Source organism: Hylaeus anthracinus, unplaced genomic scaffold (assembly GCF_026225885.1).
Source record: "Hylaeus anthracinus isolate JK02 unplaced genomic scaffold, UHH_iyHylAnth1.0_haploid 12000, whole genome shotgun sequence".
Classification (NCBI taxonomy): domain Eukaryota; kingdom Metazoa; phylum Arthropoda; class Insecta; order Hymenoptera; family Colletidae; genus Hylaeus; species Hylaeus anthracinus.
Window position 1 is genome coordinate 3,986,974 of NW_026534347.1, and position 144,179 is coordinate 4,131,152.

A 144,179-nucleotide genomic window follows, 5' to 3' on the forward strand; every position below is an offset into this window, starting at 1 on the left:
CCCTCGTGTACAGTGACACGTGTGATCGAGCGTACGCAGTTAATTAATCATCGTAACGTTTAACTGTCACTCATAAAGCTGTTTAGTAACTATCTCACGTGTTAAGGATCGGTGTCATTAAGATAACATCGATCGCAGCGACTATAGCCTAGTTCGGGATCATTTAACGCTGTGAACCGATTAATCGGTCGGTGAGCTGGTGGTAAAAGGCAAATCGGAGTCCACGTGAACCTTGAGACTCCAGAATTCGTCGATGGAGGGAGGCAGAACGCGACATTCCTCGCGAGGGTTTGTTAAAAATGACCGCCGGTGGAACGGATACGTCCGACAGTTGATTAATTGCCACTAAATATAGACATTACAATAATAATAATACGGGGAGCTCGCGGTTCACAGGCGGACGCGTGGCCTGCGTTGCAGAATGCATGCTGCAACTTTTAGCTCGCGACACCGCGGGAAACGCGCGGTCGCGTAATGCCGTCGTCGATAAAAACGCGATTGGAAGTTAGCTCGAAGCGTTTCTTTGATGGATCGAATCTGGGAACGTTAATGTCTCGGTGACGATTAATTTTCGTTAAGCGTTCCTTCTGGTGGCGATGCTAATTGACCACGCGCTTCGCGTTCCAGACTTGGTCTTGGACAAGTTACGAGCTCGCTTTACGTAATTTAGTAATCAAGAAATTCAACTGCAGTTTGGAAGTGAGTTTTGTAGTGTATTCTATAATTGAGGGATTGCATTGTGCTGCAATAAGAAGGAAGGTAATTGGTGAACCAAGCTTTCCCTCACCCGAAATCTGTGAAAAGAATTCTGATAAACAATAAACGTTAATTCTTCAGTTAATAAATTATTGTTAGAAAAAAGTTCACTTTTCTTGTGTCTGCTCCATCAAATCATAACTAAATTCGATGTTCCCGATATATAAATTACTCAAGCAGAAGTATGACAAGTTTATTTTTGCAGACACTTTTGCACAACCATAACAAAACGTAAGAGTTATTACGCGCGCATTAACCAATAAAGATGACATGATTCATCTATTTAAATGATGAATCGAAAAATGCTCAATTTTTATTTCCAATCGTTCCTCGTCCACAACGATTGCTCACTGAGTATCCATTACTATGCAAATGGCAGGTAACTCGTCGTGAAACTGCATTACGCGTTCGTCTGGTTCTGCATTCTAATCTGTTTCTTCGAGGTCGTTCTTCACCTCAATAACAAATCAATTGATAACACCGTCAGTTAACTTTTACAAGGAACGACGGAAATTTAATCGAGAAAAAAGAGAGAAGAGTATTCGATAAGAGAATAGGGTGATAATTCGAATCGTAAACAAACTGACAATCTGAGAAAGTGAATGCCTTGAATCGGAAATTACAGCTGCTTACCGTAATAACGTTGTCGAAACAAGTTTCGTTACAATGGTTTAAAAACCGTATTTCGTTCTATTCGTTCTATTCCCCCTTTCGAATTGATGCAAACATGTTGTAGGACTCATACGTTATGTGAATAAAATTATTTTGAAATGCTTATGCAAATTATCGGTTATCTTATTAGGTTAAGTATTATTGCCAATTAAACACTGTCGTTATTTGTTTTTTATATCTTTTTTCTTCGCAACCATAACGTGTTTTCCCTTTCTTTCTTCGCATTCTGTAATACTTTATATGTCAACAAATCCTGTATATTATTCTACATTCGTTCTTATATTCCAATATATAATTTTAGTCCTTTCGTTTATATTCAGCGAATTGTGTATTGAAAGAGAATTTCAGAAAAACAGTTGAAATTTAAATAAACAGATGGATAACAATGTGGATGTGAGAATTATTTTAATTAAATGCACAATGTTTTATTAAAAATATTTTGTATAGTTAGAGTTTCATTTGTATAAACGACATTTCATATGTACCAACCTAATATTTAAAGTAGTTACTCTACGCGAAATTATTTTGAAGTAATACATTTAGGTTTTACACGAAGTAAAGTCACTTTCCCCAAGTTATTTCTGAAGCATAAAGAAGGAAGTATTTGATGTTGTACTTGATTTGGAAATCGTACATTTTTACATCGATTTTTAAATACTTCATATTCTGATCTACGCGAATGTGACATTACCAGATGGTTTTCAAATATTTCATGTCCAGCTCTGTATGAAAGTAACATTACCAGGTGGTTACGTTTGTGGTAGCCACAAGTCGGCGAATCAATCACCGAAGAGGTAATTTCAATTCCAAATCTGACAGTGGAGTAGACGTAAAGCGAGTGGATTAAATGTCACGATACGCATGCGTAACGTTTTAGAAATGTAACAAGATCCTTATAACCCCCTGTTGCATAATGAGTTTGTCCTATTCCAATAAATACGTTATAATTATTAATACATGGTGGCGTCTTGAAATTTGATTATTTGCGAGAAAAGGAGAATGATGTTTCTGATGGTTTCTGATGATCTTTCAATGAAATTCAGTACATAAAAGTACACGCTTGTATCAATAACATAATTTTCTTGTGCACTGAACACGTCGAAATTTGAGCCAGATAAGCGCCGTTTGCGAGAAGTGTTAATTTTTTGTCTGTTCATAGGTCCATATTAGACTCGCAACTCCGTTCTCCACTTCGGTCACTATTACTTCATGCGATAAGTGTAGCGACCAACTGTGTAACTGGACAGAAAGGTCGGTTGCCGTCCTCCTGGTGGATCTGATTCGAGAGGAAGACAATCGGCTCCTCCGGATCGGTTCTCTACTTCCTGCATCACGTTTAGTGTAGCCCGAGTCTTATACAAAAATGGTGCCTGTGTATTTAAGTCAACAACAATAATGAATTCCGAAAGTATACATTTTCCATTCTAATTCCATTCATTTATCTCGAATCTTACATTTTACCTAGAAAAGAATTTGTCCCACGTCTGGCATGATGAACATAGCAAACGTGGCGTACGAAGGTACAACGGAGACAAAGGGTGAGAAGAAAGTGAAAAAGAATAAAGATAGATAGCGAAGAAGGTGGAGAGAAGGAGAAGTCTCGTAATATGGTAATGCCACGCGTTCGGTGGGACATAGATGTTACATAATGGTACACGGGAGCACGAGAGACGTCACGATACACAAACTGGCTGGCTATCAGAAACCTCGAAGGCATTATGCAACAGACACACGAGTAACAAAGAATCGAGAACATCATTACGGAGGTGCACGGACGTGATCCGTAAACTCGATCGTCGTTTACAATCATCCGTGGCAATTTCCTTCAATTCCAGACGCGCTTTATTATTGCTTCGCGCGTTGAACGTACGTGAAAATAATAATTGCTGAGATCGTAAAACGACTTTATATCAGTGAAAGATACTACGAAAAGACGGTTAGCTGGAATAATTGCTAGGTAAAAGCAACGACCATAAAAGAAGAATAGTTGAAGATAACTATATGGAAAGAGAACGGTTTGTGCACCCACATCTTTCTTAACACGAGTAACTTTTTTGACAGTCGGCCTAAGAACATGAACGCGTAAAAATTAAAAAGGACCATCTCCAAGCCCATGATTGCCATAACACAACGGTTTGACTCATAAACTTGTTAGTCAAATGAGGTCATGCGTTGATCAGTGGACGGAAAGTGATTCACTGACACTTAACGTCGAGGATGATGTAACTCAAGATAGTTAGAAACGATGACACAAAGTAGATCCAAAATAGTCAGTAAAAACTCTACACGATGCATCGAACTTTTACGATGAAATAAATATTACAGCATAAAGTATTCGTGCGAAAGTAAAAACTCATGTTTCTAGTCGTTAAAAATGTATTAATAACTATAATGACTTCGCATATTAAAATTTTCATTAAATCACTCAATACAGGCACAAACAGCACAGAGTATTTAATTACTTGTATGTTGCTATATTATTTTTGTTACTTCCTTAGGTATCTATTGACATTTACATGTTAATTTACATGAAAAATATTTCCTTTTCGTTAAGTTGAGAAGATGGAAATAAACAATGAAAACATTCAATTACAAATTTTAATTTAGGAGCGCCAACCACAATTTTACTTGTCCTATAAGTTTCTTGCTATTTTTTAAAAAGAATGCTAAATTTATTACCTTTAATACTGTACTGTCTATTGTACATTAAAAATCGAGTATAAAGCTTTTATATTCGTCGCCGTTACATCTCAAGCCGTTAAAACGTTGCAAATTTTTAAACGCACTTTCGCATAGGTGTGCGTATGCTCCGTTACGTAAAGACATATCTAATCAGCTACTCTTCAATTAAAGTTCATCGGCAACCGTGGAGTTTCTTTTCCTCGAGAGAAAGAAACGTCGCGAGTATAATTGGCTACCATTGATAATCGTGGCGACTCCGAATGCGTTCGCTTGCATTTTCCCCCCGCGAACACGTAAATACGCAACCGAAAGCGACAAATGTCACGCGAGTTCGCGCAGATTAGTTTTATCACGCGCGATTATCTTCAGTTTCGTAAGCAAGAACCAATGCTCGAAACAGTGAAAGTTTGTTAAATTTTAACGAGCTCCGCGATTCGCGACAGCTGAGCATATGCTTTAGGCAACATAAATGCGCTTTTGAGGAATAAATATATGTCGTAGTAAAACACTTGAACAGCGAAAATTAGAGATACTATTATACATTGAAACAGATGATTGATGAATTGAAAAACATAGAAAGTTGTTAATATATGAGCTGTTGTTTATAGGTATGTAAAAAAACCAAAGGTGGTCGGTATTGAAGAAATGGGATCATCCGAACTAGGACCGATTAGGGATCATCCGAAACACAAAATTCAAAAATGTACTTATAATTCAAACGAATTATTAAAAGATATACAAGATTTTTAAAAATACGGACTTTATATGGCAAATTCTTGTATTCAGCTTAAAATTTAATGAAACTTTTGTTGTTATAAAAAAAAAACAATAGTAAATACGGCAATTATGTAGATTGCTTCATTATTTCGAGAGATTTCTTCAACACAGACTCAAAAAATGTAGTTTCGAGAAAAACCGTTTCAAAGTTTTGCGTACATTTCATAGTATATTATGAACGATATTTTGAAAGTCCTGCATCTGATTAATCAGCTATTCTAGGACGGTGAAATGAACCATATATTCCCATTGCAAAAGGGATGGCTACAGATATTATTAATAATTCACAATAAAATATGTAGTTACAAAATAATGAACAACGTTCTTTTTTTATATTTTTTTTTATTTGTCATACATTTATACCCTATATTAGCTAAAATTATTTTTCGCGAACAGTGATTCTAGAAAATGTGAAGAATAGGATTCCTTAAGTTAATTACAAAAATGGTTTTAACTACCATTGACTAATTATATAATTTAAAATAAATAATCCTGGCATCACAAACGATAGCGGCAATGTTATCTTAAATGCCGTTGTAAAGTTCAAGCAAACAGATTCAGAATTATTCAGTACTAAGTGGAACAAACGATTTAGATACAAAGTTGTCAATTTGTGCATTTCTATTCGTGATCGTAGAATGCGATGGTTAGAATGCTTTTGTAATTTATGGACGAATATTTTATGCATAATGTTACTCGGTTGAGTATACCTAGAGAGTATTGTAAAACTTTTTGAAATGTCAATGAATCGATGCATTGTGCTAAAAGGGCACATAAAAGGTTTCCTCATTGTATTTGGTTAACAGAATGTTAGGTTTAATCAGTACAAAATAGTGTCATAGATTTACAATAGTACTACGTACTGCGCACGTACTATTTTTTGCCAAAATTCAGCAGAAATTTAAGATTAAATAAATAAATGATCAAACATCTTACAAAATATACACCAATTGTACCTTACACAAATCATGTGCGATTGGTACAACTTTGAATGGTTCTGATGCTTGAGCGCTTCTGCTTTTGTTTCTGGCACAAGCTATTGGAATTCGAATCTTAGGCCGAAGGGGTTAACATGTCACGCCATTTTGAACACTGAGAGAAAAACGTTTGGCCGTGTGTAATTCCCGAGCAAGGGGTTAACGACTCACCCTCGTATCATCTACTCGAGGATCTCCTAGATCACGACAGTTGCGAAATCCCTCTCGCAATTTGCGTCGACGGCGACGAAACAGGGAATCCCTCCGCGAGTCTCACGGGAGCGCATCCTGGTGGATTTCGTAATGCCGATCGCAAGGTTCGTCTACGAGGTCGGCTCGGTTCGCGGCACCTACTCGCGGTTAACCGCTCGGTGAGCTCGGCATAATGCACGCCGATTTCGTCACCGTCGAGCCTCGAACGGTCGACAATAGAAACGCGCACGAAAGGTTACGCGCGCGAAGCTCGCCACCGCTGTCTCTGGAATCATCGGGATCGTTATGAAATGCGGGGCAAATCGCTGCAGCTGCGCGGCATTCGTCGCCGCGTAAAGTCACTCGTCGTGAACGATGAGGCCCATCTCTCGTCAGGCCTACCCACGATCGTTTTTTTCCTCGAAATATCAGACGGCGATCGTCGCCCATTGTCTCTCGCGCCTGATCTATCTTCCCCAATTGCGAAAGTACGCGCAACAAGAGAATCCACTCCGTGCGCGGATGAACCGTGATCCACACTGACACTTAACCCTTTCAGCTCGACAATACTTTCGCTAGGGTGCTTTCAGATCAGTTTGCGAATATTTGTCGAGCTTCTTGCGGCCAGCGTGAAATAGAATTATACGCAAAATGTACAAAAATACTATTTTATGGCGCTGGGTACTTGTATGTATTTCATCGAATGGAATGCTCCAACATAATTCAACAACAGCAAACCAACTATTTCTATAAATTTTGTATGAACTTTCTTGAAATTTTTGGATAATCAGGGTGTGGCAAATCTTGAATCGGAACGCCACAGAAACTGTGATTCTGCACGTCACGGAGGGCTGTAACTGAACGAATCATCGGAAACATCAGATTACTCGTGATTGACCTTCTCGTTAAATATGTATTTGTGTCACTAGCTATTGATCCGATGTCCAGTGCCTGGCATAAACGTACACAAAATTTTTAATCATACTTCTCCAAAACATCATATTTAAAAAAAGAATGGTAATGGTGCGAACAACATATCAACATTTTGTAGTTCATGACATGAATTATGTGTAGAAACATGAAAAACTGTATTTTGAGAATAATGATGTTAAAGTTAAACAAAAGACCACAGAATCTGTTTAAACCATAAAAGTAAAAATTGACTTTGTCAAACTTCCAGAGTACCTTAACCCTTTGTGCAACTTAATCGTACGAATTATTTCCGGTTTCGGGGCGAACGTATGATCGAGATCGCGGTAGCGATACGATTGTTTCTAGGTGCAATCATTTCCTCGCAGCGTCGCGGAAATGGAACGAACTTTGTTGCTGATGTAGAAATTGAGAACGGATGATGTGTTTTTCTCGCGATGATGGTAGTTTTGATGTGCTAAATAACTCGGGATGCAATTAAGTTATTTGTTTCACGTTTCGATGTAGACATCATAAGATTTCTATACAGAGTGAGTGATGAACCTATTAGAACGTCAAACAGACAAAGCTTTGCTACATAGAAATTCTACAATACATTGTGTGGTTAGTGAAAAGAATTGCAAGGATGATAACACACATTTTATCAAGTAGACGTGCCTAAGTAAACTTATGGAACGAAAAAGCACGTGCACAAAAATGATAGGAAAGTTTGTACTAGAATCTTTAAAAATTCCATGAAAAATACCGAAAACGTAGTAAACTTAATTAAGAAGTAGTAGTTTGGCTATGTAACAAAAGCGATCGAGTTACATAGCTCTGCATAATTTATCTTCACCTAATTCTATTCAGAGGCAAGCCTTCCTCTTATTTTCATGCCGCAGACAGAATGCTTTGGCTTCCTGCTCGTCGAAGACTGACTGTAAAACTTATTGTCTCGACCAATAGGGCGACGATGCGTTTGTAAATACACCAAACGACCGCAAACGAGAACGCACGCAAGGGCTGTCTAATTTTACCGCAACCCCCGGTCTGGATTACATAAATTGTACCCCTGTCGTAAACTCGCCTTTTTACGATTCTCCGTTCTGAAAAATGGTTTCTTTACGCCTCCTGCCGCTTCGGACGCGTTCCATCTTCTCCGTACTCTTTTATCTTATCCCTGGAAAAATTTGTTTGCTCTCAACAACATCGAGCTGAGTTGTTGGCTCGCTTTGATGCACGCTGAGAATCAATTCCGACAATGTTTGCTTCTCCTAACGAGAAACGCGCGGCGACGATCAAGCGCTTCCTTGGACGATAGCGGGTCAAGGCGGAAGTGTATAAGACGAAGAGCAACGTTGAACCAATAAAATTATTATATATATAAATATTATATTATAAAAATATCCAAAGAATATAAACAAAATTAATAATCTATTGTTTGACCCAGAAAAAAAGAATGCCCTCTTAATATTAAAATGTTTTGTCCTTTAAGATGTTACATTAGCTGTAAATAGATCATCAAATTCTCGCAAGTTTGTATGGAGATACTAGTTCGATATAATATAAATATAATCGATCACGAAGGATTAAAATATTCAAATATAATACATTACATACACACAGTCATGAAAAGTTGGTAAAATATTCGAAATATCGCGTACGGTTCGCTCTGGTAAAAATGTCGAGAGCAAAGGATTAACAGCCACGCTAATCGCGCGACGAGACATCATTACCGCGAAACTTTTCGCACGAAACGTTTCTATTGAACGTTCTGCAATGCGGCCGATTCAAATGTCGGCGGCGAAAGGTGGGTTTTTCGAGTGTCTGGCCGTGACCCGCTTCGAATTACATAAGAGAGCCGGGTCTGCCTCGGCACCAAAGTCGAGCCGGGTAGCATCGAGCGAGCGAACGAATCAGCAACGTGGGGTGAACACCCAGACAAGGTCAGAGCCGTGTGCGATCGAGTCACCAGGATGCACTTGCGGTGCAGCCTGCAAGATGCGCCTTCTTCCGATCCTTTTTTTTCCACGTTGTGTGCACATGCCCGTCCCCGAGGGCAAACGTCGGCAGGCCCTTTGTTCCAAATCTGCACGCGCTGACTGAAATAAAGAACAACAGTGTCTCTCAAGCTACTATTAGAAAACCTAATTCAATCAACCTTCTTAATATTAGCTACTGGAAAAAGTTCGTGCGGTTTATTCGTTAATTGTAACTATATATCGATTTTCGTGTGGTAATTGGCAACTGTAAGACACGAGTTTGGTTTCATTTTAACACTCTGCACTCGAGTCATTAATGACCGAGTTTTGAATCAAGAGATATAAACTTTTAAAACGATTCTATCAGTGCATGACAATAATTTGTGCAATAATATTGCTATGCAACAAAATGTTATTATAAATTTAACATGTGTATGTCACTTTAGTCATGTGTATGTCAACACCTAATTTCAAATGTTTCAATATTCAAGAGTTGAGTCAACTGAAAACGAGATCGTACGTATTCTACGTTATGTACCTTTCGTTCAAGCATTTTAATTCCTTCAGGATTGGTGTTAGTTGGAATTACCATTGAAACCTGTTCACTGCTTTTTCCATCAGAAACGTATGATAACATCACCACATTAATGGAACTAAAAAGAACGTTAATGTTACGGTTGCACTAAGCTCTAACTTTGTCGCTGTCGCGAAAGGAACCCGTTTAAAGACATTCTAGCACCAGTAAACGGGGAGAAACGTTAAAGGACCTTTAACGAAATTCACGTACAGTGGCATACACTAAAACAGTAGAAAAGAGTAAGCATGTACCCTCCTCTGTACTACAAATATCTTTTTTTTTAAGTATTGAATTGTGTACTTGTAAGACTTAAAAGGAAGGAAAGTATTGTAACCGGAAAGAGTTTCAACAATAATTTGTTTTTGCGAAAGTACACGTTTTGACTTCCAAACAAAATTTGTGGAATTGTACATATGCCTATGTACGTGCGTATGCATTCCTTTTCCCTATAAACTATCGAGTGGATTTCAATGAAACCTAACATTTGAATTTTGTACCCATATGCAAGTGTTTGAACGAAACAAAATCGGTTCATAAAGAATAATAGTCACCTCTTATAGATTTTCGTTATTTATTTAACATTCGCCACTTGGTACAGGTTTCAAAATATATTTTAAATATTTCTTAAATGGAGTTAATTTCTATACAAGGTGTTTCTAAGAATGTGGCACCTTTTCAGGGGATCATGTCTTTACACCGGTACCTTTACTATTTTGTAATCTAAGGCTTCGATATCGAGAAGTTTGCAGTCTTTAAATTCGTCTTTTAATCAGTTGCAATATAGCAATAGTAAATCCATTCCATTTTACAAATACCAAAATTGAAATTTCGAAAAATATTACCTTGAAATAATTTGTTTATCTTTCATAGTATGTCCACCTACAAACATTTTCCTCTCGAGACATATCGTCATATCATTGATAAAAACAACGAAGATATTTTAAGGACAAGTCCTAGGTGACTCAACCTAGGTATGTAAATCGTTATTTATAAAAATATTGAAAAGAATTAAAGACGTCATATACAAGGTTTGATAAACTTTTTCTTCATTATTCCGATAAAGGTTGCCAAAGTATCGGAAAGTATTCTAGCGTATTTGACTCTATCGATTGCTATAGTTACACCTTCTGTGCTAAATTTCTGAGCTCCGTGACCGTTCATGAATAATCGTAAAATGTGTTTACGGTGTCTGTACGAGAGAATACGGCCACGATATAAAAATACACGTCGCCGTTGTATTCTGGAATACATATTTATAGAGCAGTTCGAATAACCCGATTAATATCGACTTGAGTATTATAATCTGAAAATATCTGATCTTTACGTAACCGCTGCGACTCTGAAACGTATAGGTGGTGCAATTCGCTTAACGCCCGCCTAGCGACGATAAGTCCTCGTGTAATAATATAATGGAAAACTTACGACCTCTTAAGAAATTAATTCCACGCCGGTGAAAGACTTAGTTACGACACTTTGCGTTTGGGAGACCGCCGCGGTATGCAGCAACACGTAATGCGCAAGAAAATTGCGAACCGCTGCTGGCAGGAATATGATGAGGTAATCCCGTTGGAAGAAAAAGAAGCCGTGTTTAGAACGTTTACGCGAACATTATGGGAGCAATTCGTGTATCCCATTTAAGTGGAGGATGTGGACCTTCGAAGCTCGTTGTCAGTCATATGTCGGAGCCAACGAATCGAGCACGAACCAATATTCGGAGAGCCAGCGACGATTTTACTTGCGTCGTTTTGAAATGAAAAGAAATCTTTTTTTTATGAAAGTATAATAACTGACGATCACGAAAATCATCGTCTGGGAGCCAGTCGTTAGAACAACGACGCGTGGACCTATTTCGAAATAAAAAATGAAGTTATATCATTTTGAAATGGCTGAATTTTGGCACGGTGGTTAATTCGCCATACTAATCACCGTACTTTTATCATTTTTAACTCTTTGTACTACTCACTTCACCTTTAAATGCGCCAGCGGATTGCAGACCCATTACCGCTTTGAATTGCTTTTCTCACATCTCTCTATTTCTTTCTGTTTTACGTTCAATTGTTTGTGAAACACCTTTGATGTTACGTCTAAAACTAGCCTTTGGCTGTGCCTTTACTTTACGCAATATTGTTCTATACAATGTATTATATGTACACTTTCTTTATTTGCGTAATAAGGAGGTTATCAATCAATCAATATCCACGGTTGCTTGCCACATATTCTGATCTCTATGATTACGGGATTTTTATTATTTACTATGGGCTGCCTTCAAGGATTGCTAGGTGTCATATTCACATATAACAAATTTCGTAAGAGTCAAGTACCAGTAAATGGTGGGAATAACCATAATTAATGTTGTTTTACTTAAATTTTACAAACATTGATGTCTACTGATAATATTTTAACTTAATATAACACGACATATATTATACATATGTATATTGATATTTTGTGTGCTTATTCATAAATTTTAAACAATAATTTCAAAGTTTAAAAAAGAATCATTACCCCTTTCATTCTTAGGAAGGTATTCTAGTGTATAAGTTTTCAAAATTCCAAATATCAATCCAAACTTCAAATTCCAATACCATCTAAATTTCAAAATATTCCTTTGAATAAAGTAAAATTTTGTACACTATGTAAAGACGACATTACTTTTATGACTATCTCTAGTATTGTTAAATAACAGTACCGCGATGAGAATTGAGTCATTGGTAGAGTAATGATCTAGATAATGAATGAATCGAGATAAGTACTGACTTCGCGAGGAAAAAAACAACTTACGATTAAAATGTCTAGAGGTAATCTGTCAGACACGACAATTTTCTCTTTTTTTTTTTCATTCGGTACAGCGACGTTTACACAGAAGCTTGTAATTGAAACTCGTAAAGTCGACGCACGGATTTGTCCTGTGGTTCTTTAATCGCGTAAGCTTACGTAATACGATCCAATTTAGCACGAGTACGTTCGTTTCGTTTGTTCGTTCTCCAGCGATACACGTCCGGATACAAGTATAGCAAATTCTCCTTTACAATTATCCAAGAAACTCGGCCAAGAAATCCGCGATCTCGTAAAAACAAATGAAAGTACGCCGCCCCGTGATGTAAATTAAATTCGATGTGAATTGCGTCAGAGATCACAACTATGAAATGATTCGTCGATGTAGGTAATATTTTGCGAGGTAACATTTCCCACATAACCATGTCCACTTGGCAATTTGACTTGAAAACTACTATATTTCTGTTGTATATCCTTTTTAGTCATATTCGCGAACATAACCCGCGATAATAATTGATTCGTGTAATTGCTGTTGTTCGGCAGTGGTTATGCACGGTTGGGTTTCGGTTTTAATAACAGTAATTTAATAATAGCACTCGGCAACTCTTCGTTCCTTTCGTTCTTTAATCATGTAATTGTACCTTCACACTTGAGTAATAAAAGCATTAAATAATAATGGAAATAAATAAATATGCCAGAATGTTACAATTTCTGTCGTTACATTTAGTTTTCAAAATTTCTAAATTATTTTGTATTATGGAATGACTCTTGACTTGATAGTAATATTTGCGTACATGATATTTTAGAATCAATAATTTTGGGAGATGTCAAATATCTTGCTATGTATCTGTGTTGTGTTCTGCTGCCACCTAAAATTCTAGATCTACATTTAATCATATCAAATATATCAATGTATTATAAATTGTTCCTTCAAAATTTGTCTACATACTTTTACAATGTAGATTTCGATTGAATCCTACTACCATCTATAATCCTACCTTAACACTAACACGGTTTAATGGTATCAGCAAGATTTTCCAATAATTCCAATGACATTCACGCCGCACAAAAATTCTCCTAGCAAGAATCCTTCCAAAAATTCTGGCTCCGTTTGTTTCGAGCGGCTTCGACCTCTCAAACGTTAACCTATCGGTTAGCGAGAGTTTTCTAACTCGCCGACGCACGAGCACACTTATCTCCCAGCAATATCTGCTCGTTATATAAATTGAAGTCTTTCCCACAATAGATTCCACCTTTTGAAACGCAATTCCACAGTTACAACACGAACGCGATATAGAGCACGGTATGGCGCAAATCCTGCTAAAACAGCTCTGGTCGCAGCGTATCTTTGCTCCGTAGCGCGCTTAAATATCGCTTTACACGAACTGTACACGGGACTTGAGTAACAACGCGGAGTATGTGTACTTTTCCCTTAATTAAAATGTCGCCTTACACGCTTCCATTCATTGTCACAATCGCGAAACGTACCGCATGGACATTGTATTTTATTAGACCGTGATGTCCCGTTTCCTGTAAGACGACCACGACTGACGTTCGCCCCTTTCCATCGTAAACGTGTTTTACACGAGCACCGTGTATGCCACGATGGCAGTCCTCGTCCGGCTTCGTTTCCTTTATGCGTAAATCTACTTTTAGATTTAACGTTTTGGATCAACCGAGGTCCCTACTGGTTCTGGAGCTATTCAAATGGATTATTATTCGAATCTTTGTTCGCTATTAATACGAGCAGAATTCTAATAATATTATTTGAATGTCATTATGTTAGAATGTCAGAAGTATCACAATATCCCAATTCAAGTACCACTATATGAATATATAATTGGGATTCTAGGCCCAGAATATTGGGATTCTTTCCATTTTCCTCTTCCGATTTCAAGAACCGCACGGTGCTTACTGCATCAATGGGACCGAACCGAGTTTTCTCCCTGAAAATCAGCAAATTTTGAAACGTTATACCTTGAAAACTAATAAAAATCGGGCAAGTACATTCAAGCTTAATGAATTCGTCTTGAAAAGTACTATCGCATGATCTAAAAAAAAATATATAGTTCCATTTGAAAAACGAAACTTGACCATCATGTCTCGTTAAATAACAAAGTTAACAAAAATTCCTTCACGCTGAAACACGAGGCCCGTTTTACCATGCAATTTCCATATTTGAAATTTTGCATTCGGCCGATAGTTTTGGAGTTAGAGCTCCGTATTACTTAGGCTGGGACACTTTGTATGTCTCTCAGATACCCATCCCCCTCGCTGCCAGCCCATTCATATTTCTTTTGCCCGTAGTTTCGCCAGAGTAACCCCGAACACCGGTGTAATATGATCCGAACCGATTGATACGCTTCTGTCGAGTGTTTTCTTTTTCTCGGAACTCTTTCTCCTTTCGCTATCTGTCCTTTTCTACGTTCGACGCTCGACGCGTGTCAAGCGTAAACACATAAAAACACCTCGAGCGCAATGTTTTGGGTCTCCGATTCTGCATGCCTCCATTCAGTCGTTACTGTATCTTCTAATGTTTTGTCAACAAACTTCGAGTGTAGAGAAGGACAGCGAATGAAGAAGAGGACGGAGCGACATGCGAAAGTGGCGACCAACACCGGGATTATTTCGGTGAGACATGTAGTAAATATGATGCGAATTACGTCGTGTTTGGTCTCGTTTTAATCAGAAAAATGTCAGGAACATGATGGTAACAGTTTTATAACAAAGATGGTAATAATAAAACAAGTTTGATCGTTGCATTAGCATTGTCTCATCGAGATATCCGATCCCGGATAATCTTACTGTCCATTTATCGTAGAGAAACTTGTGCATTTAAGGAGACTGTTGAATTATATTGGGTTGTCCGGAAAGTCCATGCCGATTTTTGATAGGTGGTGCAGGTCTGAATATGTCGAAATGGGTGAAAACAAATAACATATGTATGTACATCCCTTAAAAAGTGGAAAGGTTGTGGAACAAAATAGTACCTATGTAATTCGATAAATATACATATAAATAAATGTATATTACAATTCAAACGTGCCTTTGAAGTTCTCTTAAAAATTGGTACGAACTTTCTGGACAACCTACTACAACAGGGTCTACCCGTTAGATTATGTCACCATTTTTTAGGTCTCCAATAGTGCAATAAACAAATGTTTTAGACAAAAGTTTATCAGTCTTTGATGAGCTACACGTTTGCATATTTCTAAATCTGAAACAATGGTTTTTACATAAAAATGTAAAGGTCACCTTGACTTTTTTAAATGGCACCATATGTTTTGGAATTAATCTTGTAGAATCGAGTAAAATTGATTAGTTGAGCATCCAGATAATTCAATAGTTCGAATAAACGTCCGAACGGATGCGGCGATTTACGCAAGATTTTTGATAACTCGCCGTTCATCCCAGTTACGTAAATGGCAAACGTATCCCTAATAATTATGAAACGATTGTCGCATCGTACTATTTTATAACTTTCTTGCGAAAACAAAACTCGAAACGTGGAATTCAAGTAGCGAAACTGACCGTTACTTCAACTACAAAAAAGAATCACAAGGAAACACACACATAGTAACTAAATAGAACACAAACTTACGTAATACGCGCACAATTTTTCATAATTCATTCATACAAATGCAAAATAGCCGTTACTGAACGATCACATCAGGATAATAATTAATTGCATAGTACACGTTGGCTGCGAATGGAAAGATGTACATAATTATTAATCTTCACTAGCTCGACTCGTGCTTCATATAAAATTGACGGAATGATTTATCACGCACGGATAGTTTGCGCAGCCACTATCTTTTGGTATGTTGCTGAAAGGGTGCAAACGTTACGTTCAAGAATCCAATTTTCTTGATTATAACTCAGCTCACGACGTGACATGATGGACTCGAACCTCTACAGGCCAGGTTATTGCAACGTATCGATCAATCTCAATGCGCGGCTGTCACCCTTAATCTGTCGAAGGAAACAGGTGTTAATTACAACTTTACGCCGCGGCTGCATAAATGTCCAGCAAACACGAATGCCGTCTAATGAGTCGCGTTTAATCTATATCGCACAATTTATTCAAACATTGAACGACCGTTACGCAACAGTCGCAACATGGTATCAGCCGAACGTTGTATAAGTTCGTAATCGACACGCTGCAAGCTAAGGGGAGTTCCATTAAAGTTTCTAACTAGAGTTTTTCAAAGAATCGCAACCATGTTGCACAAGATTGGGTATTTTCTTGGTCGCTCGACCATGCAGTTCGCACGTAACACTACACATTGACTAGCGGGTCCGGCAAGAGCCGATCGACCGTCTCGAAATCGCGAACCAAGGATCGAAGTCTACGATATTCGTGGATGTCGTTCACCGTGATCGACGTGCTAACAATCACGGTCGCTTACGTAATAGGCTTGCGTTGCCGAATATTAAGGGAACTAGGCAGTAAAGTGATCAAAGATAAAGTTTAGGTAAAGCAACGAGTCAAAAATAAAAAATAAAATCACTGCTCTTAAATTAAAAATAGATTCCCCTATGCCAACCATCGTCAGACATGTACCACGTATTTTCTACCTTTTGCAAGAGAAAGAATTCACCTGTTACCTTAAAAATCATTCTCGCGTTACTAATACGAAAATTAAGACGCAGAAATATTATTCCGAAAGTATTTACTCCTCTTTTGTTTTCTTTATCTGATACAACGTTTTTTCCGCCTTATGTAACCAAGTCAACCACTTATCTTACAGATCCCCTGTGGACTTTATTTTTAATTCAAGGACAATGATTTTAATTTTTATTTTTAACTCCGTGTAAGATTAGACTACGTATGTGTATCCTGATTACACGTAAAGTTAACGTTCACGCTAGCATTATTTTAACGGCATAGTAAATTGCGTAATTTTATCGTTTTTATTTTAATACATACATTATTTAAAGCGTGATTTTCTTAAGAAAGCCATCATAGTCAAGCAAGTAATACATTGGTCGATTAATCCATTCGCTAAGCGTCTTGCATCGGACGCCAAGATTTAATACAGATGTGTAATACAGGTTATTGTTTTGATAATAAGAAGTTATCTTGCCACTACGAAAAAGTCGCGGATCGGATTAATCAATCGAACTTGGCGCAGATAATAGATCGATCGTCTTTTTAAATGCAGAGAGCGTTGATGATAGAGTGATACCGTTATCGCCGCGCCGTCGAGATCATCGGACGGAATGTCATCGTCATTACGACTTCATCTTCGATAATGAGGCAAACGTTCAGAACCGTTTGCCAGTTCCAGACGGAACGCAGACAACAATGACGGAAATTGTTGCGCGGCCGTGCAATTCGAATCGATTCCCGACGGACGTCGTTTGAATTCACGATTAATTCGCGCGATGAAAATACCCACGTGCGCGCGGGACGGTTTGCAAATCACATTTGGAAAACGCCGCGCGCGTATCCACCCACTACTTTAGCTAGAGTGTCGCGCGAGAAAGCCGATACCACGTGTAAGCCGTGTCGTTTCTGGCGAGGAACTTTAAGCCTTGTCGACGGCTACGTATTAACCCATACAGGGTGTATCAACAATTACTTAGGAGAACGGTTGATGAAAGATGTTCTCGTTAGCAACTTTTAATGCATTATTTCTGTTAGTTGTTTGTTGTTGTTTGTTTTGAAATTAAAAACTTGAAAGACTATTTCCCGAATCTCGTAGTGGTATGATCCTGTTGATGTTGTCTTAAAGAAAAAAAGAACAGCAGTCGAAGCTTAGGAACACATGCCACCTACTAATTTCATACCAAGCAATCATTCCAGTTATTAATACTTCGTTGCAGACGGTGTGCCCATTAAAGGATTACGCGTAAGCTTCGATTCACTGACTGAAATAATGACTCAAAATGGATTTTGCATAAAGTTACGAGGCTAAGTTAAATAACGCAACGATTAAATCATAACACACCCATTATATCTGCGCAACACGAGCACACCATGCTGTCGACTTCCATTCCTCGAATCCAATTGACTAGGATCTATTCGCTGATCGTAGGAAGTGTTTCTGTCGTGTCAATGGTGTATCGTGTTCCTATCGAAGTTGTGCAAAGTTCAGCAATGAAACTTACGCGCAATCTGCACAACGAAGGATGTCGCGCATTCGTGGAACTTTTGTCCTGCAATTGGTTACCATCAGCGATAAACGTTCCGACCGTTACATTCCTCGCAATCCTTGCGGAAATTTCGCGCTCGCGTGTTTCTAATTGCAATCACGTTTCGTTCATGTCATTTCAAGCCGTGGATTCATTGAAACGATTGCGGAAAGTCGTAAGGATGAATCCCGTCGGAACGTAATTTCTTCGAGGAATTATGATCTATGGGTGAGATGGAAAATTGCAGGCGAATTATGACCGACTTACGAATTTGGTGTTAGAAATTATTGCGCACATCGAAATGAAATTTTCTTTGACAAGATTTTTACTATTTGACCATTGGACTGTTCGTAAAGTAATTTCGTAATTTCCAAACCGCGGATTTATGCTACCGCTAGAAAGAGGTCAAAGGTATGGGACAGTGACTGTAAATATGTTCAATGGATAATTTTTTCACTGCAACGAATTTTGCAATTATCGCAGAACGGCTTAATTGGCAGCAGCAATCTGGTGTGCACGGTGAAGAAGAAATTATAATCAAGGAACCGTAATAATCGTAATCGAATCGATCAATTTCGCCGTGGAATCGGGAACAGAGCCAATCCAAACAGAAACTGATACGAAAGAACGTAATTTCGTGGCACTGAGAGTTAACTTAGCCCGAAGTCAGCGTTGCCTAAGGAGACGTAATCGCGCCATTTTCGTAACTGCATTATTACGAAGATAGGTATAGGCACCTACTCGTTGTGCAAGCGGCCGCGAGGTTATTCGTTACGTCGCCGAACTCAAGCAAATAATCGTTCCCCGTGCTGCTTTTCACTCGTACATCTATGCACGTACGAATGATAACGGCAAGAAAAATTCCAGGCTATCGTTTATGTAATCGGCTCCAATGTCCCCTTAATCATTCTCGAATTCGACGCGAATGCGTAACACTTGTATGTACATATTTATGGTTGTTGCCGCATCAGTCCAACGCCTAGCCTACTTATTAATGTAATTCCCGTTCGTTTCTGCACTTTCAATATCTAAATGTAAACAAATTAACTGGTGGAAAAAATGACGGAGCTCGTTGTTTTTAAAAATGCTCTCAGTGATTTTCATTCGTGAACGTAAATTTATCGCTCGAGTAATGGGTTTTCTAAAAGGGACTTCAACGTTTTTTTTTGTTGTTGAAAAAATTGAAGTTGCGTCGCAAGATCAACATTGGTCGTCGCAGAACGCCTGAAAGAAATACGCGTGTAACTGGGAACAAACGGTGTCGTTTTGCGAATCGAATACCGTACAGGAAAGTAACGAAAGAAGTGAAGATCAAAGCCGTTCGAGCGTCGTCTTGCTGAAATCACGGTGATCTAAGTTTATTTCTTCACTTTTGGAAAACACGTTACGTAACTGCCGTTACGTAACACTTACAATACAATCTATGGTGTTACATAAATAATAAAGCGAACGTAAGAAACGGTACGCGGTAGAATTTCGCGAACACCCGATAGAGATCGGAGAACATTTCGGGAATTTTTGTCGAAAATCGTAAAACGGCGCGCGGCGTCTTGGCACCGAAAGTCGTAAGTCGGACGCCGGCGTCGTCGGGAGACTATTGAACGCGAATATTCTCATTGTTCCGAGGGACCTGTGACATAATCTCTTGCACGTACACGGATACATAGATCGCGATAGCATTCGCAAACAAACAAAGAAGACATCGATAGGGCGCTGGTGAACAATGGGTGGATAAGATTCGCGTTGGAAAAAGGAAACTCTGACTAGTGAGGGGGAGGGGGTGGGGCGAGACGAAAGTGAAAATGAAAAGCAAGGAAGAAGTATCGGTTTGGCGTAAAAAGGGTCAAACATTGAATTGGATAATAGACTACAACGCACAAGTTATTCATTTCGCTTATGTTATTAAACGTTGGACGAACAAGTTACTATTCCAAATTTTAATTTTAAGAAAGATCACTAGAGAACTTGATAAAACAGAACATATAAAATAAGAAGTTACTTTAAATTGTACATTAGAAAATCTATCAAATGTGAAGAATATTCATTTATAAAAATACTATATGACAAAATTGTTTATCTTTTATTTGTTACTCAAAGTTTCAATCCAGATAGAAATTTGCTCTGATTGAGTATTGTTATGGAAAAAATGTATATATAAATATATATATTTATATACTTATAATTAGTATGTATTTATACAAATATAAGAGGGATGATTGCAGAAGCTCAAGAAGAAAGTAATGAAAGCAGTCATTCTTTCTTCCTGCACCTTTTTTTGTAGAAGACATTCTCATTACTTTCCAATCATAGTAATAGAACGGCGAGAGGTGTACAAGAAAAGCTAGAACGATACAGAACGAAGCTCCCTCCCCTCAAATATGTAATGACGGCAAGAAAATACAGAAGTGGTACATCGTAGAAGAGATAGAACGATTCCACAGCGAGCAGTAAATATCTTGTTAACTATGCCTCGATAAGCGTAGTCAATATTTAAATAAATATTGACATCGATATTTACGTTGGAATTATAATTAACGTAATCCCAGCTTTGATGAAATGCGTGGTCAACGACGCGGCTTCATTTCATCTATTCTTAGAAATTCAATCAGTTAGACGCCACGTACGTGATCAAAATTTCTAGATTTTCGACATCTCGTTATAGAATAATAATGCAATGTTACGCAATGTGCTTCTTTGGACAACGCTATTCAATGCCAACAGGTCATGGAAGAGTTAAATAGCGAGCTATTATTGCCGACAGGATCGAATATGGTCGAAGATGGAGCCAACGTAATTTCTATTAACCAAACACCTTTTACGTAACTGTTGAACTTGTCATCTTTTGCTCCATACCACGATGAAAGTTGATTCTTGGATAATGAAATTATACTGTACATCGTCGCTCTTGTTAATTGTTTAGAAATGAAATGATAATTTTGCAGTCGCAAACTAGCTTTCATTTAATTTAATATTAGACTTCTTGTATCATGGTCATCTTCAGAACCTATTAATGCTGCAGTTGAATTTATTCGATTAACATGTAAAAAGAATGAACTAAGATTAACATGTAGAAAGTACTTACTTCAAATTATTATATAAATAGAATATTTATATATTATATAAATGAAACAAGACAATGTGTAATTTGAAATAATATTTCAACAATAAGATTATTCCAAAAGCGCCCAACGCTGGCGCCCTCTCAAAATTATTTTACAATTCGAATCAAAATTTGTATACTCTGATGAAAATTTAAGAAAAAAACCGTTGCCCATCCTTTATTCGTCACTCGATGTTTTCATTTAAAGTCTTGTACGTCTTTGATTTGCGCTATTGCGAGTCGGAGTTCGGAAACGATGCAGAAACGACGACGGAGGGGAAAAAAGAAGAAGAAAGAGGATTCCGTTTAACGCAATCTCCGGTTACATAACCGTGCTCCGGTTCTCGGGCGTAGAGGCTCGAACCGTCGGCGTCGACGTCGGGCGGCGACTCCTAGTCAGCCGCACGGCGTATCGGGTCCCCGGCGAGTTACGTGTAACGTAGGTACGTGGCTCACTCACGTGCGTGAGGCGCACGCGTGCGCCCGCGTTACGTTATGTAAAGTTCAGACCAGTATCAAGCGAAGCCGCGCACGTGGTCGGCAAGGGAGACGGCGAATCGGCGAACGACGCTAGCACGTGTTTAACCCAGGTTGAAGGAAGCGCGAATTTTCGAACATTTATCGCCCAACCCAAAGGAATTCGAGTTATTCGCGTGGCAGCCTGCTGCCAAACGATATACGCGCGATCACTGACGTTACTATACGCGGTGACTCTGCAAACTCGAATATAAGCTCTGTTCCCGTTGTGTACGAGGATGAACAAAAATCGAAAAGAAAAGTTTTAGACGGTTTAGCGAACTATGCTACTTTTTTTTTTAATCTATTGACGCGGTTGCAAAGTGACTCTGCGAACTCGAATATAAGCTCTGTTTTCATTGTGAGCTAGGATGAACAAAAATCGAAAAGAAAAGTTTTACATGGTTTAGCGAACTAGGCTACTTTTTTTTTTTAATCTATTGACGCGCTTGCAAAGTGCAATTGCGCATTTTACAAATAGAGTTCTCTCGTTTTTTTTTCTTCATAAATCGATTCTTCGAACCATTCCATGTTTGAAAGGCCATCAAAACTTTGAGAGATATTGTATTCTGTTTGTAGTAATGATATTTGGTAATACTCGAGGAATTTTTCAAGCATTAATATTTCTTTGCAATCACATACGCCTAAAATGTAAAGAATTGAGAAATAAAGGTAGATCATTTGACACGGTATGTAATATGACGCAATTTCTGTTTTCACATTTTCCAACGAGATGTTTCTGACTGCAAAAAATTAAAAATCAAAATCCTAATGCCTGTTTATGATAACCCTTTATAGGCGCTTAAGAAGCGTTTCAATATTTAGCAAACATATGAAATATTTTCTAAAGTGTAGAGTTCCATTCAGAAATAAAATGGCATTTTCTCTTTTTCGTCTGGTAGAAATCTTGTATCACAAGATAATAGACGTTACCGAACCATATAAAATCTTCTCTATGATTATTACCTAACTTCGCTTCAGATATAGCTATAACATGGCCCAGTTACTAGACTCACCCTGTATAGTGATTGTACTCGAGTATCCCGTCTCGAGAATTCTCGAGCATGCTTAACTCTCTATTGCAGTGTTTCTCAAACTTAACCTTTCTTCCTCGATAAAGAACAATTTTTTATAACAAAATCAAACTATTATTTTCTAAACATGGTAGATGTTCCGTGTTATATAAATACGTGCTGAACGAGTCACATAGGACATGCAAATATGGATTATGTATTCGTTTAGAAACATATACTAGTACCAAAAAAATAATTAATAAGTAGAAGACTTAAAACAGGACTTACTGATTTCAAATGTTTTATGTTGCAACAGAGTTAATTGGAGATTTAAATTGAACTGAAAATGAGATTGAAAATCTTCAAAAATTTGAAAAAGCAATCTTAATTTATTAGCAACAAGGTGTTAAGTTCTCTTTTGACACCTATTCGATTTCCATTAATTTATCGCGGTCTTGGATCTTATGTACGCATTAATATCTGAAAGCAGGAATTTAAGTGGTTAAGAAACTAACAGGAATTTAGGTGGTTATGAAAACATTCGCAGAAAGAGGGGGGAACAGGGTTTGTAGTGCATATCTTGTTTGCGCACTAATATAAGCGAATCTGTGTAAACAGTAACCCACGATTATGTAAGGAAGAATTAATTAACACCGATGACTGCACTAACGTCCTCATACGCTATTTACAATGTGACTATTGATCTTACCGCGTCGCATTGTTATGTACGTAATATCGATGGACGCGCGTCTCTTTACAAACATGACGTCGAAAATTTACGAACATTCGTCTTCGATGTGATATTAAAATTGTTGTTACGAATGTCTAACTTCCATTTCAAGAAGTCGAAACGCAGAGTAAGTACATACGTAAGTACGTTAACCATTACATAAACATTTATCGTAGCCATTACGGGTCTAAAAAAGCATAACTTTATTATACACAGAAGCAACGCCACCGATTCAACGCAGGATCGCGTAAACAAACTGACAAAAACTGATTCGCTTATGTAACAGATTATGCACGAAATTGTCATCAATGTTAACTTCTGATAATCTTACTGCGCGATAAATCGTCTCGCAGATAACACTGCAGAAATCTTCAACGTCGCGTACGTACCAATAATCTTTTGCTCGCGGTACACGCAACACGCGAATAAAATTTGTGTATCATCGCTGATAACTAAATAATACATTTCGTCGTAATGTTTCGCAATAAAATGAGTCAGAAGTTTTGCACGAAATCTGTCGAAATAATTCGAAAAGATTAATTTCCGCTCGGACGGAAATGCCCGAAATGCAGCGAAATGCTGTTTATTCGACGAAAATATTTAATAGAAGTTACGTTGCGTTAGTCGAAATTGTAGAGTCGCATAAGTTCCTACAGAAATATCATCCGAGCGCAATTTATAATTAGACAGGCTGGCTGTTTCGTAAACAGACTTCGTATCCTTGATAATTAATTACTTGGCGAGCGAAAGTTACACACGATTTTGGCCACAAATCTCACGATTTTTTGGATATTTCGAACTCGAGTGAATTGTGTATCGGAATGTAATCCGCAAGGCGTCCCGTAACGCGTACTTAGATGCGCGACATTCGGTATTACGTGTTTTCATCGCTATTGAAATTTATTGAGAATGCTAATGACACAACTCGATATACACGCTTTTTTCGAATCGCGTTGACTCATCGTTCCTCGCAGTGACGCGGGAACGAGGGAAGTTAACGTTTGTACCTTTAAAACGATCAAAACTTCGCGAAGCATCGCTACCAAAGCATTCGATCTACGTAACTATTCTTACATCACAGCGCCAACTGCATTAATATTCATACAAAACATTACTCAGAATTAATCGATTAAAAGCGTGAGTGTTGTCACGTATGCTTATCGCTTATGTATTCCTCCAATATTTGCGTGTCGTTCGTTTTCAAGTTAACGACATTATCGAGAAAGTAAAATATAATGTATCGGAGATCAACAATGTTTACCATTTTTATTATAACTTCGTATGAGCTATTAATATTCCACTTTCGTGGACTTTGGATCATTTTAATCGCATATCCTTTCACACATCTCTGCAATTCTGCAACTCTCTTAACTCTACTTGTCTATATATTTACACGTCGAATCATTTACTCGTTAATTCGTTTACTTCTCTATTCATGTATTTATCTATGAAACTAGTTTTTTATTCATACAATAATATGTTCAAACACTTGCCTACGCATTTAGTTGACAACACATCTACTTGTTCACTTATCTATTCGGTTATTTTTTGATTCACCTACTCATCAACTCATCTATTCCTCTACTACTCTACTCGTTTACTCACCCTCGCATCTTTTCTTCTACTCTTCTACTACTCTACTCGCCTACTCATCTGCTTACTTGTCCATTCGTCTACTCGTCTACTCTTCCACTCGTGTACAAATCTAACTAATCTACGAAACTATCAGTCCACCCATCTACTTGATTACTTATCTATTCCTCTATCCACCTACTCATCTACTCGTTTAATAATCTACCAATCTAGTGTTTTTACAAACTAATTTGCCTTCTACCTACCTGCATATGATCCATTTAGCTACTCATCTAATTGTTCATTCTATATATATATATGTCTTCTCGCGTGTTTAATAGAGTAAACAAGTATATGAGTACGCAATCATACGTATCCAACACATACATTCTGCCCACTCATGCCCTTAATACTCGTGTACTCGAGAACGTGCCTAATCGTGTATTTATCCACCAATTTACTCGTCTCATCTGTACATCACAGTCACCCAACAACAATGAGTTTGCCATCGTGTCGTTAAAATATCGAAACGACGCAGTTGGCGTTAGAATCTCTCAGCGATGCGAATCGATAGAGGTACACGAGCCACGATCGTCGTGGCTCTGCCACGCGGGGATCTTTTGATTCGGCGCGGGCCGCGTCGTTAGCCAATACGTATGTATCGCGAACTTCCATCGAGCCCGACGAAATTATGTAAGGTGCGAATTCTATCTGAAATATATTACATAAGCGGCATGCTGATTCCACGGGCCGCTCTGGCGAACGGTGTTCCTAGCAAAACGAATTGTTTACCGCGCCGAGAATAAAACTTCGTGGCGTCGACTCGGCTCAATTACGCCTGAAAGCTCGTGTACGCGCGGACGTAGAGGCGAATCCGTAGCCGTTCCTACCGCCGCGGTTAAACCCAGACCTCTCCTCGCGCTGCTGCTCTGTTAATTCACGCTCATTCATTACATAAAGGTTCCCAGTGTTTACCGACACAGACCGTATTTATTTTTAATCGCGTCGTTTTATACGCGACGGCTCGATCGAACGATCCCCCACTCTGTCGCCAATGTCGAGCGACTCGCGATTTTCCTGGCGCATCGCTGAAAAGAGACCGCCGATACGTCACGTGTCGATAATATGAGTTATATAGTCGTTGAACTTGCTGCGTTGTTAAGATTTCCCGATCCGAAGAGTTGTTATTGCAATTTGTACGCTGCTACGGTATCTATCGAAGCACCACGCGGATTATTGCCATCCGAAACGATGAAAAATCGACTGAGTGGTCGAAGGATCGAATTATAAGCGAACCGTGAATTCTGACAATTGGATATCAACAGCGAGTCAAATTGGTTTACTTCGAGAACAAAACGATAGTAATAGAAAGGTATCTGGGTATTGTCTGCAATTGTCTAGGATATTAAGGTACACTGGTACTGGTTAACATCGTCTGACTGTTTTATGATGCTAATTCACACATGCCGATACAAATTTTAAAGATGCTTGTCTATCACTGTTAGAGCAGCCATTGAAATGAAATTTTCTATAGCTAGGAGCATTCAAAATTACAATTGAAAACTACATCACGTTAATAATTGGCTTATAAAGTTGAGAAATAATTCATTCATATATTATGAACCTCTTACAAAATGGATTAGCATAACGGCGAATAACGCAACAAATGATCGACGATACCGATTACACGAAATCGGTAGGTAGGAGCGCGACATCGGGGACGTGTCTAATAATTCCACCGCCGGAACATCGTATCTGGTTGCCAGCGATGTTATAGCGGATGGCTTTCCACGGTTGATCTAATAAGGTCCCCTCGTGATAGATCGGTCGGCGGAGGAGACTTTATATAACGCCTCCAAACATAGTTCTCCAGCGCGGCGGCGCGAGCCACATTTTTGCCAAGTGTCGCAACCTCGTCCCGAAAGTCTCCCCGCGGGGACCAGGCTCTCATCCCGCATGCTGCGCGAGCACACCGACGAATCTAGTTCCAGACTATGGTATTCCGTAAATCGTGAGACGGTTCGACCGCGCGTACCTACACGTAAGTCACAATTGCGAAATCCGATGGTGTCTCGTGAAACGCTCGGCTCGCGTTCCGCCCGTTATGTCAGAGAATCTTGTCTCTTTAGTCGAGAAAAAAGCGAAGAAAACTCACGCCTACGGGACAATTTAGCTTTGTTGAATTAATAATATCGGAATGTTACCAAACGTAATCCTTTGCGAAAGTTTGACTATTTGTATGATTTAATAATATTATCTATAACTAATTAATTTTTTTTCCAAGTAATTCCAAGTAATTTTATTTTCACCTATTAGAACATTAAAGATAGACAAGCGTTACAAAATGATATTTAATATTAGAAAGATATACATGCTAATAATAGGAAAAGAACATTATGTAATCTACGTTATTTGAATGTTTCTCAAAATGAAAACTATCTTATCTGTACTGTATGTGTAATACACTGTAAATAAAATGTTCACTTGGCGTGCTTCATGTACGTTATTCAAATATTTACAGAAAAGGAAACATCTTCATCTTTACTTGGGGACTTGAATAAGTTCTCGCTTTCTTTTCGTACAAATGTATCCTTTATTTGAAAAAATTAGTAAACAACAAATCGTTGAAAGTACTGTCCATTGCTGGCCACTACATTCTTCCATCTTTCTTTAATTAATTACATCCACAGAGTTATTCAATAAAGTTACAAAAGATAGAAACAAACCACAGATTGTGCTATCTTAGTTTTTTAAAAATCATTGAATCATGTACGCTTTCAAAAAACAGTTGCACCTTCGTTACGTAACGCGAGAAAAATTTTGAAAAAAGTAGCACGATAAATCTCTTAGATTCTTGTTTAAATATCAGCTTCCTCGTAATTATAACAGTGTCATCATTATGGAAAGTGTGAGAACGTAATCCTTTAAAAACGTCTAGTTTTCTTTATCGATACATACAACAATATGAAAAATATAGATAATTGCGAAAACGTCGTACGAGTAATCGCTAATCGCTAAAATGTACGAAGTATCGATAATTGTCGACCTTCTTAGTTTTCAAAACACATAAACTTTTAAGTGTTACGTATGTTTCTACAAGAAACTTCTGTTGAAAAGAACAATTGTAGCCTTCATAATATAAAGTTCGTATTAAAACGAATACATCAGACAAATTCTTGTAGAACAAATAAATGTTGTGCAATCTTAGAAAAAATTGCTGTACTTTTCCACTCAATAAAAGTGATTCGTAATCGACTATATCAATTGATTATAATGAACATTTTGTAAATAGTCTAGCGACGTTATTGAAATTCTGAGTCTATCCAATCAAATCGATGGATGGGAACAATTAAATAACAATTATGATTATATAAGCAGTTGAGACATTGTTTTCTTATTGTATTATGCAGGCTTGGCAAAGTAAGTGTGGCAAGCTATAACTTCATTATCAATACATTTAAAGAAATAATGTTGAAGGAACAAAATTTATATTAAGAGGTTCAAACGGTACTATATTTATAAGACTATGCTTTTTTTGTAAGTGCACTGGTACATGTGCAATTGATACATTGCATTATTCTTTTAAGTGGAAATAGATATTTATTTTTATATTTGTTGATTCCTTTCGTCTTTCGTCTCTTCTCAGTTGCCGTTCGAGTTGTCACGTAAAACCCAGTGTTGATTGAGAGTCATCTCTCCAGTGCAAAGGGTTAATTGACAATTTCAATTAACTTTCAATTCCAGCGGAATTCAGTTCTAATTAAATTAGTAATTGTTTGATTAATTGATTAAAAATGTAATTAATTAATGTCCAACGCTGGGCATGACCCGCAGGCCGTGCCCGCGAGAGTCAGCAGGGGAGATCGAGTGACGTAATCACAGATTCGTTCTTCCGTAGCCGACGCAGCGTCTAGGAACAGCGGTCTACGATCTACGTCTACGATTTCCGGCCAAAAGAGAGACCCACTCCCTCCATTGACAAGCATAATAAAAATCGACGTTTTTCCAGAAGAGGGTTACACTGACTAAAGCATGCGCAAGTACTTGCCTAACAGAAAAATATTTTTCGATGATAACTCTTTAAGGCACACGATTTAAAATAAAACCAAAACTCAAGGTGCAAAGATAGGTAGTGGTATACATATAATCATATGTATTGAACTGATTGTACTGATTACCGATTGTATTAGGTAGACTGGAAAGTAATGTCGTTTCTTTTACATTAAATTCAAACGAATTTTTAATAAATTTCTATTTCAAAGCAATTATGTAATCGTCCTCGTTATCAACAACCTTATGCCATCTAGTGTGCAAATTTTCAATGCCAGATCGATAAAAATCAATAAGCTGAGGAGTGAAAAAACAAATATTTAAAATTGCAAAAACGACATTATTTTCCAGTCCACCTGATATACCGTGTGTCGGTCTTTCGGGAGCGAAGAAAGCTCCATTGAGGTCTGTGGCGTCTGAGGATGGCCAATCCACCCCTAACTGATAGCCTGAGTGTCACGAATCGCGATACCGATTCATGCAGGTGCAGACTAGACCACGAAAGAACGCCTATGTTCCAAACAGCTAGTCATCGCCGTCCGTCTCCGCCCCATCGGCCCAATTCTATCCGGAACATCGTCCTTCTAAAATACAAGTAAAAAGAAGCGGGTTACACCGACTGGGCTACGTGTGTGAGGACGTCTACCGTGCGTAAACCATTTACGTAACGGCAAGATACGCCGTATTTCGATGATTAACAATTTGTTTTGCGATCGGCAAAGGTGACTCTTTGTACGACACAAATACCTTACGTAAGCCGCCAGATAAATGCGTATATGCAATCGGACATTAAGCGTTCCGTTTTTCGAGTTTCTGCGTCGCTTTCCACCGTTGAACCGGACACGAGGATCGCGGTTACTATTCGCCAAGGGAAATCAGCGTGAATTGGATTCGCGATTACAACGCGATTGTCGACGCCACCGATGGGACCCCCGGTCCAGTGACGTGTCTACTAATGCAGATACGTATCAATTCCCAGAGATCCTATTATATACTGCTAAACTGATATTACACGAAATTATCTTCAATCCTATTTGAAATCAAATTTCAAATGGAATTAAATTCGGTTTGTCATACAAAAGTGAGGATCGATCGTCAATTGTTAATTGCCTTTTGTGCAAAATATAATTCCCAATGATTGGCAGATGTCACTTGGAAAATATGATTTTAGTTGAAATATGTTTGCCAGATTATCGGAATTTTATTGTATTTAAATCTTCGAATAAGAATAGAAGTTGTGGACCACCCTATTAGCAAACATTACCAAACATTATCAAACACACGTATTGTATTTTTATAGTCCTTGCGAAGCCATATCGAGACTCGAAGTTTACTAGTCTGTTTACAAGTTTTTGTTTCCTAGACAGTTTCTTACTAATTAATGCGCCAATGCTACAGCTGTTCGCGCTAATTTGCGAACGCGGCGAAAGTAGCTGTCGGCGGTGTCTGCGCGCTGACGAAAAACGTGAGGAAATGAAGTCAATTAGGGTTAGCTATGCACGACGGCGGATTTTTACAGCAGAAAATTGAAGGCTTTGTTCGTTCGGATGTTTCGCGTTGCTCGAACCTAGCGACCGTGTTTACGAGCGCAAGGAAAACTGGGTAGTGCAGGAGGCCAGGATTCATTAAGCGCAATTACGCTTGTAAGTTATGACCAGAGGTAGAAGGTTAGAGCTTTCCATGTCGTAGGTTTGACGAACTGAGAAGGAGACTGACGTCATAAGCAGTCCACACTCGGATTGATCAAAGTAGATAGCGAATATTTTCTCGACGTCTACTCGCGACATTTCGCAAGCAGTAAACGTGAACGATGAAAGACAGGATTGTAAATTCTTCGGTCAGTCGGATAAAAATTGAACGAAATCGATGATGTGTCGTATATTTAAACGTTGATTAAAGCAGACCAGGGCAAATTTTATTTTTACATGAAAAGAAGTGGTAAACTATTGAAATACTATTTATATGCTGAAAAACTGTTTGAAATAATTTATTTCGTACTGTTATTTTCAATACGGTTATTTGAAAATAAAAATAATATCGGTCTTTTTGAAATAATAGTTATTTCAAATAACGAACTATTTCGTTATGCTCTATGTCAAATGTAATTATAACATTTCAAATTGTGTTATTGTAAAAGTGATCACAGGTTTGAAAATGACTAAAAAATAAGATAATGTATTATTTCATTTTATAGTTATTTGAAATGAAATTATTTTCAAAGGTCTGGATTAAAGTTTATCGATTTTCTACCGAAACGAAGATCAAGGTGATTGAACGAGTTCCACGGACACCGTGGAGTGATGTTCGTGCTTTGTTTGCGGAGAGATTTAAAGGCGTGAAACGCTTAGATAAACGGCAGAGTTGCAAACTCCAAGTCCAGACGATCGCCAGCCGATCGACGCGCACGTCAGTGCAGATAAGAGTCGCTGATTAACTGATAATTGGTTGCACACAGTATTCACAAAACATGTTTACGAAAATCTCACTTTGCCAATTTCTTGAAATCTACTTAAGGGCTATTTTAGTCTAGTGCTTTGTTATACACACCAAATTTTCTCACTTCTTTTGTGAAATTCTGCATACGTTTATCTTTTCTCAATTTTCAACCAAAATTGAAGGGATGTACTCTTTTCAGTATTTTCTTTTAGCAGTTCCTTCCTTTGAATTCGTTTTTACAAAATTAAATATAATTAATTCACATCTAAATACACTTAATAATTTACTTAAATGTTTACATCTACTTATAGCATTTTTGAAGTCTCTAAAGATTGGCCTAAATGTAACTACCTAACCACGAGGGGCAGGTGAAGCGAATGAAAGAAGCAGCCCACGCGAACAGCGACGATCGCCGTGAAAATTCATTTCTACGCGACGCGCGACACGTGTAATAGCGCGACGTAGTAATTAATAAAGGAATTAATCATGCGATAAGTAAGTAGGCGTTCGAGACGTGTGTTTTATCGTTACGAGTAAAACTTTGATTATTCGATGTATTACAAGCGATTATAATCAGAAAATGCAATTGAGAAAGTCTTGCAGTCCTTCGCAAGTTGAATGGCAATAAATAATCGCTTTGGTATTCTATTTTCCTCATCCGTAATGCAGCAGAATTGCGTAGAACGTCGACTGTAAGAAAATCTGTTATTAGAAGAAACAAATCGAACCCGTGTAATATCATAAATTTGGAATTGTACATGTGATATCGTCTTTCTTACTTATTATTCTCGTGTATTTATTCTATGTTCTAATATTTTGAATAAAGTCTTTGAATAAATGAACAAATTAAATTTTTCTCAAGTAAAATATACGGTGAACAAATGATGAAGATATGCATTAATTATATTTCAGACGATCTTTGTCATTTACTGAAGCTGTACGTTACGCTAAATATCAATACTGAGGTGATTCATAGTTAGTTCGATTTTTTTAGTATTTCTTTTTCGTGAATATTTTTACCGAAACGTTTGCGAGAGTTCGCTTCACTCGCGTACGATTCATTTTTACGTTATCGTGCCACCCTTCAACGAGAATGTACATTCTTATATAATGAATGTCATTCGATGAAAATATCTGTCATATTTTTCTATCACAAAGTTTTTGCTTTCATTTTTGTGGAATGATTATCGGAAATGTTTTTTCTCCCTACTAATTCTGATAATAGATGTTTTATTGTATAGACAATACTGAGCTGTTTTACGTAACTAGTGAAGAGAAAGAGAAGTACGTACGTAGATTGTTTATTTTGGCACAGGCGTATTACGTATACGACACTAATCGACTCCAAAGACTATAAACAGAGCACAAAGGGAAATCTAATTATTCCAAATGTGCGAGGCCACGCTGAATTCAGTTATTCAACGTTAAAACGCACAAACTTTTGGAATTTCTAAAATTTTCATGATTTAGGACGCGAAATTTAAAAAAAAAAAAAGAACGTAAACCTTCGAAATTCTTGTTAAAAATGTACAGAAGCACAGCCAATAATTATATTGCTATAATTCGCTTGTTATTAAAGCGAAGTAAGTCCAGTTTCTTGATAAACAAAATATTTAGGAGTAATACTTAAAAAAAACATGTTGATTAGGTCCATAAAAAAGTTTCAGCGTCAACGAGGTAATATTTTATCGTGATTATGTGCTAAACAGAATATAAAAAAAAAACCCATTATGGAAAGGATGCGAATCCCAAAATACGAATAATTTATTAACGTTATATTCCTGGACTCACAAGCTTAGCAAAACGTAAGGACGTAATGGACTTACTGTCGGAGACACAAGTGAAAAGAATAATCATATCATCAAAAAACAACATTAAAATTATAAAATTTAACTTTACATATACACATATACATATACACAAACTACAATACATTAGCTCTTTATGCTTGATAACATTTTTCCTAGGGCAAACTAGCAATAAAAACGATTTTGTGAGTATTTGTCGTACTTCTTACAGATTAAATAAAATCAATGAACATAAAGAAATACATATTTTATTTGAATATTCTATGTTTCTTTACAACATAAAAAACAAAAGATTTTAATTATAAACATTGTGGTTTTTCATCAAAAGGTATAATAATATAATTCACGAATCTATTATTATACATGAGATTTTATTATAAAAATCTATCTTTACACGTCTGCAAACATATTAAATCAATAAAGACTTCAGTAACAAGTGTCTGTTAGGTCAACTAATGGCTGGAGACGTTATAAAATATGGAATAAAAGATCTCGTCGCTGTTTTAACGTGCACCATTCTACGCTTTCTAAAAGAATCTATAAGGAACATAGAAATCTATTCATAGACTGATATTGTTATCAACATTTCGAAGTTCAACGAAGACTCTGCTGCCTCTCAGTCGTCGGTTGAGTCACCGCGTAAAACCCAGTGGCGACTGAGAGTCGCTCTCCGAGTGCAAGAAGGTTAAATCCACATCCAAATGGGATCGAATAATTTGTAAACAGTTCCATTTTCCACAGACGCAAAGACAACATTTTCCATTCTCCAGATCATGTATCATACTTATCTTCGTCAACGATGAAACTATTCAGACATTCTGAAATAGTCGGTAAACAGGTCGACGAGCACGCACAGTCCAAAGTAGAATGAACCCTCGATATCGTGCGCGCGCGTTACATCTGACGCGTGCTGGCATCATCTCCTGCCGTAGGACACGCGCTCTCGTGGGCACGAGAGTGCATCGGCTGCACCGCGCAAACGTGGCCAGTAGACAAGTGCGTAGAGAGTGCGTCTGCGTAGTCAGCTGCCGGCGATGCATACTCGCTCACGCATGGCACACGACGAGGGAAGCAGCGCACGCAGGTCTGGTCCCTCGATGCCGGGTAAAACGGAATACCGCGACGTAGAGCAGGCAACGTTACTGCTCATGCTCAGTAAGATTCCTAGAGCCCGGAGAGCCCGAGGCTCGCCCGTGGAATAATTGATCCAATCGAAACTCGACTCGCTCCCGCCACGTTTTGTGCACCGACGCGAGCTCTTTATGTAAGCTCCCAGACGGTCGCGCATCCCGGTTGCTTCGTCCGCGAGTTCCCGACGATAAGGCAGTGCGTTGCCGCGTTTCAAGAAGGGGGAATCCCGTCCCTTCGACGATTCCACTCGGCGAGTGGATCAACCACCGATCGAGCACAGACAACGCGACGGGAGGCAACAACAAGTGTCCTGATTGAACGATTCACCGACCCTCTGCCGGCTGATCTGGTCGCTTGCCACGGCCAGCAACCTGTTTACCGTAATTTTCCGTGAAAGTTTACGTGCCCGCTACCCCCGGCGTAGCTTCGTTCTTCGTTTCAAGGACGGCTCAGCTGCTGGCTACCCCAGAAGCGCGGGTAGCTCGCGTCAGGACGCGCGGACAGGCGACGCCGCTCGATACCCTCCGCCGAGCCTGTTGATACTCGGAGAGTATGTCATCCGCGAGATGAACGGGACACGTACCGTTCGCCGCGGAACAAAGGAAAACGCGATGAACATTCATCGATCAGCCTTGCGGCGACGCTCGACGGACAGAAGACGACGCTGATCTTTGGACAGGATAACGGAGAACGTCGACAAACAATGAATTCGTCCAAACTTCTGGACCGTTACTCGAAACTCGGACGGTACGGCGCCAAGTGGACCGAGGGGATGATCTGAGGGAGAGGAGTGTCCTGATAACGTCGACAGGGGAAAGACATCGGGTTAAGGGAGGATCTACATCGTGGCAGGATGACTCCACGGTTAATCTACGTAACCGGGGGGTGTGGCTTGATACCGTCGTACCGTCGCACACGTAGAACGTAGAATCGTTGACACAGTCACAGTCCGTGGTATCATGAAACAGTTGGCGAAGTAGACGCAGCGAGAAGTCGAAGGTGTGTGTACCGTCGCGCGGCGCTGCCGTCGCCGTTTGGCTTGCCACCACGGTTGTACCGACGCCGTCGCCACCACCACCTCCATCGCAACCCCGCTCGCTGCCCGGTTGGTTTACGTTTCTGACAGTGGCCCGAGCGAGCGGTGACAACCGAGGCGGCAGTCGTCAGTGCGCCGTCGTGCTGTGCATAGCAGCTGTGTCTGGCGTGCTGCTGTTCGCCGTGAATTCTACTTACCGCGTGGCCGGCCAACTGTCAAACGTGTTCGACGAATCTACTTATCGAACCCGAAGCTTCGGATAAAAAGCTCGCGGCCGACGTTCTCGTATCGCAGTGAAGTGTTTTCCTCTCATCGGGACGTGGCTACACGGAGGAGAAAAGGAATCGATACGATCGCCAGTTGTTTTCTGTTCAAATGTTCCAAAAGTGTACCGTTTCTCTTCTCTTTTCTTATTTATTTATTTTTTCTTTTTAAATAACCAATGAAATAAAATGCGCGCCGCGTCGATGTCTCGAAAACAGTTGACAGGTGGATTCTGTCTCGCGGTTTACCCCGCGATCGACGTGAGCGCGTAAATATCGGAGCCAAACCAGGCTCGGAAGGGGAACTTCGTCGAGGGGTGGCTACTGTTTATCAGCAAAGATGACCGAGTTAGCGCAAGAAGCGTTCGCCTCGCGCAACTATCGGCTGGCCGTCGAGATGTACGAACGAAGTTTAAAGCACCAGAGCGCCAGTTTCGAGATGCTGATTGGTTACGGGGACTCGTTGGCCAAGTGCGGACGGATCAGGGAGTCCATAGGGGTTTACTCGAGGTGTTTGGCGGTAAGAACCATGCCAACCGAAAGACTGAAGCATCTGGCCAATGCTCTCCTGGAGGAACTGGCCGGCGTTGCGGCGTCTACGAGCTCCAGAAGAAAAATCGAGACGTCCTTCGCGTGTCCTTTCTGCGAGGGTACTCTCTGCCAGCCGGTGACCACGAACTGCGGTCATACGTGTTGCAAGAATTGCGTGGAGCTGGGCAAAAGCTGTCGCGTGTGCGGACAAAAGATCGTCGCCGTGGGTGAGACCAACGTGCTTGTTCAGAGGCTCGTGGAAAAGTGGTGGCCACGCGAGGCGGAGGCCAGTCGAGCTAGACACGAGGGTGACATCCTTATGAAGGAGGGCCACCTGGCTCAGGCTCTCGAGAGGTACAACCTCGCGGTTCATCTCGGTGAGTGAACATTCGCGCTTATTTTCTTATCGCGTGTCTGGAACTCGAAACGTCTGCGCGGACATGACATGGGTTTGTGCGCGCATTCGAGGATCTTTGTTTCAAGTATTATTTACTGCTAATCGATGTTGACGTTCGGTTGCCTGACATCGAACAGGCGGGGATGCTACCGATTTCTCGGCGTACTTTGGGGAAAAGTGTGCGATCGTCTGGACTTTTGTTTCTTTCATACAGCTATTCTTAACAATTTTTTGACGGCGGATCGGTTTTTATTGTTTTTAAAAGCGTTATCACATTTTGAATTTAGTTTGAAACAAGCATCGGTACGAATGTCGCTTTCATCTATTATCGATTTGAAAATCTTGCATTTTAGATGTATGTTTATTCTTTACTATATTATATTCGAATAATACATACTCGAATCATTTCGATCATATTTATATTTAAACTTCTGCTCGTTTGGAGTTGAATCTTTCTTTTTGTCGTATTTGTGTCTTAAGAGGAGAATATAGAATTCTTGTTGGTATAATTATTCAGGATTCGGAACCTGTGCTGTGAGGTTAAAAAGATTAAGAACCACCGGTTTAGAAAGATCGCTCCAACGCTATTTAAAGGGCGGTTTGTATTTTCTTAGGAAAGTAGAACTCGTTATGCTTTCCTTTTTGTTTTTCAATGTAACAAGGTGTACGGCGAGATTCGATTCGCGAACAGGAAAGTTCGATCGAGCTACGAAATTCTCGTCGGGGATTACAAAGTAGTTACATAAAGATCATTACGAAACAACGAATCCGGATAACATTACGAACCGCAGAAGATCGAATTAATTTGCATGTACCGATTTCAATGATAGAAAAACGTAGCCTCGGTTACGAACGATTAAATTTTATCGTCGTCTAATAAGCGAGAAGTTTGAAACGCGTCAGCTGTCAACGAACTACAACGGTAATCCGGATTCTTTAAATTGGACAAAAAATAGGCTCTGCTACGCGAATGGTATTCCATTCAAATGTTCATATTTACTACGCTCGAACTCGTCTGATAATGTTATCCGTTTTTATCTGTCAGTCAAAGAAAGTTTTTTGCTGCGTTTCTGGTTTTTATGAACAACATCGACCGTGAATACGGTCGATCCTCTTTGTCTCGTTCGTAAAAAAGGCAAGAAGGCCTCGTACCTCTTTCCTTGAGTTTATGTAGCGGTCGAGTTTTTGTCGTGCAGACTATTTTTCCTTTTCGGCGGTTTCTCTGAATCACCTGGTGTTTTCGAAAACATATTTTGGACGAAACGTGTCAACTAGTTAAGCATATTTTTCGCAACACGATTGTACAGGAATTGGGCATGTTTTCCTCGTTGCGAGACTGAAATTCATTTTAAGTTAATTTTAATTTCAAATATCGATGGTCTCGTTTGTTCTGACTGATATTCGTTTCAAGTCTTCGAAGGAAGATAGTTTCAACTTCTAGGAATTCGTACCGTCTTGTTATTATTGCAAGTTTTATAAAGAATTTCAGCAAATATACGTTCAAAGAAAACTTGAACAATAGATAAGACTGCTTATTGAGTTTATAAAATATTTGTAAGGAATATTTAATTATATTTGTTTTAATTGGAAACAATTGTATGTTTAAAGAAGTACTCCGTTTGAATCGGTTCAAAATAGTATCTCAAGGAATATAGATTTTGGATACAGTGAATGTTTTGTTCAGTATTTTCATTATTTATGCGAACCGCTGGGAATAATAGTACCGTAAACTTTAACCAAGTTCAAATATTCGGTTACCTCCATATTCTTGTTTTTGACATTAGATAACACGTTTCAAGTTCTATTCTAAGTGCTTCAAAATTATATTCAAACTGTTACGCAATCAGAAAATTAATGCGAAAATTAGAATAGGTTTGGAGTGTGTTTCGTAACGTTATTTTTACATAGTTTTGCATGTTAAAGATTAGTCAAGTTTGCTAGCAGCTTATTACGTAAAACTACGTAAACCAACAACTGAATAATAGTGTCAATATCCTCTGCAAAAAATATACACATATACCATTTGTTTCCAAACCACACGTTCCCAAAAAACGATTAGTCGTATAACTACAAGCGATGAACGCATAGGTATTACATTCAAAGGATTTACTTTTAAGATTTTGGTTTATAAGAAAGCACGCCTGTCGCCGTTGTCGTGATGGACACTTAATTTTTCGAGACACGCGATTTAAAATAAAAATAAAACTCAAACTGCATTTTATTCCTTATTCAGCTCCAAAATTATTTACTTGCTCATAATAAATTTTTCAGGAAAAAGAATATTTACCCCTACGAAAGATAATAAATTTCTCTTTTCATTTATTTAACGTACACGACTATGAGTGATTTCAACTTTTTGAGATGGATTACAAAATAAACCAACATGTATGAAAAGCCAAGCTAAAGATGGGATAGTTTAACCTACCTAACTCGAAATGTGTTAAATGACATCACCTGTCACGATCAATACTAATCATGTGCACTTTTATATAAAATTGGAAATATTTATTCGATACCATCTTTGATTGAATAAAAAATGAAGTCTTGGAGGTATCCCAAATTGCAAAACCGTTTACTATATATTTAACATTATTCGGAAGGGGCCAGATCAGTATAATTAGTTTTCTATCTCAATAAAAGACCCAACATTTCGGTAAAAACATTGTTAATACTAGTTTCAATAAGAAACTCGAAGTATTTAAAAGTCAAATTGATTTTCTTGACACTTCTCTCGTTAATTACCTACTTCCCTCCAAAAAAACAAAAACCGAATACCGAAGAAACTGCTCCAAAGCGCGCGCAATGCACCGTGGTAGGAACGCATTCCAAGGACCCCGTGTGCTCCGGGCAGATAAAGCGAGCCTGCACCGGGCAGGTAAAGCGATTCCCTCGATCCCGCTGGAAAGAATAACTGAATCGATCGCATTCCGTCTTCTCCCTCTTCGCTGCATGCCGAGTGCACCGAACGGGCGCCTCCGCGTAGAAAGGGAGGCGGCTGCGTTCGAACGCGAAGACGACGACGTCGGTAAGTTCACGGCCAGTCTGAGTCGGTTCTTATATAACGCTTCGGGGGAGACAGAGAGAAAGAGGCTCGGGGATAGCCGAGTGAGAGCCCAAGATTATTCCGAACGCCGCGGCCGTGGCGGACCCGCTCGGTGGGACACGGTGCATGTACCGAGAACACAAAGACTTCACTGGGATCTAGCGAACCGAGCCGAACCGAACCGAACTCTCGCGCGCACTCGCCACGGGAAATCTAGCGCGTCGCGTAACACGTTCGCTCCAACTGAACGCGGCACGTGCCGCCAGATATGCTTTCCCACACGGGTTCCGATTCCATCTCGAAACGGACGCTTTTCCGAGGAACATCTCGAATTTTCCGGAAGTTTAACCTACAGTGGGTGTAGAAAATATTCGTACACCGAGCAATTTCCAAAAAAAAAAAAAAAAACTATGTGAACTCTATAATTTGTTAACTTTTTTCTTTTATAAACAATGATATTCTGCATATTCTTGGAAATGTCTAGAATAGATACAATAGAAAGAATTTGCTTGAATAGAAATTTTTAAAACTTCATTAAAAAAAAAGAGAAACAATATTTACATTAACTTGTAAATAATTAATACTTGGTGGGATTTCCTTTTGATTTTATAATTACCGCAACTCTTCTAGGCATTAAATTAATTATCATAAATGTCGATGTTATTCGGGGTGAGATCTTCTTTCATTCCTGTATTACAGCATTTGTATTCTGAACAATTACAATACGCATTATGTTGAATTGCGCGATAATATAAAGTTTTCGTTGTAATATTCACGGTATTCAACTAGCTGATATTTGACCAACTAATTTTAACGAACCTATACTAAATTATTTTCTAAGCGAAACACCTGCACTCTATGCGTTGCAAAATGATGACTGTAACGTTGATTCGTAACCGAGGGGAAAATGAGCATCGCGCGATGGCAATTTACGATAACGATTTGTACTTAAAAGGGAGAGAAAAACTGCGGTGACTCATTCGACGCGAGTTTGTAACTGCCTTTTGAAACGAAATGGTGGAAAAAATCTAGGCACTGAGACTTATAATTGCTGGCAATATTGCGCGCTCTGGTAGTTGCATGGTTACTAATGATTGATTTGTCATTGTCTAAGAGTTATACAATGTTCCCATTAACATTTTTGTATTCTGCATTGGTCTATTCGTTCAATCTTATCCTGTTATATTAGCGTTCCCTTATCCTCTAGTTCTCTGAGAAATTTTGTTCATTTAGAAGTGTCTCGCTAAATGTTAATGAATTTAAATATACATAATTCAGAACAAAAAAAGAGTCCATTTAGAAGTGGATTGTTTCAGTTATAGTTATTACGATTTTATAATACAAGTAGAAATTTTGGTCAATATTTTAAGGCACGAAATATTGTTATGTTATTTTATACAGAACGTGGTATTTATATTATTGTAATACATGCATCTTTTAAGATGATCAAGCTTCGTCACAATTATTGCTGGTGATCTCCAATTTCCTAGTAGATTGTTCACTTCAGTCTACTGTAAATCCCTGCATAACACTTTTCTTTCAATTACGTTACATTGGAAAACAACTGGTACAACTTTTTCAATAATTTATAGTTTTCATAGAAATATTGAAGTAAGGGATAAAATGTAATATTTAATTACTAATGACTTTCATCTTTATAATTAGAAGATACACAGGTATTCTTCTCGCAATAACATATCAAAATGTACATGATCTTACTAACAACATTCTCCAACAACGATCTGAAATAATGTTCAAGCGTTGAATCCATTATTTTTTTTTTTTCACGATTGACTTTCAGAAGTGAGGATTTTTATCATTTTGAAAATATTATTTTTTCAACCTATATTTACTAGGATTTTCTATCCTCCATTTAACGTGTACTATTTGCTTTGAAAGTTCTGAACCCTTTTTCTTTAACACCCTATACATACATGAAGATCTCAATGACTCATATCTGCATCATGCGAAGCCAAGGTGTTAATACACCCTGAAGCTGCAGCACGCAGCTAATCGCGGCTGACTTTCATTAGTAGATACTATCCGCGGGATTTTCTCCGTAAAACGTAATCTACGATGACGAAGATAAAAAGGACGATCTCGGCAAGGACGATTAGTCACGAAACCGTAGCTTACGTGTTATCGCGGCTACGCGTCATTGTTCTTGGTAATCGTTTACCAACGGTATCAGAAAGAGACGACGCATCGCGATCGCGTAGTACCATCGTGAGAAAATACGAGGCGACCATCTGTCAGTGGGTGCTCGGTGAAGGAAGATTTCAGCGTAGCATTACCGCATCGAGGACAGAAGTACGAGTCAACAAAATCCGCTCAGATTTATATTTCGCAGAAGAGAACTGAATTTCTGGCGCAATGTTTCTAACTTTATTGGTCGTGTAGGTGGTCGCGAAGTTGCTACGCGTAATTTACAAGTCTCTCTATCAAAGCAATCGCAGCGTTCGAAATGAAATGAAAAAAGTTCGTGACTGTAAAAGTATCAATTGTACGATCGCAGAATTTGTCGCGAAATGATTTATGTACTGATTTCAAAAAATAACCCTTAATCCTTTCTGACCTCGCATGACTCTAAAATCACACATTATTTACATTGTTGGTTTCTGATTTAATTATATTCTTCTCCTCTTTCTCAAAAGCACATAAAGTGCGCATAGTGAAACATTAATATTGTTGCGTCACTCTATCACATTCTGCATATATTTTCTTTAAGCTTCCCGTGTTACCACGCATCACGGTACATAAAATCCTCAGTCAATAAATGGCAATATAAACTGTCTCAGACTGATTTGTTTTGAAGCCGATAGCGCGTGCAAGCAGGATTCTAAAAAGTTATTAGTGTAATAAACTCGAATCAAGTTAAATCTACGGAAAAATGTGTAGACATTATTTTGAGTCGTGTGTCAAGTTAGAAATATGCCAGTATATATAAAAGCAGCTTTCCGCGGATATTTCGCGCACAGTGAATCAAACTAAACGATATATAAGACACTATTAATTTATTCCCGCGATACGGGACGCGGCTAATGGCTGCCACGAACATCGTATGGCCATACCGGACACTCCGTATCGCGATGCAGCCGGGAATATGAAAATTACGTAACACCGTCGACGCAGAAACTAAATTTAAAGAAGCAAAAACGAATCGGGCGTAACTCGAGAATGGACCATCTGCACACACGCGGACTGAACGCTTCTTTGCTTCGCCTGCACCTGCACCGTCCACCTGGCCCCTCGAGCCAGTTACGGTAATTTTAATTTCGCCTCTTTGGCCAGGAACTAAACTTTCCTTCCACGTTACACGGTCCTCGACTCGATTTCGATTTCCTTGATTTCGCTTTAATCAATTTTTCGAGTAATTTCGAATGTGATCGAAGGAAGCCATAATAGTGGAGGTATGTATATATTTTGAGACAAATTCAATGGAATTATTTCACTCTCGATTGATTTATTCAAATTGAATTGATCCAAGCGAATTGTTTACCGTAGCTCTTCCTTCTTTATGTTTCTTTGTTCGGGAAACGAATTCATGACATGTATAATTCCCAATGTGAATAACACGTTCGTTATCGGTTGACGATGGAAAATTTATTGATTGCTGCAGCTAATGGCGATGGTCGTGTTCCACGCTCGTTCAAGTGGTTTCAGAACTTCTGTGGAAGACGCGAAGCACGATTCAGCCTCGGTTCTCTACGCATGGGGCCAGTTCTTGAGCAAACATCGCCATTTCAGAAGAAATAGAATGCCGGAGAACAATCAGACGAATTCAACGTTTACTGGTAACGCATCGCGCGGGTGTTCCGTTTCAAATGCTTGGAAACGATATGCATTTCTGTCGACGGAAGCTAGGTCAGGGTGAGTTAAGAGACGGAGCAGCTTGCATTGTCGAGAATAAGCGGCTTCGTGACGGGCACGATGTTAATTTCGTCCTCCGGGTAGCATTGTCTCGATGCTCCTTCGAAGAACAACGTACCGCGAATCCTGAGCGGTGACTTTCCCGCCTCGCCGTGACGCTTTCTCGAGTTCGTCGCACGTATGGATCCCTGCCAAACTCGGCACGCTTTTGCTCCTTCTTACCTTTATCTCGGTTGGAAAGGCGGCGGGAGGACGTGGCCGCGAATTCTAAAGAGCGCGAGAACGAGAGACCAAGGACGCATTCGTGGTGTTCAAGTGATTCGCAAAGAGAGCAACGAGAACGACATCGTGTCAGGGCCACGATCAGCCGGAGGTCGACCAGCCACCGATGGAAACGAAGATTCGCAAATTTCGCGTGTGCCTTCTCGTTTAGAAATATTAATCTTTCTATCGACGTTTCAATCTGTGATCGACTCCTTCGAGGTTCCTCTGATTCGCAGGTTCGTAACATAAATTTTGTTTATTCTAGTGGCAATTATACCAGAGGCACTAGACGTAATTATTCTAGTGGGTAACTTTATTTGTTAAAATAAATTAAAAATTACGAAATTACATTTGAGAGTTTGTGTTTAAATTATTATTGAATTAACATTTTATTAGTATTTTTCATTATTAGAGAAGATAAATAATATATTTATTATTAGTCGAATTGATATATATACGTTTAAAGTTTTAAAAATTACGGAACTATGGATCGATTTCGCTCAAAATCTAATCAAATCTTATCCATAGTTTAAATCTTAAATAATGATAAATTTGAATTTTCTGTGATAATTTGTTTTCAAAATACACGTTCTTGAACATGGCTGATTTTATCGCTCAATAAACGAGAACTGTGCTTTAATGTGAGGTCTATCGCTGTTATCGTTTCTCTTCGTTTTGAAATTAGTATAATTAGTGAATGTGACATGCTTAAATGGAAATGTAATTATATTGTACAGTCGAACTACGTTATAACGAGCACCAGGGGAACGGCCAAGTTTCCCCGTTATAATCAGTATTCGCTATATCAATGCCGAGTTAAACATACCTCTTTTCATGTTCGAAGAATGTAGGATCAGATAAAATGAACAATTGTATTTTTCTTTTCCATGTTCGATAGTCTGATAGTGATTGTAGTATCTGTAGATTTGATTGCAGTATTTGTCGAAAGGAAAGAACCACGAAAGTCAAGAAAGTTAAATTCTGTCATAGTAAGCTTCATCATGAAATTTGTATTACGTTCAATTTTTATACAAATAATTTACGAGACTATGAAAGACTAATAAACTTTATACCAATATCTATTATAATATAATTCATACGATTTTATCTGAAACTATACAGTCATAATTCTTTATTACATATCAAGATTAAATGAATAATCTTTTACAGTTTCTACCGCTGATTCGAATCAGCTTCAGAAGTTTAAGAATTAAAAAAAAAAAAGAAAAGAAATTGAGGAACTTACCGTTTATTAGAAAAATATTCGAAACCAGCGTCACCAGATGTATCGTTACATAATGTTCCCCTAAATATCGATTGAAAGAAAGATTTTTGCGAATGGTAACAGGCGTGTTGTATGCAGTTTGAACAAGTGGGCAGTTGATTTGCAGTCGTACGAAAATATCATGCGGTATATGAAAAGAGTTGTTACCACGAAACGTGCTCTCGTAGCGCTTTATATTTGAGCATGAAAATACAGCTGGAATCATTTGGTTTTCATAATGAGATTGCCGCGATACTGCGACAGTGTTATATAACTTTTCAAGCGTGTCACTTCGATTGCAATTTCTTTCATCGCGAAAACCGATCCGTAGTACTACGACGCTACGGATTATCGATGTTTCGCTGTATGTTTCCTTTGGAGCATTTGCACGATAGGCATACAATAAATTTAGGATAACATTATGAACTCTGGACAATGTTGTGGCAGGTAGAGACTCGGCTGGAGCTCAAACCTATTGAATTCAAAATAATGTATATCATAGTAGAAAAAGGAGGGAAAATTCGAAAGATACGTGACATAAAAAGACTACCTGCAGCGATTCATTCACGACGCTTATTCGATTGATCAATTACTCGGAGAAGTTTTTATTCGTTCAATGTGAGATACTATAATTCTCAGGTTAATTTTAATTAATCAATAACAAATGAAACATTACTTATTCTTTATTCAAAATTTCTACGTAGATAAGAAAAACATATCCTCGGTATATTATATTTGTCTCGTAAATGATCTCGACAGTTTCCACGATCGCAGCTCAACGTGGCTCGAATTAAGAGAGTTAACGTTGTCGGAGCTTATCAATATTTGCGGTACTCGACGTGGAGAAAGAAGAAAACGAAGTACATACATAGAAAACAGTGAACAGGGAGGACCGAGTCAGCGATAGTTTATTTGCAACGGCGTGAAAAGAGGGAGGCAAGCGGAGTTTCGATTGATGGATGGGTATCATCGGAGCGGAATCGAGGCCGCGACCCACTTTCAACGACGGAATCTCGACAGAGAACCGTCGTCTCGAATCTCTTCCTTTCGATCGCTGACTCTTCGTAGAAGACGATTAAACCGAAAATAAACCCAGTTTCGTATCGTGTCGACGACAGGAACGCGTTAAATCGAATCATTCGTGCCCCAACGATCACCGAAACGTGTATTTTCATGAATCGATAGCTTGTCGACTTGGAGTCGCCAGCAGAGATGGACGAAATTCTTCAGATATAAATTTCGATTAACGAATAAGTGATAAACAATTTTTTATTTGTTACTTGTATAAAAGGTAGAATTTGAATATAGAATTAAATAATCTGTAGTGAAAGACCAAAACCTTAACTGAATTTTGTTATCGAATACTGTAGTACGTTTGTTAAAAGGTATAGTGAACAAATATTTTATTTAATTAATTTTAACATATTTTTTCTAATTAATCAGGAATCATAAAACCTTGGAGGTCCTTGAAAGGTGTGGTTCGCGTGTCATTTTCGCTAAGGAAAAAGTTGTTTCAAATCAATTTCTCCACTTCAAGATATTTGATCAGAGCAATGCAGCTGTCACAAAATGTTTCCCATTTTATTAGATACATGTATAGATAGATAATTGGTAGCACGCGATCAACAAAGTTATGTGCACGTCGAGGCACTTGGTGTGCCGGAATAATGCATAAGATACACGTCAAAGCGTGATCCGCGCGCAAACGCATCGTATGCGACGCGATACGGGTTTATATAACACGATTTGTAGCGACGTGACAAATTTATTGAGAAAACAATATGAGTCAGAGGACACGGCACCGTCGCGGTGCCATGTTATGAAGTATAACCACGATGCACGACCGGAAATGCCGAAAAATATGTTTTCACGTTCTCGAATATTTCAGCCAAGTATATTCCTGAATCCTTATTATGGAATTCAGAAAATAACGCGATATAACTCGGTGATCGTTTTTGACGTCTTTGTGTAGAAAGGGATTACAGCTTAGTTTAATTTCTGTAATCACCTTGTAGGTAAGTCAGTTATGTTCAAATTTTTCGAAATGTCCTTTTTCAAAGAACATAATGTACACTCATAGTATCATAAGTAACAAAATTATGTGTAATCAATTTAGTATTTATAAGTGACCATTTTCTCTGAATCTTTCTCTCTTATCGTAACCAAAAATGATTAAAAATAGTTTGGAAGTAACCAAATTCTTCTCGTTACTCTTTCTTACAAAAAAATAAATAACAACAATACCTACTCTCTAAACCCAGAAAATCGAATAAAGACAACAAAGTGTCGCAAGTAACCCCCATTTGACAGTAGTTCCTAAAAATTCCATTTTCTGATGAACCCTGCAAAGGCATAATGCGCTGCATACAAGTTGTTCGCACGTACTTTCTATGGAAACGTATCACAACTCAGGTTGTGAAAGCCACGAGGTGGATTCAAGCGAACTTACACTTTGTACGCTGGATAGATGGTTCTAGCGTTTTGCAACATTCAGCCGGCTGCATTGAAATCAACGGCTGTTAACGCGTGACAGGCTGCCGTTGAACGCATACGAGAAAGATTGACAGACGCAGCAGCGTTGCGGGTTTCTCCCACGGGTTTCGGCCACGTGGGACGCGGCTAGCGTCGGTCTCTCTCCGTGGTTTCGATAAAACGCGTCACGCTCGGTTGGAACCGCGGTATCGCAAATCCGCGGGCGCGTTTCGATTATATAATTACGCCGAACGAAATTAATCCGTCGTGGCGCACGCGATTCATGTCAAGGCGAGAGTAGACACGGTGCTTTCCCGCTGCTCGCGAGGTGCCGTGCTCGCGAAAGCGTCGAGAAAATCGACGCCAAGCGGCAGACCGACGCTCTCTGTTCCGGCAATTAACCGTGAAAACGCCGATCTCCGGGAATCCGAGCGCTCGAAACGCGCTGGTAATCCGATCATCGCGACGGATCATGGTATATATTGTTTACTCTCTACTCTAATCGCATCGTTAAGTCTTCGGGGTTCGGAGAGTTAAAAAATTTACCAATTTTTATTTAGCTTTTTGTACGTGGCGGGATAGTTTATAACCCGCGTGAAAAAATTGAAATTGCTCATAGTCGTACAGTTTAATACCGTAAAATCGGCTGAATGGAATCGAAACTTGAAAATGTTATGATTTGTCTCTTAGTTTGTATCATTTGCAGTTGTCAAGTTACCAGGAGTTCAATTTGTGTCTTTTCAATCATGCCTCAATAATTCTTAAGTTGTAAAGTATATTAAAAAATGTTTCAAATAATCGTTACACTGTATCCAGAAACGTGATAATTTCTAAGAAAAACTGATCGAACATATCATTTCGCCCCTTTTATTTTTACATTTTCGACTATTTTCACCATCTAATATATACTTCCCGCGTGAATAGTCTGTATCATTCCGAAGGAATCACTTGTATAAAGATATTGATGAGAGTAAACCTTAGCAACTTACGTGAACCTAGCAATTTACTTCGCAGTCTAACCGTAATCTATCGATGTTAGACTACATTTAAAGTACGACCGAACGATACAATACCTTCACCAAATACCATATCCAGAGTTACCACAAAGTATAGAACATCCAGTTTGGAAACATGCGGATAAGTTGAATTGTTCGCCTAAGAGAGATCACGAGTACGAGTCCTGCGGTCTGTAGCCAGTGCAAAGGAAGGATCGATTTGGAAGCCTTTCACCATTCATCTCCATAGAGAAGATCCTTTCCTGTTTGATGATGTTTGCTGACGAAGTCGAGCACGCAGAAAATAGGATCGAAACGTCTAAACTCGGTTACTTTGTGGCTTATGCCGATCATTATCTGCGCCTCGAGGAGATTCCTGAATCAGTGAATGCCTAGCGAACAGCATGAGTCGCCGTCGGCGTACGCTATTTCAACAGGGAAAAAGCATGGCGAACAATCAGGAAGTAACGCGACATACAAAAGTTACAATTTTAGCGAAATGTCCGTAATAATCGCGCCATTTCCAATAATTAACTGAATAAGAACAACAAACATTTTGCAGAATTGCGCAACGATGGAGCATTGTTAACGCAACTGCTCGTTTGATTCGGCATTATGGAAATTCGAGTCTTCGTGACCTGGTTCCTAAGCTCGAGCCATTGATGGTCCCCCTATCAATTGAAATCGTCTAATTATTGATCGATAACGGCTCAGTAATACCACGTTGAATTAAAGCGATGCTGACGTATAAAACTGAACGTATAAATAATAATAAATACCGATAAAAAAGATAGAAATTCGAATTACCTTTAAAAGTAGGTGTAATGTAAAACATACTATAAGTAATCTTAATAATTCTTTCTTAATTTCTAATTCTAACTCTTTGGATCCTAACCGTTATTGTTTATACTGATCTCTCTAACGTCAGCTTTCCGTAGTCAATTCACTCCCCCTTTAGTTTCACTCGAACAAAACTAATACTCATTGACGCTCTAAAAACGTATTGTGCCAGACTGCACTCTTCACAGCATGTACTATAATTGGAATGAAATCAACTGGTCGCTCAAGGCCACTTCCCCCACTCTGAATCATGCTAGGAACGTCGCGTGCCAGCATGTTGGCACGAAGTAACGAGGCATAGGTGGGGTAGTCAAACTTTGTAGTGGGAGGACCCACCTCGCAGCCTTGATCAGTCTAAACGTTTTATTTCGACTTCAACAAATCGTACGTCTAAATTCACATTCGACCTCACACATTCTCATTTGATCTTCAAGTCGACATCGCACTTATTAGTAGCACACTATCTTGCACACGTGCACCAGCAAAAGTATGTTATACACTGAATAATTTTCTTATTTCTGAATGGCAGCCATGGTCTTTTTCATTTTCGCAACAGGTAGATCGATTAAATAAATTGCAAGAGAACAAGGTGAGTGAAAGAGAATAAAATTATTTGTATCTTTCTCTCCTGTAAATGGTTCGCCATAAGAATCGTCCAAATACTTATTGTTTCTATACTTTTACCCACTTTCGCATGTTTTTGTTAATTTCACAAATTATATTAACTAGTAAATGTTGTTTGGACTATATCTGTCTTAGAGATTCCGAGAATATGTAAAATATCATTGATTATACAAAAAGAAGTTAAGAAACTACAATTTCGCACAAAAGTTTTTTGGGAAATTGATCGGTGTACGAATACATTCTACACCCATTGTACATAGTTGTTTGAAGAAGTCTCGATGTCTCTTTGAAACCAACAAAAAGTATTGCGTGTATGTGCACTGCAGTTAAATTGTTGAATTCAAATGAAAAGCTAGTTTTCAAGGTGACAGTGAATTCCGCTTTAGGATTTGCTGAAGGACTGCTCTTTTACGATCGATAGCCTCCATTGAACCTTGCGGTCGAAGGTCTCGGTTAGTCGACAGATTCATTGCGACGCGTTGTGGGCCTCGAGTTGTTCCTACACGAATGCCCTAGCGCAGATCGTTTGTTAGTCGGCGTTCGCTTGAATTCTGTTTCGATTGTAACGCTCAACCTGGTATGTGCATGCATGCCGATGCAATTTAGGTTACCATTTGCCGTAAATACGATTGTTGTACCAAGCATGCGAAGACAAACGCGTGCTTCGTGCCAGAAAATTCGTAAGCGGCATGCGAAATGATTTTGTAATAATTGTTTTCAGAACATGAGTAATCTTGTTAGATGATTCATTTATTTTGTTGCGATTTCTCAAGCACCGGCAACTAAAGTTCTTAACTAGATTTGAATCACTAGTCCTGTTGTCGAAATTCAGCGCTTTTAATTACTTGTAAGATGGGAACAAGCACCGAGACATTCAATTCGTAAGCAGGACATGCAATGATTTTGTAGTAATTATTATCGACACGTGAGCAATCTTGGAAAAGGAACAAAGAATTCGTAAGTGATTATTCTTGTTGTCAAACTTCAATGTTTGACTGCTTGTTAAAGATTAATAAACACAAAGGGGTCAAATTCGTTTAAACGACTCATAAAAATCGTGATATTTTAATGTAGGATTATTATTCTGTACAAGCTAAGAATTCCGCTGTACTTTTTCACGTTTAAATGTATCTACGGTAATCTTGTGTTAAAAATATTTTTTCATACGTTAAAATTAAATGATAACAGATATTCCATTACCCTACGTTATTACTATGCATCGATATGTCTGCGGGCAATTAGAAAATGCAATTGATTATTTTCTTTTACAGTAACTCCATGATTATATACATATTGTGATTGATGGAGTTTTCCATTCTGTACAAGAAAACTATTATGTTAACCGTGCAAAATCATCTTAATTTGCATCATATTTTTATGTTAATTTATCCTTTGACTCATGAGTAACCGTTGTATATAAAGGCATGCATGTTTATACGCTGGTAGACATAAATTTATTCATAAAAAATAATCCTGTTAATGCCTCGTTGACATTTAACGTCTTTTTGTATTATATTTTGCATTAAAACCAGTTATAGTACACATGAAGACTGCTTATATTGATTGTAAAAATATTATTTTTAAACATGAGCTCAACAGAAACAAGAACCTTAAACGTATAAAATAGTAACATAACTGATTCGTAGTTTAAGCTATACTTTACGAAAGAAATTGCACATTCATATTCTGATTTTACGATATGAGAAAGTAAAGCAGGCGAACTTGAGGTATTTTATAGAATTACTATAGAAAAGGCAATAAAACTATATTATCGTCCATTTGCACATCGTATGTTACGAATAGAAGTAGAAAGGTAGGAATGTTGGACGATGCCGAGTGTGAGCTACTATATGCAAAAATGAGGATGTAACAGCGGCTGATCGGTTGCCAAAAAATCAGGAACGTCCGATTCGTTCAACGTCTCGATTCATGGTGAAGGTCTTTCGTTCGAAATATTATTTCTTTATACTGCAAAAGACAAGAGATACTCACAAAATTATTAACACTTTCGACAAGTGTTGTCAAAAGTGTTGTCTAGTACGTCACAAATACTAGATGTTGATACGAAAGACACGGTTCACTTATTCTGTATATAGAATACACAAAGCTCAATTTACGTTTATTCGATGGAATAATTACTAAAATAAATTTTGTTTGTCGAATGTGAGATACAATACACCATTTTTTATATTAATATTCTAATCTTTATACGATCAATAATGAATAAAAAGTTGTTCATCTCTTGTTCGTTGCACGAAATTTGTATCTAGATAAGAAACTGTGCTCATCTACGTATGAAAATATTCGATTGCACGTGATAAAAGTTTTCTTTTCCGTAAACTGGCGAATCGATTCGGTTTCAGAGCATGTACAGCGGAGACGTGCCGTCGCATGTCGCCCACTCGCTGCCACCGAATCAAATTACGTAAGGGGTCCATCGATGTTCTTACTCATTCGTCTGGTCGCAAAACGCGCTGGTTGATACGTGATTCATCACTTAATCCGGCGACTGGCTCCTTTCGTGCGGTGAATAACGATGGTTGCGTTATTTTGAAACGAACACCGCGAACATTCTAATCTTTGGTACGATCTCATTTACAAAAGATGGTGATCGCCGGTGATGGAAGAGAAAGAGTCGTTACTCGACCGAGTTTCCCAGCTCCTGCTCCCGTAATTTCCACCCATGAATAGACTATTCCGCGGCGCTTTGATTACACTGATCTGAAATAATTCGTTCCTGATGACTACTGATCAACGAAGGGAGGAGAAGGGGTGGGTTGATTAGCAACGATGAAAGAGCGAAAAAAGAAAACTGGGGATTCGTAGCGTTTCTTTTCTATTTATAGTCGTAAATGAGGCACTCGCAATGATTGGTAATCATGAGTAGTGACGAGCAAAGATACTGCAAGTGATAAACCGTTATGTGGATTGACAGGGACTTAATTCGAATCATTTACACACTGATAGCAACACAAAAAGGAACGAACGAACGGAAGTGGGAATTTTTCCATTCATTAATTGTACTATAATTATTATCATTATACATGTACATATATGCGTGTGCCTATGTGTCTATACCGAGCCATTCCACATCAAGTCTGATACTTCTTGTCGTGTCATTTTGTGTTTTGTTAGAATTCAGTTGTGTGCATTGTAATCTTTAGTAGTACTCGATTGTATCTCGACGAATTTTACAAAATTTTAAGCAACGCTTTACAATTGACAAATTGCCCATTTGTGTCTCTATATAATGAGAAAACAGGAAACCATAATTTAACATAAATGTGAGAAATACTGACAGGGGATAGAAAACTTGCATCTAACACCGCTTTGGCGCTAAGTAACGATTATTTGCGGCGTGTCTCGTACTCAAATCGATTTCTTCGATTGGGAAAGTATTCTCCCAGGCTCGCGAATAACTAGGGGAGAAAAACCTGATTGAAGTGGCGGGTTCTCCAGAATCAATTAGACGAGCGTAATTGGCGGTAGCAGTTTCGAAAGAACACAAACGCGGCTGTATCGACCCGCGGGGCGAAAAACTATCCAGATAAAGCATCGTCGACGCTGGTCGCGATTTTCAATCGGCGCGGATCTGGAACTGGGGCATCGCGGTTGGCGATTCGACCCGATCTGTTCGTTTCTTTCTTGTTTTTTTTTCTGTCGTTCCTTTTTTTTCTCTCTCTCGTCTCTCCCAGTTCGCTTGTCGGCTGCTGCATACGGATCCGCGAGAACCAACGAGTTTAACGGGCTGGTAAAGAGGCATTAGATTCTTTTCTCCGTGTATGGACACCGGTCTAACGTGTCCACGTGCATGTGCCGTCAACTGGTAGACGGTTAACCCAGTTTCAGCGCATTTTGGCGATGCGATGGTGCAACGTGTCGCAACACGGGGCAATTGCATTGCCGTCGGTGGGTAATTACGCAAAAATGTACTTCGGTGCATACGTTTGAACCAGGAATGGTCGTACTTCTTATTTAGACGTTAATTTGGAATTATAAACATCAAATTAAGTAACATCAGGGTACGCAGCCTCTAGAAGCACCGAATGCTTTTGATCCTATCCGATTGGATCCTCTTCGGATGCTTATGAAAATTCATATTTAAATAGATAGAGAAAAAGAATTCAAGGTTAGATAAAACACAGTGTAACATGTAATAGTGTGGCAAACTTACAATTAATTAGAGATCATCGTGTGCTTTGTTGGTTTATCAAAAATAAAGTATCGGTTGCTTAAACGCCAAGTAATCTTATATTCTATTGGAAATTGGAGCTCAACCAACTAACATATTTCTTATACGATGCCGATATTTGTATGAATCCCTGATTTGGAACAACGTGAACGAAAAAAGCGCCGCGAAGCTTTCGAAATCGCCCTAGGCGAAGAATATTATGTTAGGAGAAGTATCCCTTAGAAATCGTGATTAGTGGCGACGTCGACACGATTAACTTGGAAACACGTGTTTTCTCTTACGTAATCGGAACGCATGGACTCCTATGTCACGGTTTAGAGCAGTGGTCTTCAAACATTTCGGAACATACTTTGGAATTTCTGCATCCGAAAATTGCAGATCCAAATGTTTGGAAATTTTTGTATCTTAATTCATTTCAAATTAAATTAACTTCATCCATTTCAATTCACTGTATTTATCCTTCAACGGATATAAATGATTATATAAATAAATAAATGCTTGCAAAACGCTCGCACAGAATAAAAAAATAGGAAAATCCAAGTGAGATAATAATTTTTCGAACTATGATTTACGAATGCGTTTGAATAAGGTGTATAATTTAATCTCTTCAACGACAATGACATATTTTAAACACTGTACAACAATAGCGAATGAATTATAATTGATAAATAAAGTTTTTACTCAGCGTATGCAAAGCATTTCGTTACCGAATAGATTACAATAATACAAGAAACATAAGATCAATGTATTATATAATGACTGGTCGTCAATGTGCTGATAGAAATAAATATTTACATAGTCCAGATTTTGTTTACATTACAAATTTTTTTTCCTATTACTTTGGAAGACGTTCATTTAAAGGATGTACACGTTATTCGTAATCAGAATTTTTGTATAAGCGTAAGACGAAATATGAGAGGGCGGATTCTCAGTATTTTTTATAAAGAATTCATTGGCTTAAATTCATTTTTAAAACCTCCAACGAAACCGACACGAAGATTTATTTAACTCCAAGTGAATTTCTAGGGTCTTCGGCGACCGTACGCATTTTTAGATTACTCGTGTCGTTTATTTTGCTTTCTTCGGTGATTCAGTGCTCTGACAGCATACGGATCGCTATGTCGCGCAAAAAATTAAAAAGACAGCAAATAGCACCGGACAACATTTGCAGGCGAGCGCTGGTCTGGAATCTCGTGATGTAAGAACACATTTTTAGATTAACTGCGTTGGCTTTGAGGTGGTTCCTAAAACTTCTGTATCAACGGTTGCTTCGTACACGCTACAAATTTACTTAATTTGTTTTACTTGAAGATCAAAGTAGTTACGCAACAAGTTTCATCCCCTGATCGTTTTTCCGTGAAAAATGTCTGTATGCCGTCCTAACGTTTGAATAGTTGTACATTCGAGATGATGTTCAAGTCTTTGATGTTTCGTATTCGTAAATCATTAGGTGGTAAAATGTTTAGACCGTTTTAGTGCAATGATTTAACCAATTTGGTATATATCGTTTCAGTGTTAAAATTGTTAATAACAGCAGAAATTGAAGGAAATCGTTCGAGCACTCCTCTGTAAATTTACTAAATTATTGTTATAATATATTTTTTTAATAATTAAAACATTAGTAGACACAAAATAAAGGATTATTTCATCGTGGGTTGTAATATTCAAAATGGCATAACGATACTTGGTGACATTGAAAACACTGATTAAATAGATAAGAAGGCTTCGATGAGCGTTGTTTTATAGTAAAATCTAGTGTTTACCCTTTGGTCTAAACACGATTAATCCAGCTGAATACTTGAGACCGTGCAGAAATACCAAATTTACCAAATCTTAGAATGCAGCCGTTATCGTTGTAATTAATCGCATCGAGATACGCCTTCTACTTGAAAGTAGAACCGTTTGATAAAGAGTTTCGATATCAGTTCCTTAAAGAAGCTACTCGAAAAAGATTTCTAAGTATCTATTTATCACATTCATTATATAATGATTATATAATCGTTCGATACGCCCATGTTAAATTGTCGATGCACTGAACGGGATCGTCGAGCAAAATTGTCTCGTGCTAGATTGAAGCTGAATTTAGCAACGATAACCCTCTTGATTTACTTCTAGATAAAGCCTAACGCGACAGAATAGAATCACTGTTATCGTTTTCATGTCGTTTGGTCAATAAACCTAGAATAAACACGTTTCATCGAATGTTACGCGCGGTATACAGCGAACCATGAAAGTATTTAACGTTCTCAAATGAAAGGTAATTATAAATAATATGCTTTTTAATCTTTTGAAATAATGGATGCTGAATAAATACTCTTTTTTGAATTTGGTACATAACATTTCTACCTTCATGTTTATATTTTTATTCTCAGAACTTACTTAACTACATCAACTTTGTTCGGTGTTCTTCGCTTAGGGACAATTCACTCGGTCGGCACTAAGAGGGTTAACTCTTCGAGGCACACGATTTAAAATAAAAATAAAACCAAAGCTGCACGGAACGCAATCCCATTATTCACTCGGCTTCAAAATCACTATAAAACATCAAACAATCTGTTTCTTTTGTTCATTATAATATAATTTACTTATTCGTAATAAATTTGTAAGAAGAAAAAGACATTTATTATTACAAAAGATAAAAATTCACTGCATCGCATAATTCACCAGCATTAGTCGAAATAGCGCCAATAACTTACTAATATGTTTTGATTAATTCCTAGCATTGAAAATTGAATGAAAAAAACTTTAAATAAAATATTGAACTGTGAGACTATAAATAATTCCAACTTATTCAGGTAGGTCTGAATAACGATCCCTTCATGAATGAAATAGCTAAGAAAAAGATTGGACGACTTTTAATCCACAAATCCCCAAAAAGTTAAGCGTCGAACCTTTCATTTAAGAGCGTTCGAATACTTTCGTGGCTCTCTGTATGTATTCATTCGTGCGACCTGGAGTACAGAAACGTCGGCGTTGGCTTTACGTAATCGGTAATAAATACGACCGCAATCGATACCTCGAACTGACTCCCATCGCCGCGGCAAGCCGAATCGTGAACCATTAAGGATTTTCGACGACCGCTGTTATTCGAGGGTGGCTGCTGTTACGCGGCACGTGATTTTTCCGTGGAATCTCGTTCCAAGTGGAACGTCAGCGTTCCACGAAATCGTTAGTCTCGTATCTCACGTGTCAAATTATTAGAGTCGTTTTTATACATGCTCGATTATGTAACGTCTCGTTCCAGCCGACTATCTCGACTTAATTTTCGATCGTTACGCGAAGGAATATTAAATCGAGAACGATGAATCGTCGAATGTCGAGTGGGACCGCAATGTTGCTTTAGTTTATTGTATCGTGTATAGGTTGCGTTGATAAATCAATAATTCGAGTATATACTCGCACGTGTTCGTCATTTCCACAAGCGATATGTGTCTTTTTCCTGTGTTACGACTATTTTTAGGGAAAACGCGAACCAAGTAACGTTTTCGTCGTAGAGTTGTGTTCGCAATCGAGCTACAGTGGGTAAAAGAAGTATCGATACGATTATTTTTCTTTAATTCTTCGAGGCACACGATTCGATAGAAAAATAAACCTCAAGCTGCACAGAAGAAGTCGAGTGTCAACGATTAAAAAATGGTCTTATTCAAAACAGTATTGACACACTTGCGATTCTGAGCTCATTGTCACAAAGTGTGAATCAGATAAATCAATTCCGAAGTTAGCAGGAAATGCTCAGGAAGCTCCAGTCGTGCAGTTACACCAAACACCCAGGTGGAAGACACATCGTGCTCTTAATTCCGTCTTAGCGATGATCTAGAGTTCAGGAAAACTCCTCACACGAAGTGGGTAGATACAGGAAACGGTCAATTATGAAACTTGATGGGAAAGGCCCAGAGGACCGAGACGACTTTTACAGATATACGTATTCTTGACCTTTGCGGCTGCTGCTCGACTCGGGAAAAAATGCATATGGAGTGACCGAGATGTACTTTAACAAATTCAAGACAAACTTTCTACTACATGTATCATATTTTTAAAATGTATAACGTATTTTTCAACTTCTACTCGATAAGTCACTTCATTCTATTCAAATTTTCATGAAGACGTTTAAAATATAAGGTCTAAGATAGGTTTCAATAATCAAAATCGTATAAGTAAAGTTTATATCGTATTCTTGATTTTCAGAAAACTGAATAAATTCCGAATAAAAGTTCACGAACAATTATTAAGAAAAACAACATTCTAATTCTACGTTATGTATCTTATACGTTAACATCATGTTCTTGAACTTGATCTTAATGATTACATCATCGAGTATACTCGAATTTTTTCTTCTACGTATCTACCTAATGCGATGCAAAACATCATTCATAAGAAAGAAATTATGTTTGTCTGCTGAATATCATGTTAATATTAAAATGTTAATAATATTAAATGGCCAGTAACGTTACTGTTTTCGGATAATTTGATGGAACATCTCATTGATAAATTCGTTCTGTGTCTTAGAATATAAATCGTTCGCATCGCCTGCGGTACGATTAAGTCGTCGTTGGATTTCCTTTGTTGTCTATTCCTTTATTTTCCATAAATGGATAAACTTCCGGAGTCTACTGATCGCGCTGTGAGAGGAGAAAAATCGACACGGAACGAAGACAAAGTCGAACACTTTCCCATGAGTATTACGAAACCTAATTTTGTTCGTTTAGTAAAACTAATGCGTTCGATCTTCCATGGAACGTATCCACCTCGCAGAAAGAGTCACAACGATACGTGTTTACGAAGCTGTCGAGGAGATGCGGACCGGGTTCAGAGTGACGGGTCAGCGGTGATAGTTGGCGGGAAACGCCCAACGTGGCGAACCATCTGGGATACACCGTGACCGATCGATACTCGCGGGCCAGTTACGTAAAAGGGAATAATAAGAGAGTCGTACGCGCCGAGGAGGCATATTTGTCGTGATAAGACAGAGGCCGGCCGCGGTCACGTGCTCGTCGTGCTGTCAAACTCCTCTGTTATGTAAACTTGGCGCTTTCCTGGCGATTTGCCATTTATCGGCGGCCGTGGTTCCACCGGCATCGGGGACTCCGATTTATTTTTGGCGGCGCTTGCTAGCGTCGTGGATACCGCTCCATCTCCGTTATCGTTGCATCCTGGACCGAGGAAATCAGTTTCCGGCGACGGGGGGCGACCCAAGAATTTTCTACTCGCGCGCTTCCTCCGCTCGGATCAACCTTTCTCTCTGTAGCTTCCTTATGAATTTTGATGGTTCGTTTATTTATGATCTGCACCGTGAATTATATCTTCGGAAAGTTAGCGATAGGTAGAGGAAAAATTTTACTCTAATAGTGGATGACGAATAGAACCGTCGTGTAGTGATTTTTCTATTAAAGAGTCGTTCAGAGAAGTCTACTCGTTTAACGTGCGATGTAGTTTCATTTTAGAATCTCAATTCCTATTTTCATTAGACGGATAACGAATAGAAGTTAGCTTATCTTTCATTCGTTATTTGAAAGTCTTATCTAGATAAAGATGTTGCCCATCTCTGATTAGCGATTAATCTTAATTAAACTTTGTTGGAGTGTTAACCCTTTGTTGTTAGCAAGTTTGACTTTTCTTGATTGGATCACGCGCAGTAGATGGAACCAATATTTTACTTGAATTTATTCGTGGTGTTCATTTAATCGAACGATTAAACTTGTATTTTTTATTTGTTATTACTATTACTGAAACGTGTGTCTCGATAAGAATTTTGCACGTTTCTGATATGCACTGCCTGAAAGAACTCAATGGTTAATTACTCGAATAAATTTATTATAATAATTGATTATAGGTCGGTGTATTCGTCTCAACCTCAGTTTTCATAATGTGTAAACAAAATTTCATTATTTCATTTAAAAAAATGGCGGTGGCCTTGATACAGCTTCAGGATCTGGAGTTAAAAAGAAACAATAGACATATCAGATAGGCCTCTTCCAACTTTCTAACTTTTTGTCAACTCTTGTCAACTCTTGGTCAAGTTCAGTCGCATCCTGCAGTGGCACGGAGTGACATGAATGAGTTGACGGGTCTGGGTCTTTACACTAATGAATACCGTCGGTGTAATGAAGCTTGCAAATGAACCAACGAGAATTTAACGCTTGTCGCTGTTCGTAATAAATTACACAGATGTTTTCCGTAATTTTTAGTTTTCAACGGTGAATATAAAATTTTGCTTTAAAATGTACTAATGAAAATGACAATTGAAGAGTTAAATGCATAAATTCCTTCATTTCTGGAGTGAACTATTTTATCTTTCATTCTTTTAAATTGCTTTGAAGTTCAAGTTAAATTAATGATCAACTTAAAAATTGAAGACAAACTATTGAAGCAAACATCGTAACTTTCTTTCCAATGTTTTCCAAATATAACAACTCCGAATTCGTGTGATAAATCACTACAATATTATCGATACATGTCTCTCCATGTAGATTTTATCTCCACTCATTTCTTATGTTTCGTTATGTACATTGAAAAAATTACGCTCGTAAACAGTGAGGTAAATGTTACATGTTCGGATGTTTAGTCTGTAAAAAATAATATTACATTCAGTCCGTAGTAGCTTGGTACTCTCTTCTATGGTGGTCTATAAAAGACTTTTATCATATTTTACAAATTTTTTCCTTGCGATATGGATACGTTCAAGTATTAAAATAAAGCGTTTCATCCATTACGACAAGATAAATAGTTCGTACATGAAGTTAAATTTTTTATGTAAAGGTACCAGTGACATATTTATAGGCGACTGACACCTGCGGGTATTTATAGCCTTTTACAACTAACAGGTGTACTTCTAGATTTGACTTATAACATATAAGGAGACTCATAACATATGTGGTACTTTTTTCAATATAATCGAACAATGGTACTATAAACTACTACAAGTATTTCGTTCTTCGGTAGAAGAAAGCCACATAGTTTTTATGACTTTTTTCAGATTGAATCTCAAACAGTGAAACTAGGCCTTTTGTATTATAATGCTTGAGTATTTCATTTTTAAATAATAATGTGTCCAAATTCCTCTCAAGAACGAGACGTGGAGCGTTATGGCAACGCTCGTTTTTCGGGGGGCGTGTGACGGGCGCCTACTACATCCGACGTGGATGACAGTCCCCCTTTTTATCGGGAGCGGAAAAGAATATCGCGGTTGCCTTTACATATCTCTGCGGCCTTCCGTGTTCAAACAGGAACCACATTGTCGCTCATTCGTTCGCTAAGGCTGATAAACGGTTTTTCTTTCCCTTCGTTGCACCTTGCGTACGATAGGAGCGTTACGCAAGATGCAGGTTGACTAACGGATACAATATTTCCACGGTACATTTCTGTTCGTGTTTTATAACAATACTTGCTGTAAATGAACGTAGATCCGCTCCTGGTTCCCGTTTATTCACCATTTCCTCGATGACGTGGGAATTTCTTCCCCGAATTTCTCGGTAAATCCAAGTTCCCGTTGACTCCCTGCGCTTACCATCCACGATCGTGGTCTATTCGTTTCCACGTTAAATCCGGAGTTGACAAGATTAAACCGTTCCACGTACTCAGCGGAGCAAAGCTTCCACGTACTTGTTGCCAAGTTTCGCGACGCACAGAGGTAAACACCTGTAACCGGTTGGTATAGAAAAATTGAGCTTCTGGACTGGTTGTAATATTCAGAATAAGTAGTGTCGCAGTTATCGACCGTCACCGTGTTTCGTAACACTTTCGGGTCGTTGGAGACAGCACGCGTAACGCGAGATTCGTTTTCGATCGATCGAAGTTTGCGTTGTTAATCGTCGTTGGGACACGAAGGCCTGACCTTCTATATCCTCATCGAGCCGTGTCACGAGGAAAAAGTAGAGTGAAAATTGCGTGAATAAATAATAAAGTAACAGGTAACAGTAATTGAGGAGCCGATGTACAAAAGTTTAAACGCCTCAGGGATAGAAATCGCATAATCGTGGAGAGCTTTGTAGAGCTTTGTAGAGCTTTATACCTCGAATGCTAAAGTAATACTCGTAACAGTTTCTACGGGGCTAGAATTTTGTTTCGAGATCATTGGGAGTAGTATTTATTTTTGAAACTTCACCAGATTAAGTTTCTTTAACGCCTCGCATTCAGAATTAATTCTCTCAGTTCCTCGGTGAAGAGGCCTGTCACCCATTCGTGGCTGACGTGGCGATCGATGTGTTAAGTCGTACTATAGAGCAGCAGTTTTACTTGCGCGGTTTATGTTAAAATGAAATGTATGTTATTCTAATCTATATTCGTTGCATTCCGTTTAAGAGTTAACTGGGAGCGTAGCCATTTCACTTGTATAAATTCTGAGTCTCTTGAAATAATTTTTGCTTTTCGTCCAAAGGTAAGACATTCTGAGAATCGAAAACGCGTTTGGTGTGTTGGTGTATACAACGAGAGTATTGGTATCAAACGGTAGTAACGAGTCGGATGAGTTGTGTAATCAGGATCTTCGATATTCTTGAAAATGTTGACCATCTCCGCATCTAGTATGATTTTACCAGGATTCATGAATTCTTTGAATTGAAACAGATTGAGCGTTGTTCATGGAAAGTACGAGGTCTAATTTGAATTTCTTTGATCTGTATATATTAGATGTTCAAAAAATTCTAGGTATACTTTTTAATTTTCGTACATTGACGTAGTAATACAATTGAGTTTCAAGTCTACCCTATTTTGACACATAGGTGGTTCCATATGATGGTTAATATAAATAAACATTTATCATTTTTAAACTCATACACGTATAAATTATGAATATCGATAAAGACCAATTCTACCATTGTACGCCGATATTATCTTATTATGCGATAAGTGATTTGAAGACAATGACGTTAAATCCCGACTTACATAACTAGAATCTCATTACTTCGAAGTTGCCGGGAAAATAAGTTAACGCATCTACTTAATAATTGTATGTTCTTCAATGATCACAGAGGCTCGAATTCCGTTCCGATAACGATTCATTTTGTCGAAACGCTAACGTAGAGTACGTTCGATTCGACTCGTATCGTGCGTTTCTAATCGAACAACTGTTCGCACGACTAGGGACGGCGCTCGAGAAAATAGGAAAGCTCGGACGACGCGAAACTGAAATCGCGGCGTGCGTGTCGCAACGTTTTCGAATGCGCGTAATCAAAGCTCGAAGGATCAAGCGACGAAAGCGGAGTAACACGGCGCAGCGGTCACCACGTGGCCAGGCTGTGTGCGTCGCGTAACGGCAGCACGGGCCGAATCTATTTGGTTGTAGAGATCGGCCGGCCGATTACGTAACGATAGATTTATATAAATGGTTACGTTGACACTAGAGCCCCGGCCGTAGCTGCCTCGGCCATCGTTATATTATCTAACGAGGAGCGCCGTTCGTAGGTACGTCCGATACACACCGTCCACGCCGACGATTACCGCGACGCCGGCGATCCGTCGTCGGATCCGCGGGCGGAGTTTTATGGTTGATTCCCACTTGCGCTCGAGGAACGCTCACGCTCGCGCAACGTTCATGCCAAATTCGAGACGAGGCAAAGCTCGATTCCCACCGGAGCTCGTACCACGTTCGAGCAATGCTCACACCCAACGAACAATCTTAGAGATATCTGTACAGTGAATCACGAAGTTATTGGGACACGCAGGAAGTGACAGGTATAATACAGATGAAAGAAATACAGGAGAGGATCCTCCCGTGTCCGAACTCCCAGTACATGAATATTCTTATATCCGAACATTCTATTACACTGTTATTTTGTATATGAGTTGTGTAAAAAACACTTAAACAAAATCATTTAATAAATAAAATAAAAACATAAATTTGTCAAGGGCTTTAGGAGTAAACGAAAGTATCGACAGGATGTGGCTTCTCATATCGAAGCATTGCGCGTGGCGTTTGAAAATGGAATTTGATGTTTTAAAGCACATGGAGAATGTGTAACACCACCCAGTTATTTATGTTGACTTGTGTTAGCTCTACTTATGTGATTTAGGAACGGAGAAAATATGGTATCTAAATTACCTAAATATTGGAGCAAATTGTCAATTTCGATCATTCTTATTTCAATAAATTGAAGTTTAATAGAAGAAAGTGATTGTACTATTATCCGAAAATTCCTTTGTCCTAGCTTTAAGCGCCACAAAAATGTTAATACAAGCATTTAAATCTAAAGTATTCAGAATATCATCGCCTTATTGTCACTATTGATGAATTACTTTTGAAATAGCGCCCCCATAATCAGGTACGTTTGCACATACGGAACCTAATTGCCTACCCGCATGAGGCGACCCTACGCTCTTCGTAACCAACAAAGGCACACCTCAACTCAATCAAATGAAAAAAAAACAAGTGGAAGGTGCACACTTATTCGATTCGTTTTGTTAATTTCTATCGAGCGTGAGTATCGTTCGGGCGACGTGTCCCTCGAGCATTGGTGGGAATCAAGTTTTACTTTTCAGGGGTCGCGGTGGAGCGTGTTCGCCAGTCCGCGGGTGGAAATGAAACGAGGCGCGAGGATCGATCGCGCTGGAAAACGCGTGATTTCGTCAGGTTGCCTGCATGCGCGACGCTTTCGCCCGGCGGTACGCAGGCGCGCAGGGTCGACGTTTCTGTCAATTACATAATAAAAAGCGTTATGTAAGGACGAGCGCTACGCATAAACGTGGCCAGTGCTCGGCGACGGCCGAACGAAATTAATCGGTTCGATCTTAAAGCAAACGGATACGCGACTGGGACGTGCGCGCGTGCCTAAGACCATGCAACTCGCGAGCTATCAGATCGTGCCGATTGAAAATCATTCGTCGATCGACTGTGTGATGCTCGGTTGCCAGCACCTTTGTCACGTTTCGACTATTAAAAAGAACTAAACGGAAACGGTTGCATGGATTTCAATAAAACTTCATATTTAAGTTCCATATTCTCACTTTGAGATTTTGAGAGCAATTTTAAGAGCGTTTCAAATAAATTTTAAGAAGGATTTAATTCTACATAAAAAGGATTAGGATTCATTTCTTCACTAGCTTCTCAAATAAAGATAAAATTGAACAATATAAATGTTTTCGATAAGACATACTCATGAAATTATTGTTTCATTGAAATAATTACGTTTTCCCACTACGAATATTAACGTAATGTTTTGAAAATAATCGTGACATAATCGCATATACCAACTTTATTCGTATTCTCAGTAAATCACATTATTCTACTACAAATCTTAAGAAACAGAATAAGAAATGTTTGGCAAATAAGGAGAAACTTTACTCTTACATAAAAAAACGAAACATAGACATTTTAGGATATTGAATACATACAATACTCCTTTTACACTTGTAACCTCCTTTATACTTGAAAACACCCCCTAGCGAAGTAAAATCTAAACAGTCGGTAGGTAAACAGTAGAACATTATCGTATAAAATGTTCAAGCTCCTGCGACAAAATCGAAGATACGATTTTAGTACACATCTTAAGTTAAACGGATCACTGTGTACCGAAATCTCGCGCGAAACGATCGCCAGCAGTCCATTGAGTAAGCCCGGCATCAAGAATACCTCTTCCGGCACGGTAGCAAGTGATCGCAAACGTACACGTCCAATAACAAACCAGTTATAGCAGGCCTTCAATGAAATCATCGGACTCCGCGTGAATCAGTGTAGACTTCGCAACGCGTGTCCTGGTTTCCCACAGCACGTCGAAGCGTACAGAGAACCCCTGTAATTTACGTGACAAGGATCGCCCCAATACACGGTGCTCGGAAATCTCTAAAAGCTGGTTAAACAGCTGCTCTCTCTATTCCGAATTTAATCCTGTGAATGGGAGAGTTGTCTAAACTATGGAAGACAATATAATATAATATGACGTGACATAACATGATATAATATTATATAGTAAAACATCAGTTTATACTCTTCGTTACAAGCTAATGTTAAGTATAATGCTTCGATCGAATAATGCGAATGGAAGATAATTATACATCAGGTCATCCGAAAATATATTAATTTTTTTCAAGTTGAATTTGTCTCAAACTTGAAATACGTAGTAATATTTAGAAAATACAATTCATTATATCGTGATGTTTAAGTTCAACAAGAGCTATTGAAGCTTTTTCTAATAACATTAAAACGACGAATAGTACGCATACACGTACAAAGCGCTTCATCCAATAAGGCTATACTGTTGAAAGGATTTTTGAAACGATTGCAGATGGGGAAGAAAGTCATAAATGAAATACTCCGCAGTCTTATGTCACTCTGTTATGCAAAGTGAAATTATACTGTCCTCTTTTTAGCGGAATAATCAATACAGTTTCGCAATCTCTAAAAAAAAGGTACTGGGATACTTATGGAAAGAGGTAATTAATTTAAAAAAGTTTGTTAAGTTGCAAGTTCTGAAGTAGCAATTGTTTCTGTCAACGCAAGTACTTTTTTTTATGTATCTGTTCTTATTCGTCTCTTAAAATACAATTGTAAATTTGAAATAAATGTTGATACGGTGAAAAGTTGCGAATTGTATATCGAATGGTATGAGACTTAATTTAAAAAAGAGTAATTACACTTTTTTAATTACAAGCATTCATGTAAATTCGTAATAATACCAGGATAGAATGTAGAAAACTTTTTAATTTTTTTCGCACGTATTCTACCTCTGTCTATCTCCACCTGCTTTAAATCATAATTATACAAAACATACATTTTTTAAAGATTTCATAACTTTTGGAGGAGAGCGATCTCCTCTCTTTTGAAATCGCCGTTGCTCCACGGTATGATCATTTACTAATGAAATATTGATATCTAATGGTAGCTTTTTAAGCCCTCGATGTCTTTTAATAGAACACGCTAACACAAAGGAACCCTTCGCACAATGTGTCGAGGGACCGGAAAACGTTGAAGATCAGAACAATACGCGTAGCTGTCGTTGCGCGATAGAGAGATCATTTCGTTGGATGAATAGCGTCGTATGAAAAAGTTGCATACAAATGGGAATGGTAAGGCTCTGCACACTAATGAAAACATTTTTTTTTGTTTACAATTTAAACTCTTTGGAACACACTTTTAATCAATGTAAACGTTTCTTAGCTTCAATCCTCAATAAAAGAACAAAATAACTACAAACACGTTTCGAATAACTATGCTATAAACTACCTTACAGTCAGTAATCTTACATACAATAATAGTCAAATGCGTGAACAAACATCAGCCAGTTAATGTAATCAGAAATTCATAAAAGCCGCAGTGAATAAATTAAATGTTTATATAACTGGAGCTCTCAAGAGTACGAGAAATAGGCGTCGGTTTCAAAGTCACACCTAGCGTGATCACGATTTTTCAATTCGTTAGAAGTATCCACTTCAGGAAGTCGTTGCCGATAGGAAGTAATCCGAGTTTCGAAGGAATTACGTGACTCGGAGGCGAGGCTGCGATTACTCTTTAAGTTGTACCCGACCGCTGATTCTCTCTTATCGAAGCCGCAGCCGTAACGATATTTCGTGCAATAATCTGTAAGACTCCGTGTACAATAAATGTTCGAAGAATAACAGTAGAACGTGCGAAGATGTTAAAGGCCTTATCGTACGATGCAATCGTGTTGGATAGCAACAGAGTTGGAAAAAATACTTATCTGAATAAAAATGTAAAATAATGGATAAAAGATAAACAACCTTTGATTCGTTATTCGTTCGACAAAGATAACAATTTGAATCACAAAATGGAATTAATTTTATAAATAAATCAGTGAAGGGTCCTTCTGACCGTCTCGCTTACTTTTCAAATAAAATTTTGCTTAAATTATGCTTAATTACGCAATACATAATTATCGTTACGACTTATCACAGAATAAATCATTAAGTTTATGACATTTCGCCAGAAACTCGTCTCGTTCGAAAAGGGTTACCACATTTCCAATTTTTTTCTTCGTCGTCTATCATGCGCGTCGATTGCTTCCGAGGAGTGGAGAACACTGCACCTGAAGTGGTGCCGTCGAGGAGGCCGAGAGAGTAGGTCAGAGACAGCCAGGAAACTCGATCGAACGAAAGCATCAGCGGGGCGGTACTTGACCGTGAAAAATGGTTATGTGTCCGTGCAAAACGAAGCGGAGAGGCCAACCAGCGGTGATCGTTGCTTTCCTGGCTTAGAGAAAGCTATCTCTATTTCTTTGCCTTCTAATTCAACTGGAAGTAACAATTTTAGTAGCGATGTTGGAGACGGTTGGGACGTAACGAGTGGAAACATCGCGGAAGATTCGGAGAAAAATATTAACATTTACCCAAAATTCCCTGCCTCGAAACCCCGATTGAGTGGTGCAATCGATCGAAATGATTCTGTGTTAACGGAAAAATAAAAAAACGTAGAATCAGTTTTGTTTGTACAACGCAACGTTTTCGAGTTGATTGACCTTAGGCATATTTGAGGCATGTGTACGATTTACTGAAATTCATCTTAACGAATCTGGTTACAAATGTCTGTTATATGTGTGTAGAATAATGTGATTTAATATACGGTAATTATTTTGCTCGATAACATATAATTTAAGTTAGTGCGATGTAGGGTTGTAATAACTACTTGTAATTCTGACAGAAATACACAGTAACTACACAGTAACTACACAGTAAATATAAGTAATACACAGAATATTTTAAAGAAGAAAACTGCTGGTGAAAATTTAATGTCTGTCATGATCATTTAAAGAAAATTATTAAGTAATAGAGCTTCCTATAAGAAAAAAAACAGTATTTTCACATTCCATCATTTACAATAAGTTAAAATTAATTGATCGAAGATTTCGTAAAATTTTCTGTGAAATCGAATTTGAAAACAACTCTTTTTACCTCCCTTGCAAGTCCCGTCATCAGGATTGTGTAATAAAGTTCATCGCTGAAACCTATGAAGGCAGATATTGTTAGTTTTTGTAACTCCTGTTACTCATGACTTGCATTACAATCTTGCGGTGATTAAGAGAAACAAATATTAGAAATACGGACGATTTTGCAGAATGCATAATTGCACATCAGGTAATTTCATACGTAATTACTTTCAAGATTAATTTCTTAATTTGAAATGATTATGTTATTACGTAGGTATAAATTCTTTTGCGATTGTGCACGTTCCGTGCAATTGCAGTGGTAAACGTAATGACATAAAATGGGATTCAATTTGTAAAACGATCAGAAGACATCCAATCGTGGCCGGCAAACGTATTGCTTATTATACCTGTAAAGTGTCGTTACATAATGTTACCGTTTACAACGAGCACGACACGCTGGTGAAACGTGTCAGCTGGCGATAAACAATGATTTCCGCGCTCTGCTTCGAGGAATCGTGCGGTCATGCAGGTCTTTGTTGCAATTGTCACGACTTTCTACGCATCTTCGTTGGTTATCTATATATGATTGTACACGTACTCTGATTATAAGTGAAACTTTAATATGAGTAACTTCGAGACATTAAATGTTTTTATTCGATGATCACGAAATAGTATTTAATTTGCGTTTGGTCCATTGAGCTAATTGGTACAAAAGTATATAGAAAGTAAATATTACTGTCAATGTGCTGAAATAACGTTAAAATTATGATATACCTCGTACAAATGAAGACCTTGAAATGTTCAAATTCTTCATTAAAGAATTATTTAATTTTGAAGTTTTGTTTAGAAAATTTGTAACTCGAAATGTATGTGAACTCAAAGGAAACGTCGAATGAGCGTGGTTGAAATCCATCGTATTTAAACATATCAAATTTCATTTGGGTTTTTTTATTTATGTTCATTGCAAGAAATGCAGTTTTGATGAAAAATAGGATATATAATTTTCGTAACTATAATAAATACAATTTCACAACTTTTTGTGCAATTTTTAATTTTATATTTTTGTATATTTTTAAACAAATTCTAAAACTATATTTTTTCATCTCCATATATATACATATATATATTGTTACCTAATCAATAAATCATCATAAAATATTCACATATCTTTACTTAAAATTTTTGAATTTTATTTCAATTCCCCAACAACAATATCTCTTCATTTGCTGCAACAACTCGATAAAAGTGCGTCCAGAAGATTAGCTTCGCGATTGTTCCATAGTAAAATCCGAAGCGCTGGATTAACACTGCTTTTCATTCGACATTTCTAAGCGCGGCGGTTTCATTGCGTAAGGGATCCGCCATGAGCGTCGCAATTATTTTGGCCCGCGGTCGGTTTCTCGCAAACGCGTCCGGGAAGCGTCGCGATAAAGTATAGACGTTCTTCTGCGTGGCAGGAAGAGTAACCAGTCGGCAAATTGGCCAAGAGTTTCGATTGCGAACGCGTTACGACGCGCGGGCATCGGGTCGTATGCAAAACGCCGCGCGTACTCGCCGTCGCTCGATTTCCAAAGATGATGCAAACAAGCGCATACGGAAAGAAATATGCGAGAATAGTTTGGCAAGTGCCGTGTCAAGGGACGCTAACGTCCCGGCGCACGTTCCACCGGGCGACACGTGGAGCATTATTGATCGTTACCAGAACAGCGGGGAATGTAAGTGTGCAAGCTACACGCTGTTGATACTACACTCTTTTGGTGGCATCGCTTTAGGACAATAATTGGCAACTTTAATGAGATTTATAGAGATTCGCTGCCAGCAAATTAAAGGGACTTCCAAAGGAGCTTCATTTTGTTTCTTAACTCTTCGATTACTGAATATTCTTGACTGGAACAATCCACATGGATTCGCGCCTTTAAGTCGTGGTCACCGAGGACGGAATTCTTTTTTGAGTCATTATTTTATTAACACGTTGATCGTCACGCCAATTCATGCATGGGTGGCAGAGCTTTTCACTAGAGAACCAAAACAATTAATTTTGAAGTCACGCTATCGAAGGAAATAAATCTGAATAGATTTTGTGGCGAGGTTAGGGAAAAAGTACCACGAAAAATGCTAGATTACGTAGTTCCCAATTGTCTTGAAACAAAATTTTAAATCGCGAGCTTGGCTCAATCAATGTGTTGAAAACATACCTGAAGTCTTATTATTATTGTATCCGAGGATTTAGAAAATCAATTTTTCACAGTGAATACAAATTCCGCGAGAAACAAATTAAACACACAGCTCTCTGGCGATATCGTCTAGAGCCAGTGACTCAGTTTACACAAAATCCATTCTCATCATAAATATTCAGCACGTAGTTCTAATAATTATAAATTATAAATCATAATGTGCGCGTGCAGCGTGTTTCCGACAAGTTTCGTTGAGCAATGGACTCCACTTTCCTGTGGAAATTGGTCTCAAAGCAAAGATTTCTAAACAATCCTTACCGAAGAGACCTCTTCGATACGAAACGCGTCTTTTCGAGGAAATCATCGTTTCCCTTCAAACAAAACCTTTCGAATCTTCTTAAAAGATGATTAGTTATCCTCTCTAAATAATCCAAACACGATTTATAAGTATCCACGTAAGTATACGACCACTGGCGTATGTCGAGGAGAAGGTAGTAGAGGCGTTGTTTTCTTTTGGCTCGAGAACGCGTCCTGCGTCGTAGTAGCGCGCGAGTGACAGGTAGTCGGTCACAAATGCGATCAGACGGAGAGCAGGGACGTCGAGAAGACCAAGTACCGCGGGAGCGTCTTCTCGACACGTTGGTGCAGCTGCATCGGGCGACGCATCGCTGTTAGATCGAATGGACGTCAGCCGTTCCGGCGCAAACAGCTAAGCGTTACGTAAAGGTCGGTCACCCGGCCGCGTACTTCATCGCCGTGCGATCGTTGCTGCTGCTGGTGCCTGCTTGGTGCTGCTGTTGCTCGCTGGCCAAGGTATAACGGCCCGTTAACTCGCTTCTCGAACTCGACCTTTATCTTTTTCTCACGCCTCTTTACTGCGGTCGCATCGTGGCGATTTCTTCCTCTCATTGTTGTACTGCCAAGCTCGAATCGGCGACTCGTTCGCATGAACATTCCTTGTTTCGAAAACAAGTTCTGGGTCAAAGATTCGAGAACGGAGGTACAGCTAGGAGCAAAACCGACCTTTTTGTTATTTCACCCTTTCACTGCTAAAGGAACTGCTCGTATTCGTAAATATATTCGAAAGGGGCGTGTATCAGAGATGGGCAAAACCCTAGGCTTCGAATAAATCTGAAGTTCGCCGATGTGTTCGTCTCGTTTTCTCTTTTGAACATTTTACGAAGGAGGAAACGAGACAAACACATCGGCAAACTTCAAATTTATTCGAAGCTTAGGGTTTTGCTCATCTCGGGTGTGTATATACGATCTCATAGATCTGTTAATATGCCATTATGCTACTATTAGCATGGGCTAAACAATTGTGACAAGTCGTAACTCCGTTATCGGTGCCTTTAGAAACAAATTTTTAAGGAAACGCTTTTCTAGTACTTTCTACATATTATATACGATGCTTTCTAACTGCTTTCATTAGATGACTGACCCTTTGCGTTCGTATTAAATTTAGACATGGGTGTCGTACTGGTCGGAATTCATTTCCGAAGTACGAGCAATGATACGTAATATGCAAGATTGTGAAGGATAAACAAGATTTATTCATTCGTTTGTGATCTTTATGTTTTTATGTAAACATTATATTTATAATTCTCCATCAGGTATCTTTCGGTAACTTTCTTTCTTCCATTTTCGAGTATTATTTTTGAAATATCTTAAGCACGTATACGAGGTACAATCGGAGACAGATGTATATGAAATTGTAATTAATTCAATATCTTTTTAATAAAAAGATCTAAATGAACAAATTTATAGTTATAAGCTTGTTTTTAATGTCGAGTTTCTAATTTAACACGAATCTTTTTGTTTCTATTTAATTTTAGAATGAGATCCTTAATATTTTTAATCGTTAATAAAAAAAACTTTTGATATTGAAAAAGTAATAGCAGATTCGACGTATCTTGAACCCATCACTAGATGTATTCCTATATGTCCAAACGCGCCTGACCATGTGTCCGAAGAAAGCCGAGGCTCGCAGCGATACCATAAGAGAGGAGGTAGTTTGTGACGTCACTCACGGTCAGGAAAGTGGCCTTGAACGGTCAGGTGAATTTGCACGGCAATACACATGATGAATACGCCATAAAAATGTTATCAATAAAACAACTGAGAGACTCGTGACTGGATAATATAAATTCAGATTATCGCGAACAGCTGATCGAGCTTTGAAATCGATTGGCGGAAGTCGCACCTGCAAATTTCAACCGTGATGGCTCAGAAATGATTATTCGTTTGGGAATAATTTTGATGATATTTAAAATTTTTGATTTTATTTATAGTTGCTCGGAAGGAATTTTTATTTTTCTCAAATCATTGAAATGTTGTATTCGAAAGTTTCATGTAGATGACGACGAATAGAGTTGAGAGAAAGAATGTGCCGGTATGGAAGGTATGCATGGAAAATGAGAAAAACTGTGTTGACACACTCTGATAGGATTTGCTTATCTCGATTAGCATAGCTTGTTCAATCGATTGGGAAAGCAAGTTCGTTGAGTAGTTGGCAGAGCTGAGGTAGAGTTGATAAACATTTCGAATCAATTTTGCAAATTTTATTAAATGAAAATAATATTTTAAGTAAGCTCAACTAGAAAAGTGTAACATGAATATTTGTATAGCTATTACCTGCCATTGCAAGGAACCGTTTGAATTTATCAGAGAACCAGTGGTAGAGTCATTAATATATTCAGACAGCTAAACGTATCTCTAATCAGTACTACTTAGCTTCGCGCTACCGCAGTCAGCTAGGAAAAAAGGATCGAGAAATTCAGACCTATATGGTAGCTACTCGTAAAAGTAGATAAAAACTGTCCCGATAACGTAAGCCCGCAACTATGTATGTCGGAGTAACACGCGATTTTGTATTTTGCTTCCATTAATTCGTGACATACTCACCTCTGTTCGCCAGAGACGAATGACAAATTAATAATTTTCATCGTTTGCCAACTTCTGACCAAAGGTTAATACAAACAAACAAACGTTACTTCTTTATAATATTGGTATGGAAGTATAGATATAGATTTCGCTAAACCAAATTACTTTGGACAAATCTGAGAAAAAAAAGTTACCGACAAAAAATCTTGAATGTAGTCGGTGACACCACTCGACACACATCTGGATTCTGTCGTCACATGGTCTGGATCTCCGAGGAAAGAGATCAGCCCTTGCATCAACTCTGTACAGCTTCTGTATATGACGCACGGCTAGGGTTGGCGACCACTTAAACGCTGCACACGCACAGAGGTTTGTTTGTCAGAAAAGACGTTGCTATGCACAGTCTCCCCGACGATTAGGCAGGTCCGGTTTTTTGCTCGTCCTCAAAAGGCAGACACGCCTAAGGTACGAGCGTGGGCGGGTTATTACTTGCGCGCGTGTGTGTGCGTGCGTGCGTGAGAGTGCCGCCGGAGCGTTGCAGCTTGTAATTCGTTCTTGGAACGAACTTCTATCGATTGAACCCAACATCCTGTTCTCGTGCGGAGCACTGATAACAAAGGTTACAATTTCTTTGCTTTGACGCGACGCACTCGAAATTGAATTTGAATATCTGCATACGTTAATTCCATCAGGTTTGATATTTTTTTCTTGTAATAAAAAATGATATTTCTCACGTGTTTCGAGTTACGTGGGTTTCAATAGGTATATTGAAATTTTTTAATAATATGTTAGTGAACTGTAACAATCATAATAATATTTATTGGCTGATTTCTGAAGGCTCTTGTTTGTTTTTACAATAAACGTTTATCTAAATTTAAACGAAACGTTTTCAGATTATAAATGAACGATTTCGTGATCACCGAATTGATAATCGTGAATTTAAATTAAAATCATGGCCAAAGACCATGTCAGTACAACGTTTTTGAGCCGTTATTCGAAAAACGATTCGTTGAATAAGAACTTATTTTTTATTCGTAAATAAAATTAGTCAATGGCATTTGAGAGGGTAGACCATGGTACAGATATACACATGGTACGTATATTCTCGGTGCATTTATTTTTGTAGCTAAATAAAAGATTGAATTATAGTAAATATTCAAACATTGTGTGTTGCGAGACAAAGTCACTTTCAGAAGTGAAGAGATTATTTTCAGGTTTATCTTCCTGAGAAAATTGATAAAAATACATCTCCTTACGCCAGCAGCTGGTAAACGAGTTTGAAGTCAACTAATGAACGTTCGTCGTCTCAGTTCCCGTAAAATTCCTGGTATGGTTTATATTATCCGATGTTTTAAGTATTTATAGTGCAGCAAGAGACGGGAGGACAGTTTTATATTCCATTCCATTTCTAGAAGTCTCCAACAGGCTGCGAGTAGTTATACGTTTTTCTCGCGAGGAGTAGTAAACTTCGTTCCTGCGTTGGTTCCTTCTTTGGCGGAGAGCATGGAATTTTAAGTAGAGAATTTATGGGCCGTATTCGCTTGTTAAGGACTCAAGCGCTTTTCTGCTAGTGGAACGCCACTCAGAACGCGCTGTTAAGGATGCATGCGCTCTTTTAACTCGAGTTCTTAGCATCGTTGACCTCTACATACAGTAGAATACGCCATTAGGGTTTAAAGGCTCTTTTAACTCACGTTTTTATTTCCATTAGAATCGGATCGTGAATTGGAACAGTTGAATAATAATTAGACTGTGGATTTTTATGCATTCATAGAAAATCTGAGCATACAAGAAAATATAGAATGGACATAAAAGCCAATAATATAAAAAATATTGAAAGTAAATGTTATAATACTTACAGAGTTAACCACAATAGATTAATTACACTTGGTAATTCTTTAGGTAATATAAGCCACTATTTAGATTTCTTGTTTTTATAATGTTTTATGTAACATAACAAGTTCCATACTGCTAAGCCAATTATTGTACGATTAAATTAGGTAGAAGAAGGAGACGCTGTGCAGAATTCAAAAGTGCATAGCCGCGTCTTCTAAAGTTCTCTTTTATTCGAATGAACGAGTAATTTTAAACCACGGTAAAATGAATTATTTTCGAAAGTATTTAGTGTGCGATCAGTTGCAACAATACGTTTACAAGGCAGTTTATTTTTAAACGTATTCCGTTCCTTCTTTCACCTCTCGATTATAAAAAAATTGTTTTTGTATTCGACGAAGCGAAGTTTCAAGAGGTATGTTTGCATACAGTCGATACGGAGACTTCGTCCGTCGAAAATACGTGAAATTTTACTCGAATACTCGTTTTACACAAAGGCGATACGTTTAGTCGCTCGCAACAGCGTGGTGGCATGCACTCAAATGCATCGCACGATCCACGTTCAGCTGGTGTTTCCCGTGACTCCTATATTCCTGTTTCTCGGACATCCGCGTCGGAAACGCTATATCGATCCCCTGCCACTGCTGGCAAAACACTTGCATTCGTGAAACGAACCTCGTTGGGGTTTCGTGACAATTTTACCAAACGTTGTTTTCAAGTTCGCGCGTAAGATTCTACGCAAACTGATATACAAATTTCTACTAACACGAGTAACATCCTGAAACAATTTTTTTTTAAATTCATTGAACTAAGCTATCGAAATTAAGCTATGAAGGTGTTCTTGATAAAATAAATTTTAAGGTTGTATTTGGACAATATTTGCAGTACATTTTGTTACTGCTTGACGTGATTTGTTATTTGCGTTTATGTAAAGGGTTTATTGGAAATGGGGTCCAAAGCTCCGAATAATTTCTCCTTTGCTGAATCATTCAGCGATCCTTCATATCGCGACTCTCGATCTCGCACGTAATTAATCCCGACGTCTTCCGTTTTCTCATAACTTCGCCACTCGGCGCTTCGTTTAATCGCCTGCTCGTACGTTGCCACGGAATTGCCTAGTTGCGCGGGCGAGAATTCGCGAGACGCGTTCACGGAAGATTCATGCGAGACGATGGTCCCTGACGGTCAGCGTTGACAAATGGTGCTCGATGAATCGGATCGACTTGGCATTGGCGGTGATCGTGCGTGCCGGAAATTCGTCCTCGACCAAGCAAGGGCCTCTAGCCGCGGAGGCAATGACATTGCTCACAATGCCAGGATGCAGTCCCGCCTGCATCGCGCAATGCCATCGCCTCCGGTTGCACTGCCCAAATCACGCTAGCTGCGCGACGTGGTACGCGTTTTTCTTCTCTCTCGCTGCACCGTACCCACGGACACGACTACAGCAATTAACTCTTTGCACTCGATGCCAATTCGTTGCAAAATATGCAAATCGCGTTCTGTCAAATTGCGTAACTATGGAACCATGTAATTCGTTATAATCATATTTGATCATAAAGGGTTTTTCTAAAGGGGTTTTAAGAGTTTTATTTTTATAGAACACTAGCTGCGCTCCGCGGTTTCATCCGTGAGGAATACTATTCTTATTCTATAAAGTGAAAAATTGGTACAATCTCTGAAAAACTACAGATGTAAGCTCGAGAACGAGGCACGAAGCATAATTGAACGATCAAACGAACTTGCTTGAAGTGAAGTTTGATTGCAATTATACGTTGGGCTTCGTTCGAAGAGATTACATCCCACCCGAGTGATAGCCTTTCATCTTTTCGCTCTCCCTCCCTTAATCTTCTTAATAGCAATTTTGTTCCTAAAAATTGCAGTCTGCTGTTGTCTGAATTCTCAGTTTGGCTTGATTTTCCACTTGTTAAATCTACGTAATCAATTTTAATTAGGCATAAGAGAGATTGGACGTTTAACGCTCTTTCTAATGGTATATTTAGTTTTAATTTTGCACTGTAACTTGATGGTGTTATGGCCATTTAAAGAGCGTAAGGTTGAAAAGACGGACAAACAATTAAAAGTCAAAATACTCGTAAAACAAGGGGTTTTTCGAAAACTGTCTTGGAGGAACTTTTTCTTGGAAATTAGTTGTAGAATCGATTCCCTGAGTTTGTTCAGATTTGACTGTAGACACCCTGTATAAATAGATGATGGTTTCACGTAATCGATTAAGAGTGAAACGGAAAATCAAAATAATTATGTATAGTCAGTGGGGATATATAGTGTAAAGGAAGCAATATAAGATATATTGGACACTCAATTGACTTCTCATTTCTAATTTCCTCTTATCTCTTACCTCTTACTTATAAATTACATTCTCTACAATATGGATAACATGCATTACTTTAGTATGCACGTGTAAGTAACAAGGAGTAGGAAGTAATATACAAGAAAATACTACATATTATATTCATGCAAGAGTACTTCGCGAGGCAAATTGTATGCAGTTTTCTGATTACAGGATTCCTTTAATTGAGCATTCGATATATCACCTTCCTTCGTACTTCCTTTATATATTTCTCCTTTCAATTGCTGTGTAAGTCTACCAAATCACATTCGTGACGGCTGTGCTCCTTGTGTCTAGAGTATAGTCATATATTTACTCTACTTTATACGTCTATTACACCGTCTGGCTCTTAATAATGTTCGCAATACGGGGTTATCCTTTCAAAAGTGGACTGTTATGAACGTACAAATATGAATCGCTTGGCACAGAGACTTGAGAATATTCAGATGTCTTGAAATAATACAAGGAATTGATTCTAGAAAATAATTAGTTCCTTTTTCATATTTTCATGCACCATGTACTTTTTTCGATATTGAAATTAAACCTCAATATCAAGACTCTTTATTGAAGCATTCTCGTGTCACTCAACTAGATATAGTTTATATTTAAAGTAAAGGTTATTTGTTTTCAGGTAACGTGATAGCAATTATAATATAAAAATTAACGAAGGATTTTATTCAATGTCTAACAAATTAAAATTGATCGACAATTTAGTTTCAATTTTGCACTCCAACTTGATAGTGTTATGTAATTACCAATCGATTAATATTAAATGCATCCTTAGTTGGATGACCGCGACGGTCATATTCTACTCGATGAATAACTTCATTAGAATCATCACTCGTTACTTGCTCTTATTTACTGATAAGTATAATCATAGTTGGTTAACTAAAACTATTATATTTTACCGAGTGTATAATTACGTGTTATTATTAAATATTATTCACTATCCATTCAACTTACCCAGCCATCTAAAAAAGTCGAAATTCGTACACACACAAAATATTAACTACTTAAGCGTAACATTCTAGCATTCAACACGAACAGACACAATTGATTTGTTCTGTTTGGAAGTCCTTCCTACGGGACATCGATAAACAACCCAAATTCATGTTTGTCTTCGATCAAAGTTACGCAACCCCAAAGTTTTGATTCCTATGCTGTTACGAACTCGACCGTCGACTTGAGAGATTTGTCTAACTTCGAGCAAAAGGCAGAGAAACGAGACGACAAGTTTACGGACACTTGGTTTGAAGTGGTTTAATTTTCAATGAAAAGAGAGCGTTGAAACGCTTAATGGGACGAGAGTATTTTACTCGCTGCACTCGTACATATGTGCATCGCTGCGAAGGGGAACGGATGCCATCGAAATTGCGACCGCGTACAGCCTATTTCGAGAAAGTTACAAGACGATGTTCCAGCGCGATTACAGGCATTCAGCACTGACGAGCGTCTACTTATAGTAAACTTTACCTTGAGAAAATTGCACGGAACGAACCGTTGTATCACGGGCGATTCGATTTATCGACACTCGCAAATGAAATTCTTTTCTATCCTTCAAATCTTAGCGATGGTGGCGTTTACTACTAGATCTAGAGAAGAGAAAAGAAAAGATTGCTTTTCTGTAAACGTAATCGTTTCCATTCAACGATGAATGTAATATATTCTCCGATCAGAATAGATTTACACAATTAAGAGTTAGATCTGTTTTATTAACAAGTGAATACGGAGCTAATTTAACCTCTTCAGGGACGATTTTTCTTCACGCTTTTCTTATGTCTCTAACTGTGCATTGTCTCTAGCGAGATAAGAACAGTGGCTGTAAGTTAAGCAGTCAGTTGAATTTTCTATGATATTCATTAATATTAATCAAGCGAATTTATTTTTTGCTGCAGAAGTCACATTTACGATTTCCACTTGACATTCATTTCTACGGTAAAAAATTAAAACTGACAAGTTCCTTGATTGATATCGCTTATTCTACAATACGATATTCTCTTTTGTTGATGTTACTGCAAAAAATGCAGTCTTGATGAAAAATACGGTATATCATTTTTGTAACTATAACAAATACAATTGTACAATTTTTTCTGCCATTATATTTTCGTATGTTTCTAAACAAATTCTAAAACTATATTTTTTCGTGTGTATATATTTCGTTACCCATTTAATAAATCATCCTAAAATATTTATGTATCTTTATTTTATATTTTTGGGGTCGCAACAAAATATCGCAATCATAAACAGCATCGTAAATGAAAAAAGTTTAAAAAGTCCTGGCTTATAGCAATCATTACCGTTTCCATTGCTTCTCTTTAATACACCTTGAAATAGAATTACTCGATATTTCTTGCGATCGAAGATTCACAAAGCAGTCGTTCGATCGGTTGGAATCGAAGAATACTGTCCACAGCTCGACGATTCTCGACGATGTTAAAACTTATCCGCTAGATGATTCTGGCATCATCGAAGCTGTTGAATGCAGAGCACGACGAGCATTCAATTCGTTCACCGGTGCTTTATGTAAGCCAATTAATTCGTGCGGTTTAATTTGACCGAACTAATTGCAAGCTTTCGCTCGCGAAGATCGGCGAGCATTTTTTGTTGTCTGCTCGCCGTATAAATGATCCTCGTAGTAGACATTGCGTATTCCACATATCGAACCTCCGCGAAGGTCGAATCGATGAGAGAGAAAATTATTTAGCACGTATTGCGCTTTCGGAATAAATTCGACGAGGCCGAGGAGCGTGTATCTCTACGTACGCGTCCGTAATCGCCTACGCTCGCGTTACGCAACGTGTTCGTAGTCGACATAACTCATAAGCGAATTGCATCGCCTTGTTAGGCGATTTTCAGCATATTACGTCGAATTTACGAATCAACGACCTCGACACAATGAAGAATATAGCGGTAGACCATTCTGTTCTTTTGTCATTTTGCAATCCCATAAGCAATTACTCAGCGACAAGTTGCGATTAATGTCTTACTCGTTGACTTCTTCGACAAAGGGGTCCTCTGAAATCCGATGCTTCGTGTGATCGAAATTTCGATCGTGTATTTTCAATCACCCCCGCAGTCAAGCCAGTTTATGCGACTATAAAGCTTATTACTTTGAATATAATTTTAGGACAAATGCGTAAAATTTAATCGTACGAAGAGATTTTCTTGACTTTACTAGAAAGTTAAGAAACGTTTAGTCGTTGAAATGAAAACGAGTCTTCCAATTTACGAAATTACTTTTACTTTAATTTTTCTACGAAATGTATGAAAAGTTTGAGGAATGCAGAATGTATAAATACCACTCTAGAATCTATGTTTTTTCTAAACGTGAAATCTTTGCCTCAATTCAATCAGAGAGAAAAGGTTTTCGTTAAAACACGAGGGACGGTTTCCTTGCCAAGGAACCTCCCCGGGCGCTCATCGGTGACGACATTTTACCGATGTTTTACGGTCTTGTTTTCTTCTGTTTCAGCGCCAAACAGCCCACTCCATCTTAGCAACAGGGCACACGTCCTGCTCCTGCTGAATAGGCCTCAAGCCTCCCTCACGGATGCTGATCATGCGGTTAGATTGCGACCGGATTGGGGCAAGGTAAGAAACGTTGGAAATGAAAATTATTTATTCATCAAAGAAAATAGATTTCATTAACGCTTCACCGACCAGTAGCCTATTAAATGATTGTATGAACATGGTATACGTTTTCAATCTAAAAGGTGTTATGATTGTCAAGTAATGGAATTTTAATATAAAAGCGAATGTACACATATATGCCAATATCCCTCAAGAGATTAACTCATTCGCTGCCGACTACGAGATATCTCGTAGTTCAAATTGTCCGGAATTAGTCAAGGAATATGTTTGTAGCGTTTCAAGTCACGAATTATTGCAAAAAGATGATCGTAAATTTTTCTTTTAAAACAACAAATTTAACATCACTTTTTATTATCAAAATAATAACTTAGATTACACATCTGTATTGAATCTTGGCGTCTAAGGTAAAACGCTATTTTGCCTGCCAGTGAATGGGATAAATATCTTAGATTTCATACAATTTACCTTTAAAGCAAAAAAGTGTTGCAGGTAACCTCATTTGACGGTATCGGATTATTAGGTTACGTATTCATACGATTCTAAAATAGAAGCAATCATTTTGTGGCCGTTATGAATCACCATTTACTATTCCGAAGTAAAAGGCTGCAGCGTACAAGTAGAAAGTATCACGATGGACTCGTCGCGCGCGAACCGTAAACGACTCCCGTTATTCAGAGGTGCACGTAATAGCTCCGAGGAGATATTTTGTACAGAATAGAGGTATAGCCGTGCAGCAGATTCGATTGAATCTGTCGCACGAAAGCAATGGCACGAGAGGTCAGGTTTCTCCCACTTGGCACGCTCTTCGATCAGATGTTTGGGGCTACGTACTGCCTCTCTACCCTTAACCCAATCCTGTTCCAATCCCGCCCACGCCGCGACGACGTGCTATCCCTAACCCAAATCTAAGGGCTAAACCTGACCTCTGACCCAGACCAAACACCTCGTCCAGGAACGCGACAAATGAGTGGTTTCCTACTCGTGCCACGGTTTTTATCAGATGAGGTTCAACCGACTTTACAGCTAGTCGATTGTACGTACAAACAAGTGGCAAATGCCCTGCGTGTTTATTGATTCGACCATTAACAGTAGCTTTACTCGGAAAGTGTACGGAACTACCACATTGCGTTCCAATTATATTCTCTTAAAGTACTAGCACGTTCTTTTAATGATTAATATTTTCAAATATTTTCTGAACCTGTTGTTTGATGAATAATTTGAACTACTTATTGCATGTATAAGTAGGCAACATATTGTTCTTGAATTGTGAATAGAAGGAGTGAAACACGAGTTATGATTTATTTTAAATTTCGATTCTTTGTGTTAGAGTCATTTTCACGGTCCATGTGCTTTACAATTGGATTTAATAAATTAATGTAAAAAAGAATTAATTAAATTGCTGGCTGAAAATGATTTCAACTCTTTACACGCGAGGGATAACGCTTAGCCAGTTCTGGATTTTATGCGGCAACTCGAGTGGTGGCTGAGAGGCGACGATCGTTGTTTATGTTAGATTTTGTTATATTTCAAAGCATTAATATCGGTTTATAATTTTCTAGGCTATTTATGCATTCTTTTAGGAAGTGAGTCCTGAAACTCAGAGATACGTGACTGTTATTTCCCAAGTACAGATCGATAGAATTAAGATTTGACAAGTATAGACTCAGGATATTAAAATTTGAGGAGTATTTGTTTCCATGAACGTCAAAGCGTACCAATTTCGAGCTGAGTAGTATTATTTCGAATCGATTGCTGCACTCACGTTCTAATAAACACGCATTCATCGACAGGGTCATTACAGAAGAGGGGTGGCTTTGTCAGCACTGGGTAGACACGAAGAAGCTCTCTTTGCCATTTGCATCAGCGTGGCTATCGACAAGAATCCTCAAGCTGTGCGTCACGAATTGATCAAGGTATGTTGACTTTTACGTAGACGTAAATGTTACGCTGTCCCGTTGATAACGTTCACTTTTCGAGCCATATCTCCTGAAGGCAACAGCGTGATTTCTACGCGGAATTTCTTTTTTAAGAAGCATGGAACTATAGAGGCGCACTGAATATTTATAAATGAACAGCCATTTTCAGAGAAGAAATTTTTTGTTCAAAATAAACAAAAAATCAAACTGATATTGACTCATGACATCTATCAATCTCGTAACGTTGTTGTCGTGTTATATCATTGGGATATTTAATTATGAATACTTAGTCACAATTTTGAAGGTTATTTCCGCGTCAATGTTCAAAATATCTTAAAAAACTGGAAACATCAGACTTAATGTAACCTGAGGAACCTTATTCATTGACAATTTTAATGAACGTTCTTGATGTTTTAATGTACTTTTTCGCGTAGAAATAAGGATTATGTAAGAATATGGTTAAATAATACTGAACTTACACCTGAAAAAAATGCAAAAATATAGGAAAACGAAGTATAAATTCCATGCTCTGTTTTTCTATAAATCGTCCCATTATAACAATTCTCGTCCTACGGAAATATTCTGCTAACCTACTTTGCATCCGAACTTTGCCATCAGATCCTTTATTTGTTTACACTTGAAGTAATATTTTTTTTAACCCCGATTGATTTATTTTGTGCAACAACTCCGATGTCAGGTTTACAAAATCACCGTTTATCTGTACTTCGCCTTTACGTAAATATGCTATTACTCTTCGTTATGACATGTACACTCTTTCATATTTGCATAATAACGACGTTATATAATAATAATAATACGGTGGTGGTAAAGTTGCAAGCCACTGCGAAACGCAACGTAGATAATGTCGAATGAAGACGCATTGTTAGTTATAATTGAGGGGTGGTACATCAATAAAGAGGCAGCTCTAAAAAGAGACGATTTAAAATTCAGATTTTTGAAATTTTCTATCTTTTTCTTTTTTGTATTATAGCATAGGTACCTAATTATGAAATCATGTCGTTTCGGAATCCATCCTTTATTTTCAGAGTGGTGCTGGTGGGGAGGGGGGGTGGATTAATGTTTGGAGCTGCCTTCGTATTTCGACCGGTTCTAAAAAACACCTGAAATTTAAGGGATTTCTCGAAAGAAGAGAACAAAATTTTCTTTCAAACAGATGTTTATTTTGTTCTTAAAATACATGTATTTGGTATAACAGACGGTATAAATCAAATTTCTATTATGTTGTCGTACTTCAATTTGGGAACATTTCCAAAAATACAAAAATCAGTTTAAGAACAGACAGTAGACATATGTAAATCCCACAGATACAACAAGTACAAGTAAACATCTTGTTTGACGTGAAACATAAAAACACGAGGATTACCGCATCTGTAATCAGTCTGCGTTGAGCAAAGATGAGTAAAGTACTTATGTAGATATAATTTTTCGCGTAAGGAATAAAAGATAAACAAGTTTTTCGAGCGATAAACAAGGTCTAAGCTCCAAAATGAATTTACATCTTACGTTGAACGAATAAAATTCTATTCCAGTAACTGTTATCTTGTACCTCTGTAACAGTTCTATAAATATTCCGAATGAAGAGTTTTTATGATTCGCCGTCTGTTAAACGGATGAAATTTTGTCTATCAGTGACACGTCGAGTTTCAAGTCATTTAAAAAACACTACCTGCCAGACTAAAACTCGTGAAAATGTCTACAAAGTTAAAATTTTATCGTCGTCAAATTTACGAATCCTATCAAGATTTATTTTCTTTGACCCCTCACATACGGAATTCATTTTTTTTTTTTACCTCCACAATGAAAAGTCAGGTCATTCATTTGCGGGTGACGTGGCGACCATCGTGTTAACATAACAGTAAGCAAGGAAATTGCAATATTTCAACCGTGTCGTCAGAGAAAAAGCCATTAACATTCATTCCAATTTTGATATTGTCGAGAGCATTGTATAAACAGGGAGTACGTAAACAAACGGTATAAATGAGCGAGCAAGAGGGAGAGAGAGATCAAGATATTGTAGCCAGAGTCACGAACGTACACAAAAGAAGTGGACGTCTGTGCACGACGGCATTTCCGGTACGGCTGCTAGTGGTACAGCTTAATGACTCGGTATGATAGTCGTCAGGTGAGTGACCCGTGATAACCACTCGCAAGTAGGTATACTATTTGAAGAGAGTGTACTGTTTGTTACGTAATGTAACGATCTCTCTGCTCTTCGTTCTCGATCATACGGAACCTCTGATTCCTGATTCTCTTCTACCTGTAAAAGTCAGTCGTCGTTATGGACGCGAGAGCGACGAACGCAAGAAGAACACGGGTCTATTATGTAATGAGTATGCAAGATATCACAGATCATAAAAAGCACAGCCTAATCTTATCGCATTTGATTAAAATCCGTAGATTTTCATGAGGAGTGTAATTATCACCTAAAATGACGCTTTATAGAGAAAATTAAATACTAAATTTAGCAAATTTAAATTTTATTAATAAACCAAAATGAAAGCAATTTCTTTAAATTTTTGTTGACGAAATAGTCTAGATCGCAATCATGTGCATAAGTGTATGCACTATTTTAGATTGAAGTTGTCTTTAATCAAAAGAATTCAAAAGTCTCACTGGGAATCAGAGGGTTAATTAAATCTGATTAAATCTGACTTCACGAGAAAAACTGGTGACGATCATAATAACTAAGCTTCATGGAGCTGATAACAAAGATGACCAAAATTCTTATATATTACGATTTTGATATAATATATTATATATTATTGTTATTATTATTATTATACATAACAAATTTCGAAGAACAAATGAAAGCTAAACAACTTCAGATTAGATTATTGAGTAAAACTAGCAATCTGAATAATACAGCCACAATATTGTTACGAATAAAGTGACATATAGAATTTCTATTTGACATTTATTATTCAGATAAAATTTTGCCTATCTCCGCTTTCTTATTTTTGAGAAAAAAAATAATCGACAATAAAAGGTAGATTCATATCTAGATCAATCATTTCGAATAGCGCATGAAAGGTAAACAATTTTCGATTAGATATTTATCGAGTTAAAGTATAAACTTCACGTAGAATGAATAACAGCTTACTTGAATATCTCTTCAATCGAATAAACATGTACAGAACTTCTACTTACCATCTGCGATTTAAACAAGATCCTTCTCATTTTTGACAGTTAGAACTTTGAAAAGATTTTAAAAACTCCCTTTCTATATTCTTGAAACAGTTAATTATCACAGGTGACAACTAAATTACCGAGAAACTAGCGTAAAAAGTCACGCCTTCGTCGATCAACTTTGAACGGAAACCGATTTTCCGCAACCGTCTCGTTAATCGTGATCGCAGTCACTTTTTCCCCCGCTAGACGCGCAAATAATCGCGAGTTTCGTAGTTCCGACGTAGGCGGGAGATGAATGAGCTAAGACGGGAATAAATATTCCGCGAATTGACTTTCATGAATAACACGGAGTGTTGGAGCGACCAGCGTCGACGACTCGATGCCTTATTATATAATAAACCTCACGACGATTCCAACGGGCTCTCCGAGGCGATCGAATGAAAAATAACGGCGAGAATATCAGTGGTACATATAATGGAAATTTATTTCCTCGCTGGCCTCTTCGCCGGCGTATCAATCGATGCGTCGATCGTGCGTTCCAATAAGACTACAGGTGAGTGACCCAAGGCTAGTCTACACTCAAGGCAAGGCCAGCGGTAATTACTCGCAACTCGATACGTTCGAGTCTTTAAATCGCGGGTATCGTTTTTCCATTCTCTGAGAGTGAGTCGTTACGGTTTCTGTCTTAAGGAGATCGTCTAATCAAGTAAAACCATAGTTAAACCATAGGAAATACAGAAAAGAAACCTTTTGGTAATTATTAGTACACATCTTGAGGCAATAACGCAAAAATTTCTTTAACATTTTTGTTTAAAATTTACGATAATATCTATTCCCAAAATGAGACATTCTTTTGAAACTTAAAATTTTGTACCGATAGACGTATTGAAATTGATGCTGTCTGATCACTTGGAATTTAATCTGATGTATTTCTGTGGAATAGACGTCTATGAATTATGCTATTGACAGGACTAGATCGTACGAGACTTGTTATAAAATAGACTTATTCATAAGTTTATTATGAAGAAATCATAGAAAATACGACAAAAAAATTGTTTGTGATATGTAATATAATTAACCCATTCGCTGTCGGGTAAATTAAAAACATTTCGCTTTAGGCGCCAATATCTAATACAGATGTGTACTCTAGGTTATTAGTTTGATAATAAAAAGCGATATTGAATTTGTTGCTTTCAAAAGAAAATCTACTATGAACTTATCGTGTAGTTATCTAAATTTTGCATATTTCTATACTAGAGACTCTATGAACACAACGAATTCATAAAAATAATTGCAAACTGAATGCAAGATGAGTAACAGCGTTGTTGGTACCTCGACTCGACTCAACTCATAGACGGTACACTTATCGCTATGACTCAAAGAGTTAACGGGCGAATTCGAGGATCGAATGAACGCAGAGGTACCCTCGGACAAATTGAATTTCAAACGATCATTGTGTAACCGGAGAGCCGGCTGGAATCATTGACGCAAGCTGCACCGGTACTTACGTAAGATCGAGGCATCATTCTTTTCGCGTAGCGTCCGCGCCATAGGGCGAACAATGAGATGCCACTGGCTGAGCACTTTCTTTCGGTGAAAATGTTCCGGATGCGACCCGTCGGGAAGTTGCACAAGGTGGCACGAAATTTTGCAGATTATTCCACGTTCCTGCGTTTCTCGCGCTGTACGCAAGCTGCTCTTCCAGCAAATTGCAGGGTATTCGGACGACGGAAACATTTGCTGTTTATCAAACGGGAAAAGATGTTACGTTTCTTCTGTTTCTTTTGCTACGCGAATAAAAGCTGTAAGCAGCGATTACACACATTTCGAAATAACTCTTTTGCACGCGTTTGCGAAACATGGTCGAATACTGTTTTCTTAAAGCGTGAGACTTTTAATTAACTGGAAAGATGTACCGTACGATAAACGGATATCTTGTGTAACGCTAAAGACGGCTTTATCCCACATTAACGATGAAAAAGAAATTTAATTGCATTTCAAGAGATTGTTCCGTAGAACAGTCGGAATTTAGATTTCATGGATGGATTAGGCGGGATGTTTAGTAACGAACAGGAACATTTGATTTGCTGATATTCTCAACGAGAGTATTACTTTACGTAAGGGAAGCAAGTTTGAATTGAACCAAATCGAACCATTTTCGACACTTGTTTTAATTATAGTATGTTTAACAAACAAATCGAAAATACATTCGTTAATTATCATTTTATGCATTCACTGTATGTATAGTTACATTAGGATTACAAAAGTTATCGTTTCGTATTGTCTTCAGGTGCTGTACAAAGTGCTGTCGATTGGTCACCGTCGTTACAACGTGCCATCCCGTTCGCCCTACAATCTATCGGAGGGCGTGTCGCGCACGAGGAGTCGTCATCAGATGATGAATCTCAAGAGGAACCGTCGAGCGATCCTGAACGGTTCCGACTGCGAAGACAATAGCAGCAGCGGCGACGAGGAGTTTCCACAGGTGCGAACTTTATCTTCAGAAGCGTGGGAGGCAATTCTTAAAATGTTAGGTTACCGTGTAACTTTTGCAACGAAACGTTGCGATGATAAGTTTCGTCGTTTGTGAAGTTGAATACCTGGTATATGTAGAGATTTATTTGCGAATACAATAGTATTTATTGAATCATCTAATTTCTTTCCTTGCTAAAATGAATTACTTTCTATTAATTTTTGTACCATTACTTTATATAAATAGTACATAAACGACATCACTAAACACGTCACATTTTTAATACAAAAGAACGTCGAATAGGAGAAAAACAAAATTATGTAATTCCCCGATAAGTTTTTCATTCAAGTTTCGACCAAGCGTAACAGTGTTTGCAGTTCTAGGTAGATTCGAAACAGATTCAAGTTTTCTTTCAAATAAATAAATCAGAATACTAGAATTTCAGGTTTACATTTTTTCGTGTCACCGTTTTTTAAACATAAGTTGTACGTTTGATAGGGGGTATCATTTGCATGGTCAAAGTGTTACAAAATACGAATACAAATATCGTTTGAATTTAATTCGAAACTAGTAATCTAGTCATGTATACGAGAACAAGCCGCTAGAGATAGAAGAACGAAGCAACTGGCATAATTGACCGCCACCCTAGCTATGATATCTGCAATTAAGCAACAATTTTCTTCTCTCGGTTGCGTACATTTTTCTCATTTCGCTTGCTCCTGTTCATTAAATGATAACTGACACGACGACCATAATTATCGTCCTCATTATGTTCTCGATTACACCTTGTTTACTTCGATTAATTATTTTGTTTTCTGCTAGGAGATCAGTGCACCTGATCGTTACGGATACCGCTCTTACAACGCGAGACCTCTTGCAACGATACCCGCGTAATTAACAATCGATTTACAATTATTGTAGATAGACGATGCAATACGGATATCGTGACGGTAATAAGCGCTCGGATAACTGAAACTTATATAAACTAGACGTTTCAATCACCATCGATCTCGTTGCCAGGATAAACTGCTTGGTGTCCGGTAACCAGTAATCGATTGCCACGTTTAATTACAAATCCCCTCGTTAATAAGATTTCGAATTCTCTTGATTTTTTTTATCGACGAAGCGGAGTCACATGAGAGTAAAGCTGTTTCTTGTTTGACAAGAGAGATAAATAAGGAATACGATAAAATGAGATCGAGTAAACACGATATTAGCGCGAGGTGTCGGAATCGATGAATTCGTTTGCAAAATTATTCAAGTTGAAATTGTAGATAATCAGAGATAAACGATAGCGGTAGTTATGGGAAAAAGGGAAAAACGAAATGTGGAATTAGGTTTCAGAGAAATTCCTAGGCTGCGTAACAAGCCATTAAATCTCATAGAATCGCGCAGCGTCTGGTTACAAATACAGATGAATTGTATTTCAAAGAAAAGGAGCACTAATCGTGTCAATCCTAATAATTCGGGATTAAAGTTCGCGCTTAATCCAATTATGCTTGTTGATTCGTTTCAGACTGTTAGGCGGAGGCTCTTGTCAAACCCAGCACCACAGAACAACACCAAGCTGCAGGCCGGCCTGGATCGTGTGTACCAAGACATAGAGAAATTAAAAAGTAAGTTGAACAATCACAAACTTTAAAAAATTATTTATATACAAACAAAGGAATTCTTCAATTGGTATCTAAGGATCGACGCATCGTTCGAACATTATTGTTTTGGCCCGTTTGTGATTTACACAAACACGAAAAACATGCAAAATGAATGCAGTAAACATATATGGAGTTCTGTAAACGAAATTGTATGATTGCATCAACTTACGTCACACGAGTATTTACGTAGATACATAATTATATTAATTTCAGAAATATTTATTCACGATCGTTTAATACGAGTTTTCCATATTAGCGTTCGCGATTAATGCGTAATATTTGCAGATTAACAATTATATATCAACGAGATGCTAGAATCTACACGAAATACTTTACGAATTGGTTAGATTGTTAGTTACTAAACGAAACTTCGGGTTCTCGTGAAAAAGAATTCCAGCCTGGAAAGGTTAACCGATTACGTTTTATCTGACATTTCGTATTAATAACCGGCGGTGCACGTTTAGCACGATACGTGCGACCGAATGTGTACCATTGATGAACAGGTCCTCGATTGCGAGTTATTTAAAAATAACGATTTGATTAAAGCGCGAACAGGGTGGAAATACACACGCCAAATATTTTTTTCACAATCGTGTGCTGGTTATCCGAGACTCGTTTCAACTTTTCTCGTTAGGATAGATCTACGACAATATTTACAATTCTCTCGCAACTAAGAATTTAGAAGTGCTTCAGAAGTGACGAATATTGTTTTGATTTTCGTTACTAAACGAAATAACAAAACTGGCACGTAATGGCATTATAATGACTGAAAATATCAGAATTTGTATACAGATGTATGGACAGAATTTTGTTGTTTTAATATACATGGAAACTAGAATTCTTCGGTCATAAATTTTTATAGGAAAAAGAACGCTTGCAACTTTCAAACATGACGCCATAAAATGAATTTGAAGTCAATAATATTTCTAAAAATATCTTGAAGTACAAAAGGTTAATATGTTTGTTGAATCGTTATTTCTGTTGATCGGATCGATTTACGCTGTAATCAATAAAACCTGTGATATTTTCAGGACTCGAAGCGAGACCCGCTGAAATACTTTTACCACCTCTTTCCGGTGGCACGGCGGGCGAATTGGATTGCATCCTGTGCTGTCGACTCTTATGGAAACCCGTGACGACGCCGTGTGGACACACGTATTGCTGGATGTGTTTGGATCGTTGTCTGGACTATTCCTCAGCGTGTCCTCTGTGCGTCACGTCTCTCGCCGATGTAAGTAGTCTTTTCCTCTCCAGATAACAATCATTTGGCATATTAAACCGTAATCTTCGCCGTGCATAACGAAAAAAGTGAAAAACAGTAGGAATTATAGGGAAACACACAGACTTTTAAATTTTATATTAACAATTGAGCCGTTCATTGCACAAATCGATTAACTCCGTGAAACAAAAAGTATGCGTCATTGAGATTTTCATATGTCTGTCTTAAAATAAATATATAAAACAATATAAATGGTTCAATCTCTATTTACAAATATCATAACGGATGATTTAATAATTAAAATAATTATATGAGTTTTCAACTTTCTCTTTTATTTCGTGATTATCAATATCGGAACTGTGTATACGTTAGAGATATGACACGAGTTCAACGTTTGAATTTCATTTCAGGTTGTAGTCGGAATATGTCGTAAATTTTCCCTACACCTTGACAATGATTTTTATGTGTATCACACAAAGAAGAAATATTAATGTTACAATGAGAGAAATATCGAGTTTTTATTTTTTAATAAAGAAGATGATAATCTTTGATATTTACATGTTGAAAAATGTGATGTGAAAAAAGCAATTTAAGATATTCTTCAAAATTTCATTGAAAAATATTAATTTATTTAAAAAGTTATATCAGTTTTTTCCAACGAATCGCAGTTGAAAAAAATTGATACAAAGTTTGGTATCCATGTCAAGCGCAACTTCAAACATCCCGACGTGTCAACATTTCCATGAAATTCCCTACGTTTTTCGATTAAAATCTTTTACAGGCAGAAAACAGGAAACATGACGGACAGAATACTGATGTCACGTTATAGTTTTTCCCGTTTTACGCGTATCGGTTGTTTCGACTTCTGATCGTTGTTTTTCCCGCGACCACGTTCGGTTGGTATCGTTTTCTCGGTCGACGGATTCTTCGGATTTTCCACGTCAATTTCCCCGGTTCCGTAAACGCGACTCGTTAGTCACGATCCGTTAATCCTGAACGACGTTCCCTGGAACACGATAACCCTCCGTGGAACGTCGAGCAACACCTGTCCGTAAATGAGACATAATACTTCCTAGCGGTTAACGATGCCGCAGATTGAAATGATTATTGTTTGCGGTCACCAGGGCCGTCGAACAGCAGCTTCCGCGTTCGTGGCGTCGTTACCAATTGTCTCCGCAAGGCATCATTGTTAATGACGTTGAAGAAATTTTGCAGCCCGCAATCTTATATCTCTTCTAATTCCCTTTCTCCTAAACTACGTTGCGTTATTACGCATCGTTTTGTCGACATTATTTACAATTCAGTTTGTTCCTATTAGGTTCAGTTTGTTTATATTATAAACACACAAAACCCGCAGACTAGTTGTAACTTGTGTATCTTCAAACAGAACGTGTCGAAATGCAATTAAACGATTGATTTGAAAATTTGAATACACAATAGATGTCTCTCTAACGCGCAAACTAGGATTAACTGTCTATGTAATAAAATATTTATACGCATCGTAAGAGTGGTAATATGTCTAGATCGTTACACTCGTGTGTTATTTATCACGTTATTTGACCTATTGTACAGCATCTGTATAATTTTAAATTGCCCTGAAAAGTCCACAAATTATACTCACTTTCCGTTTTCATTCTTACTGTGCCGGTATAATATAATATTTCTTTATATAAATAGTTCAAGGAAATCTTTTAATTCTCTCTCCCACTCGAAGAACTTGTTAACTTACCGAAGTAGGAATTACTTCTTCCTGGAAAACTTGTTTACCGTTCGCGTGCTATTACAAAAATGGTAATGATATTACTTGCAAATACAAATCCCTGTAATCGATAACCGCAATCAGTATGTATACTCTAATAACGTAACAAAAATAGGTTGCACGATATACTACACATTGATCCTGACAAGTAACACTGTAAACGGTAACGAGAACGCGAACGCTGCTATCGTTACCGTTTTTCTCATAATTCAAAGATGTAACAAGCGTGAAACGTACGCCAACTGCATCAACGCTCGAACAATCTACATTGCTAATCCGAGGTCTGACGCGCACTGCGTACAACGTTGCAGTTGAAACGTTTAAATTCATGATTAATGGTGGTCCTCGGGGTAGACGGCCTCGAAAGCGCCTGTCAAAGGGGAACTTCGAGGATTCAGGCTCGTGAAAAAGTCACGAGACTCGCCGGCGAAATCTTTTCCGTTGAAGGTTTCTCTCGAGTAGGCTGAGACTTCTGGTCGACTTACCAAAGTGTTCTTTGCTCGCAGTACTTGGCCAGCAGCCAGAAGACGGTGACGGACTTCGTGGAGAGGGCTCTGAAGACCGTAGCTCCGACGGAATACGCCTCGAGAGCGGCCAGCCACCGATTAGAGCTTGTCCAGGGACTCGGTCTTCTGGGTAGCGAGCAGATAGCAGTGTTCGTTTGCACCACGGCATTCCCGTGCGTCGCTTGTCCTCTCTTTGTCTACGAGCCCAGATACAGGCTAATGGTCAGAAGGTGCGTCGAAAGCGGGGTCCGTCAATTTGGTATCGCGGCGTGTCTCAACAGGGAAGCGACGGGGACAAAAAGGTAACTACTTCCACTCGGAATCTTCTTATTCTATAGGTTTATGTAAGAGTCATAACTAGACTACGGATATTTATGCATTTATGACGAGCGTAAATATAGAAATTGTACAAGGATGAAAGTTTCAGTACTTTTTGCATTAATTTCTCTGATACTCGGATGTGAAGTTTGTCTATAATAATTATTATTATTTCATGATTTCGTCGAATCTTTCAGATACGCGGAATATGGTACCATGCTCGAGATTCGGGACAGAGTTCTGTTGAAAGACGGTTGCAGTATTCTCAGCACAGTCGGTGGAAGGAGATTCAGGGTTCTCTCTGGGGGAGAAAGGGATGGCTATGACACAGCTCAAGTGGAATTCCTGAGAGACACGATGGTACAGGAAGACCAACTGTTGAACCTCCTGGAATTACACGACAAGGTAAGTTAGCTGCAATTAAATGCATTCAATTTTAATTGATAATTAATTACTCATAAAACATCGATCTCTACACTTGTAGCATTCAGAAAAATATTCATTTCCAAGACAGTTTTCAATATTACACGTGTATCTATAATTTATAATAAAAATTTCAAATTTTAGTTTTAATGTCTCAGGGGCAACACGAATTTTAATTTTATTTAACACTTTTCTGATCATTTGGCATCAGGATTGTTTTTAAATATAATGCTTGTATTCTAATCGCTTCGATATTTATCTGGACATTTTCTTGTATCTGGATACCTTTTTCTGAAAATTTATTTCAATATTTTCAATGAATTCAATATTCACAAATTCCAATATTTCTAAAATTACTAATTCTATAATAATTGTTTGTTTCTCTCATCGTCAACATTCATTTTCGTAGAAATTCAACCGTAAAATTAAAGAACAATGACTTGCCAAATACAGCTAATGTTCTACAGTTTCTTTCTATCCATCAGCCTACACAAAATTGATCTCGGTCTCATTTTAAAAAAAACGTATCACAGTGTTCCTCCGCCTTTCCCCTAATCCGACCCCTATTCTACAATTACGCGAAAGAAACAGCAACCTTTCAAATTCACTGGAACAAAATACAATAAAAAATCGTCTTCGCAGGTCCGAGCGAAAGGCAGAAGATGGTGGGACACGGTGCCATCGTCCCAGCAGTCGGAAATCCAACGGGTATTCGGTCGAATGCCAGACACCGAAGAGGATTGGCCACGACTGCCAGATGGTCCATCGTGGACGTGGTGGCTATTGGCCATTTTGCCTCTGGGCCCACAGTTGCAAGTGGGAATCTTAGGCACGACTAGCCTGGAGAAGAGATTAAGAGCCATCGAGAAAACTCTCGATCATATGGAGCAGAGACAGCTGACGGTGGCTCCAGCGCCGTCGGAAGGGACCACCACATCCTCGAGCATATGTCGCGATGGCGGTGGCATAACGGAGACCGCGGTATCCGTCGTTCAACAGTCTTAAAATGGAAACGAATGGTTGGGAGTAGGTCCTCGCGGGACGAATCGTTTAGAGCCCTTAGGCCGTGGAGAACAAAAGGGATTCGACTTTCACTCGATGTACAAAGTACTTGCGGAGTAATTTATCGAAGATTGCCACTTTTTACTCGATATACATATATATATATATATTTAATACCCGGAAGCGAGGCGAGGGAAACCCGATCTGCCTGGTTTTCCTGGATGCATCGGCTACCCCGGCTTTTCTTCTTATACTTAACCCCGTTAATTACGTTTTAACTCGAGTACCCTCTCAGTTGGTACTCGTTAAACTTATGCGTCCGAACGCCTTATCGACGGAACGATTATGCAGTTAGGAAAGACGGGACGAGGATAGCGCGGGGATATCGAGCCAGCTCGATGCCTTTCTTCGTCTAAACAGTCGAATCTTTCTGGTGGAAGCAGGGTTCGTTTAGAAAATCGATTTCGACGTTTCGTTAACCCTTAACAAGATGCGCAACGTGCGCGCAAGACTTTCTCATCAGTTGAACGTCGACTGATCGATTGGTCGTCTATAGCAGTCGAAAGATTCAGCAAGCGCACGGGGGTCTAGCAGGTCCCTATTGGGGCATACTATGTGCTGCTGCGTATGTAGATTAGCTATTTTTGAATTAAATTAGGACAAATTAAAGGGAGTATTTACAAGACAGAGATAGGGAAGAAATGGTATTTATTCAGAATTATAAAAGAGGAAAATATATTGAGAGTCGAGTACCTATTTATGTTACAAATGTGAACGTGTCTACTCAAGGGTTAACAGAACGTCGATGGGTTCTCGAAGTACTTTTAGACGTTGAGTTGGGAGCTGAAAATATTAGTCACGTGTAGTATCGTATAGTCACGTGGATATTGTGTAATGCAGTCTGTGATCTGAGGAAAACGAAACACTTGAGGATTCTTGCATATTCTGGGATCTTGAACAGATTCGGTAACAGAGAGTAAAAGGAATACTTCTAGATTCGAACTATGGTCTGTGTATATTGATGACAGGTATAGTAGTTGATACGGTGACACGTTCACTGTCCCCTGACGCATGTATGACATACTTAAAACAAGAATGATCTCTGTAGATTGAATACTTGGACGCGTGTTGAGTATTGCTTTCGTTAATTCTATATTATTTATTTTATAAGCTAAATAGAATGTTGTGTTATATCTTGCTCGCAATAGATAGTGTCATGTACTTCTTTATGCAAAATTTCAAGTCGGTCGATTCACTATTTTCTTGACATACCATGAGTATCAATTTGAAAAATGCTATTTAAGAAAAAGTACTATGCTAGACCAAGTTTACGAATCCTGACAAGTCATTTATACACATTCTCCGCAAACTTCAAGAAATTGAAAAACAAAAATGTCGGTTTCTATAAGTTCTGAAACAGATTACTTTTGAAGAAGGAGCCTAAAGTCAAGATAGACAAATCTCTCTGTGCGTCTGTAACTATCAACAATCAACACATGCCTATTAAAAATACTGCAATACCTTCGAAATCAGAGGGGCCATTATATCTATCGATATAATTAGTTCCTTATTTCAGCAATTTATTCTCACCAACAAAATTGCGTCAAAGTCACAGCTAAAAATGGAGTAATTTTAAAAAGAGGTCTGAGATACATCCCCTAAAATGACTGGTTCGGTAGTTTTAGCGGTAAGGGAAATATCCTCTCTCTCTCTCTCTCTCTCTCTCTCTCTCTCTCTCTCTCTCTCTCAAAATTCTGATTAATAGACGCAAAGTTCCTACCAGGACTTCACTTTTTGCTGCCAACTGTAACTTGAGTTCTGACATATTGGTTTTCAATCGAACGCGCGTCAGACCTGGAAGTTTTGACAGGTGATAGGAATAGTAGCGCGAGAGCCTGAAAATCTTAGGTAACCACTGATTATTCGACCAAAGCAGGCGAGCCAGAAAGTCACATATCCGAGACGTAGAGTATCGTTTACCTCGGTAAGGCGTCACGGTTCTCTTTGCGCTGTTGCAATACGCAAATCTGTTCTTCCAGAATATTCTATATACATATATCTATATGTATACACACACATTTATGTATACACGTACACGAGCATACATATACGTTGCAATCAGAGGTACGCGCGTCGTCTTTACGCTTACGTTTAGATCGTACCCGACTCGAAACTTTTTATCTTGTAACAAATCACGCGAATATATACTCATAACGATGGTACAACGGCGAGGATGATGTATTTATTGTGGGTGTGGTGAGTACAAAACGTTCACAGGACCCGTGCGAAAGATGGGAGAGTTAGTTTTGTTTTAGCTCCGGCGTGTTCTCCGAGACGCTGGCGAAGATGAATCATTTCGAATCGTGCGAGAAGATAGTTTGTAATTTTTTTTTGACAACCGTAGAGTGGAAGTACCAAGTGCCAACGAAGATTTACTTTATTTATAAGGAACAAACATTTTCAATTAATATTATAAAAGAAACCAAAAAATGTTAAGAAAGGAATCAACAGTGTTTAACGTTTCATGTTTGACAGCTACCTTTTTTCTAGCTTTGCGACAGTGACACGTAGAACACAATTACGAAAAATCACAGTGTGTTTAATCTTAGCATCTATGATATTTCCACTCATAAATTTTTATTGCGTCATTTGTGTTCTGATTTTTGATTTTCCGTTTGGAAAATTGCCTCTTGTGAAATATTCTTTTAGTTTTTGTTTCGAAGGCACTTGAATATAATTAACGACAAGTTATGTAGGTATCAAAAGTCAAGAATGTAGAAATATTTGTTAATTTTTTGATTTTGTAATTAGTTAGGATTCCTTCGCGCGTCTCGTATGTTGACAATCGCTGACATAGGTCGATAAACGTAGCGATTGAGTACCCTAGGACATGATTGATTCATGCGAGGGAGAATTTTTGGGAAGAACGTTCTTTTTCCGCTCAGCTTCTCACACTCGGCCATATTTGTTGGGAAGAAATTTACTACAACGACCAGTACGTGTGGCAATGCGCTCTTGAAGTGGCACGAAACTCAATTTTTTATACTGTCTGGCCTGTATTCAGAACGCTCTAGTAGAACAAACTATACTCCTTTCATTTTCTTAACGGATACCGATTAATTGAACTCTTCTCTTCCCAGAATTTGTCGCGAGTATTTAATCATTGATGTATAACGCGAGTAGAAAATTCGTTAAAAATGTTAAGATTCTAAGAAGATTCGATCGCCAAATTATAAATATTCTTACTAAAAATTTTAAATACGACGTTGACGAATTGTATTATTCGTATCGATTGGATTTAAATACGCGTTGGAACGGAATCGTGTTATTCGAATCGATTGGATTTAAACACGCGTTGAAACGGAATCGTCAGATGGCCGGGATTCATTTTTCCAATCTTGGAAATGTTTGAGAAACGAAGGCGTATCGTTTAGTGATAATACAGTGTTATGAATACGAGCCTTTAAGTTTATTCCGTCGCTCATAAGACTTTCTCGACTACGGTAGCATATAGTAATTTATTTTCATGCGATTTTTTAATGTCATTCAAGACATAGCGATCGTCCGAAGAGCTAGGAACGTCATATCAATCATGCAATCAAACATACACAAAGTAAAAAAAAGCGTATGCGCCTGTTGTCATGATTATTAATCATTATTATTGTTATTATTACTATTACGATTAAGAAGAGTACTATTACTATAAAGTGAGTACTGTCTACACCACTATTAGCTTTTAGCGTCGTCGATATTCTATATTATTGAACGAATAACGACAATGGTTAACGAATTGGCATTATTCGACTATATACGTATATTTCCGATTCTCGAAAGTGTGTAGAGTAAAAAAGGAGGAAAGAATACACTTTTTTTCATCGCGTTTTCTAATCGATACAATTGAGCCGCCGTCTTCGTCTCCATGGAAATTGAACGATGATCGGTGTCCTCTAACTTAGATTTATATTCTCTTCTCTAGACTTTTACGAAGTTGTGAATCATGCATTGTGATATTACTGTATAGCCTACCTATTGTATATTGTTATAACATACATTACAAAATAGTATGTAATGTCACACAACTTTCCATTTTTACTTCAACATTTCTATATTTATCTTCATCTCTTCATATGGAATTATTGTAATAAAATATCATGAAATCTAACACCTGCGAGTACTCCCCCTTTCCCATTCAATTACTTCGATTCAAAATAATATAGTTGTAATTCTGAGAGTCGAGAGCATATTCTTATCCTTTAAGGAAACAGGGAAATTGAAATGAAACAAGAAACTGTGTAATCACGAGAATTGAGTACAAGGTTTTGAATTGATTAGTTATATGTTAAAAGGTAAAAGTAAGGAATGTAAAAAAAAAAAGAAGGAGATATAAGTCTATTGCAAAAAGGTGGTGCAAAATATAAATTTTTAATTGAAAGAATTTGTTTAAGAAAGTTTTCCAGGCATTTTATACTATATTTCAAGTTTGACATATCATACAATTCAGTTGTCAGTGTCTATAATCTATCTACATTATCAATTCGAGAAAATGGCTGGTCTTACTTACCTTATCAACCCTAGAAGCTTTTCTACCCCTGGCATACCGACCGAAGAAAATAATTTATTGATTTTTTGGCGTCCGTGCAAAGTCGGATAAAAATCTGACTTGACTACTTGGTTCAGGTCGATTCAGATTTCTCTGTAATTTTAGGCACGTTATTAGTTATTATAGGTAAATTTGGTATTTATAAATAACATTTAAATCTTATTCTATTCTAAATCGATAACATTTAACACTAAATCTACCACAGTTGGTGAAATGACAGTTTTAAAACATTTTCGTAGTTTCTTATTTACATCATATAAATTATATACAATTATTTCATGTATTATTCAATTGAGTTGAGTGAATTTTAGTGAATTATTTAATTGTAAAATGTGTCCGTAGCACCAGTCATTGGCTAAGTGAGAATATAGATCTTAGAGATTCTCAAATCATGGGATAAAAAACTCGATTAAAAGTCATTTCAATACTATATACCTCGTATATTGTATTTCTATATTTTGTAAATCAAGATATTACGATACCTGACCGAAGGTGATCTAACAAATTTACCATCAGCTCGTGACTACTTCACCCTCGAATTATTGCTACCCCTATTTTGGTAGCGCGGTCCGTCGTCAGTTGGCGCTACATAGCCTACCGATAAGTAGCGTCACCTAGGATAATGGAAACTTTGCACTGTAATCAAATTCCACAGAATCTGAACGTAATAGAATGTTTTTTTTTTAATAAAATTACACGATTATATAAACCTACGACATCAAGATAAATACAACCATTATTAACAGCTATCACAAGTCACGTTAATTTTACTCTAATATTTAACAGCTTACTTGAAACCATTTACGTTAACTTTCAATAAACATATTTATATAAAATCTAAAAAGAATAGATATACAATAAGTGATTAATGAAACAGTTTGAGAAAATTCGACGGATTCATCGCATGATTTTTATATCGCTAAATTAACATTTCTTTTTCTGACACGTCTTTCGTAATAGCAACAAAAATATGAAACAATTGTTTGAAGGAAAGTGGAAACAAACCAATGTAATGCTTTCGACGTTGGAAGATGCAGGAAAACGTTAAAGCGTACGTTCTCAATAACCGTGTATCGCATTACCAACGTGTCATGTTAATGAAACAATAATTCATCGAGTTTCGTTCTTTACATAGTAAAACCGTTTGTCTGACCGTACGTGACAGGTGGGTTCCTATCGCGGAATAGAAACAAATTCACGATCGGAACGTAGATTTGTTCGCGACGTGCATATTTTACTGGCTACGCTCTATCATATTGTCGATCGTTTGCGACATGTATCCGATACGGTCAACGTGCGTATCGATCGTTAACATTTATATCACCCATATGGGAAACGATTAATTCAGCTTATATTCTTTAATACTATCTGCATAAAAGGCGACTTTGGCGACCCAAGTCATAAACTATTTTGTGATAAATTTTGTAAACGTCGAGTATTTCACAACTAAATATATGCTGATACGATATGACCGAGTACATCCCTTACAATGGTACATCGATTTATTTATGTACAGCAACTGTATCTCGTGTATGCCTTTCTTTGGAAAAGTTATAGGTGGTGTATTGAATTGAATGGCTTGCTCAAAGTATTTGTGATTGAAACATCGTCATTGTTCATGCCAATAAATTGTTTAACTCTTGCTCTTAAGAGTAACGTTTCCTTCACTTATAAAAGTACGAGAAGCAAAACAACATTCATTTTGAATTTAACCGAGAAATTGGTTTCAATGGAAAGAATCTGGCACTGAATTGATAACAGTTTCTACTGGAATTGCTGTTTCGCAATTTTTTAAAGGCATTTTTATGTTGAACACTACGTTACGTACGGTAAATCTGATCGGACCTGTGTTTGAATTACGGTGTTTGATCGCGAACTGAATGTTTAGCCGTGAGTAATGTCAGCATTCTTGACGGTATCCCGATATCTGTAGTAGGATCTCGAAACGGGTGTCCGATACCACGAGTAGCTCATCTTTTGCATGATTCAGTCGTTCGTCAGACGCGAGACGTATTACACTGACCCCTGTGCGCCACCAGTTTCCTTTAATTTTGTTCCTCGCGGTCTCTTGTCAATGTCAGTACGATTAAAGGACGGGAAATATGAGTCCGACGAAATGGAATCTTGTTTCAATGGTCATGGTGAGTAAAAATCGATAGTTCGATTAATACCTTCTATCATGCGCCAGACAGTCCAAGTATTAGGTTGCCGCATATGAAATTTCCGATTTTTAATAAAAACTTCAAACGATTATATCTTTTTTAACATAAAATTTTAGAAATCAAAGTAATCACTGTTACATTTCGTATACTTTTTCCAATATACTGAAAGCATCGTCATTCTATTTTTACAAAAACTTAGTTTCCAGAAATTAATAAACTCTTCGATCCTGCTTTTGACGGAGTTTTGATTAAGAAATGTTTTCTCACGGAGGAAAAATTGTAGAAATTTTAGAAAGTGAAAATCAGTCTGTGATAAGCTCGGGGAATAAGGAGGGTGAGGCAAAGTTTTATATGTATTTTAATGTGAGTCGAGTATTATTATATTTTAACTAAATTTTCCTCAGTACCATTCAAATTCTACGTCACCTAACCCCGCTCCATCCTAATCCTACGTCATCTCAATCCTACATTATCTAAATTCTGTGTTACTCGAATCCTACGTTACCTAAACTCTGTGACAACAGAATCCTGTGTCACACGAATCCCACGCCATTTGAATCCTGTGTTATCTGCACTCTGCGTCACCGAATTCTCATTCATACACGGAAACGCTACTCTAAACTAGTGGTTCTTAATCTTTGTTAGCTCGCGATTTAAACGTTCCCAAATGAATGGAATTCGATCAAATTTTACTGACACCCTGAATGTTTTCTGTTAAATTTTTATTTCATTTGTACCAAACTCAACATTTTCGTGGCTGTTCTCTATATCTCTGTTCTCTCTATCTATTCTCGGCGATTTCCATCTAATGAAATAATTGGACTGCGGATCTTTATGCGTTTATAAGAAATTTGAATGTGCAAGGAATTACAAAATGCAAACAATACGCAAGAATATAAAAAAGATTGATAATAAAGTTCGTGTATATGCAAAATAAAATAAATTCCTATTTAGATAGAATTTTCGTAGGCAGATTCGACAAGATTTTATTTTGCATAAAGATCCGCAGTCTAGAAATAATAAAATAGTATAGCGCGTTCTAAAACGTGAGATAGCAATCGTGTGCTTCCAGCGTCCCTTTGATCCGCAATTACTTCAGTGGCTCGAATCACTAAAAGGAAGCTTTTATTCGTCAACTTCCTTTCTATCGAAATTCTTTTCGCAGTTGTCGCTGGTCTCCACGGGCACCGCATACAGCTCTACGAACCACACACGACAACAGAAACGTCACGTGCCAGCGGCCTCAGTGCACCAATCACCCAACGTTCCACCTTACTGGGAGTACATTCTCCGTGAATTCGTGTTCAAGACGATCTCGCCGCCACCACCAGGCAACAATGACCTGTACAAACGACTCTTGGACGCGCCTCTTTACGGCGGTCCATTTCCGATCGTCTCGAGCGACGCTGCCAGCGTCGTTCTGTCGCGCGGTGACGTTTATTACCTCCCAAACGGGCACTGGCTCCTTTGCCAAGAGGGATGCAACGACTGCGAGCCGTGCATCGAGCACACGCACCCCACCGTCAAGTGGATCCTTCGAAGGATCAAGAGGCTCCCGTCCCACGGTCCAGCGCGACACGATCTTCAGTTGACGATAGTCCCTCAGATAGACGGCAGTTACCACATGAACAATCTCTGGCCGCGATCCTACGTCTACGTGAGCACTCAGGCCGACGAGATCGCCTACTACAAAGACAAACACGGCTACAGCGCTGCCGGAAACGTTTACACGAATCCCGAGAACAGTTTCTCAGTGAAGCAGCGAAAGTCCAATAATTCCTGGAGATTCCTCGAGAGGGACTCGGACGAACAGCGCGTGCTCAAAGAACAGAGCAACGCAACCACTGCTCGACAACTTTTCGAGGGTGATAGTGGACAGAGTGTTGGCACAACAGTGCCATTCGTAAAGGACACAACCGAGAAGACAACCGAGAAGAGTACCAAGGAGCAACAGCCTCGCGTAAAACCTGCTGACAAACTGATCGCGAACGATACCGTGACTACTGCTGCTCCTATCGACAATACGAGGAACAGGTTGAGACAGTTGATACCGAAACTGATCCTTGGAACTGATCAACTGGGCCAAAAGCATTTGGTGCACGTAGTGCCTGCTGATGGATCCAACAACGTCAACTCAACGAGTTTGGTTTCATCAAATCCTTCAAATTATGCTGGGATGGGCCAGTATCATAATAGGACTGCTTATCAGCGAATGATGCGTAGGGTCTTCGATTCTTTGAGCAGCAACAAACGATCCATCGAGAGCTTTCTTGAACCGTTGATGCGTACAGGTTAGTTTGTAAAAGAACAGATAGTAATATATACCCCCGTTTAAAAGTATGTGGACACTTCCTTATGTAGAAATAAATATCTAACGAAAGTTGAGAATCTATTAATATCAATTACATCATTTATGTTTCGATAGGTTTATTTTTCTTTAAGTATCGTTCAAAATGTTTAATGTTATTTTAATATTATAAAATGTAAATAGATTGATATCATTAAGTATTATTAAGTACATGGGTGGAACCATTTCAAAAATGGATGTCAAGTACACTGGCTGCAAAAACGTTATAAAAATTGCCTCGAGAAAGACCACAAAAATACTACCCACGTAAACAGATACGCGTTAAAAAAAAGCTAAACTGTATATGGTGGTAATTGTACTTGCTTTAATTTTCAGGAAACGTGAATCAACAATTGGAGGAACATGAACAGCAGGAGACTAGGAACGCGCTCGCAGGATTGGGACAACTAAATCGTTCCCATCAAGTTTACAACGATCGAATTCGTAATGGAACGTCGACGCAGATGCGCTTGCCTCGTAATGATAGACTCATCAGTAATGCCATCAGTCTTAATCGTAACGCTGACGATAGTAACGATTTATATTTTAAGACACAAAACGGATTCGACACGACATTCGATCAGAATAGCCACAGAAATGGTAACGTTTCTGGTAGTTTCAATTCTGAATCTGCCAATAGTGATTTTTATAGCGAGAATGCTTTTAATAGTAGTATGAAACACGGTGGTGGTTTACGTACCGGTCGTGAACATAAACTTGGACCTCGTAAGTTTAAAATAGTTGTTACCACCGAATCGACGACGAAATCAATGAATAAGTCAGACGCATTATCGAATCATAGTCAAAGTACTCTGGAAGGGAATAGTTAAATCCTGACATTATACTGAATAACGGTTAGGATTCTCTGTATCTTGGTGGATGAAGTGAAGCTTGATAATTCTATAGTATTTTGTACAATATTGTAGAAAGTTTCTATTCTCAATGATTAATAAAAGTCACGGGTAACTTAAAGTTTTTAATGGAACGAGAGCCGGCGTATGTAGTTCTCTAGGAAACTGGAACAAGATCGCAGTGCTTAATTCTAACCTTATTTTCTCGCTAAGCAAAGTCAGTAATTGTAACTTCGGGCGCTGAAACTTGCGTGTACGTGAACGCAATATAGCGAATTCAAGGAATTCGTGAAACTTTACCTTAACGCAATATCCCAAAACTTTTTCGTTGTACACTTAAATGATAAAATGTGTGTTGCTTTCCTTGGCGACTAACGAAGAAGCTATTAATATTCAGTCGTATTAAATACGCTTGCTGCTGGATTCTCTCATTATACAATAGTTTATTCATTGATATATATAATGAGGTATCTAAAATCATATAGAAGTATTCATAAGATCCATTAAATTTAATTTCGATACATTCACGACTGCTGGCGTGCATTTACGTCACGTCAAATTCTATCACTGGTTACGAAAAGATTATGAAAACATTTTTATCTTATACACTAGATATTGGGCATTGATATTGATATTTCAAAATATATTTTGTCATTTTTATCTTCACCTTAACGATACAAATTTCCGTTGTCCAGCTTCGGAATTTTATTTTTTTCGTTAGTAGGGGCTCTCGTTGCAATATGAAAAGTATGATAATAAATGTGTAACTACGTTACTATTACTATTATTACGGGATAAAGAGATTTCCTACTTACCCTTTATATCCATCCCAGCACTTACACCCTTCCTGTCTAAATATCGCATAATAAAACAAACTAATAGCATCGAGCCAGGAATGTCACTTAACACGGTAAGCCCGCGGGTAGTTCCATCGACGGCACCGCTAAGAGGATCGACGATCCTTAATCGGGCCTGGCGCGATCGTTTAAAACGATTATAACCCTTCCTTGTCCCTCGCCTGGTATCACCCGCCGTTGCGTCAGTCTCGCGCGATACCTAGCGATGCGAGAGGGTTGCTCTGTGTCCCGCGTGTGACCTCCACGAGCGTGTTCAACCCCTCTCGTAATTGCGCGCCGATGGAAGCGTCGCGCGACCCATGTATGTATGCATGTGCGCGTTCATCGTCTTCGTGCCTTACCTCTGTACACGTTGAGACGCGTTTGCAGAGGTGTACGCGAGCGTGTTCGTGCAAGCTCGGCGCGCCGGGCGGAATTTGTACAAGCAAGCACGGCGCGGCGCACCGTGTACCGCGAGCTGGGTTGGTTAGGGGGTAGGGGTTTAAGGGAGCGGGCCTGTGGGGGGTGGGACGACTAGCTCAGACGGCAAGGTTTGAGGAGCAGAGGTAAGCCGGCGCTTATATTTAATTAAGGAGGATACGGGCTCCAGCGAAGAGAGAAAGTCGGATGGCTTGAAGAAACTCTCTCACTCCGTAGAAACAGAGAAACAAAGAGAAAGAAAAAGAGTGTGTGTGTGTGTGTGTGTGAGAGAGAGAGAGAGGGGGGGAAGGAACATCAGGCCTGTGTTTCTTGTCTAATTATCTACCCTTCGCGTCCTGCCAGCCACGTTCACTTTCTACGTCTGATATCTGCCGTACGATCCAGTCAGCCTATCTTTCTCCCGATTTCCGGCCAACTTTCCGCGTCGTCCTCAGTTTCCCGCCGTCTGATCTCGATCTTGCTCTACCTTGTGCCGTTTCTCTTTTCTCTCTTTTAATTCTTCGCGTTAATCTTTTTCCGTTTCCGTTTCCTTCCATCGGCCCATTTCTTATTGAAGTCGAAACGATCTTCAGCCGTCCCTCTCTGGCCCCGATCTCGTCATCTCGAGGCAGAAATTACGAATCGCGACGGACAACGTCTGGCGCGACGTCGAAAACTTTTTAATTAGATCGCCGAGTCGCCTACGCTCGATGATTAACCGTTAACGCGATCAGGGCATCGAGGAGGGAACGATCCCGAAGGCGCGCAGTGCACACTGGAACGAGTGGGTATTCTAGGTGGGAAATATCACGTCCATTGAGAAATATGTTTGTGTATAGGTTGTTTTGGCCTCGTAGATGTACCGCAAGACTATTTTTCTTTGTTTATCTCTTTCCCGTACTGGGATTCTAAAGCTCCAGCTTCAGCGCATTGCTGCTTACATCTATAAATTGGTAAACTTGTTTTACTGTCTTTCAGAATAGGGAAATTTATGTTTTTAATTTAATTACTTTTTTTTCTCTTCGTTGAATGATTTCATTTGGATCACTTGGTTAGTTATTTACTTATTTATTTAAGTAATTATATCCTTTTTGACGTTGACGAACATTTAGCAATAAGTAAAATATAAACAAACGATGATGCGGGGAAATCGATATTCTTTTTTTAGTTTTTTCAAAGTGTTTCTTTCGAAACATTTTAATTCAGCTGCCATGGGGTGTATTGCTTACCCCGAGTGTTTCTTTCTGTTTCATTGACAAGCGTCTGTTTTCTATCACCGCATCTTTTCTATTACACCCTCTGCCTCAACCCCGCTGCCGGTCTTTTTCTTTCGCGGCCTTCCCAACCGCCCAATCGGACGGTGCAAAACGATCGATTCGATCGCCGTTAGATTGGTTTTAACGAGTTTCCTTTCAGCGCGGTTTATCGAGAATTGCGGCCGCCGCTTTCGACGAGCCCCAGAAACCGAATACGCCTGGGAAATTTCGACGGAAGATCTTAATTAAAGACGACCCCGCCAAAAAATGAGAGCAACCCGTGCTCTGCAGAGATTGGTATTATTGCTACGCCAACGCGGGAGTCTCTAATATCATCCTGTCCTCGGTCCCATTAATGACTATGTATATAATTCGAGAAACGACGGAGAGATCGCGGAATCGAGCGTCGTCGCTTTTAATAGGATCGCTAACGGGATTCGTTGGGGAAAGTGGCGTCGATTGGTTTCGAAGGAACGGGAGTTTCGCTGGGTGTGAGAAATTAATTAGGAATCATTTCGCTGGAAATCTACTTTCAATTCAGGAAGAAGAATCTTCGAATGCAACGTACTAATGGTTTTATATAGATTATAGATAGGTAATATAGATTTATATTTAGCGCGGAAGTTTCACAATACAACATAATACGCGCGTGATAACAACGCAACTCGCAATATTCTAATAAACGAATCTCGTTGACGACCAATAAACAATTTTCTCGTGCGCTCTATCGATTCTGCCCAAACAGCTGTTCGGATGTTGAATCAATGTTATCGGTACCAGATCTGGGCCAATTTTAGCTCGAATGAAAATAAGAAATAACTATTTGAAACAATATATTTCGTATCGTTATTTTCAATATAGTTATTTGAAAAGAAAAGTAATACCACTTCGTTCAAATTTAGCGAAAGAAATAATCTTTGACGAATACAAATGACTAACGTTAATATTTACATAATTTATAAAAACGAATTTTTCTGGAAAATATTATATAACGGATACTGTCTTCTTTTACGCGCCACTAGTACGCTAGTACCCTAGTCCCCTTTAGTTTCACTCTGCATACAGTTAAGCAATGTATATTACAAGCATAAATAACATCTAGTTGACGGATTAATGAAATTGAATTCACAGAAAATGTTAACAAACGTTTGAAAGAATATACATTTCTACCTACTTTTTTCCTTCGGAATAATTATTATTTACGTTTATGTTATAATGCGAAGAAAAGCGTCAACACGTTGCGCAAACACTAATAAATTAAAGTACAAATTAGCACGTTCGTAATTAAAATATGTCTCACTGGGATAATGATACATCCAGGCGGGTATAAAATTAACCGGGATAAATTATATTAAAACGACAGATCCTTTACATACAAACTGGCCGGTACCAACCTACGTACCAACCCGTTTTTGCATTTATACTCGCGCGAAACTGGAACATTTATATAGAGTTGATATTGGCAAAGTATAGTTAGTCTCGTTAAATTCGTACAAGCTTAAAATTTCACTTAATTAAGCTAAATATTTTTGATTTAATAACTGAGAATTATTTACTGGTACGTTTGTTTCATTTTTATACCTCGCGTTGTCAGTTTCAAGCCATGGAGGCACGCTGACGCACGAAATTATAAATTTCAAGCTTCGGTATTTGAAATTTCCTGAATCCGCCACGACGACGTCGGATACACAATTTATATAATGTTTATTTCAATGATCACGTGCTCGTACGGTTTCAACGGGGTGTTAAATATTTTCCATGTTTCGACGGTTGTTATCCAGGCCGCGCATCGGTATTAACGAATCGCATTTGCACTCATCCCGATGGAAAACCGATTTAATAAACGTTTTATTAAAACGTACTTTTGATAGGAAAAAGAACGGGGGGCGAGGCTCGTTTAACGAAACGAAATTACAAAATGGCACTTCATTTGATTAAAAATAATGAAAATATTATTCCCCCCGGGAATAACTCAGATTCCTTTTGGATATTTTCGCCGCTGGAATTCTATGGGAATTTCTCGTGAGAATATCTGGTGCATCGCAAATTTGAATTTTACGTCGCCTAACAATGATCGTAGTCAGTCAAATTCTCGATCGCTATTTCACATTGAAGCGTTTGTTATCCCAGATTTTTATTTGTTTAGAGGAATACGTACTTCGAGATCTCTTTATTCATTTTTAACCGTTGATAGAAAATTTATTTTCAATGTGCGTATTAGAGCGAGTCTCATTTCTGTTCCATTGGCTGATTTTTTCGTTGCCAGTTACGCATTGGTGTGAAGGTACTCAGGTCATAGTTATGTTCCTGTTTTTATTTGTAATTTTGGTGTACGTTTCCTGGATATTTTGGATAATTTCATAGTTATGCCTTTCATTTAAGTTCGTTATGGCTTTTATTACATTCAAAGAGTCGTTTGTAGATATGAGATTGAGAGCTTCCAGTATTCCATAAACTTCATCGCTAAAAATAATACATTGTACTTTTAGGTGCGCTTTGTTTTGTTTCGATATTTTCTGTAATTAAAAATTCATAATTTTCCGTTGTTTCTAATTCAGGTAACACTCGTAATTTGTCGTAAAATGGGTAACGTATTTGTTTCTGTTAACGGGGCCCGTTCCTTCGAGCACAAATTGCCAAACAACCCATCGATCGAATCACCGATAACCAATTACACCCTGATCCACGACGAACCTCCCCACGGTGTCTTCAAATTTTCCACGGTGTCCGTGACGAGTCGGCGGCGTGCACACAGGGGAAAAGGCGGTCGAGTAAACGGCGCGAGGTGTTCCAGCAGAAATGAGGGGTACGAGAGACGAGAAGAAATCGGTTGGAAAAGAGGAGCGAAGGAGCAAGGCTTTTAACGGTAAGACCGTGATGGTTCGAAGCCCGTCCGATGGGAGATCGACGCTCCCTCTGCTCGCCGCGATCCACATGGCCGCTCTGGAAGAGGGAAAGAAAGGAACAGGTTCGACTAAACGCGGCGGAAGAGGCCCTCTTCGCCGTTCTCAGATATTTAAATCCGAACACCACCCTCTTGAACCAAAATCTCGAAGACAACGCGACGGTGGGGAGGATGTTAGAGGGAGGGGTGTTCGTCTGGAAACGGTGTACCTCTAGCGGTCCATTAAAAGCAAGCCTCGAAAACGCGGGAGAAAAGAGTGAGGATGACAGTCGGACGAAGAGGTGGAGCGGCAGAGGTAAAGGAAAAGCTAGTTGTTCGAGCGTAACGTGTATTCTTCCCAGGGTAAGGCCGAGAGACGTAGCGCCGCGGTAGACTTTCGCGGGCCTTCTTGCGAGGAAACACGCGGAGAAGAGCAGAGAGAAAAAGAGAAGGAAAAAAAGAACGATGAGAAGAAGACGAACCGACGGAAAGGTTCAGAACCTCCTTCTTAATGGTGTGGGTGTGCCGGCGAGCTCGGAGGAGTAAGTTTTAAAAACATCCCGCCCAATACGCCTCTGGTGCTGGTTTTATCGTTACCTCTTTGCCCTCCCTGGCCCCGAGAGCAGTCAGACTCCAACGCGAGCCCGTATCCGGCAAAGCCTTTTCCGGCTTGGTACCGTGGTACCTGCGCTTCACGTACCGTTGGCTGTAAATCTTACCGAAAAGCATCTGCTGGTATCAAGGTACACGTCCACGAGTGACACATGAGCGATCTCTTAGAGCCTCGCGAGTATGGTATGCAATTTTATTGCGATTCCCGGCAGCCATAATCTCGCGATATACCGGACGGCGGAATGGGAGAATACATTGGGACGGTGTTTTGTGAGAGAAATGCTCTCTGTTAATGTTTTAGCGGACTTAACTTATGCAACAGGGCGGAGTGAAACGAAGGGGTTCATGGAGTCGAAGTGATGGTCGGGCGCCCCAAAGGTTAGCCACGCCTTTTCTCTTAGAAGAATCGTACATATCACTTTTTTTTCATAGTTCTGATGAGAGTATTCCTTGAAAGTCTTAGGACTGCTGAACCATGTTTACATCCGTTTCTTCGTAATTCGATTCATCGAGTCCGTACACTTAAAGCTCCATTTAATTTCACTCTCTAGCGTTGTATTCTTATTCTTTGACTCTTATTCTTTGACTCTTATTCTTTGCTGTTCAATTACCGACGAAACTTAAAACACCAAGATCAGAGGATAAACTCTTAAACTTTGAAGGTAATTCCATGGTAACTATTCACGAAACGTTCAGTGGTTCAAAAGAACTGCGTTTTCAATCGAGAGGTCGAATTAGAATTCCTTCTCCGTCGATCTGATATTGACGTTAAGACGTTTCCGTTCGGCAACGCGAAAGTTGGCAGCGTGCATCAACGCAGTTACGCCTCGTTTCATTCTTCAGCCCTTTTTGCGGCGCGCTTTGACCGACAGCGGAAGATTGGATATTTCTTCCTGGCAAGGTGAACACCTGGTTTTTCCTTTCGACAGCCAGTCGAACGAGACGCGCTCACATCAGAGACCCGTAGTTTCGTTCTTCTCGCGAGCGTAACACAAAAATGTGCAGGTTTGCAAGGCGATGACGACGCCGGGGACCCGTAACGCGTGAAACATTCTGCCGAGATGAAAGGAGGAAGAAAAAAACGGTTACAGACCGTCGACAGAAAGAGGGTTGGTCGGAGGGTGTGAGGAACGAGAGCAGAACAACTAAAAACAACTCGATCTATCGACATCCTATTTCGCTTTCCTATTACGCGAACGTCTGAAACATGCGATTTATTTGGTTTATTTTCATGTGGAATGCTATATGGCACGATCTCAAAGGCGGAGCTGAGACCTCACCTATGCCACCCTAGCAGCTCTCTCTCACTCTACCACCGAACCCCCTCGTTTCCATACCCTCGTGGATCGACGATTCCTCGCACACGATTACGATCGACATGTACCGAACTAATATCCGCATTTTTGTAATTCCTTTTTCTGGATATTGAAAGCGTCCTTTTATCGAGCAGCAGAACCAGTCTTTGCGTCGTTCATTCGCCGTCTGGTCGGGTACAGTTTCAGGAAAAGAGAATTCGTCTTGGAGGGGGTCATGAGTCGTGCAAGGTCAAACGTTTCGGTCGACCTTTGTCAAGGTTGTGGCTAAACAAAAATTGCTAGACACTATCGGCATTCCCCTTAACTGTGGTGTAACATTCCACTTTGCCAGGGTGTTGAGCATACAGGTAGGGCAACTGCGAGTAAAGCTGTCCGACACAGAATGCATTCATGAAGATAGGGGCCAAAGCGACGATCTTGCACCTCGAAGGCTGTATACGTCTGATCATCCGAGGAACGCCGGACGTCAATAGATTGACATCGTTAGCCAGATGTCTTCAATTCAGTATTGAGATTCGAAGTGCTTAAATTCGAACATCTGTACTACCCTTGGACAATATTCAACGACTATTTCTGGTTTTCCTTTGTTACATTCAGGTATTTGTAATTTCTGTCTCGAGTAAAGGAAGAAATAAAAGCTATCCATGCGACAATAAAGATGGTATTCGTACAGTCGGAGTACATATCGAGAAACTACAACATATATTCTATTATCCGAATAAGCATGTCCCTTAATTAATTCGGATAATCGTGGTTTCACTGTATATCGAAAAGGCAGTACTTTACAAGAATTAAAATCACTCGTTGAATAGCTTCGTGATTCCTTTACAGTCGTGTAACGATCGATGATCGTACTTCGGTGTTTTATAGAATTATCGGGGAGATTCGATGACGGTGAATTTTATTTTGACATTTATGCGCGTATCGGAGCGAGTAATCAGCAAAGTGCATTGCAATACAGTTCACGGTAGATTGGCAGGCGGCCATTCGATGCCTATTTAATCGTCACTGCGAAATAGAAGTAACGAAATTAAATGGACACTGCAGTAATAATAATAATAATAATAATAATAATAATAATAATAATAATAATAATAATAATAACAACAACAACAATGGAAACAGTAAATTTACCATTAATCGCAGACAAAATATCACGATGGCGCCCCTGTGATTCGTAAACGCAGCATCATTAATGTCATACGGTTCGTATACACGAAATCTAAACGCGTTTTGCAGATTCCATTGTCATCGCCATCATAACTATTGCTATACCCATTTTGTCATACTTGATTATTGCTGGGTACCAGAAGCTGCACCAAAATACATTTTTCATTTATTTATTTAAATGATTAACATTTTTCATCTTGAAATCGATTAAAACTTTAATTCAAATTTAATTTAAAAGAATTGAAAGAGGTGCGTAAATGTCAACAAATTTCATTAAGTCACGTTCAGAGTACGTAGTACTACGTGCTATTTATTTGTAGCAAACATGTCTTAATAAATTTTCTTAGTGTAGATAACAATGTTTACTATGTTTGATAATAATCATGAAAATCTGTGATAGTCGAGTATATAATTAAATTTGTACATAATTAGTATAAAATTGAGTATTTGCTTTGAAACAAACCTGATGTTAATGAATCAATAAAGTGTAGGTTTGATTGTAGATTTGATTGTAGGTTTCCTTCGCAAACGAAACGAATTTATTTGAATATAAGACGATGGAATGAATAAGCGAACGTTTCCGCCGTTATTGCCGTAAAGGCGATATCAGGGGTTGTTACTGTCAACAACAAAGATTCATGAAAGAAGATTGTCTTTTTGCAGTTTGACGCACGATATCGGAAAGTAGGTTAATAGAATTCTAATTTGAGCATGCCGTGGATCCAGGTCGACCGCTCAGCTTCCTCTTCGCACCGGTGTGGAAGAAAGAGAAGTGCCTTTGCTGAGATAGAGAAGCAATTAGCTCCTCCGTTTCTTACGTTCCGACTTGTAATCGCATCAAATTTTCTGCCTCTGGAGGGAGAAAAGGAAGCTGTGCGAGTAACGAGCGCGATGAAGCACGATAAAGCTCGGTGGCTAAGATTCTTCTTTAATCTCATCATATTTGTACTCGAATATCGTCTTCCGAGAATTTCTCTTGTGAACCGCACAAGATTATTGGATCGCAGAGGGGATCGCGAATGTGGCTTGGAAAGGTGAGATATACGGTTTGTTATTGGATTCGCCTAATCTTGGTGTTGCTTCTTAGTTCGCGCCATTCAGGCTTTTGATTTTAAAGGAACATGTGCAATGATGAAATATACTACCTCAGTTTCATTTTTGGAAATATTAACTGATCGTTGCCTATCAGTTTCAGACACAAAAGTTTACTTCAAATATCGTTATTGCAAATAAAGCAATTTCTAGGATGATCCCAGGCCCAATATCAAAGTCTGTGGTATTCTAAAGCGTTTAAAGACGATTGCATAACCTATAAAGGCAGCCTGCAATGGCGCGAGAGAGAAGCAAACAGCTTCGACAAAGGGGACAGGAAGATTGAAATAGGAACTAAGGCAGGAACAAGTGGAGAAAAAAAGGAAGGACCGGGAGAAAGGAGAGCGTGGTGGAACGAAGAAGAGGCAAGGAGGGTTCTCTGGAAGCTCGCCGTCTGCGAAGCCAGACACCAGGACCGCATTACTTCCAGGCCGCCGATGCCTTTTGATCTTTCAAAGTCTAGACTTCCTCCAGTCCTCTATCCTATCCGAGACAGTCATGCTCACCAGGAAGTAAACGCTTCGAGACCGACTTATCGAAACTTTACGGAACTACGCTGATATCCGGTCGCTGTCTTCTCTACCAGACAGTTCCTCTTCATACCACGCGTTCCGCCTTCTCTGCATCCAACCCTCGTCACTATCCATCGAGCGACTCCTCTTTTTCGGGCTTTGGATAAATCGCGTCGCACGAAAACTTTCTGTTCTTTGGCGTTCTTCTTCCCTGTTCGCCTTGTTGCGAATTGGTAGCATAACAGATTTAAAGATAACCCGTGTCTGAAGGGGTAGCCAGAACCCTCGGGGGTTGTAGCTTGTTTGATTGTAGTTACAGAACGAGGCCACCTTAAACGTGTATAAATAATAACTATATTCAATCATTTTTATTTATTAATTTGCCAATGTCAACGTGTACCGTAGTGAATTTGAAGAAAATAAAAGACACCAATTTTCAAAACTGCTCTATTTGAAAAATATTGCAATAAAATGAGATGTAGTATAGAAAAAATAAATTGTCTTCAGTTAATATATGATTCAAAAAGTACAAACAAAACAAATTTTGTTTTGTAAGCGTGTGCGGTCTTTTGTAGTAAGTTATTACCGTAAATAATGTATCGATACGAGAATGTACTAATTTTACTTTCTAATATTTATTTTGTTCGATATCTTTATCTTTTCACCGGCTCGTTAAAAATGAAAAAGAAAAACGTATATCTGATTCGTCGTTAATACAGCAAATAATGATTACAAAAACGAAACTTTGACAGAATCCAGGTGCTCGTTATAACGAAGTTCGACTGTAAATTTGTCTGACACTTTTAACGATAGTTACGAAGAAGTGGTCGTTGGACCTATTGTTTTATACTCCCTTAATTTCAATTCTTTATTGAAGAAAACGTACGTGCCTGATGGATTGTCATGCCTAGCAAGAATGCAAAACGTTATTCAAATCTTCGTTGAAGACTTTAAAAGTGCTTTGTTTCTGTATGTTGTATTACTTATATGAGTGGATAGTATACGTGTTACTTTTGTTATTCTTCCATTAAAAAGAATGTATCGTTAAGTAAACGCAACATCGTATGAATCCCAAAGCCCAAACATTAATGGCTTCCGTTTGAAATCTTTTGATACTTTCGTGGGGTCCTTTCCCCAGGAAAGGAGGTGGCTGCACGTAACGCGTTTTAATTGATCGTCCCATCTTAGTCGCGTGATATCATTGCGAGAGGAAGCGTTTGTTCGCGGTCTATTATTTGAAGAGCGGTACGATTTCAATAACTTCGCCATTTACAAAACAGAAACAGATGCTGTTTCCCAATCAAGTGATTCGTTTACTTTGTCGGTCGCCAGCGGACCTGCTCTTACCCGAGGGCGATGCGACAGTTTCTGGGAGCAACACACTGTAATTGCTATGAACTCTGAGTATCGCGTGTGGAATCCATCGAGCTAGGGAAAACTGTTCTTGGTACTCGTTACGAAATTCATATCGTGCATACGATGAAATGCATTAATAATTTCGAGTGATTGAACTCATTGATTTCACTTATATGAAGATTTACTTATACGTTTACGTAAATTACATGCTGCTGTATAAAAGGTTTTTTTAACCGAGCTTTAGAATTGCTTTTTGTTGTGTAAAACCAGATGGTAGTCTCAACTCACTTGTAGTAGTTAAACCGAAATCTGCGATCGAACACCTAGCAGGGTTACCGAGACCAGCGAAGAAGTCTTGTTTGATCATCTCTTCTAGGGCAGCGGTGTCGCCAATGAAACCACCCTTTGTACTTTCACCCCTATCTCTTCCCCTCCAATCTCGCGATCCTCCGTGTCGTCATCGACTAACCTAACATCCACAAACCCGTCGTATAACCCGCCTCGCTACTTACGGTTGGGCTCCAGTGAATTAAGCCGAGGGAAGTCAATTGGAAAAGTTTTTATTGGGCTGCGTTTAGGAATTCCACGATGTCGGCCCATAACGTTCCGATTCTAGACAACGCACACCACCGCGCGTCTGAGCTGTCTTCCGAATATCATTCGTGCTGAGACGATGCTTTCCACGATCCTTTGCGTGCTATTGCGTCTCGTTTCACGGATGGGTTTGGGGGAAGAGGACGAGGATGCTCTCCTTTTCCGTTGATTACGTTTTATTTTGTTCCATTTGCTGCCGTATGCTTTACGAGTCGACACGTAATGGACTGGTTCCTACGTTTACGTTCAGTCCTACGCCGAACGAGCGAACTCTCTGAAACACGATGAATCAACGATCACACACGGTTCGGTTCTTTATAATAAATTGACGCCTCCCACGGTCTAGCGAACTCCTTCTGTTTGTCTCTAGGAGAAAAGTGATTCTACCGATCGCTGATTAAGAATGGGTTTAATTTTTGTTTCCTTGCATATTTAACATCTCGTCAACCTTTGGTTATTTGCAACTGTCTTTTATGTGGTTATTCATACTGTTAGATGTTGGTCCAAGTTTGTGTATCTCTAAGTAGCTGGATTATTTTGTATAAGTTTTCTTCTGTGAACAAAGGTAGAACTTAACTTCAAACAGCTATAAGATCAACAATTTCCAAAATTTCTAAAAATCCTGTGACGTTTCAAAATTGTCAAAACCTACAAGATAGGCTTTCGTCAATATCCAAGACGTTACTCCAAAATGTGTCCAATTTTTCATCCAATGACTCGGAAGAGTGGTTCAAATTGCGGAATTTACAACATCAAGGGTAGGAAATAATTTGCAAAATCAATAGGGACGGTCGCAGCCTGAATAGTCTCAGAGTTTTTTGTTCTGAAAAAGGTATGAAACAAAACTTTTCAAGAGAAACATTTTTCGTCGAAACCCTGGAATACACGGAAGTCAAAAATTTCCACTTGACATTTTGAGATCCGATATTTTTAGAACTTGCCCCGTGTTGTTGGACAAACAACGAAAATTTTTAACGCGACGCACTTTTGAAAAAGGGAGTGGAACAGGGAAGGACACAGGAAGCGTGTTTGATGGAAGGAGGCTCTTGAAAACCAGACAGTCCGACATTTTTTTTCCCCTCGTGTCAGATCAATAGACGCTTTATTGGATTTTACGAAAAAACATTGCAGCCGTTTCCGGATCATCCGTTCTAATTCCATTATTGGCCAGCCTGCCGACCGGACTTCGCATCAAAAATAGCAAGTACGTCACCGTCGGCCTGGTCGCCTGTTAAATTCGACTCGGTCGCTTGGCCGGCGGCATTATTAAATTATTCTGTCCTGTGCAATTATATGGAATAGTTATTATCGGCCGCGAAAAATCGATCGCTGCTGGACCTCATCGTTTTCCGTGATGCACTGTGTATGAAAAACTCGAAAATTATGGACGGTACAAATTATTGGCATTCCTACCTAGAATCTGGAAGCTGTGCTACGGAATAATGACCAGAAACACGTGTCAAGAACGTGGTATTATTATTTGACCAGAAACTAGAACCACGTCTTAATGAGAGTTTTTCCATAACGAGGATAAATGGGTCTATTATGGGACCGCTAATTTCGGGCATAAATGAATTTTCACCAAGTGCTACTTTTGTGAAACGAACCGTGCTATTTGCAGTTCGCTGGGACAAAAAGGCGAGGACACAGTTTGGCGAGTCGGTCGAGCGGAATTAAAAGTCAATCGTTAACTGAATCGCTATGAAAGCGTGCAATTCGACAAATGTTAGGTCTACTGGAAAACTCCGCATTTTAACTTATAAAGCTTCTCCAGGAAGAAAAAATTAATAGTTCGGTGGACACGATCATTTACTCTCGATGTACATATTCAAATGTGCCCTTAATTTTGTGTTTTTTATATTTTGTTTAGTCTCATCCCTTAAGCAATTTCGATACTTACAAAAAATTGTTTATTTGACTAATTTGATTACTGTGCACATATACGATGTGACAACTGTTTCACCTCACTTTAAATATGCAAACATGTAGCTCATCAAGATCTGACAAACCATTTTTCTATGGTTTCAGTATATACAAAATTGCAACTTCGTCTTTGTAAGACATGAACAGATTGTAATCTCAAGATTCATACTAAGCCACACCTAGATTACTCTTTGATGCCTCCTCAGCAAAGAAAAGCTCTCTTGTGGATCATGCAGAACTCAGCCGATAGTGGAACGCATTATCTTACGCTTTAAAAATCATATCAGGAAAATGCAACGATACAATATTAAAGATTCCCTAGAAGACACCCTAAAGAATAATGTCTCAATCTTGAATCTATTACAGCACCTAAAATATCAAACTCAACTATACAATAAACTATAAACTTACTCTTGAGTCACTAGGGACCCCCAATGTGGTTGCTGTAACCTCAAATATTTGATTAAAAAAACAAAAAGAACAAAAAATTAGAAATCACAACATGTTTTACTAGATTTGAAAAAATTGTGCAGCAAAAATCAATATTATTTTTATATATATATTTTATAGAAGTTTTCAAAGCTCCCTACGTCGCTAATCTACAATGATACTCTCACTGGGTGTCGCAAGTGTCCAATGGACAGGAATTCAGTGGATCAAATAAATTGAAAATGTTTTATTCCCGTTTCCCGTACATCACTGGCTTTCTCTCTCAACGTGTACGCGAAATATCGCCGAGAGACGACGAACCATAAACTCCAATCGGTCGAGTAAAGCAACCTTTAGAATAATACGTGACCGCTCGTCGTACGGTCAAAACGTTCGTCGTACGCGACAACGACAGGGTTAAACGCGGCTCGTCAAGCCGCGCAACGCTAAAATAAATTTTACAAAATGTCCAACCCGACGTTGCTCGGTTTAAACGGTCTGGAATTTCGGGGATTGGCCGGTGGGTGGGGGTGAGGGACACTTTACGACCAGTAAGCGATTCGATATTTGTGAAATACGAGCGACGCGGGACGTGCGCGCGGGTGAAGAAAAATGAGCGACAGAACGCAGCGCGGCTATTTATTAAAACCGCGGGTTGGAAAAAAAATACGCGGAATTTTATGAAAATTTCCGGCGGCCGGGAACGGAGTGTATTTGTAGAGGAAAGTCACCGAACAGAGGCGCTGGCGTCATCGCGACCACCGAGTTATTTGCGGACAAACAAGCACGTGCTTTTATTAAAGATCAAATGGCGACGTTTGAACAAACCGAGCGACATATTCTTGATCCTAATGTTTCATTTACAGCGGCTGTATTTAAATAACTCCTAGAAAGTATTGATCACGGTGGCTTTCAATTGTTGTTTATTTATAAATGTACTTGCCTTGAACGGTGGTTATTTGTAGAGGTTTGTAATTTATTATTCGCAGGACAGATTGTGACACGTAATGAAGAAATGCAGAGATAAAAATATTAAGGGATACACTCAATGAAGAATTTTCTTCGTTATAAATACAAATACTATTCTAGATATTTCTCTGTGTACTTTGTGTAAATAATTTTGTACGGGAATGAAATATTACTTCTACAATACTTGGTTGAGAATGGTGGAATGATTCCTCGCAATACTTCGCGTGATAACTACTATCAAATTATTATAGTATTACTCGAATTAATTAAGTTCCATATTCTCTTTTTACACATTCCCTATTTTTTGAACCGTTTGATCTCCCTAAGAATTCCAATAATCGAAGTACTATTCTATAAATACACATTTACAAGTTTGTAGCTGTTATTCCACACACGTTCCGAAATAATATCGAAGTAACACGGTAAACTACCCAGTGTACTGACACGGCAGCGTACAAAACTAATCGTAGACAAAGCTCATCCGCCTCATTTGCGCAGGAACGTTGCCCAAACACCGGCGAAAGGGCATTCGGAGATGTTTAACCAACGTAAATTCTGAACAATGAATCCGCATTTCATATGAACTTGTATTTGTCGCGTAGCCGGTCCGCTGATTTATACACAGGTGCAAAGTTGAAGGGAAAAAAGGATCGTCAGCGTGAGCGTGGCCATTCATAAAGTTGTTCAGCGCTGGCGAAGAGTACCGTGCTAGCCGGGGCTGATTGTAAATTGTAAGCAATTTCGTAATTGCGTGGACAAAGCAATTAAGCCATTTGACTGGCTACGTGCGGCAAAGCGCTCCATGGCAAATACACCCGGCTGACGATATAACCGTGCAAACAGCGGACGATAATACAATTTGGATAATAGACGACGCCTGCACCGAAACGGGATGCACTTGTGCTGGTGCGCGGGAGCAAGCGTGGAACACGCGCGACACACGAACCCAGTCGCGACCACCACGCGATATTCGACACTTGCAAAAAGTCAAACGTTACTTTGATAATCGATGAAACGTACGCGTTATAGGCTTCGGTGTTCTGTCACTGTCGGTGTTCGGATACTGTCGAAGAAAATCTTTTCAACGAGATGTAGGGTTACCATGCCGAGTATTCGCATTTCTTTCGAATTTTTAAAATTGTCCGCGGTTAAAAAAAGAAGGGATTTTATTTAAAAGAATTCGAAAGAAAATGGTTAGCACCATTTTTTTTTTAATAAAGTCTTTTCATGAAAAATACAGTAAAAATTGGAATCATATCATTCATATAACGGCAAATGAAAGGATAAACATGAACTATACGTGGATAATTTAATGTGTGTATAGATATAAGATACTATTATGAGTTACCTTTTTAAATAATAATTTTATCTCTGAATGGTCTCTTACAAATTATTTCTAAACATATTTATATGTAAAATTACCTAGTTAAAATAAAAGGAATGATATTCACTTATTGTCTAGACATTATTCACAGTATCGTGCGAGAAAATATTACGTATAAGCGTATAAAACATGGCCAGCTCTTAAAATAATCAGTAATACCGACGTCAAACGAGTAATGAAAGATACGGTAATGTAAATTGACCTTATCAAACTTAATATAAAGCAATTCATTTACAAATGTGCTACAGTTATTTCCTTGCCAACAAAATCATATTGCTGAAATCAATTTATAATATGAAATGAGAAGTGGAGTGCTGTCGATAAATTTGGTGCATCAATTTATGCGACGTCCTCAACTATTTCTGGTCCGACGAACAGGGTACACCGTTAAACGGAGAACAATAGGAACGCAAATTGAATCGAAACACCCGAGGGAACGACATTTCCCATTAAGGCTTCGGTTTATTATTTTTCTGTAAGCATGATGGTCCATTAATTGATCGAGGCGAACCACCGCGACGCTCTTTCATTTCACGGGAGACTGACGGCCGACGTCGGCGTCGTCGTCAAGATGCTGGCCTCGTCGCTGTCACGATTTTTTCGCCAGATTCGGTTCCGCCTTCGGGGCTTCTAGCAGCATAAAGCCTCGCGAAATGACCCATAAAATTGAACATTTCCCCGATATAAGTAGGCACATTCAGGTGCGGTCGCATCCAGTCGGATGCACGCTCTTCCATCGACTACGTGGCAGACGTGGAAAGATCGTACATGTAACTCGCGATAAAATAATACGACACTCCAAGATTTTGATTATTTCTCAAAACTAACATAATGCATCCAAATTTTACACGTACCTGCATACAAATTATCCCTTTTCCGATAACACGCAAGGGAATCCGTGACTGTTTATGGCCATTCGTAGTATTTGTTTGTGTTAGCAATGCGTCGGACAAAGTAACAGAGCAAGTATGATCATTCATAATAACCATAGGAAATTACATATTTTAATAACAGTGTATAACGTGTACAGTGATTGACAGTGATTGACATATTATGAATAAATATAATACTTTTGTTATCTAGACACAATATTTTAATGCAATATACAATTGCCGCCGTGAACGTGTTAAACGAGTAAGTAAAATTAATAAAAAAGATTGTTAAGTGTACTCGCCCTTCTTCTATGTTATCGAAGAAAGAATAATTTATATGCTCCACGTAAAATTGTCTTTTATTACATTTACTTTGGGACCATTGGAAATCTTTGGGGTGCCTTATCATTTTGTCGTGGTGTATAGACGACATAGGACCGGAGCTCGGCGTATACGATCTCTGGGAACAATTTTAACGCAAATGAGAAATTCTCTCTCTCACTGTACGATAAACAATCCAGATAAAGGATTTATGGTCGCGCGGGAAACAGCTGCCATAAAAGTCTCGGGCTGTTTCCAATCTGTCAACTCCGATTCCACGTGGAGTGAGTGAGTCGAAGAATCGCGTGTACACGTTTCGCCTCGTTTCTCTTTCAACCCTATATCTCTGTCTCTGTTTCGGCAGTATCGGGACCGCGACTGTGGCTGTCATACGTATGTACGCGTCGCACGTCATTGTAGTCGCCAGCAATCACAATATTGGGCGTCGTCCATAAGTTGTGTCTACGAGAAAGGAAGCTGGGGAGTTTCTCGCTTCTTTCATTTCCGTTATTGAAAAGGTACTTTTCCCTTCTGTTCCGTGTTTCCTCCCTTCATTGACATCTCATCAATTAACTCCTTCGCGCTTATTTATACACAACGGAGCACAACTATAGCACCGAGTATATTTTTAAATGTTTCAGACTTTTGAGTGAGAATAAAAAAGGATCAACTAATTGGTATGTACTCATTTGTTATTTTGATGATATACCGAAAGTTGCTTGGACGTTTTGTTTTCACGTATCTCATATTACTTTTTCAGTTTCTCTCCGAGATTTATATATATTTTGTCTGTTTCGTATCCATTTTGTCTGATCGTCTCTAATGTTTGTAAAATATTGAAAAATATCTAAACCAGAAATCACAATGTATTCAAAACTATCTATCATATAAAAGTATATCATAATCTACCTGTCCTTTTAATTTGAAAACAAACTATCACAAAAAAATTTCAAGAAGAGCGATGTCAACTAATTCTACCAACTTCGACGTTCATTTTGATCAGCAGACCGAACCCAGGAAATGAGATGAAATCGCGATAATATTTTCTCGTTCTACGGTTCGAAACAGCGCGACACCGATGCAGAAGAGCTCGGCGACTGAGGAATTCGGTAGACTGTAATGGAATGCTCAGTCGAGGTAACGGCTGGATCGTTGATTTCTCACGATGTCGATGAACAATCGGTCTTCCCTTTTACCCAATAGCTTTCCCAAGTCGACGGTAAGCCAAACGACGCTGCTTGTTCAGGAGTAAGATTCGGGGCAACTCGAATTCCCGCGGGACAAATTAAAGTGCGCGGTTCCTTGCGCGTATTACCGAAGAACTATGGCGTGTACGGTAATGGACGTTTAAATTATGCATTCGTCGAGCCCTCTCCCCCACCCACCCCCCCCCACCCTGCTCTGCGTCACGGAGCCAATTAGTTATTTATACATTCCAAGTGGGTGTGAGTTAGTATCAATGATTAAAGGAGTCGGGGGCAGAGGAAGTACAAGTTCCGCGTCGAGTATTTAACTTTGAATGAAAGTGAACTCCATTGCTTGGGAAACGAAGAGAACAGGGCGAATGGTAGGTAGGAGATCATGTCAGGATGCTGTCGCGTTTACACGAATTTGCTGAACTTAGTCTGAAGAAAGTTTTCTTGTTTGTTCGAGTCTCGATTCCGCGATATTTATTTGTTTGCGTCGGTAGATTATGGATTACATACTATAGTAGAAACTTGATTATCCGAACAGCGTGTGTCATACGTCGTTACAACTTTGAGGATAACTCTGATTTTATCAAATAAATGATTCCACGTTCGTTGATTAATTTAGCGATAGTTCCATCGTTTTCTAATCTCTTAATTATTTCACATTTTGTTTGAAACGATAATAAATACAATGCACTATATAATAATAATTTTTGTGAGCGTTGTATCATGCTCTGTCATATTGAGAAAGGTTGAACTGCAGTCATTTCTTGATCTAAACGATACGAAAATAACGAAAATATTTCTGTGATAAGCCCCTGTTGTATTTAAAACCAAAAAAAAAAAAAAAAAAGAAATAATATCAGAGCACGCTCTTTTAACTGTACGTGCGAATTAATACGAATAAATTTCGTGGACGAAAGTGAAATTAAACGCGATAAATGAACAACTGCACGCGACGATAACTTTAAAATTTATTTCTGACAATTTACATAAAGGGAGGCGAACCATTTTTTTTTTACATTTTAACCAGCAAGAGATGTACGACCAGAGAAGTTTCATCGGTAATGGCTGGCAGTCCATTTCATTTACAAGGTGGCTCGCATCCGGTACCACAAAAAAACTGGCACATATGCCACATGGGTTACATTTGCACCACGAATCGCGGAGAGGGAGGACGGGTCAGCCTCATCATTAAAAGTAAGGGTAGAAAGCAGGGCAAAGAAAAATAAAAGAGTTCGCTTCGCTTTGAGCAACTGCTTGGCATGCCACTCGTACGTCCCTCTGCTCTCGTGCTTCTGCTTGCCTTCTATCGTTACTTCTGCTGTGCTTCAACTTTTTCTCAAGTCTTCTTTCCTTCGGCTCTTTCTCACGCTTCGACCTATATTTTCTGAATGCCGATGAAATCAGATCGTACGGATACTGGCAACCTACATAATATCCGATTCGATCATTTCTGCCCTCGATCGATTAGACTGCTTATGAACGCAGACACAATAATACTGATATAGACGAGCAAAAGTCACTGACAAGATCTTGCCGAGTTAGAATTTAACCCTTCGCACTCGGATGTTCTCTACGAGGGGACATCGTAAATCTAGCAAACTTTTTTCACGATTACGTAGAATAATAAATTTATGCCGAAGCAAATTTTTAAAAAATGCATGCTTCCTTTGCAGTTTTATTATCGAAATTAAGTGTATATATAGACATTTAAAGAATGATTCAGAAATGTGATGGCATATAGAGTTGTTCGATGTTTGCAAACAAACTCCTCCTTCGATTGCTGGAATCTTGTGTTCCAGGCTTTCAGCGACTCCGTCTACGGTTTGGCGAAGAGGGAAAGTGAAAAATTAAGAAACCAAGTCACGTTTACTTGCCCATTACCGCGAAGTAAACACACGACTTTCGTACACAACCGGAATATCAGAGAGTTTGCTTAAAAAAGGAAAAAAAAAAGAAGAAAATAGCAAACCCTGATATCCCTCCACAGCCGTGAAAGGACGACGTCGATCCTCTGATCAGATTCCCCGCTAATCGCGTTCAGCCACTCTCTTGTTTCAGACCCTCGCGCGTTGTCGATAAAATCCCTGGAAATTCGAATTTTCCTCGTCCTTTGTAGTCGGAACTGAAAATCCAATCGAAGAGGAAAAGGAAGTTAACAAAACAAGAGTTGACATCGGGGATTATTGGAATAATAAAATTGTGGTATACAATATTCTGTTACAAGTTCATGTCGCACTTGAAAACGTAAGACGTGTATTTAAAAATATAAATGGTCAACGTAGCAATATTTTTTATTTAGCGAGATCAAAGGCAAAGTTCATAAATAATTTCGTAATAGACAATACAATTATTTTTTTTACCCATGAAAGTAATACCTATATGTATGTTCTTGTAAAGCATTTGTATCGAATATTAACATTGCTTATTATTATATATATTATCATACATATCGCAATATTATCATTGCTTTAATTTGGAAATATGCTTTTGTCTGATTGTTCTTCAAAGTATTCTAAAAGATAAAGCATAAGAAGAAGCATAATGAAAAAGAAACTAAATTTCGAGATTACTCGATTACACGTTTCAGCATTGTTAAGGAAATTAAATTTAAGTGGATAGTTTAAATTATACTACGTGGTCGTTGCCGAGTTGTCTACGTACAATTCTATTATTGTAGTAAGAGTTTCGAAACATTAAAGTTATAGTTGAAATGCCGACTGGCTCAGTTTCGAGTTCGAAAATTTGCGGCTTTATGCTTGTTGGCATTGCTCTCGGGTAATACAGCATAAACCGCGCGTTTATTTGCTTTATACTTTACGAGGTCGTGACATTTCGCCAACTATTTAAAATTTTACTAAAGTGCGACTCTCGAGAGAGAAAACCCAATGCAATATAAGCATTCATATTTTCTTACCTTCAAAAGAAAGAATATTCTGTTTCATAAACTTGACCACACATTCTATTTTCCGGAAAGAACGCAAGGTATATTACATTATACATTCGCGTTATAAATTTCTCGTTTTCTTCTCGTTGTCACATAGCAAAAGGGAAACTTTTCAATTATTTTCATTATTTGTAATAGATTTATTGGTATTGTATCGGCGTCTATTTATGCAAAATGTGTAAGGAGTGCTTTCTTTGTTGCAGTGGAATTTTGTTTTGATAGTTCAGCTATTGGAAGACTCGAACCATTTTTTATTGGCAAATAATTTTTTATTTTACTCGCAAGTGATCTGCGTATGGTATTTGGAGAAATTGTTACTATATTATTTTATTTCGAACGATGTATGATTAGTTTTACTGTTATACAATAATGTCATTTATAATAGAATAAACTGTTTTCGAAAGGGAAAAATTGATTTGCGTTACTATCAATACTTGATAATTCCAGGTTCTTTTTCGTGGCGTGGTCGCAACGGAATCCCATAATCCGACTGTTTTCAAAGTATCATTCGTCAGTCGGGCTGATGGCGTCACATTTTCTCTCCGCGCCATCAAATCTGAGAACGGTTGCATTAGATTCGCAAACATTTGCCGGTTGTGTCGGTTCCCCAAGAGGGTCGAGGAAGAGTACGGTAGGGTGGACACGGGAAAGTGCAATATTGAATTCCCGCAAGGCCTGCGGGGTCGGTCTTCTCCCCCGCCGCCCTGACAAATCTACGTCGTGGGGATCAGAGGTCCGTGCCATCTATATAAATTTAATAACACGAAATGACGTGACCTCCGCCCTCGAGACTGTTTTCCTCCCCCGCTTGTCCGCCGCGTACACATCGATACTTGCAGACTCCGTGCATTCTTGGCCCCCCGGTTTCACCCCATCGCCCGCGCCCCGTATACGGCTCGTAAAACTGATTTAAGATATATGATCGGCAGTAAGAAATTGCTTTCCCAGCCGCAAAGTTGGCTATTTGATGGAACGCCGCGGCTTTAAGAGAGATTCTAACGATCTCGCGTGGCGATTACGCGGTAACGAATACCGCGAGATCCCGCGAGCGGATAAATTTGACGTTTCGAGGAGGGAATACGAACGCGGATTAATCGATGCGTTCTCAGTTCTGTCGCATTCGTATTATCTTTAGCTTCGAACAATAAATTTTTCGAAAAATCCGATTCACGGATTTCCGAATTCCGGATTTCCATTCCAGTTTCTTTAAACCATAATTTCTTCAATTTGAAACACTTGTAAATCACGATCAAGTAAAATGAAATAAATATGTCAGCGTCAAGGTGTCTGCAAGTACCAACAAGAAGACACTCATTGTGCTTTGGCGTTTAGATTTCACTTAGCGTGCGGAGTTTCCCGAGTTCGAAAATCGATTTTCTATAATAAATACTCGAACTCGATGGACGCTCGGTACGGATACTCGAGGTCTGGGCGAAGGCTGGGTGTAATTTCTCGCCACGTCCATGCGCTATAGATTGTTTTATGTAAATACGGAATCGAAAGTGGTACTTGTCTGTACTCCGTCCTCCTCGTTACCATACGACCGTCCATTCGCTCTCTTTCTCTTCTATCTCCGCCACTTCCTCTTTTCCGTCTAGTCTTTATTAATTCCACAGATAACGCACCCGGTCGAAATGGGAGGGGAATTGATGAGTGGGTAGTAATCTAATTTGCCGGAGAATGTCTCAGGCCGGCGGTATTCCAGCTGGCGTCTTTTTAATAAATTTACATGAAAACAACCAATGAAGCGTAAACGCTCGTGCTCGTAACGGTTAATGCAACAATGGAGGACATTACGCGTGCACAGAATATTTATTAATTCCTCCCCGGGTGGTGTGCCAATTTTTCATCGCTTTATTTTCCAGTCCGCGTTTTCCGAAGAAAATTCGACGCGTAATTGGATGTATCTTAAAATATGATACTATTTATGCTACGAATACCATAAGGCTATAAATGCAATGTATGTTTACTTACATACTTTTGAAGCGTATCAAAAATTGGATACGTCGTAACATTAGCAAATAGTGTAACAATTATTGCACCTCGTAGTTCGTAAAGAAAAGACAAACATTAACAAACGAATCGAACGTATAAGTTCGATGCATTTACCACCGTCGGACATTTTGCCAGAGTATTGGAATTTCACGAAGCTACGTACATTCAACCACGTGTTACCGTCGAGTTTCGGGAAATCAATGACACAGTCTACGGTCTACTCGAAGTCAGACGCAAGTGCACTTTGCACACTTGATCTGGTTGTCAACTGCGTCAGGTACGCGAATCAATCCAAGCAATAATTTCCCCGGGATTAATTAGCGAATGATTGACACGGTGATTCGAGAGGTCCTGTCGCGTTCCGTGATAGAGACTCAAAGCCGAATGCAGCAGATTAATTGGTTTCGGGGCTTCTGTAGAAGTAGTTCACGTGCAGTCACTTACTTTGGATTTCCTGACAGGACAGGATTAAACATCAACGCACTCGTAAAGCTGAAGGCCGTCTATTGGTAACGATAAAGTGATCCTTTTAAATCGAATATTTCTACATTCGATCGATTCATTAAACATACGCATTACGAAGATACGTTTCTATTTATAAAGATAAAGAAAATTGGCAAGTAAAAGATCATACTATAGAAAGGTTATAGAAACTAATGTCTGCGTGAAATTTTAATACGAACACGAACTAAGCGATCTAGACCAATTTTACTCCGCGTGCTCTCAATTTTCCGTCGAAAGCTCTTCTTGGATATTGCCTGGTCGAATTTCTGTAATTAAAAGCACTCAAGATTTCAAATTCAAAGTGAAAAGTTTTTACGTTAACACTTCAACGCGAACGAGATTGCGGGAAACCCTTTGAACTCTTAGTTTCGTTGGAATATTCCGCTTCGCTATCGTTTCATCATGCTTCAAACGATATTCTAATTAACTGAATACGTGTATCAATCTGAGAAGAAAATTCTATTTATCGTTGACACATATCGTCGATCTAGAAAACTACTTTAAATGATCAGACTCTATTGTCACAAGCTCGCGACTGATCTTCGATTTTTTCGAGATAGTTCGATGGCTGTATAAGTGTCACGATGTCCGAGATATCATATAATATGGCTGATACTAACAAGGTATGACTATAATATCTATTATACTTGCTATTGTACCCAAAGCCACTAGCACGTCAATACAACACCGATTCTGTGTTTACTTGAGGGTTGTACAGAATCTATAGACGGAGCTTAGACAAAAGCCCAAGGGTGTGCACACCAGTGTGTACAACCAGTGCGCAACAATGATCGTTTCGCAAGGATGAATTCATTCATGAATCTTCGTGCTCAGTCCACTCTACGTGGAAACGAAGGTTGGTTAACCTTGATAAGTGTGCAAACACGGAAGCAATCGATACTTAAAGACAGAACCTGTACTTTTATGTATTATACCTTTCATTATAATGACTTAATGTCTTCAAATATAAAATGTCACTACGATCTGTTTACTTTTTAAATTCCTGAAACGTATTACATGGTAAGTAGTTATTCTTACAAAATCAATATGATTTGTACCTAACAAAATATCTTTTTCATTAGTGCTTCCCTAGTCAGCCTCTCGCGGTTGAGCGCGCGCTGCTTTGCCGCTGTGATTGGTCAGTGGTTTTCTGTTAATAATTCAAAAACGAAGCACCATCCAACATTTTTGCAAAGGAAATTATAGTTCAGAACCGTCTCAGTTACCCTCCATTTCCAGTTTTTACACTAACTCTGGGACACCCTGTATATACACAGTAAGACAAACCAAACTCCAATCATTTAAAAGCAATTTATACTTCTCGATAGACTAATATGCAGGCCAACAGTGAAATATAAGCTAAGCCCATGAATAAAAAGTCGCCAGAAAAATTGGAGTTCCGAATTTGATTTATACCTTTGTTGAACTGCGGCAGCTACAAATTTACTACAACGAAACTCGAAGAGTTTTACGAATGTTGTTACATTCAAGCTTGGAGGACGCAGCAGGTAACTGGAGCGCGATGGATTTTTCACGAAATTCCCGACGGCTCTTGTAAAACGATCGCGAGCTGCAGGATACGCAGCGCGTGTAATTCCTATGTGAAAGAACGGATTTCAAGTGGGATTCTGTTAACTCAATGGCATCGTTAAATAGAAGAAGCGCCGCTAATGCGATATCAGCTCCAAGGGAGTTCTGAGAGAATTATTTACATGCTCTTTTTTAGCGAAGTTCAAGTCGCTGACTCCAGAGAACGTTTTCGTTTTTCTAGTAATTAGTTGGTAATGTGATGCACGTTCCTCGCAGTTAAATAGTAATTACGCTATTCATAAATCTCTTGAGGTTAACTGCAAAGCACTTTGGTAACATCGTATCATTCACGGAGGATTTTGTTACTTAAAAATTTATATTACCTTATCGAGCTCCTTTAAAACCTTTCGAGAAGAAAAAGATGCTGATATTTCGGCGTTCTCGTATTACATTAAAAAGATTTTCGAATCGCGTACATGGCAGGATAGACTTCTTTTTATAATCAGAATTAACATAAATTACAATTTTCAGAAATTATATGAATCCTCGATACCTTTTGGAAAAAAACTTCAAACACTGACTTTTGTTTCCGATAATTTTTTGCTGTTGTTTTAAAATGTTTATATTTCTTAAAGATTTTTGCATCGTTAAAAAAGCTGGAATCACTAATGAAAATTTACAGAACAATTGTCTAAAGTATACAAGTTTAGAATCATTTGAACTACTAATGGTTATTAGCGACTTATTGTTAACTTAAGTTACCGTGAAATTTTATTAAATAAACTTAAGAAATTTAATTTAAAAAAATTTGTGGTACACCTATACAAGTCTTTCAAAAGAGGGTGTCCACTTGAGAATTTTAAGATGCAAATGTTGGGTGTGTGCGACCCATTTGAAGAAATCTCAACGATCCTCGCTTCCTTCAAATCTGCCTGCCTGCTTTACTATTTATTTTCGTTTCTCGTAACATTTTGCCGTGGTTTCTGCCGTTAGTAGACTCTGCGTTATTTATTTCAGACGGAATGCACTTGGTTTCGCTGTACACTACGAGAGATCATTTGCCCCAATTCGGAAGAGGACGGTGTAGATGTACCATCTAATTGAGGCGGGTTTCATTTAAAATTACATGTTGCATGTCAAGATAGATTTATTCACAGCGTATACCGTAGAGATATAAATATTTACCTTATGTAATTTAAATCACATCGCTAGAAAATGTAATGCAAAAATGTTTAATCAAATCTGTTCTATTTGCTGGTATTATTATTAAACAAAATTTCTTCAAAAAAAAAGTGAATACATTCGAGCACTTAGTATGTATGGACCATTGATCTCGGAATCTAAAGGATTAATAATTATTCGACTAATATAATTAAATTAACAATACAAGTGGCTAAATTACTATACATGTCGCTTTTAATAAAAATATGTAGAAATTTAAATTTGAACGAATATAATATGAAACTAGGTTATAAATAATATCATTAATCACGTTAAATTACGAGTATATAAATGTTCAAATGTATCCACGAAATAATAAATTTTAATAATACCAGAAATTCGATAAAAATGCTGCAACAAACCTATAATTCCAACGTTTTAAACGTTACATAAAATTTCACGCTTAATAGAGCTAAAATTTTAACCACAATTATTATTAAAACCGGCAATACTATTACAGAAAATAAATTACAATTAAAACAAACGAATATTATATGTATACATTATTCTTCTCACAATTTCATTTCCATCATTTTATCATCAGTTTTAATATTAATTTTAAAGAGATGCGCAACGAGCTCCTTCGTTTTTCTTATACAGAGCGGCACTTATCGGTGGCAGCAAACAGCAACGTGACGCTCCTGCAAAATTAAGCGCAAGAGGGACGCTACATTAATGTTCTTCCCCGACAGATTCACGCTGCGTTCGCGCGTGTCACAGGAGAGTTATGGAGGGTGTTGGAAATTTCAAGCGGGCCTCGTAGTTGAGCAACCCCGACGGTTGCTCAACCGTTGTCCGTCAATGCCTGAAAAACGTCAACTAATTCCCGCGCTGCAAACCGACTTCGGTTTGCCCGATGAGCATTTTTCTGCCCGTCCGTCCACGGCCAGTTTCTTCCCTCGTTTATCACGCCCACCTTTTATTTCGTTCCTGACAAGGCGCAAAGGAATTTTTCAATTAGTTTTGCAAACATCTCCTCTTCGCCCCCGCAACGCACGCAACGTGACCAGCTGGAGGATCGTGAAAAATGAGCTCCTTGGACCGCGCTATTGTACGATTGCTACCGAAGTGGTGGAATAATGTTTAGCGAAATGTAAACAACGCGGAGATAATTGAACGAGTTTAAACGCAGCGCCGAGGAAGAAAAGATTCCGCTCGAGAACTCGTTAAACGGACTGGACTCGCGTAACGATAACATTGCGTGGTCCCGAGATTTCTCTACCTGAAATTCTCTATTTCTTTTAAGGGGTAGTTTTTTTTACTTTAACCAGTTTCGGGATAATATTCATGATTTTTCTGCAGTTAAAATAATCGATGTACTCTTTTGAAGTTTGTTAAGGTTATTTATGTATGTAGACAGCGTAACTATAGCACCGTCTATATTTTTTAATGTTTCAAACTTGTGAGTGAGAATGGAGAAAGATCAATTATATGAGACGATAGAGTATGGTTAATAATTAATTTTATATTAATGTCTTCTCATAAGCGACATGAATTCAATTGTAGCATAACTATAGCACACGTGTGGATGAATTCTCTAATTCCTGTTTCAATAAAGTTAAACATCACCCCCTACAAACAAACAAACAAACTTTACCTCTTTGTAATATTAGTATAGATTAGTATACATGTAATAAACTTTTGATTAAAAAATATTTTACTTATTAATAAAAAACGATACTTTAAGAAAAGTGTTCGAGTCTCTTGAAACTACAAAAGAAGATTCGCGAGTAAAGAATGTCTAAGAACCATCGCTTTAAATCAAGGCAGCCGGTGGTTTGAATGAAATACTTAGACGAAGACTTTCCTCTCTGTGTGCAGTTTATGCTCGAGTATTTAGCACTGATATTAAAATTTGTTAATTGGAAAAGTAGCTTGGTCCCGGAAGCAAGACATAACGTCTTATCTGCAGCTTCACTTCGCGATCTTCAACTGCGTGCATCTGAAAGTCGAGGTCTAGCCAAAGTACGTCTCCACCGTAAAAATTTCCAATTTAAATTCTTGTCGCGGCGTTTAAAAATTATTAAGACACCGAGAATGCCTGCGCCGACAGGGAGTTTGCATTCGCGGAGTCGCCTGGTATAAAGATTCTACGTAGCACGAACGAGGCAGTAATAGACTCCGTAAGCAAGTCTCGGCGGGTGCTCGAAAGTTTTTCCTTTCCTCTCAAAAGGTGGAAGTGAAAGTTCCTCGAGTCGAAAGCATCCTCGAGTCTCAGGGATACGACCGTAATATGGCGCATACGCATGAACTAAAAAGAACGCCCCCGACTCCGCGGAATTCGGATACGGAACAGTTGTTGGCAGTTTTATGTCTCTCGAATTATGATAACGATTAAAAAATGTATAAAGTGACGAAGGCAGACACGACTGAATAAAAACCTGCAAATGAATGAAATCAAATAATAAAATAATCGTGTAATCCTTAACTGCGGGCATTGCACTATTTAATACTCACTTTTTACACTCATTGACATTAAAAATACACAAGTAAGTGGGACAACACCTACTTTTTAATCATATTTCTCTCCTTTTAAGTCACTCAACTCGTTGGATCAATGCAACATGGGACAGTTCGTCCCAGGAACAACGAGACATTTCGGGGAGTCGTAGCTTTCCCGTAGAATCCTTGCTTCGCGGGGCTTATCGCCATGCAAGCACTGGAGAGAAATACGTTCTGAGTGGTATAATTCAAAGATTACGCGAAGAACGTGACTTAACGTAGCTCAATGAAGCTCAGACCGAATTAATTAAATCCGCGAGACGAAGCTAAGAGAATATTTTCGTTGACGTGGGGGAGCAAGAAGGGAGGGTGAGTTGGTAAGAGAGAAAGGAATAAAAGTAGATGAAAGTAAGAAAGTAGGATGATGAACACTCTAGAATAAAGATAAGGCAATATGGAAAAGAGATGAAAACAGAAATTAGACGAGGATCTGAAAGATAAGAGGAAACGACAAAGGAATATCGAAGTAACTGAAAGGAGTGAATAGTAATTCTCGGCGAACCAAACAGAAACTTTGTATAGAATTTTCGTATCACGTTTTAGTTATAATAAGTACGTTTGGAAAATTAATTTTCCGAATGGGTTTATGTCCATCCATCGATGCGATTTTCGTCCGAACCCTTTGCGAAACGTTGACTAGCACCTTCAAACTCTAGAATAACAAAATACGACAGTTTTTCTTATATAGAAGCAAAAGTATGGTACGAAGCTAACCGAAAAGAAGCGTAAAGCTTTCAAAAAATGATCTAAAAATGTCCTATCATTGGGTTGTGATAAAAGTTAAATGGAAAGAAAAAGTATAATGTAACACTAAGGCGAGCTAGAAGCAACTCATGGTACAGAAAATGAAAAAAAGATGAAAAAAAGATAGAAGATGGATGGAAATGTGATAAAAAAAAAGAAGAGTCGAAGAAAGACCGCGAAGCGGTTTGCTATTATGAAGGTGACGGTTTCCCTGTCTTTCTAAGCATCCCGTTCCTCTGTTCACTTGCCAAGTGTACATGTCAAGCGTCGTATGCGCGCGCAAACTCGGCGTGTAGGATGCTTAGAAAGCTGCATACTGGCGAACTATCGCGTCTGCATGCCGCGTGTACGTATAAATGTATACGTGTTTGTAGAGGTTCACCAGCTCGAGCTTCGAAGCGTTGAACGAAGTGCTCTCCCCCGACCGTCACGTATATCAAAGCGGGTTAAAGCCGCTACCCCAACCCTCCGCGTCGCCCTATCCCACATCCGACTGGCGCACCTCAGCCATCCGTGTGCAACGCGCCACCCACTTCACCGACAAAATAATATTCCATGTAATCTCCAACGCTCAAACGAAACTTGAGTGGATGCAAAATGTGCGTAAATGAGGTGCCCGCGGCGACGCGACGCGACGCGACGCGACGTCCTCTCGTCGTTTACGCGCCGCGCAGATAGGCACTCATCGAGCCTTGGCTTGTCACGCGTCCTATGCGTTTTTCGGTGGTACAACTTTATTTACCTTTTTCTCTCATTTTCTTTTTTTTTTTTCAGCGCCGACGTTCCGTCGAGGGCAATACAATTCAAAGCGTAGACGAGTGCCGCTCGGCGATGCCACCGAAAAATGCTGGGGACCCATGTCGACCTTGTGTTTTGTAATTCGCAAGTTGTTTGTTTTTGATTCCGCGATACGGTACGAGGTCATGTTCATATTTTTCATTAAAGTGCACGTGCATTTATGCACATATTGCACTCGTACTTTCCTTTACGTACGTTACATTCTTTGCCTTCGCGATAACACATAGTTTCTTACATTTAGATATCATAATATGATATTATTCTTAATATTTGTATTTGTCCGATATATTATATACTTTTCTACTTATAACATGACGCGAGGTCATAATTGACACATAAATTTCATTTTTAGACCATTTTCTAAATGTATGATCGATTACATTTTTGATGCCAGGCATAAATTGACCTGGGACGAAGTTAAACATGCTAATTAAAGCTGTACGCGAAAGTTATTGCACACTGACTCGAATAAAAGTGGCCCTGGCTTCTTCACGGGACAGGTAACTTACGACGGCTGCTGTAAAGTTCCACTTCTTTCTAGTCCTGTAACGTAAACTATGCCAAATTAACTCGAATGCTGTATCTTTTGTGGTCGAACTAGGAGAATACCGCTCCACTCTGGGACGGAATAAAACTTTGGCGATCTTTCTGTGGTCCCTTTTCCTTCCGCCCTGTTTTCCACTGCTAGCATCGCTGCAAAATAAAGACCAGGCTGTAAATTCGTTTAAAGGTCCTGAGTATAAAATTGCTATTTCCGCTGGCTTTAGATTAAATTGCTTTCGAAAAAGTTGCGCGAGAGAAAAGAGAAACGGTAATTATCCAAAACCACTCTGCGTTCACTTTTTGCAAATGTCTCACCGACGACGTGAAATGTTTTCATATAGTTATCGGTTACCGAATGGTATTTTGATTACGGGGAAGAAGGCACGAGAGATCGAAAAAAAATTCGCAAGATAGCACAAATGGTTCGCCCATTATTTATTCCATCGATTATCGTTTATTTAACGCATCGATTACCGTTTATTTCGAACTGGAGAAACGTCCTTTGCGACAAAAACTTGCGCCGATTCCAAGCACCCGTGGGTTATCTGATTTGCTTTTTGCCCGAAAATTAGGGAGAGAAGCAACCGTAGAATTAAATTCGAATTCGAACGATACTAAATAATGATGACTTCTTCGTGAAATCGTCAACAATTTTTTATTTTAACTTCTGTTTTACTTGTAAGAGTTGTAGTTGTAGTTAATAATGTGGTTACGTTACTTAAACGTATCTTAAACGATAGCGGATAACCTTAAAATAATTTTTATTAGGCTAATTATAAAAAGTCGTTATTTTTTAAAGTTTCCCCTTAAAGCAGACAATTGGGATTATATTCTCAATTCTTTTTCGTTTTCCTTCGTAGATATTCGACTGTGGCCCGAACTGCTTCTGGCGAGCAAATGGTATCTAATGGAACAAGAAGGTAAGCTACCTTCTCGTTCAAATAATTACAACGACAGGAATTGATTTCCTGCATTATTCTCTTCTTTCGCATCGGAGCTTGCGGTGCGCTGGTACTTGGGCATCGATGATCAGCGCTATTCGATTGTTCTCTTGTATCGAAGTTCTCTCTAACAATCGTCCCTGACAAATCTGCAAACTGGCAAGAAAAATAAATAAGGCAACCCACAAATGCCTGTAAGCTAAATGTTTCCCTGAATTGCATTTAACGTTGGAAACCGTGGCTTAATTGCTTTTCGTTAATACAATAGACTGTAACTCTGACAAATTACACCGAATTAAAGTACTAGTTGACAGGAAATTTTTTCGTTGACCAAATACCTACTTTTATAAATCCGTACGTTACTGGCTCACTCGTTTGTTAAGTTTGTAGTACGTAATCTTTTTATCTGGTGAAGTATAATCCTAAAACGCAGCGGCAGAGAACATCCTCGGCTTAAATCGTTTCTGAAGTTGCTTTAGTGACTCTTGAAACTCTTTCGCTATTATTAAAACTGAGTTATACAGCTTATCCAGTATTCGTCTGATAGAAACATCGCGAATCCTTCAAAATCCTCCAATTATGAAATTCTTAATTTGCCTTAATTTCAGAAAAATTTAGCTCTTTCGATGATTGGCAAAAGATTGAATTTTAAAAGATTTGAATTTATTAATTTTTAATTATACTTTATATTAAATAATAAATAAAGGAACAGTAGATTTAAATAACGATTTAAAGATATTCTTAAGTTGGGACAGATACGATTATAAGGTACGTGCATTGAAATGTTACTATTGTTAATCTTATTTATATACCAAATGCATAGTGTACTTCGCAGTCAAACATAGGCGTGTCTGATATTTGATCGAATTAAATTCAGCGTGCGTAAGGAGTTGCTTCAGTTTGGAGTAACTTGCTTGCAATGCAGCTACGTGTTAATTTCAGAGTCAAAGATATAACTTGATTAGCTTGAACTGCAAATATAACTGATTTTCTTGGCGGTTTAGGTGGAACTGTAGCTTTAATATATAAAATATATCTAATATAAAAATGTTTATGGACAACCCGTTTATAAAGCAACATTTAAAAGTAATCTTCACTGTACTAAATCTATGCATTTACTTTTAGAAAATATCGACATTAATAGGTTGCACTTAATCACCATTGACAGAACGTTTATTAGAGTTGTTCTCCCTTACAAGATTGCACGAACGAACCAGACGAACGAACGGACCAGATTTCATTCATCATTTCTCACAGAAGCACAAATATTTCCAATTATTTTTTACTAACATCGATCGAGTGCATCTAAGCGAAATAGCACACATCAATCCACGGCAACTCGAAATTTGGATTCCTGGCTCGTTTCTTCGAAAAACTCTTCACTCAACGTAAGATAATATTCAAATTTTAATTTTCGACGCTCTGTAACAAATCTAAAACTCTAAAAAACTCTATCGTGTACACCAAGTTACTCTTGTTGGCGTAATCGGCGACTCGAGTAAATTCATCCAGAAATATGCAGTGACCTCACGCGCAAGTGGGTGGCGCGAGTCGGCACGGAACGGTGGGAGGTTGGGGCAGTTCACGTTCCCGCGATTACGGGTAATTATCGTCGGGTTAATAAGCCACGACGATTGCCCGGGGTGGGCGTAGTGGTGCTCGTCGTCGCGAGGGGTGAATTTTATGCAAGACTGCGCGAGAAGCAGTTGCAGCCGGGACAATCGTCTGCACGGGAGAAACAGCCAGTTACAGGGAACGGGTCAGAAGTTGAAGCAATTAGCCCAGTTTGTCGGTCGCACGGAAAACAATGCCAGAAAGTTGTTAATGATGTCACACCAAACGCTGCCATTCTATGGTTTAAACGTTGCCTGGACCGAATTCTGTCCCGTTCCAGCGTCTTCTCTTATCCTCGGGCGTCATCAGTCGATCGCTAATTATAAACAAATAACGACACGCCGTAGGCCACGATACAATATCGAGCGAGAACGATGGATTGAGGGGATGGTGGAAGTCTCCGAGAAGCCTGCGGAGATAAGAACGGAATTTCTCTTTCCGGTTTAATCGCTTTGCAAAACGTTACGTGCGCTTAATTAGCTCTGCCATCGTGTTAGTTAAGAGGCTTCCTTCTTTGTTCGTCGTTCTAAGCACTCAAAGGTGCGTAGCAACGTTCTTACTCGTCTTCATCGCTGCTCTGGCCGCCGAACCGATTCGAAAACTGGTTTTGCAGACTTGCGTGCGAGTACAACGAAATTGCTGTGCGTTGAATCGTGGCGTATTAAATTATATTGGCATCGCTGGGGAGATATTATGATCGTAACGTGCGTGCATGGTACCATTATTCTTTTCCAAAGCTTTCTAATCATTTACACAATTCTTTGTGAAATGCATTCCGTTTTTGCAATAGCCTGGAGAAACCGTCTCATACAAGTCGTTTAAAATTGTAACTTTGTAGAGATTTTCGCGAGTTTTACTCTGGCAACCAACGCGTTATATAGGTTTAGCCGTTATGAAATTATGCATGAACGTAACCAAAACATATATCTACCGAGACCTACATACGGCTTGAATTGATGACCTTTTCCTTTTTTGAAGTTGGTTAAAAATACGGGTGGATTAAAAAATTCCCGTTTCTAGGGCGAGAGGTAATATAACATTAATGTGCGCGAGCTCGCATCACTTTTTCTCGACTGGAATGAAACGTGGCGATAAAGGATGAAGTGCACTATAAATTTATCGATTCTCTCAGGATAACCGAGTTTGTCATAGCGAAGAGGAAGCCTTCTTGAATGTAGCACAGAAGAAGTGTAATGACTTCCGTGAGCACATGCACAGCATCTGGCTACCAGGTTCTAAATCTGCCTGCGACAGCGCTCTGTATTAACATTTTTTGCACGAGTCCCGCTGCAAGTACAAAAAGTCCGACCATTATGCTAATCGACAAGGACACGTGTTTGTAATGGGTGATTTTTACGTAGCCGAAATAGTGTTACGCCACCTCCCTTTCCGTCCGTTTCACCCCTAAGGGATCGAGCAAGATTATATCATTCAGATTCACGACATTCGATTGGGTAATATTTAGAGCGGGTCCCCGTAACATTTTAATATTCGATCGTGTAATTGATTTAAAGGGCGCCGTAGGTTGTTCAGTGTCTCCACTGTTCCACGTTTCAAGAGGCATAAAGGGATCTCATTTTTTCGGTCGTAAATATTTCCCCTAACTTCTGAAAATTTTACTACGGGTAAACTGAAGAAACATTATAATCTTCGACTATACGGTTGGATAGAGGAGATGAGGGAGCTGAACAAGAAGGTGAACTAAGGTTAATAATATTGTAATAGTAATAAATATAGTAAATATTAATCTAAATTCAAGCAGACTAAATTAAACCGTAGATTACAAAGTGAACAGGGTTTATGACAAGCATTTGATGTCTTTCCAATTGTAGAAAATATAGAGTATTCATTCGGAAGATATTTGATTTAATTATACTGATTATAATTTGATGATTTTATAGATTCTCCCTGCCCCTCGACTGCAAGTGATACATGTATTATAACTAACAAAATGTAAGACTTGAAGCAAGGACTATGGAAGTACGTACTTCTTTCCTGAATTAAGGCTGTCGTATCCCCCCTGTTATTTATACGCGAACGTCGTATGTACAACAGGTTTACGCGATGCGCTGCAAAATTCAGAAAACCGCTCAGAAATCTTCATTAGCTTTTCCATGCTTCCATCTTTAGACACATTCTTCTAAAAACACCTTGGAAGAGAAATTGCATCTCTGATACGACAGAAAGTAAGCTTTTGTAAGGTGGATTCCTTTGTACCAATGAAGTTAATTGACTTCTGCAACTGTAACGAGAATGAAATCCTCGTGACAGAATTTTCGAAGTTAGTTAGCGTTCGTACCTCTTGAGGTGTAAGCATTCTCACAGTCTCGTTAACTCTTTTAACATATCGGAACCATGTATAATTATATACACTAATTTTTACGGTACATTGCGTTCATAGTCTCTCGTCGACTAATCTCGGGACCGGATGAACAAGATGTCGCGAAAGGATTCCACCGGTATAAAGAAAAATTACATATCTACGCTCGAGGACGCGACGATTCCTAGCGAACGATAGCGTTAATTACGCCGGCAACTTCTTTCCGTGGGAAGGCAATTAAGCGAAAAGTCGTATAAATATCAGGGTAGATCCCGAGCATACGGCTGGGAGGCGGGTTTAGACGGCGAGTTAAGTTTTCAACTCTTCCCTCGGTGGGGTGCCGTGATGGGAGCCTCAGATATCGCGGAACGTACGACGAAAGCTTATTTCCTCTTACATATTACTTTCCAGCCGAGCGTTCTTCCTTATTACGCTGGTAGGCTGTCACAAATCTTCAACTTGGGGACACAGACGTCGGGGAACCCGTGCAAAAGTTGTATCCGCCTAATGGAATCTCGTCACGAGCCTGGTCGCGACGAATAAATCGAGCGATGGCGCGCTCGCCTTCTTCGGATTCGCGGATATTTATGAGAATTGGTAATTAAATTTAATATCCACGCTGATCCAGGACACGTCCGCTTCCGCTTAATTATGAAACGTCGTGGGAACTCGAAGCGATTAAGCCGGCCGCGCGCTTTAATGCATATTAAATGGGACTAGACGTAATCCCAATTTACGAAATTCACTTCCTTCCATGGATGGACGTACCGCTTCACCCTCG

At 38.7% G+C, this 144,179-nt stretch overlaps 2 protein-coding genes across 2 annotated transcripts; both read left to right on the forward strand.

The window, feature by feature from the left end:
- Positions 1–34,264: 34,264 nt before the first annotated feature.
- Positions 34,265–97,685, forward strand: LOC128890074 (LON peptidase N-terminal domain and RING finger protein 3). The gene is made up of 9 exons (XM_054148269.1): positions 34,265–37,000; positions 82,104–82,222; positions 84,013–84,135; positions 89,579–89,773; positions 91,278–91,377; positions 92,445–92,644; positions 94,898–95,199; positions 95,413–95,620; positions 96,281–97,685. Exons 1-9 carry the CDS (start codon positions 36,433–36,435, stop codon positions 96,641–96,643), a joined length of 2,178 nt encoding a protein of 725 aa, XP_054004244.1. The 5' UTR covers positions 34,265–36,432; the 3' UTR covers positions 96,644–97,685.
- Positions 97,686–103,238: 5,553 nt separating this feature from the next.
- On the forward strand, positions 103,239–107,341 carry LOC128890078 (uncharacterized). The gene is made up of 3 exons (XM_054148277.1): positions 103,239–103,381; positions 104,568–105,693; positions 106,086–107,341. Exons 1-3 carry the CDS (start codon positions 103,343–103,345, stop codon positions 106,577–106,579), a joined length of 1,659 nt encoding a protein of 552 aa, XP_054004252.1. The 5' UTR covers positions 103,239–103,342; the 3' UTR covers positions 106,580–107,341.
- The last annotated feature ends 36,838 nt before the right edge of the window (positions 107,342–144,179 follow it).

Coding starts and splice junctions, on each gene's coding strand:
- LOC128890074 (XM_054148269.1), top strand. CDS start 36,433: ATGACCGAGTTAGCGCAAGAAGCGTTCGCCTCGCGCAACTATCGGCTG. Junction 37,001..82,103: donor CAACCTCGCGGTTCATCTCG/GTGAGTGAACAT, acceptor CTTCTGTTTCAG/CGCCAAACAGCCCACTCCAT. Junction 84,136..89,578: donor TGCGTCACGAATTGATCAAG/GTATGTTGACTT, acceptor TATTGTCTTCAG/GTGCTGTACAAAGTGCTGTC.
- LOC128890078 (XM_054148277.1), top strand. CDS start 103,343: ATGAGTCCGACGAAATGGAATCTTGTTTCAATGGTCATG. Junction 103,382..104,567: donor ATCTTGTTTCAATGGTCATG/GTGAGTAAAAAT, acceptor TTCTTTTCGCAG/TTGTCGCTGGTCTCCACGGG. Junction 105,694..106,085: donor TGAACCGTTGATGCGTACAG/GTTAGTTTGTAA, acceptor TTTAATTTTCAG/GAAACGTGAATCAACAATTG.